The sequence below is a fragment of the Somniosus microcephalus genome, unplaced genomic scaffold (assembly GCF_052327205.1).
Source record: "Somniosus microcephalus isolate GS21.2 unplaced genomic scaffold, FLI_Smic_1.0 unresolved_chr5, whole genome shotgun sequence".
Taxonomy (NCBI): domain Eukaryota; kingdom Metazoa; phylum Chordata; class Chondrichthyes; order Squaliformes; family Somniosidae; genus Somniosus; species Somniosus microcephalus.
In genome coordinates, this window is record NW_028225183.1 from 10181438 (window position 1) to 10325616 (window position 144179).

Genomic DNA, 144179 nt, shown 5'->3' on the forward strand with positions numbered 1-144179 from the left:
TCTATCTCCATTTCAGAGGATAGGCTGTCCACTAATATCTACTATAAACCCACCGACTCCCACAGGTATCTTCATTATACCTCCTCCGAGCCTGCTTCCAGGAATAACGCTGTTCCATTCTGCCAGTTTCTCCATCTCTGCTGGATCTTCTGAGTTTCCGAAATCTCTTCATTCTTCCACAGCCATGGATTCCCGTCCACTGTGGTAGACATGGCCCAAGACCATGTCAATCCAACTTCCAGCATTAATGTCATCACCCCGTACCCTCCCTGCTGGAACCAAGATCGGGTTCCCCTGGTCCTCACCTTCCACTCCAACTGCCTCCACCTTCAACAGATCATGCTCTGCAATTTCCACAAATCTAGCTAAGGCTGTTGGCAAACATATTTTTCACTCCTTCTCCGCCCCTCCCATACCCCATCCCCTTGCGTCTGCCTGGTCCACTCTTCCATCACCCCCAACATCCGCTGCCTTTCCCCTGACACCAATCTATGCAAACAGAGAAGTTGCAGCACCTACCCTTTCACGTCCTTCCTTCCCACCGTCCAGGGTGCCAAACATTCCTTCTTCACAATTAGCGATTTACTTGTACTTCTTCCAGTTCAGTGTACTGTATTCACTTCTCAGGATGCAGTATCCTTTTCATTGGGGCGGATAAACGCAGATTGGGTGAAAGCTTCGCTGAAAATCTTGGTTCAGTCTGCAAGCGTGACACGGAGCTTCCAGTCGCTTGCTGCTTCAATTATACGTCTAAATCCCGCTATCGTCACTCTATCCTCGGCCTCCTGCACTGATCCAAGAGATTTCAATGAGAAACAGCTCTGTATTTTTCGATTAGGCTCTTTATTGTCTGCCGGACTGAACAGGGAGGTTACAAACTTCAGGTCATAACCACCTCTCCCGTTTTCTCAGACAGCATGTGCTGGTAATGGGGGATGGTTAATCTGGAGCCAATGGGAGTGGAGGAGGTGTGAGCTGGTGCTCTCGGTGGGGATCCCCTATCGGTGCACAGCCTGGGGCTGGTCCAAACCCCTGTGGCCAACCCGCACTTTAACCTCTTTTCTCCATCACAATCCCGGGCCATAGGATCCTTCTCTGCTTTGCGAGATTAACCATAATTCCCTCCCTGCGCTATTCTGCTATAAACATTTACACCGCCTCTGGACCAGTATTTTTTAATTGTCCCATTCAGCATCATCATCACACTTTTGCTATTGAATCACACTTGCCATCCAGCCGATCACAGACCTCCGCGTTCTTGTTTCCTCCACTACCCCAGATTTCTCCAGCTCTATCAATCCTATAAAAGTGTTCATCTGTAATATCTTCCACTTCTGCAGAAAGGTGATCGACCTGAAAATTTAACTGTTTCTCTCTCCACATAAGAACATACGAACATAAAAATAGGAGGAGGAGTAGTCCATTTGGCCCCTCTAGCCTGCTCTGCCATTCAAGAAGTTAATTGCTGATCTTCTACCTTATCTCCATTTTCCTGCGCTATCCCCATATCCTGTGATTCCGTTAATATTAAAAACCTATCGATCTCTCTCTTGAATATACTCAAAGACTGATCCTCCATAGCACACTGGTTTAGAGAATTCCAAAAATTATCCACGCTCTGAGTGAAGAAATTTCTCCTCACCACGGTCCTAAATGGCCGAACCCATATTCTGAGTATGTGACCCCTGGATCTAGACTTCCCAGCCAGGGAAATCATTCTCCCTGCATCTACCCTGTCAAGCACTGCAAGAATTGTGCATGTTTCAATGAGATCACCTTTCATTCTTCTAAACTCACGAGTATATATGCCTGGTCTACTAAATCTCTCCCCATTAAGACAATCCCTCCAATCCAGGAATCAGTCTGGTAAACAATTATTGCACTCTCTCAATGGCAAGTATACCTTTCCTTAGATAAAGAGATCAAAACTGTGCACAATACTCCAGGTGTGGTCTCACCGGGGTCCTATATAACTGCAGAAAAACGTCTTTACACTTATACTCAAATCATCATAAAATAAAGGCCAGCATACCATTTGCTTTCCTAATTGCTTACTGTACGTGCATGTGAACTTTCACTGATTCGTGTACAAGGACACCCACGTCCGACTGAACTCCAACATTTCCCAATCTTTCACCATTTAAAAATAATCTGCTTTGCTACTTTTCCTACCAAAGTGGATAACTTCGTAATTCTCCACAATTTGCCATGTTCTTTCCCACTCACGTAACCTGTCTATATCCCCTTGAAGCTTCCATGCACCCCCCTCAAAACTTATATTCCCACTCAGATTTCTATCATCAGCAAACTTTTATGTATAAAATGTTTCCCCGCATACAAATCATTGCTGTAGATTGAGAATAGCTGAAACTGAATATTGATCCTTCCGCTAACCCACTAGTTACAGCCTGCCAACCCAATAATGACCCGTTTTTCCCTTATCTGTGTTTTCTTTCCTATAATAAATCCTCAATTCCTGATAGTATATTGCTCCCAATCCAATAAGCACTGGGTTTGTTTGATGACCTCTTGTACGTCATTCAATCGAAAGCCATCTGAAAACCCAAATACACCACATCAACTCGTTCCCCCTTATCTATTCTATCAGCTGCAAACTCAAAAATCTCTAACAGATTCGTCAAACAGGATTTCCGTTTCATAAATCCATGTTGTCTGCCAAATCGGCCCAGATATTCGGATCGGAGGCTTCCCTCGTGTGCAAGCCCCCGACCTGCACTTACCTAGCGCGCCGGCCGTTGCGCTGTGGGCCCGCTTGGGATTCTGATGCTGGGCCTCCTCAAACTGCCAGCGCGCAGTGCTTGCGTAACCCAGGGACGCAGTTAGTTCGAAGCGTCCCCTGGGATCACGTGAGCCAAAAGTAGCAGGGAATCTCTATTCATAGATTTGACAGGAAGACCTGTCAATTTATGAATACAGGTCAATCGCAAATCATAACTAAAACTTCAAATAAATTTAAAAAAAACATCACATTTTTAAAATATCTATAATTTACATACAATAACTGTTTTAAACAATAATTTAAATTTTTGAAAATGTTAATTACAGTTTCTAACGCGGCGAAAAATAAATTTACCTTTCTCTGAAATATTTAAAAATAATAAAACTGTGGAAAAAATGTTTTATTTTACTTAATTCACCACTTACCTTGTTAAAAGCAGCTCTTGCGACTGCTTTTTAAAAGCGTAGCTCCTGGAAATTAACCCTCCCAGAGGAAACTGCACTCGATCGACCTGTGAGGCGCTTCGTTTAATTCAACAGAATTTCTGGTTTCCCGCGCATGTGCAGTGCATGCACGAAACTGGCACTTTCCTTGGGCCTACGCGTGAGTGCCCAACGCATACTCACCCGTGGTGACCCGAAGTTCTGGCCCAATATTATTATATTCAAAGTGTCCTGTTACCACGTCCTAAACAATAGATTCTCGCATTTTCCCTATTACTGATGTCAGGCTAACTGGTCTGTCGTTCCCCGTTGGGGGTGGGGGGAAGCACTCCAGCTCCTCCTGGCCCACAAGCAGTGCTGTGAAGACAGTTACTGTCTCCTCGAAACTGTCCTCGCATCCCTTCAGCTACCAGGTTTCGCGCGAGGTTTGGGAAACCCAACCCGCCACAATTAAACCCGTATAACAGGTTAAATCAAAGGCTGCCAGCCGCAATAGATTATTAAATTGCTAGCCCACCTTCTGGGAGCACTCCATTGCCCGCCCCCTGCTCCGCATCGGTTTAACCCGGAAGTGGCGAGCTGGAGTCGGGATGAAGAATTTTTATATTTTACTGTCCGAACAGACTCCAATCCTGCCGTTTTTGGTGCTAAAATACAGCCCTTACTTTCTTGGCTTTGTCAAGGAGAATGTTTGATTAGTAATGTCCAGACTTTTCTCCTTTTTCTTACAGTTAATTTTGTGGCGATTGTGATCCTGTCCCGGGGAAAGTGCGGGCTTTCCACCTGAACCACTCGCTACCTGGTTGCCATGGCAGTCGCGGATCTAATGGTCATTATCACTGAGGTCATACTGTGGCAGATCAGTTACTATTATTTCCCAGGATCTTTCCTGGACATCACCTCTGTGTGTAGTGTTCAAAGTATCCTGAGTCGTGCAACCGCAGGCTATTCTACCTGGTTCACCATCACTTTCACTTTTGATCGATTTGTGGCCATTTGTAGCCAGAAGCTGAAAACAAAATATTGCACCGAGAAAACTGCAGCTGTGGTTGTAGCAACAAGCTGCATTCTGCTCTGTTTAAAAAGCGTTCCCTTCTACTTTATATATGAACATAGACAGATAACCGACAATGTGCCGTAGTTCTGTTATGTAAAGCCAAGCTATTTTACTGAGCCCAAATGGGTGGGATTTGACTGGTTTGATACGGTTTTAACCCCACTGCTCCCATTCGCTTTAATTCTGTGGCTCAACGCTCTGACAGTCAGACACATTTTAATGGCCAGTCGGGTCGGTAAGGGGCTGAGGGGTGAGAGCAAGGGAGAGAATGGCAGAGACCCAGAGATGGAGAGCAGAAGGAAGTCTATGGTTTTATTCTTCACCATATCCGGCAGCTTCATACTCCTGTGGTTGGTATTTGTTATAGATTTCTTATATTATTGTATTGGAGGAACAAATCCCTATTATTATAATGATTCTTTGTATACATTTGAAGAAGTTGGATATATGCTGCGGAGTTGAAGTTGCTGCACAAACACGTTTATTTATGGGGTGACCCAGTCCAAGTTCAGAGAGCAGGTGAAGAGTGTGGTGAAATATCCGGTTACCTCAATTATTCAATTAATTACGAATCACAACAACTGAGCTCAGGCCAGAGGCGGGTCCCAGTGTTTCCAGTCCAGGAATGTAATATTTAGCGCCAGACTCCCAGCATCTGAAATACACCAGGATTCGCTGGTGATCTGAAAATAGGTCATGGCACTATTTCTGACTGACAGTTCCGTTATTTTCTTTCGGGACAGGACCAGTAGTTTGCTGAATGTCACCTAAGCTCTTCTGTAAAGAGTCAATTCAGCTATTTAGTGCAGAAATTAGGAGGATTAGATTTCATAGAATATACAGCATATAAACAGGCCATTCGTCTCAACTATTCTATGATATCTATGCTCCACACTTGTCTCCTCCCACTGCATCTTCCTCATCCCTGCCTTTCAGCTTATCTTTCTGTTACCTTTTCTCTCACATACTCGTCTGGTTTGCTTTTGACAGAATCAAGGCGTCAACTCGCACCAAAGACCGGTAACCCACCACCCCTGAGCTCGCTCACCTACATTGGCTCCCTGTTCGTCAACACTTTAATCTTACAATTATCATCCTTGATTGCAAACCTCTACATGGCCCCCCTAGCTCTGTAACCACCACCAGCTCTACGTACGCAGCACCGCTCCACACCCACCGAGATCTCTGAATCCTCCAAATCTGGCACCTTGCACATGCATGATTTTAACCACGCCGCCATTACCGGAGGTGCTTTCAGCTGCCTGGGCCCTGAGTATTGGTATCCCCTCCCTAAAGCTTTCCCTCCTTAACTCTCTCCCCTCCATTAATATGTTCCTCAAACATTACCTATTCGACCAAGTGTTAGGTAATCTGTCCTAATATTTCCCATGTGGCTCGGTGTCAATATTAATTGATGACGCTCCTGTGAAGCACCTTCGTACATTAAACTATGTTAAAGGCGCTATACAAATGCAAGCTCTTTTTTTAGAGGAAAATAATGCACTTTCTCCGGTACATCCATGTCCTTTTTAAAGTATGGAAACCACAACTATGCAGAGTTCTCTAAGTGTGAGCTGACCAGGGTTCTATACAAATGTAACACAAATTACGAATCAGTTACAGCACAATGACAGGCCAGTCGGCCCCAAATGTCCATGTCGGTGTTCAAGCTCCAGACCAACCTCCTCCCACTCTCCTTCTTTCAACACAGTCAAAATACCCTTCTATTCATTTCACCCTCGACTGCTTAACTCACCTCCCCTTCAATACATCCAAGCTCTTCGCATCAACTACGGCTTGTGGTAGCGAGTCCACATTCTGACAAGTAAATAGGGAACTCATTTCCTCCTGAATTTTTATTGGGTTTATTGGTGGCAATCATATATCTGTAGCCTGGAGTTCTGTTCTCTCCCGCAAGTGGAATTATCTTCTCAACGTCTATCCCATCAAAGCCTTTCACAACTCTAAAGACCTCTATCAGGTCACGCCTCAGTCTTCTCCTTTCAGTAGAAAAGAGCCTCAGCCTGTGCAATCTGTCCTGGTAGATATAACCTCTCAGTTCTGGTATCATTCTAGTAAATCCTTTTTGCACCTACTCCAGTGCCAATTTGCCCATTTTATATGCTGGAGACCAGTAATTTTCGCAGTGCTCCCAGTACGGTCTAACCCATGTTTTATATAAGTTATAATAAATTATCTGCTTTACAATTCTATCCCTCTGGAAATGAATCCATGTGTTCTATTTGTCTTTTACGGCCTTATCAACCTGCATCGCGACTGTTAGTGATTATTGTAGCTCTACCATCACATCCCTCTGTTCCTCAATCCCATTGAGACACTTATTTCCCAAGGAGTATGTGACATCCATAATCTTCCTATTGAAATGCACTACCTCATACTTCTCTATTTTGAAGTTAGTTTGCCAATTACACGCCCACTCTGCAGGTTTATTAACGTCTTCCTGTATTTTGTCGCAGCCCTCCTCTGAATTAACTATAAAACCACATTTTGTGGTCAAGGCCCAGCCAAATTTGCTGTGGACTTAGGGTCCGTTTTAGGCGGTACTGAAATTTTATTCCGTTATTGCAAAATATACCAGTAAACTGAGTAAGCAGATAACTGTTTATGCAGGAATGAGGGTCAGTTAGTTGGTGTTACATGAATGTGTTTTTAACCGAAGATTAGCCATGATTTATTGAATGGTGGAGCAGGCACGAAGGGCCGAATGGCCTAATCCTGCTCCTATTTCTTGTGGTCTTATTTTGACCAGTCATTCTACATAAAGCTAAGTCTGTTACTATTGTCCTCATTGTGTACTACAATTCCGAGTTTCTCTTCATCTGCAAACTATAAAATGGTGTCATGCTTACCCAACCCTAGCTTATTAATATGCATCAAACAGAGCATTAGAACTAATAGCGACCCCTGGCGTACACCACTGTCTGCCCCTTCAATCCCACGGGTGACAATTTTATGAACAGTTCTATTCTGTGCTACTTCTGCAAACACCTTTTGAAAATCCACCCACACACCATTAACCACATTACACTCATGAAGTTCCTATTTTTCTATCAACTCGCATTCATCTATGTTAAGGTTCTTTTGCCACTTAACAGCACAGTCTGCAAGTTTTCTTATCTCTTTTGTGAGATGTCATTTAGTGAAAAATTTCTTCAATATTTGAAGCGAAGCATCAGTTGTGTTGAATAAAAGCAATAATAATAAATAAAGGCAGATATCTACAACTGTGTGAGGTTTTGATAATTTCATCAGAAAATCTGAAGATTTATTGCAGAGTAAACTCCTTGTTTGTCACTTTGTACGATTGCTTTTCGAAAAAGTGGATGAAATTTGTATTTATTTCAACAAAGAGAACTGCTGTCCTGTTTGCATCAGAGCCTCTTTGTGTCTTTCATTAACTATTTATACCTTTAGGTTTCAGCTCTGGCTCAGTGAGTAGCACATTCGCCTCTGAATCAGAAAGTTGTAGCTTCCAATCCCACTTCCAGGGGCTTAAGCACATAAAGCTCAGCAGACACTCCAGTGCAATGCTGAGGGAGTGCTGCACTGCAGGAGGTGCCGTCTTTTGGATGAGACTTTAAACCGAGATCCCATCTGCTCCCGTCCTGACAAAGTGTTTCGACCTGAAACCTTGACGCTATTTCTCTCCACGGATGTTGCCTGGCCTGCTGAGTTTTTCCAGCATTTTCTGTTGTTATTCCCGTCTGCTCTATCAGGTAGTGGTAAAAGATCCTGTGGCACTATTTCGAAGGAGAGCACGGCAGTTCTCCCCGGTGACCAGGTCAATATTTATCCCTCAAACAACATAACAGAAACAGATTATCGGGTCATTAGCACATTGCTGTTTGTGGGAGTAGGGTACCGCGTCTCCTACATGACAACTGTTACTTCACCCCAGAAGGACTTCATTGGCTGTAAACTGCTTGGAGATTTCTGGTGGTCGACATAAGTTCCTCATTATCCTCAGTTGTTCCCAACACCGCCTAATATCAGCAGCTCCACACACCCCACACAATATCCTCAGGTCCACCCCACCCCACCATATATTCTCAACTCCACCCAGCCACTTACCCGGCGCAGCTCCTCCTTATTATCGTCATCTCCTCCCCACCCCAAGAATATCCAAATCTCCTCCTCACCACAACTAATACCTTAGCTCTTCCCTACCCCACCTAAAAGCCTCAGCTGCTCCCCACGCCAAGCTAACATCCTCAGCACCTACCTAACCCTGCCAGGTAAGCTCTTCTTCCTACCCGCTTATTATCATCAGCTCTTCCCCATCCCACCTAATATGCTCAGCTCCTCCACAGCCCACATAATTATCTCAGCTCCTCCCACCCCACCTAATATACTCAGCTCCTCCCCACACCAACTAATATCTCTGCTCCCCCCGACCCCACCTCTACCCTCTGCTCCTCCACACCCCAGCAACATCTTCAGCTCCTCCCCACCCCACCTAATATATTCAAACCCACCCACATCAACTAATATCCTCAGCCCCTCCCCACCTCATCTAATATCCTCATCTCCTCCCCACAGCAACTATGATTTCTGCCCCTCCCCACCCCACCTATATCCTCAGCTCATCCACAACCTATCTAATATCCTCAGCTACTCTGCGCCACAACCTAATATCCTCAGCTCATTGCTCACCTGCTCATATCCTCAGATCCTCCACAACCCACCTATTAACCTCAGTTCCTCCCCACCCCACCTAATATCCTCAGCTCCTCCACACCCCACCTAATATCCTCAGCTACCCACCACCCCACCTAACTGCATCAACTCCTCCATCTTCCTAATATTCTCAGCTCCTCCCCAACCCACCTGATAGCCTCAGTTACAACCAGTCCCATTTAACATGCTCAGCTCCTCCGCAATTCATCTAAAATCAACAGCTACACACGCCTCCACCGAACATCCTCAACATCTCTGCACTTATCTCTGCATACATTCAACAGCTGCCAATCCAGTGGGTGCGATGAGCTGTCATAGATTATCAATCAAATAGAGCAAGATGTTCCTGTCAATTCTTTGCAATTCGATGTAAGAGCAGAAATCCGCTGACAAATCCCTGGAGGAGAAATTGTGATTGACAGCTGTAGCCTGTTTGCAGAAATAGGTGAAGGGAGTACCTTCCCCTCCATAAACTGTCAAATAACTCCACGTGCTTATGTATGCACGCAGTCTGCAGCTGTCAATCAAACCTTCTCCTCCTGTGAACGGTGCGGGAACTTCCTGCTCTTACATCAAGCTGTAACCAATTGACAGGAAGTTGTTGTTGTTCTATCTGATGCGGAATCTATGATAGTAAATTGTATGAATATAACAGAAGAACCTCCAGTTGTATTTTAAATGTCGTTATTTAACGTCTACGGAAATTATTTTTTTAATATTGGTCATATTGCACAGATGTGTTCAATAATGGTAATGCTCTGATCGCCCTCTCTGCTCCGTGCAGTAACTGCAGATAATTAGTGACTGAACACGGCGCTGCTACATTTTTCAGTGTAAAGTGGAAATATTTTAGCCCGTATTTTCCGCACGCGCTGAAAACCGATACTGCCGATCTGTCAATAATCCTCTTTAGAGATCGCACGCCTGCCCTGGAGGATGGCCTCTGCAGGTGGAGAATTCCACTTTCTGCAGAATCTCTGCCCACTGATAACATTTAAAAATCTTATGCCTGGTAAAGGTAGGTGTGAGGGCTTCTTTTACCAGCATAAGAGTTTCATTTTTCTTTTTAAAAAGGTTATTCGCTCATTTATATTTTAAAAATGCTTTCAGAAAAGCTAAGTTTATTTTTAGCCCCTTAAAAAAGTAATTATTTTTTTCAAAGTTTTAATATATTTAATTTAATGTAATTTTAACTAATTAAGTACGTGAATTAATTTTTTTAACATTTTAGTTTTTTTGATTGATCACCATTCAAAATTTTGAAAGGTCTAAGCTGAGAGGCCGGGCAAAACTGTGAAGGGTGATTCCCTCCTTCGATTGGTTCCATTGATCCCGGGGACGCTTGCAAACTGCCTGCATTTCAGGGATACCAGGTCCTCTGCGCACGTGCACCAGGTGAAGCACAGGAGTGGACGTTTCTGGAGCTCCGGAACCCACAGGTAAGGGCGTAATATTTTTTCCAGATTGGGAGCATCCAAACTTAGGAAGCCTCTGATAGAAAAATCAGGGCCAATTGTGCAACAAGAAAGATTGCTAAACTGCGTTTTTGAAGAATTACTTATGACTGTTGAATCGAACCATATAGCTGACTTGAGTCATGCTCTTTCTGAAAAATTGCAGTCGTGTAAATGGTGTGTCATAAATCGCAACTTCTACAAGAAGTAACTCAGGAAGTACTACTGAACGGCCAGCTTAGGGCGCCGCCCGAGGAGTATAAATATTTAGGCGTGGGCCCAACGTGGCCAGAGACATTCTGGAAACAGGAAGCTAGTGGCTACTAACTAGACCTTCATGTTTTGTTACAAGTCGATTAAAGCCTTGCATTATTTACAACCAAGTGCATAGTGAGTCTTTATTACGTCAATTTAATCGACTTGTTATCGTCTCCAAGCCTTGGGTGATTCGGCACAGCCAGCTGCAAGTCGAACTGCAGAAAGGGACCTGGGCAAGAAACTGATCCATCATGGAAAAACTCCTTAGACCCACTCGTCTTGACTTGGATGCGAATGCACCTGCGGCAGCGAAGGTATGGAAGCATTCATTTCGTACCTTTAGCAACTTTCTTGAAGAATGTGGGGCAGGTGCCTCTAATAAGTTATGAATGCTTATTAACTACGTATCCCCTCATGTGTATGATTATATTGAGGACTGTATAGACTACGACACTGCTATCGAAATTTTACAGCAGGTGTTTTTCAAGTCACTGAATGAAATCTTTGCTGGACACCTATTGGCCACAAATCGGCAGCAGCCTGGGGAAGCATTCGAAGAATTCCTCCAGAAACTTCGCAGGCTCAGCAAAGATTGTAACCTTAATGCGATACAGCTGAACAGTATCAACAGGAACTAATCAGCGATTCCTTTATCAACGGGATTGTGTCCCCTTTTATACATCAGCGCCTGCTGGAAAATAAAACCCTCAATTTACGGGCTGTTTATGACCAGGCGTGTTCCCTGGACTTGGACAAGAAGAATGCAGGCACTTACATCCCACCACATGGACGGGTGGCGGCTATCACCCTCAATAATTCTTTCGATAGGTCTCGTGTTGATGCCCCAGCTGATGATGACTCTACTCTAACGGACGACGACCCTACCCTAGAGGCCTTTGCTGATGATGACCCCGCCCTAGCAGCATCCTGGCAATGAGGAAGAAAGTGTTTCTTTTGTGGGGGTGTATTCCATTACAGAAAATTTTTGCCCGGCTCGTAATGCGACCTGCAATCATTGCAGCAAGAAAGGACACTTTTCCAAGATATGCCAATCACGGGCCTCTGCTAACAAGAAAGGCCGATCCTCTAAAGTACACCGGTCGAGAGCTCCTGTTAGCTTCACAGCTGCTATCTATGGAGATGCTCCTCCCCCAAGAACCACTGCTAAGGCTACAGCTGCCGAAGGAAAAATTACCCCTCCTCCAATCACAGCTGTTCTTCCCCAAAGTTTGTCCCATGCAGCTACGAAGGTTTCAGTAAATGGGCAGACTCTAAGCATGCTAATCGACTCCTGCAGCTCTGACAGCTTCATTAGTAAGCGGGCTGTAAGTAGGTTAAAACTTTGCATTTATCTCTCGGACAGGGAGATTGCAATGGCTCTGACGACTCTGACCACCAATTCTTCTGGCTTCTGTCTTGTCAACCTCATCCTCTATGGTCACACATCTACCACCACCTGGCTCGGAGTACTCAAAAACTTATGTAGCGATGGGCTTCTGGGACAGGTGTTCCAGAAGCAGCACAAAAGAATCACTTTTGAGTTTGGAGGGTCGAAGTCGGAGCTTACCATTTCTAAAGTGCCGTTTTGTGCGCTCTCGGCGGCCTTACTCGGTGAGCCCTCCCTGTTTGCCAATCTCTCCCCCCGCTGTAAACCCATAGCCACCAAATCGCGGCAATTTACCCAAGACGACCGAGCATTTATCGAGGCAGATATCTCTCGCCTTTTAGCTGACGGTATTATCGAGCCATGTTCAACCCCCTGGCGGGCTCAAGTCATCATTGTGAAAAACCCTTGAAAACAACATAAGACACGTCTGTGTATTGATTATTCACAGAGTAGTAATCAATATATCGGTTTGGATGCCAACCCGATACAACGCATAGATGTCATGGTCAACAACCTTGCCAAATACAAGGTATTTTCAACCTTCGATTTAAAGAGCGTGTACCATCAGGTACCACTGAAAGACTCTGACAAAAAGTATATGGCCTTTGAGGGCACTGGTCGGCTTTTTCAGTTTTGTTGCCTTCCATCTGGGGTCACCAATGCGTTGGCCATCTTCCAACGGGCCATGGATGGCCTAGTCCGGCAAGTGAACTTGACATATACCTTTCCATATTTAGACAATATCACTATTGCCGGCCATGATGAAAAGGAGAATGACGCCAATCTTCAGAGATTTTTTGACGTTCTCTGTCGTCACCACTTAACATTAACCGAATCCAAATCAGTGAAATCGGTGCCATCAGTGAACATTCTCGGCTACTGGGTGGGCAACGGTGTTATTAAACCGGACCCAGAGCGACTTCATCCACTTCAGGAGTTCCCTCCCCCTACGAATCTCGGCTCTCTTCGTCAGGCACTTGGCATGTTTGCTTATTATGCAAAGTGGATAGCTCACTTCTCCGATAAGATACAGCCCCTGCTTCATGCGAAGTCTTTTCCACTAGAAGCAACGTCTATTTCTGCCTTCAACCTCCTCAAACGACAGCTGGAGAAAGCCACGCCTCACTCCATTGACGAAAACCTTCCTTTTGTGGTCGAATGCAATGCATCGGAGGTGGCGATCTTGGCTACCTTGAATCAAGGTGGTCGGCCCATGGCATTCCTATCCAGAACCATACAGGGTAGCGAACTCCATTACCCCCCCGTCGAGAAGGAGGCTACAGCCATCATCGAGGCTGTATGCCACTGGAGTCATTTTTTTGCTTGGCGTCATTTCATGCTCGTAACTGGCCAGCGTTCCGTGGCCTTCATGTTGGATAACCAGAAGTGCACAAAAATTTAAAATAATAAAATTCAACTCTGGAGGATGGAGATGGCCGCCTTTGAATATATTATCCTTTACCGACCTGGCAAATAAAATTTTGCCCCTGATACCTTCACACGGGCATTTTGCTCTTCAATATCAACGTCGACTCTGGTGGATCTGCATATGGACTAATGCCATCCTGGCGTTACCCTTATCTTGCACTTTGTGCGCTCCAAAAATCTATCATTTTCAACGGAAGACATAAAGAAAACTTGCTCCTCCTGTAGGATTTGTGCAGAATTGAAACCACAATTCTTCTGCCCATCAGATGACTTGCTCATACATGCAATGCAGTCTATGCACAGGCTCAGCATAGACTTTAAAGGGCCATTGCCTTCGTCGACGCAGAACACCTACCTACTTACAATGGTAGACGAGCATTCATACTTTCCCTCTGCCTTCCCTGTCCTAATATGCTTACCTCTACGGTAATTAAACACCTCGATCAGGTCTTTTCCCTTTGCTGGATGGCCAATTTTATCCAAATGGATTGGGGTCCCTCCTTTACGTCGAGTGAACTTAAAAGGTATCTCTCCCAATGGGGAATCATCTTGAGTAAGACGACACCATCTCACCCAATCGACAATGGACAGGTTGAAAGCTACAATGCCATGATCTTGAATGGTGTCTGTCTGGCGCTGAGGTCACGCAACCTACCAGACCAGCAGTGGGAAACTGTGCCGCTGACGTGTTACACTCTATCAGGTCTCTCCTCTCCAACTCCACTAATTTCACACCTCATGAGCGATTCTTCAAGTTCTGGCATCGCTCTACACATGGGACATCTCTACCATCATGGTTGGTGGCTCCAGCCCCGTGCTACTCCAGAGGTTTGTCCGGTCGGCCATGAATGAACCTCTCGTTGACGAGGTGGAGTTAACGGAGGTAAACCCAACATATGAACACGTGCAGTACCCTGATGGCCGGGAGTCCATTGCCTCGCTCAGAGATCTGGCTCCATGCCCAACTGGTCACACAGGACCGAATGATGTAGGATCCCATGACGATGATGTCAACACTCCGCACCCCTATGAAGATGATGCCCTACCTGGGACATCGAGGGATCTGCTGGCAGTGCTACCGGATCAACTCAGGGAGCCGAACGCTCCCCGTAGGATGGCCACACGAAATGAGGACGCCGAACAATCTCCGGCTATGACCCAGGATGAGGCCAGCTCCATGCCTGTGAGGACCCACACCCAGATTCATGATATTCCCAGGCCTCCACAGGACGATCAAGACAACGTGGACTCTACCGACTTACCGGTACGGGCCAAGCGACCCAGGGCCCAGGACACAGTCCGGGGAGATGTGCCCTCTGGTCACAAGCAGAAAGCTAAATGACTACGGCTATTTTTGGTCTGCCTAGCCTGTTAAAGGAAGAGTGGACTTCCAAACCTTTTAGGGAGGAAGAATTTCATAAATTGAAATTTCCACAGGGAAGTACTACTGAACGGCCAGCTGAGGGCGCCGCCCGAGGAGTATAAATACTAGGGCGTGGGCCCAGCTTGGCCAGAGAGAGTCCAGAAACAGGAAGCTAGTGGCTACTAACTAGACCTCCATGTTCTGTTACAAGTCGATTAAAGCCTTGCTTTATGTACAACCAAGTGCGTAGTGAGTCTTTATTAATCGCAGGGTACTGAATTTGGATTATCAGCCATGATCGCATTGAATGGCAGAGTAGGCTCGAGGGGCCGAATGGCCTACTCCTGCTCCTATCTTCTACGTTTCTATGTTTCTTTGTTTATCGTTTTGCCTTCTGATCGTTATTTGCAATGCAATAGGACATTGCAATTGCACCTCACTTTGCATTGTAGCAGTCATTTGCAATGCAATTGCACGTTGTAATTGAATATCCCTGAAACATAATCGCCATTTGCAATGCAATATAACATTGCAGTGGAATATCACTTTGCAGTATAATAGTAATTTGCCATGCAATAGCACATTTCAATGGAATATCACTCTGCAATATAATTCATTTGCAAGGCAATAGTACATTGCAATGGAATATCAATTTGCAATATAATTGACATTTGCAATGCAATAGAACATTGCAATGGAGTATCACTTTGCAATACATTCTACATTTGCAATGCAATAGAACTTAGCAATGGAATATCGCTTTGTAATATGATCGTCATTTGCAATGCAATAGAACATTGTAATGGATTGTCTCTGCAATATAACCGGCACTTGCAATGCAATAAACGTTGCAATGGAATATCAGTTTGCAATATAAAAGTCATTTGCAATGCAATCAAACATTGCAATGGAATATAACTTTGCATTATAATAGTCATTGCAATGCAATGGAACATTGCAATGGAATATAACTTAGCTCAATAATAGCAATTTGCAATATAATAGACAATTGCAATGGAATATAGCTTTGCCTTCTGATGGTCATTGCAATGCTATAGGACTTTGCAATTGAACCTAATTTTGCACTGTAGCAGTCATTTGCAATGCAATTGCACATTACAATGGAATATCACTTTGCAATATAATAGTAATTTACATAGCAATAGCAGATTGCAATGGGATATCACTTTGCAATATGATAATCATTTGCAATGCAATAGAACGTTTCAATGATGTATCACTTTGCAATATAACCGTAATTTGCAATGCAATATAACTTTGGAATTAAATATCACTTTGCAATATAATAGTCATGGCAATGCAATGGAACCTTGCAACGGAATATTATTTTGTAATATAATAATAATTGCAATGCAATGGAACATTGCACTCGATTATCAGTTTGCATATTAATCGTCATTTGCAATGCAACAGAATATTGCAGTGGAATATCGCTTTGTAATAAGATCATGATTTCCAATGCAATAGAACATTGCAATGGAATATTGCTTTTGGATATGATCGTCATTTGCAATTCAGTAGAAAATTGCAAAGGATTATCACTTTGCAATATAATCGTCATTTGCAATGCAATAGCACTTTACAATGTAATGTCACTTTGCAATATAATAGTCATTTGCAATGAAATATGACATTGCAATGGACTATTAACTTGCAATGTAACAGTCACTTGCTACACAATATCACATTGCAATATAATATCACTTTGCAATATGATCGTCATTTGTAATGCCGTAGAATTTTGCAATGGAATAGCGCGTTGCAAAATAGTAGTAATTTGCAATGCAATAGCACATTGCAAATTAGTATCACTTTACAATATAATTGCCATTTGAAATGCAATAGGACATTGCAATGTAATTTTAGCTTGCAATATTATATTGATTTGCAATGCAATAGGATATTGCAATGGAATATCACTTTGCAACATAGTAGACATTTTCAATGCAACAGAACATTGTAATTGATTATCACTGCAATATAATTGTCCTTTGAACTGCAATTAACATTGAAAAGGAATATCACTTTGCAATATAATTGTCATTTGCAATGCAATCAAATATAGCAATGTAATATAACTTTGAAATGGAATAGTGATTGCAATGCAATGATCATTGCAATGGAATATCAGTTTGCAATACAATAGTCCTTTGCAATGTAATAGAAAATTACAAATCAATGTCGCTCTGACTTCTGACCATCGTTTGCAATGCAGTAGAATATTGCAATGGAATATCACTTTGCAATATAATTGTCATTTGCACTGCAATAGCACATTGAAATGGAATATCACTTTTCAATATAATAGTCATTTGCAAAGCAACATGACATTGCAATGGACTAGTAACTTGCAATATAATAGTCATTTGCAAAACAATATCACATGGCAGTATAATATCGCTTTTATAATATGATCGTCATTTGCAATTTAGTAGAACATTGCAATTGATTAGTGCATTGCAAAATAATAGTAATTTGCAATGCAATAGCACCTTGCAATGGAGTATCACTTTACAATATAATTGTCATTTGAAATGCAACAGAAGATTGCAATGGAAATATAACGTTGTAATATATTTGTCCTTTTACACTGCAATAGAACATTGCAATGGAATATCACTTTGCAATATATTAGACATTGCAATGCAATGGAACATTGCAATGGCATTTCAGTTTGCAATATAATAGTCCTTTGCAATGTAATAGTAAATCACAATTTAATTTCGGTTTGACTTCTGATCATCATTTGCAATGCAATAGGTCTCTGCAATTGCACCTCACTTTGCATTGTAGCAGTCATTTGCAATGCAATTGCACATTGCAATGGAATATCACTGCAATATAATCGTCATTTGCAGTGCAGTAGAACATTGCAGTGGAATATCAATTTGCAATATTACATTAATTTACAATGCAATGTCACATTGCAATGGTATATAACTTTGCAATATAATTGACATTTGCAATGCAATAGCACCTTACACTGGAGTATCACTTTGCAATATACTCTTCATTTGCAATGCAATAGAGGTAAGAAATGAAGTATCACTTTGCAATATAATAGTCATCACAATGCAATGGAACATTGCAAAGGAATATTACTTTGCAATATAATAGTCATTGCAGTGCAATGGAACATTGCACTGGAATATCAGTTTGAAATATAATAGTCATTTTCAATGTAATACAAAATTACAATTTAATGTCCCTTTGACTTCTGGGCATCATTTGCAATGCAATAGGACCTTGCATTTCAACCTCACTTTGCATTGTAGCAGTCATTTGCAATGCAATTGCACATTGCAATGGCATATCACTGCAATATAATCGTCATTTGCAATGCAATAGAACATTGCAGTGGAATATCAATTTCCAATATAACATTAATTTACAATGCAATGGCACATTGCAATGGAATATCACTTTGCAATATAATTGACATTTGCAATGCAATAAAACATTGCACTGGAGTATGACTTTGCAATATATTCTTCATTTATAATGCAATAGAAGTTTGGAATGCAGTATCACTTTGCAATATAATAGTCATTGCAATTCAATGGAACATTGCAATGGAATCTTACTTTGCAATATAATACTCATTGCAATGCATTGGAACATTGTACTGGAATATCAGTTTGAAATATAATAGTCATTTGCAATACAGTATAACATTGCAATTGAATATAACTTCACCATATAATCATCATTTGCAATACAATAGCACGATGCAAAAGAATATCACGTTGCAATATAATAGTGATTTGCAATGCAATATGACATTGCAATGGACTAGTAACTTGCAATATAATAGTCATTTGCAAAACAATATCACATGGCAATATAACATTGCCTTGCAATATGATTGTCATTTGCAATGCAGTAGAACATTGCAATTGATTAGCGTGTTGCAAAATAATAGTAATTTGCAATACAACAGCTCATTGCAATGGAGTATCACTTTAAAATATAATTGTCATTTGAAATGCAACCAAACATTGCAATGGAAATATAACTTGCGATATAATATTCATTTTCAATGCAATATGACGTTGCAGTGGAACTTCCTTTTGCAACATAGTATTCATTTGCAATGCCACAGAATATTGGAATTGATTATCACTGCAATATAATTGTCATTTGCACTTCAATAGAACATTGCAATGGAATAACACATTGCAATAAAATAGTCATTGCAATGGAATATCAGTTTGCAATATAATAGTCATTTGCAATGTAATAGAAAATTACAATTTAATAGCGCTTTGACTTCTGTTCGTGATTTGCAATGCAATAGGACTATGCAATTGAACCTCACTTTGCATTGTAGCAGTCATTTGCAATGCAATTGCACATTGCAATGGAATATAACTGCAATATAATCGTCATTTGCAATGCAATAGAACATTGCAGTGGAATATCAATTTCCAATGTAACATTAATTTAAAATGCAATGGCACATTGCAATGGAATAGCACTTTGCAATATAATTGACATTTGCAATGCAACAGAACATTGAACTTGAGTAACATTTTGCAATATACTCTTCATTTGCAATGCAATAGATGTTTGGAATGAAGTATCACTTTGCAATATAATAGTCATTGAAATACAATGGAACATTGCAATGGAATATTACTTTGCAATATAATAGTCATTGCAATACAATGGAACATTGCACTGGAATATCAGTTTGAAATTTAATAGTCATTTGCAATGCAATAGCACATTGCATTGGAATATCACTTTGCAATATAATAAAGATTTGCAGTGCAATATGACATTGCAATGGACTAGTAACTTGCAATATAATTGGCATTTGCAAAAGAATATCACATGGCAACATAATATCGCTTTGCAATATGGTAGTCATTTGCAATGCTTTAGAACATTGCAATTGATTAGCGCGTTGCAAAACAATAGTAATTTTCAATGAACAGCACATTGCAATGGAGTATCACTTTACAATATAATTGTCATTTGAAATGCAACAGAACATTGCAATGGAAATATAACTTGAAATATTACATTCATTTGCAATGCAATAGGACGTTGCAGTGGAATATCCCTTTGCCACATTGCAGTCATTTGCAAAGCAATAGAAAATTGTAATGGATTATCACTGAAATATCATCGTCATTTGCAACACAATAGAATATTGCAATGGAATATCACTTTGCAACATAAAAGTCATAGCAATGCAATGGAATTTTGCTATATAATATCAGTTTGTAAGATAATAGTCATTTCAATGCAATAGAGCATTGCAATGGAATATTATTTTGCAACATAACATTTATTGCAATGCAATGAAACATTGCATTGGAATATTAATTTGCAATGGAATAGTAATTTGCAATGCAACAGAACATTGCAATGGAATAAGACATTCCAATGGAATATCACTTTGCAACTTAATGTTCATTTGCAATGCAATAGAGCATTGGAATGGAATATCACTTTGCAATATAATGGTTATTTGCAATCCAATATGACATTGCAATGGTCTTTTAACTTGAAATAAATTAATCATTTGCAGAACAAAATCACATTGCAATATAATATCGCTTTGCAACATGATCGTCATTTGCAATGCAGAACATTGCAAAGGATTATCATGTTGCAAAATATCAGTAATCTGCAATGCCGTAGCACATTGCAATGGAGTATCACTTTACAATATAATTGTCATTTGAAGTGCAATAGAAGATTGCAATGGAATTTTAACTTGCAATATTATGTTAATTTGCAATGCAATAAGGCGTTGCAATGGAATATCACTTTGCAACAAAGTTGTCATTTGTAATGCAACAGAACATTGTAATGGATTATCCCTGCAATATAATCATCATTTGCAATGCAATAGAGCATTGCAATGGAAAGCACTTTGCCAAACAATCGTCATTTGCAATGCAAACAAACATTGTAATGAAATATAACTTTGCAATAGAATAGTCATTGCAATACAATGGAGCATTGCAATGGAATATCACTTTGCTATATAATAGTCATTGCAATGCAATAGAATATTGCAGTGAAATATCACTGCAATATAATAGTAATTAGCAATGCAATAGCACATTGCAATGGAATATCAACTCGCAATATGATAATCATTTGCAATTCAATAGCACATTGCAATGAAATATCACTTTTCCATATAATTAAAATGCAATACAATAGCACATTGCAATGGACTTTATCAAATGTCTTTTGCTCCATGTCCACAAGCTAATAATAATTTGTGAACTGGGACTCATAAACCTCTTTGCTCCTCAACAGTTAATAGCTTCCCATTATTTAGAAAATACTCAGAACTATCTCACTTTGTTCCAAAGTGGCTGGTGTCAAACTTGCGTACATTGAACTCGATTTGCCTTTGTTTTGCCGGCTTACTGTGTCTTTGGTTACCTCCATTTCCCAACTGCACGACGAGCGGACCGTCTAACTTAGTGCGATCTTCAAAATATAATCCACAGTGCTCCATTGCTTCATCCAAGTCAGTCATAAATACGGTGAACAGTTGATGATCTAAGACAGAGATCTGGGGGACGGCACTTGTCACATCTGACTCCGCTGTTAACGAGCATGTCTTTTGTGGGTGGGTTAATATTTCTGAAGTGATGGTGGTCTGAGGCAGTCAATCATGAATTTGTGGGAAAAGTGTGCTGTGCAGGCTGGATTATGGACAAGTAAATTGAATTTGTCGGAGATGCAATGATGCACTGCAGCCAATGAAAGTACTATTGTGAGCTTTGAATTGCAAGAGCCCCGATAGCTCAGTCGGTAAAGCATCAGACTTTTAATTTCAGGGTTCAAGTCCCTGTTTGGGCACTGCTATTAAATCGCAATACTCAACTTTACTCTCGTACTTTGATCATTTAACAAAGAAAATAACAGCAGGAGCAAGCCATTTCATGCCTGGAGCCTTTCTGCCGTTTATCATCGATCGATGTTCCTTTGCTCCAGATCCCTTAATACCTTTGGTTAACAAACATCTCTCAATCTCAAGTTTAAAATTGACAATTGGCCCAGCTTTATTTGCTGTTTGCGGAAGTGTGTTACAAATTTGTGTCACACAAACTTCTCTCCTGAAACGCTTGGATCTAATGTTGAGGCTGTGGCCCCTTCTCCCAGATGGGTCAATCATCAGAAATAGCTTCTCGCTATCTACACGAGCATTTCCTCTTAATACCGTGAATACTTCAATCAAATCACCACTTAAGCTTCTAAATTCCAGGAAAAAAACCCGTGTTTGTGCAATATCCCGTTGTAATTTGTCCCTTGGACTCTATGTCTCCTTCACTTTTTAAGCCGAAAAATACATTCCCAAGCTGTGATGCCGAGAATTGAACACAGTACCGCAGCTGTGGCCTAACCAGTGTTTGAATAGTTGTGGCATCATTTCACCCTCTTATATTGTAATCCTACAGATATAAGTATCACGTTTCAATTAGCTTTTCGATTCATTTCTGTACCTGTCCATGACCATTTAATGATATATGTACAGGGACACAAGTCTATTTGAATATCAACTGTTTCCAGCTTAACATTATAAGGAGTGTATTCTAAATACTCCTATAAAGATCGGTAGTGGATCACGTCACACTTGCTAATATTTAAATCAATTTGACAGAAAATTACACATTCGCTTAATCTATGAATATCTGGTCAAATGTCTTGTTTCCATCTCAACTGATTATAATGCCGCCTATCTTTTTTGTCATCCTCAAACTTGGATGTGTGGCTCTCAATCACATCCACTAAGTCGTTAATGAAATCGGTGATTAGTTGAGTTCCCAAAAGTGATCAATCAGAGACACCACTCGTCATAATCTGCCAATTAGTGTACCTGATCATCATCTGCAAACTTTGTCTCCTGCCGTGCCACCAATTTCCTAACCAGGTTAATAATTTGCCTTCAATTACATGCGTTTCAAATTTGGCCCAATGTCCCATATGCGGGACTTTTTCAAATGTCTTTGCTTCATGTCTACAAGCAAATAATAATTTGTGAACTGGGACTCATAAACCTCTTTGCTCCTCAACAGTTAATAGCTTCCCATTATTTAGAATATACTCAGAATTATATTACTTTGTTCCAAAGTGGCTGGTGTCACACTTGCGTACATTGAACTCGATTTGCCTTTGTTTTGCCGGCTTACTGTGTCTGTCTCTGTCCCTCTGGTTACCTCCATTTCCCAACTGCACTACAAGCGGACCGTCTAACTTAGTGCGATCTTCAAAATATGATGTACAGTGCTCCATTGCTCCATCCAACTCAGTCATAAATACGGTGAACAGTTGATGATCTAATACAGATATCTGGGGGACGGCACTTGTCACATCTGACTCCGCTGCTAACGAGCGTGTCTTTTGTGGGTGGCTTAATATTTCTGAAGTGATGGTGGTCTGAGGCAGTCAATCCGGATTTGTGGGGGAAATGTGCTGTACAGGTTGTATTATGGACAAGTAAATTGAATTTGTCGGAGATGCAATGATGCACTGCAGCCAATGAAAGTACTTTTGTGAGATTGGCTTTGCAAGAGCCCGGATAGCTCAATCGGTAGAGCATCAGACTTTTAATCTGAGGGTCCAGGGTTCAAGTCCCTGTTCGGGCGTTGCTTTTAAATCGCGAGACTCAACTTTACATTCGCACTTTGATCATTTAACAAAGAAAATAACAACAGCAGCAGGCCATTTCATGCCTGGAGCCTTTCTGCCTTTTAATTAAATCATCGATCGATATCCGTTTGCAATCCTTTGCTCCAGATCCCTTAATACCTTTGGTTAACAAACATCTCTCAATCACAAGTTTAAAATTGACAATTGTCCAGCTATAATTGCTGTTTGCGGAAGTGTGTTACAAATTTCTGTCACACAAACTTCTATCCTGAAACGCTTGGATCTAATGTTGAGGCTATGGCCCCTTCTCCCAGATGGGTCAATTATCAGAAATAGCTTCTCGCTATCAACACTAGCATTTCCTCTTAATATCGTGAATACTTCAATCAAATCACCTCTTAAGCTTTAAATTCCAGGAAAAAAAACCGAGTTTGTGCAATATCCCGTTGTAATTTGTCCCTTGGACTCTATGTCTCCTTCACTTTTTAAGCCTAATAATACATTCCCAAGCTGTGATGCCGAGAATTGAACACAGTACCGCAGCTGTGGCCTAACCAGTGCTTTGTATAGCTGTGGCATTTTTTCACCCTCTTATATTGTAATCCTACAGATATAAGTATCACTTTTCAATTAGCTTTTTGATTCATTTCTGTACCTGTCCATGACCATTTAATGATATATGTACAGGGACACAAGTCTATTTGAATATCAACTGTTTCCAGCTTAACATTATAAGGAGTGTATTCTAAATACTCCTATAAAGATCGGTAGTGGATCACGTCACACTTGCTAATATTTAAATCAATTTGACAGAAAATTACACATTCACTTAATCTATGAATATCTGGTCAAATGTCTTGTTTCCATCTCAACTGATTATAATGCCGCCTATCTTTTTTTCATCCTCAAACTTGGATGTGTGGCTCTCAATCACATCCACTAAGTCGTTAATGAAATCGGTGATTAGTTGAGTTCCCAAAAGTGATCAATCAGAGACACCACTCGTCATAATCTGCCAATTAGTGTACCTGATCATCATCTGCAAACTTTGTCTCCTGCCGTGCCACCAATTTCCTAACCAGGTTAATAATTTGCCTTCAATTACATGCGTTTCAAATTTGGCCCAATGTCCCATATGCGGGACTTTTTGAAATGTCTTTGCTTCATGTCTACAAGCAAATAATAATTTGTGAACTGGGACTCATAAACCTCTTTGCTCCTCAACAGTTAATAGCTTCCCATTATTTAGAAAATACTCAGAACTATATTACTTTGTTCCAAAGTGGCTGGTGTCACACTTGCGTACATTGAACTCGATTTGCCTTTGTTTTGCCGGCTTACTGTGTCTGTCTCTGGCCCTTTGGTTACCTCCATTTCCCAACTGCACTACAAGCGGACCGTCTAACTTAGTGCGATCTTCAAAATATGATGTACAGTGCTCCATTGCTCCATCCAACTCAGTCATAAATACGGTGAACAGTTGATGATCTAATACAGATATCTGGGGGACGGCACTTGTCACATCTGACTCCGCTGCTAACGAGCGTGTCTTTTGTGGGTGGCTTAATATTTCTGAAGTGATGGTGGTCTGAGGCAGTCAATCCGGATTTGTGGGGGAAATGTGCTGTACAGGTTGTATTATGGACAAGTAAATTGAATTTGTCGGAGATGCAATGATGCACTGCAGCCAATGAAAGTACTTTTGTGAGATTGGCTTTGCAAGAGCCCGGATAGCTCAATCGGTAGAGCATCAGACTTTTAATCTGAGGGTCCAGGGTTCAAGTCCCTGTTCGGGCGTTGCTTTTAAATCGCGAGACTCAACTTTACATTCGCACTTTGATCATTTAACAAAGAAAATAACAACAGCAGCAGGCCATTTCATGCCTGGAGCCTTTCTGCCTTTTAATTAAATCATCGATCGATATCCGTTTGCAATCCTTTGCTCCAGATCCCTTAATACCTTTGGTTAACAAACATCTCTCAATCACAAGTTTAAAATTGACAATTGTCCAGCTATAATTGCTGTTTGCGGAAGTGTGTTACAAATTTCTGTCACACAAACTTCTATCCTGAAACGCTTGGATCTAATGTTGAGGCTATGGCCCCTTCTCCCAGATGGGTCAATTATCAGAAATAGCTTCTCGCTATCAACACTAGCATTTCCTCTTAATATCGTGAATACTTCAATCAAATCACCTCTTAAGCTTTAAATTCCAGGAAAAAAAACCGAGTTTGTGCAATATCCCGTTGTAATTTGTCCCTTGGACTCTATGTCTCCTTCACTTTTTAAGCCTAATAATACATTCCCAAGCTGTGATGCCGAGAATTGAACACAGTACCGCAGCTGTGGCCTAACCAGTGCTTTGTATAGCTGTGGCATTTTTTCACCCTCTTATATTGTAATCCTACAGATATAAGTATCACTTTTCAATTAGCTTTTTGATTCATTTCTGTACCTGTCCATGACCATTTAATGATATATGTACAGGGACACAAGTCTATTTGAATATCAACTGTTTCCAGCTTAACATTATAAGGAGTGTATTCTAAATACTCCTATAAAGATCGGTAGTGGATCACGTCACACTTGCTAATATTTAAATCAATTTGACAGAAAATTACACATTCACTTAATCTATGAATATCTGGTCAAATGTCTTGTTTCCATCTCAACTGATTATAATGCCGCCTATCTTTTTTTCATCCTCAAACTTGGATGTGTGGCTCTCAATCACATCCACTAAGTCGTTAATGAAATCGGTGATTAGTTGAGTTCCCAAAAGTGATCAATCAGAGACACCACTCGTCATAATCTGCCAATTAGTGTACCTGATCATCATCTGCAAACTTTGTCTCCTGCCGTGCCACCAATTTCCTAACCAGGTTAATAATTTGCCTTCAATTACATGCGTTTCAAATTTGGCCCAATGTCCCATATGCGGGACTTTTTGAAATGTCTTTGCTTCATGTCTACAAGCAAATAATAATTTGTGAACTGGGACTCATAAACCTCTTTGCTCCTCAACAGTTAATAGCTTCCCATTATTTAGAAAATACTCAGAACTATATTACTTTGTTCCAAAGTGGCTGGTGTCACACTTGCGTACATTGAACTCGATTTGCCTTTGTTTTGCCGGCTTACTGTGTCTGTCTCTGTCCCTTTGGTTACCTCCATTTCCCAACTGCACTACAAGCGGACCGTCTAACTTAGTGCGATCTTCAAAATATGATGTACAGTGCTCCATTGCTCCATCCAACTCAGTCATAAATACGGTGAACAGTTGATGATCTAATACAGATATCTGGGGGACGGCACTTGTCACATCTGACTCCGCTGCTAACGAGCGTGTCTTTTGTGGGTGGCTTAATATTTCTGAAGTGATGGTGGTCTGAGGCAGTCAATCCGGATTTGTGGGGGAAATGTGCTGTACAGGTTGTATTATGGACAAGTAAATTGAATTTGTCGGAGATGCAATGATGCACTGCAGCCAATGAAAGTACTTTTGTGAGATTGGCTTTGCAAGAGCCCGGATAGCTCAATCGGTAGAGCATCAGACTTTTAATCTGAGGGTCCAGGGTTCAAGTCCCTGTTCGGGCGTTGCTTTTAAATCGCGAGACTCAACTTTACATTCGCACTTTGATCATTTAACAACAGCAGCAAGCCATTTCATGCCTGGAGCCTTTCTGCCATTTAATTAAATCATCGATCGATATCCGTTTGCAATCCTTTGCTCCAGATCCCTTAATACCTTTGGTTAACAAACATCTCTCAATCACAAGTTTAAAATTGACAATTGGCCCAGCAAAAATTGCTGTTTGCGGAAGTGTGTTACAAATTTCTGTCACACAAACTTCTATCCTGAAACGCTTGGATCTAATGTTGAGGCTATGGCCCCTTCTCCCAGAAGGGTCAATTATCAGAAATAGCTTCTCGCTATCTACACTAGCATTTCCTCTTAATATCGTGAATACTTCAATCAAATCACCACTTAAGCTTTAAATTCCAGGAAAAAAAACCGAGTTTGTGCAATATCCCGTTGTAATTTGTCCCTTGGACTCTATGTCTCCTTCACTTTTTAAGCCTAATAATACATTCCCAAGCTGTGATGCCGAGAATTGAACACAGTACCGCAGCTGTGGCCTAATCAGTGCTTTGTATAGCTGTGGCATTTTTTCACCCTCTTATATTGTAATCCTACAGATATAAGTATCACTTTTCAATTAGCTTTTTGATTCATTTCTGTACCTGTCCATGACCATTTAATGATATATGTACAGGGACACAAGTCTATTTGAATATCAACTGTTTCCAGCTTAACATTATAAGGAGTGTATTCTAAATACTCCTATAAAGATCGGTAGTGGATCACGTCACACTTGCTAATATTTAAATAAATTTGACAGAAAATTACACATTCACTTAATCTATGAATATCTGGTCAAATGTCTTGTTTCCATCTCAACTGATTATAATGCCGCCTATCTTTTTTTCATCCTCAAACTTGGATGTGTGGCTCTCAATCACATCCACTAAGTCGTTAATGAAATCGGTGATTAGTTGAGTTCCCAAAAGTGATCAATCAGAGACACCACTCGTCATAATCTGCCAATTAGTGTACCTGATCATCATCTGCAAACTTTGTCTCCTGCCGTGCCACCAATTTCCTAACCAGGTTAATAATTTGCCTTCAATTACATGCGTTTCAAATTTGGCCCAATGTCCCATATGCGGGACTTTTTGAAATGTCTTTGCTTCATGTCTACAAGCAAATAATAATTTGTGAACTGGGACTCATAAACCTCTTTGCTCCTCAACAGTTAATAGCTTCCCATTATTTAGAAAATACTCAGAGCTATATTACTTTGTTCCAAAGTGGCTGGTGTCACACTTGCGTACATTGAACTCGATTTGCCTTTGTTTTGCCGGCTTACAGTGTCTGTCTCTGTCCCTTTGGTTACCTCCATTTCCCAACTGCACTACAAGCGGACCGTCTAACTTAGTGCGATCTTCAAAATATGATGTACAGTGCTCCATTGCTCCATCCAACTCAGTCATAAATACGGTGAACAGTTGATGATCTAATACAGATATCTGGGGGACGGCACTTGTCACATCTGACTCCGCTGCTAACGAGCGTGTCTTTTGTGGGTGGCTTAATATTTCTGAAGTGATGGTGGTCTGAGGCAGTCAATCCGGATTTGTGGGGGAAATGTGCTGTACAGGTTGTATTATGGACAAGTAAATTGAATTTGTCGGAGATGCAATGATGCACTGCAGCCAATGAAAGTACTTTTGTGAAGTTGGCTTTGCAAGAGCCCGGATAGCTCAATCGGTAGAGCATCAGACTTTTAATCTGAGGGTCCAGGGTTCAAGTCCCTGTTCGGGCGCTGCTTTTAAATCGCGAGACTCAACTTTACATTCGCACTTTGATGATTTAACAAAGAAAATAACAACAGCAGCAGGCCATTTCATGCCTGGAGCCTTTCTGCCATTTAATTAAATCATCGATCGATATCCGTGTGCAATCCTTTGCTCCAGATCCCTTAATACCTTTGGTTAACAAACATCTCTCAATCACAAGTTTAAAATTGACAATTGGCCCAGCTATAATTGCTGTTTGCGGAAGTGTGTTACAAATTTCTGTCACACAAACTTCTATCCTGAAACGCTTGGATCTAATGTTGAGGCTATGGCCCCTTCTCCCAGATGGGTCAATCATCAGAAATAGCTTCTCGCTATCTGCACCAGCATTTCCTCTTAATATCGTGAATACTTCAATCAAATCACCACTTAAGCTTTAAATTCCAGGAAAAAAAACCGAGTTTGTGCAATATCCCGTTGTAATTTGTCCCTTGGACTCTATGTCTCCTTCACTTTTTAAGCCTAATAATACATTCCCAAGCTGTGATGCCGAGAATTGAACACAGTACCGCAGCTGTGGCCTAACCAGTGCTTTGTATAGCTGTGGCATCATTTCACCCTCTTATATTGTAATCCTACAGATATAAGTATCACTTTTCAATTAGCTTTTTGATTCATTTCTGTACCTGTCCATGACCATTTAATGATATATGTACAGGGACACAAGTCTATTTGGATATCAACTGTTTCCAGCTTAACATTATAAGGAGTGTATTCTAAATACTCCTATAAAGATCGGTAGTGGATCACGTCACACTTGCTAATATTTAAATCAATTTGCCAGAAAATTACACATTCACTTACTCTATGAATATCTGGTCAAATATCTTGTTTCCATCTCAACTGATTATAATGCCGCCTATCTTTTTTGTCATCCTCAAACTTGGATGTGTGGCTCTCAATCACATCCACTAAGTCGTTAATGAAATCGGTGATTAGTTGAGTTCCCAAAAGTGATCAATCAGAGACACCACTCGTCATAATCTGCCAATTAGTGTACCTGATCATCATCTGCAAACTTTGTCTCCTGCCGTGCCACCAATTTCCTAACCAGGTTAATAATTTGCCTTCAATTACATGCGTTTCAAATTTGGCCCAATGTCCCATATGCGGGACTATTTCAAATGTCTTTGCTTCATGTCTACAAGCAAATAATAATTTGTGAACTGGGACTCATAAACCTCTTTGCTCCTCAACAGTTAATAGCTTCCCATTATTTAGAAAATACTCAGAACTGTATTACTTTGTTCCAAAGTGGCTGGTGTCACACTTGCGTACATTGAACTCGATTTGCCTTTGTTTTGCCGGCTTACTGTGTCTGTCTCTGTCCCTTTGGTTTCCTCCATTTCCCAACTGCACTACAAGCGGACCGTCTAACTTAGTGCGATTTTCAAAATATGATGTACAGTGCTCCATTGCTCCATCCAACTCAGTCATAAATACGGTGAACAGTTGATGATCTAATACAGATATCTGGGGGACGGCACTTGTCACATCTGACTCCGCTGCTAACGAGCGTGTCTTTTGTGGGTGGCTTAATATTTCTGAAGTGATGGTGGTCTGAGGCAGTCAATCCGGATTTGTGGGGGAAATGTGCTGTACAGGTTGTTTTATGGACAAGTAAATTGAATTTGTCGGAGATGCAATGATGCACTGCAGCCAATGAAAGTACTTTTGTGAAGTTGGCTTTGCAAGAGCCCGGATAGCTCAATCGGTAGAGCATCAGACTTTTAATCTGAGGGTCCAGGGTTCAAGTCCCTGTTCGGGCGTTGCTTTTAAATCGCGAGACTCAACTTTACATTCGCACTTTGATCATTTAACAACAGCAGCAAGCCATTTCATGCCTGGAGCCTTTCTGCCATTTAATTAAATCATCGATCGATATCCGTTTGCAATCCTTTGCTCCAGATCCCTTAATACCTTTGGTTAACAAACATCTCTCAATCACAAGTTTAAAATTGACAATTGGCCCAGCAAAAATTGCTGTTTGCGGAAGTGTGTTACAAATTTCTGTCACACAAACTTCTATCCTGAAACGCTTGGATCTAATGTTGAGGCTATGGCCCCTTCTCCCAGAAGGGTCAATTATCAGAAATAGCTTCTCGCTATCTACACTAGCATTTCCTCTTAATATCGTGAATACTTCAATCAAATCACCACTTAAGCTTTAAATTCCAGGAAAAAAAACCGAGTTTGTGCAATATCCCGTTGTAATTTGTCCCTTGGACTCTATGTCTCCTTCACTTTTTAAGCCTAATAATACATTCCCAAGCTGTGATGCCGAGAATTGAACACAGTACCGCAGCTGTGGCCTAATCAGTGCTTTGTATAGCTGTGGCATTTTTTCACCCTCTTATATTGTAATCCTACAGATATAAGTATCACTTTTCAATTAGCTTTTTGATTCATTTCTGTACCTGTCCATGACCATTTAATGATATATGTACAGGGACACAAGTCTATTTGAATATCAACTGTTTCCAGCTTAACATTATAAGGAGTGTATTCTAAATACTCCTATAAAGATCGGTAGTGGATCACGTCACACTTGCTAATATTTAAATAAATTTGACAGAAAATTACACATTCACTTAATCTATGAATATCTGGTCAAATGTCTTGTTTCCATCTCAACTGATTATAATGCCGCCTATCTTTTTTTCATCCTCAAACTTGGATGTGTGGCTCTCAATCACATCCACTAAGTCGTTAATGAAATCGGTGATTAGTTGAGTTCCCAAAAGTGATCAATCAGAGACACCACTCGTCATAATCTGCCAATTAGTGTACCTGATCATCATCTGCAAACTTTGTCTCCTGCCGTGCCACCAATTTCCTAACCAGGTTAATAATTTGCCTTCAATTACATGCGTTTCAAATTTGGCCCAATGTCCCATATGCGGGACTTTTTGAAATGTCTTTGCTTCATGTCTACAAGCAAATAATAATTTGTGAACTGGGACTCATAAACCTCTTTGCTCCTCAACAGTTAATAGCTTCCCATTATTTAGAAAATACTCAGAGCTATATTACTTTGTTCCAAAGTGGCTGGTGTCACACTTGCGTACATTGAACTCGATTTGCCTTTGTTTTGCCGGCTTACAGTGTCTGTCTCTGTCCCTTTGGTTACCTCCATTTCCCAACTGCACTACAAGCGGACCGTCTAACTTAGTGCGATCTTCAAAATATGATGTACAGTGCTCCATTGCTCCATCCAACTCAGTCATAAATACGGTGAACAGTTGATGATCTAATACAGATATCTGGGGGACGGCACTTGTCACATCTGACTCCGCTGCTAACGAGCGTGTCTTTTGTGGGTGGCTTAATATTTCTGAAGTGATGGTGGTCTGAGGCAGTCAATCCGGATTTGTGGGGGAAATGTGCTGTACAGGTTGTATTATGGACAAGTAAATTGAATTTGTCGGAGATGCAATGATGCACTGCAGCCAATGAAAGTACTTTTGTGAAGTTGGCTTTGCAAGAGCCCGGATAGCTCAATCGGTAGAGCATCAGACTTTTAATCTGAGGGTCCAGGGTTCAAGTCCCTGTTCGGACGCTGCTTTTAAATCGCGAGACTCAACTTTACATTCGCACTTTGATGATTTAACAAAGAAAATAACAACAGCAGCAGGCCATTTCATGCCTGGAGCCTTTCTGCCATTTAATTAAATCATCGATCGATATCCGTGTGCAATCCTTTGCTCCAGATCCCTTAATACCTTTGGTTAACAAACATCTCTCAATCACAAGTTTAAAATTGACAATTGGCCCAGCTATAATTGCTGTTTGCGGAAGTGTGTTACAAATTTCTGTCACACAAACTTCTATCCTGAAACGCTTGGATCTAATGTTGAGGCTATGGCCCCTTCTCCCAGATGGGTCAATCATCAGAAATAGCTTCTCGCTATCTGCACCAGCATTTCCTCTTAATATCGTGAATACTTCAATCAAATCACCACTTAAGCTTTAAATTCCAGGAAAAAAAACCGAGTTTGTGCAATATCCCGTTGTAATTTGTCCCTTGGACTCTATGTCTCCTTCACTTTTTAAGCCTAATAATACATTCCCAAGCTGTGATGCCGAGAATTGAACACAGTACCGCAGCTGTGGCCTAACCAGTGCTTTGTATAGCTGTGGCATCATTTCACCCTCTTATATTGTAATCCTACAGATATAAGTATCACTTTTCAATTAGCTTTTTGATTCATTTCTGTACCTGTCCATGACCATTTAATGATATATGTACAGGGACACAAGTCTATTTGGATATCAACTGTTTCCAGCTTAACATTATAAGGAGTGTATTCTAAATACTCCTATAAAGATCGGTAGTGGATCACGTCACACTTGCTAATATTTAAATCAATTTGCCAGAAAATTACACATTCACTTACTCTATGAATATCTGGTCAAATATCTTGTTTCCATCTCAACTGATTATAATGCCGCCTATCTTTTTTGTCATCCTCAAACTTGGATGTGTGGCTCTCAATCACATCCACTAAGTCGTTAATGAAATCGGTGATTAGTTGAGTTCCCAAAAGTGATCAATCAGAGACACCACTCGTCATAATCTGCCAATTAGTGTACCTGATCATCATCTGCAAACTTTGTCTCCTGCCGTGCCACCAATTTCCTAACCAGGTTAATAATTTGCCTTCAATTACATGCGTTTCAAATTTGGCCCAATGTCCCATATGCGGGACTATTTCAAATGTCTTTGCTTCATGTCTACAAGCAAATAATAATTTGTGAACTGGGACTCATAAACCTCTTTGCTCCTCAACAGTTAATAGCTTCCCATTATTTAGAAAATACTCAGAACTGTATTACTTTGTTCCAAAGTGGCTGGTGTCACACTTGCGTACATTGAACTCGATTTGCCTTTGTTTTGCCGGCTTACTGTGTCTGTCTCTGTCCCTTTGGTTTCCTCCATTTCCCAACTGCACTACAAGCGGACCGTCTAACTTAGTGCGATTTTCAAAATATGATGTACAGTGCTCCATTGCTCCATCCAACTCAGTCATAAATACGGTGAACAGTTGATGATCTAATACAGATATCTGGGGGACGGCACTTGTCACATCTGACTCCGCTGCTAACGAGCGTGTCTTTTGTGGGTGGCTTAATATTTCTGAAGTGATGGTGGTCTGAGGCAGTCAATCCGGATTTGTGGGGGAAATGTGCTGTACAGGTTGTTTTATGGACAAGTAAATTGAATTTGTCGGAGATGCAATGATGCACTGCAGCCAATGAAAGTACTTTTGTGAAGTTGGCTTTGCAAGAGCCCGGATAGCTCAATCGGTAGAGCATCAGACTTTTAATCTGAGGGTCCAGGGTTCAAGTCCCTGTTCGGGCGCTGCTTTTAAATCGCGAGACTCAACTTTACATTCGCACTTTGATGATTTAACAAAGAAAATAACAACAGCAGCAGGCCATTTCATGCCTGGAGCCTTTCTGCCATTTAATTAAATCATCGATCGATATCCGTGTGCAATCCTTTGCTCCAGATCCCTTAATACCTTTGGTTAACAAACATCTCTCAATCACAAGTTTAAAATTGACAATTGGCCCAGCTATAATTGCTGTTTGCGGAAGTGTGTTACAAATTTCTGTCACACAAACTTCTATCCTGAAACGCTTGGATCTAATGTTGAGGCTATGGCCCCTTCTCCCAGATGGGTCAATCATCAGAAATAGCTTCTCGCTATCTGCACCAGCATTTCCTCTTAATATCGTGAATACTTCAATCAAATCACCACTTAAGCTTTAAATTCCAGGAAAAAAAACCGAGTTTGTGCAATATCCCGTTGTAATTTGTCCCTTGGACTCTATGTCTCCTTCACTTTTTAAGCCTAATAATACATTCCCAAGCTGTGATGCCGAGAATTGAACACAGTACCGCAGCTGTGGCCTAACCAGTGTTTGAATAGTTGTGGCATCATTTCACCCTCTTATATTGTAATCCTACAGATATAAGTATCACGTTTCAATTAGCTTTTCGATTCATTTCTGTACCTGTCCATGACCATTTAATGATATATGTACAGGGACACAAGTCTATTTGAATATCAACTGTTTCCACCTTAACATTATAAGGAGTGTATTCTAAATACTCCTATAAAGATCGGTAGTGGATCACGTCACACTTGCTAATATTTAAATCAATTTGACAGAAAATTACACATTCGCTTAATCTATGAATATCTGGTCAAATGTCTTGTTTCCATCTCAACTGATTATAATGCCGCCTATCTTTTTTGTCATCCTCAAACTTGGATGTGTGGCTCTCAATCACATCCACTAAGTCGTTAATGAAATCGGTGATTAGTTGAGTTCCCAAAAGTGATCAATCAGAGACACCACTCGTCATAATCTGCCAATTAGTGTACCTGATCATCATCTGCAAACTTTGTCTCCTGCCGTGCCACCAATTTCCTAACCAGGTTAATAATTTGCCTTCAATTACATGCGTTTCAAATTTGGCCCAATGTCCCATATGCGGGACTTTTTCAAATGTCTTTGCTTCATGTCTACAAGCAAATAATAATTTGTGAACTGGGACTCATAAACCTCTTTGCTCCTCAACAGTTAATAGCTTCCCATTATTTAGAATATACTCAGAACTATATTACTTTGTTCCAAAGTGGCTGGTGTCACACTTGCGTACATTGAACTCGATTTGCCTTTGTTTTGCCGGCTTACTGTGTCTGTCTCTGTCCCTCTGGTTACCTCCATTTCCCAACTGCACTACAAGCGGACCGTCTAACTTAGTGCGATCTTCAAAATATGATGTACAGTGCTCCATTGCTCCATCCAACTCAGTCATAAATACGGTGAACAGTTGATGATCTAATACAGATATCTGGGGGACGGCACTTGTCACATCTGACTCCGCTGCTAACGAGCGTGTCTTTTGTGGGTGGCTTAATATTTCTGAAGTGATGGTGGTCTGAGGCAGTCAATCCGGATTTGTGGGGGAAATGTGCTGTACAGGTTGTATTATGGACAAGTAAATTGAATTTGTCGGAGATGCAATGATGCACTGCAGCCAATGAAAGTACTTTTGTGAGATTAGCTTTGCAAGAGCCCGGATAGCTCAATCGGTAGAGCATCAGACTTTTAATCTGAGGGTCCAGGGTTCAAGTCCCTGTTCGGGCGTTGCTTTTAAATCGCGAGACTCAACTTTACATTCGCACTTTGATCATTTAACAAAGAAAATAACAACAGCAGCAGGCCATTTCATGCCTGGAGCCTTTCTGCCTTTTAATTAAATCATCGATCGATAGCCGTTTGCAATCCTTTGCTCCAGATCCCTTAATACCTTTGGTTAACAAACATCTCTCAATCACAAGTTTAAAATTGACAATTGTCCAGCTATAATTGCTGTTTGCGGAAGTGTGTTACAAATTTCTGTCACACAAACTTCTATCCTGAAACGCTTGGATCTAATGTTGAGGCTATGGCCCCTTCTCCCAGATGGGTCAATTATCAGAAATAGCTTCTCGCTATCAACACTAGCATTTCCTCTTAATATCGTGAATACTTCAATCAAATCACCTCTTAAGCTTTAAATTCCAGGAAAAAAAACCGAGTTTGTGCAATATCCCGTTGTAATTTGTCCCTTGGACTCTATGTCTCCTTCACTTTTTAAGCCTAATAATACATTCCCAAGCTGTGATGCCGAGAATTGAACACAGTACCGCAGCTGTGGCCTAACCAGTGCTTTGTATAGCTGTGGCATTTTTTCACCCTCTTATATTGTAATCCTACAGATATAAGTATCACTTTTCAATTAGCTTTTTGATTCATTTCTGTACCTGTCCATGACCATTTAATGATATATGTACAGGGACACAAGTCTATTTGAATATCAACTGTTTCCAGCTTAACATTATAAGGAGTGTACTCTAAATACTCCTATAAAGATCGGTAGTGGATCACGTCACACTTGCTAATATTTAAATCAATTTGACAGAAAATTACACATTCACTTAATCTATGAATATCTGGTCAAATGTCTTGTTTCCATCTCAACTGATTATAATGCCGCCTATCTTTTTTGTCATCCTCAAACTTGGATGTGTGGCTCTCAATCACATCCACTAAGTCGTTAATGAAATCGGTGATTAGTTGAGTTCCCAAAAGTGATCAATCAGAGACACCACTCGTCATAATCTGCCAATTAGTGTACCTGATCATCATCTGCAAACTTTGTCTCCTGCCGTGCCACCAATTTCCTAACCAGGTTAATAATTTGCCTTCAATTACATGCGTTTCAAATTTGGCCCAATGTCCCATATGCGGGACTTTTTGAAATGTCTTTGCTTCATGTCTACAAGCAAATAATAATTTGTGAACTGGGACTCATAAACCTCTTTGCTCCTCAACAGTTAATAGCTTCCCATTATTTAGAAAATACTCAGAACTATATTACTTTGTTCCAAAGTGGCTGGTGTCACACTTGCGTACATTGAACTCGATTTGCCTTTGTTTTGCCGGCTTACTGTGTCTGTCTCTGTCCCTTTGGTTACCTCCATTTCCCAACTGCACTACAAGCGGACCGTCTAACTTAGTGCGATCTTCAAAATATGATGTACAGTGCTCCATTGCTCCATCCAACTCAGTCATAAATACGGTGAACAGTTGATGATCTAATACAGATATCTGGGGGACGGCACTTGTCACATCTGACTCCGCTGCTAACGAGCGTGTCTTTTGTGGGTGGCTTAATATTTCTGAAGTGATGGTGGTCTGAGGCAGTCAATCCGGATTTGTGGGGGAAATGTGCTGTACAGGTTGTATTATGGACAAGTAAATTGAATTTGTCGGAGATGCAATGATGCACTGCAGCCAATGAAAGTACTTTTGTGAGATTGGCTTTGCAAGAGCCCGGATAGCTCAATCGGTAGAGCATCAGACTTTTAATCTGAGGGTCCAGGGTTCAAGTCCCTGTTCGGGCGCTGCTTTTAAATCGCGAGACTCAACTTTACATTCGCACTTTGATGATTTAACAAAGAAAATAACAACAGCAGCAGGCCATTTCATGCCTGGAGCCTTTCTGCCATTTAATTAAATCATCGATCGATATCCGTGTGCAATCCTTTGCTCCAGATCCCTTAATACCTTTGGTTAACAAACATCTCTCAATCACAAGTTTAAAATTGACAATTGTCCAGCTATAATTGCTGTTTGCGGAAGTGTGTTACAAATTTCTGTCACACAAACTTCTATCCTGAAACGCTTGGATCTAATGTTGAGGCTATGGCCCCTTCTCCCAGATGGGTCAATTATCAGAAATAGCTTCTCGCTATCAACACTAGCATTTCCTCTTAATATCGTGAATACTTCAATCAAATCACCTCTTAAGCTTTAAATTCCAGGAAAAAAAACCGAGTTTGTGCAATATCCCGTTGTAATTTGTCCCTTGGACTCTATGTCTCCTTCACTTTTTAAGCCTAATAATACATTCCCAAGCTGTGATGCCGAGAATTGAACACAGTACCGCAGCTGTGGCCTAACCAGTGCTTTGTATAGCTGTGGCATCATTTCACCCTCTTATATTGTAATCCTACAGATATAAGTATCACTTTTCAATTAGCTTTTTGATTCATTTCTGTACCTGTCCATGACCATTTAATGATATATGTACAGGGACACAAGTCTATTTGGATATCAACTGTTTCCAGCTTAACATTATAAGGAGTGTATTCTAAATACTCCTATAAAGATCGGTAGTGGATCACGTCACACTTGCTAATATTTAAATCAATTTGCCAGAAAATTACACATTCACTTAATCTATGAATATCTGGTCAAATATCTTGTTTCCATCTCAACTGATTATAATGCCGCCTATCTTTTTTGTCATCCTCAAACTTGGATGTGTGGCTCTCAATCACATCCACTAAGTCGTTAATGAAATCGGTGATTAGTTGAGTTCCCAAAAGTGATCAATCAGAGACACCACTCGTCATAATCTGCCAATTAGTGTACCTGATCATCATCTGCAAACTTTGTCTCCTGCCGTGCCACCAATTTCCTAACCAGGTTAATAATTTGCCTTCAATTACATGCGTTTCAAATTTGGCCCAATGTCCCATATGCGGGACTATTTCAAATGTCTTTGCTTCATGTCTACAAGCAAATAATAATTTGTGAACTGGGACTCATAAACCTCTTTGCTCCTCAACAGTTAATAGCTTCCCATTATTTAGAAAATACTCAGAACTGTATTACTTTGTTCCAAAGTGGCTGGTGTCACACTTGCGTACATTGAACTCGATTTGCCTTTGTTTTGCCGGCTTACTGTGTCTGTCTCTGTCCCTTTGGTTTCCTCCATTTCCCAACTGCACTACAAGCGGACCGTCTAACTTAGTGCGATTTTCAAAATATGATGTACAGTGCTCCATTGCTCCATCCAACTCAGTCATAAATACGGTGAACAGTTGATGATCTAATACAGATATCTGGGGGACGGCACTTGTCACATCTGACTCCGCTGCTAACGAGCGTGTCTTTTGTGGGTGGCTTAATATTTCTGAAGTGATGGTGGTCTGAGGCAGTCAATCCGGATTTGTGGGGGAAATGTGCTGTACAGGTTGTTTTATGGACAAGTAAATTGAATTTGTCGGAGATGCAATGATGCACTGCAGCCAATGAAAGTACTTTTGTGAAGTTGGCTTTGCAAGAGCCCGGATAGCTCAATCGGTAGAGCATCAGACTTTTAATCTGAGGGTCCAGGGTTCAAGTCCCTGTTCGGGCGCTGCTTTTAAATCGCGAGACTCAACTTTACATTCGCACTTTGATGATTTAACAAAGAAAATAACAACAGCAGCAGGCCATTTCATGCCTGGAGCCTTTCTGCCATTTAATTAAATCATCGATCGATATCCGTGTGCAATCCTTTGCTCCAGATCCCTTAATACCTTTGGTTAACAAACATCTCTCAATCACAAGTTTAAAATTGACAATTGGCCCAGCTATAATTGCTGTTTGCGGAAGTGTGTTACAAATTTCTGTCACACAAACTTCTATCCTGAAACGCTTGGATCTAATGTTGAGGCTATGGCCCCTTCTCCCAGATGGGTCAATCATCAGAAATAGCTTCTCGCTATCTGCACCAGCATTTCCTCTTAATATCGTGAATACTTCAATCAAATCACCACTTAAGCTTTAAATTCCAGGAAAAAAAACCGAGTTTGTGCAATATCCCGTTGTAATTTGTCCCTTGGACTCTATGTCTCCTTCACTTTTTAAGCCTAATAATACATTCCCAAGCTGTGATGCCGAGAATTGAACACAGTACCGCAGCTGTGGCCTAACCAGTGTTTGAATAGTTGTGGCATCATTTCACCCTCTTATATTGTAATCCTACAGATATAAGTATCACGTTTCAATTAGCTTTTCGATTCATTTCTGTACCTGTCCATGACCATTTAATGATATATGTACAGGGACACAAGTCTATTTGAATATCAACTGTTTCCACCTTAACATTATAAGGAGTGTATTCTAAATACTCCTATAAAGATCGGTAGTGGATCACGTCACACTTGCTAATATTTAAATCAATTTGACAGAAAATTACACATTCGCTTAATCTATGAATATCTGGTCAAATGTCTTGTTTCCATCTCAACTGATTATAATGCCGCCTATCTTTTTTGTCATCCTCAAACTTGGATGTGTGGCTCTCAATCACATCCACTAAGTCGTTAATGAAATCGGTGATTAGTTGAGTTCCCAAAAGTGATCAATCAGAGACACCACTCGTCATAATCTGCCAATTAGTGTACCTGATCATCATCTGCAAACTTTGTCTCCTGCCGTGCCACCAATTTCCTAACCAGGTTAATAATTTGCCTTCAATTACATGCGTTTCAAATTTGGCCCAATGTCCCATATGCGGGACTTTTTCAAATGTCTTTGCTTCATGTCTACAAGCAAATAATAATTTGTGAACTGGGACTCATAAACCTCTTTGCTCCTCAACAGTTAATAGCTTCCCATTATTTAGAATATACTCAGAACTATATTACTTTGTTCCAAAGTGGCTGGTGTCACACTTGCGTACATTGAACTCGATTTGCCTTTGTTTTGCCGGCTTACTGTGTCTGTCTCTGTCCCTCTGGTTACCTCCATTTCCCAACTGCACTACAAGCGGACCGTCTAACTTAGTGCGATCTTCAAAATATGATGTACAGTGCTCCATTGCTCCATCCAACTCAGTCATAAATACGGTGAACAGTTGATGATCTAATACAGATATCTGGGGGACGGCACTTGTCACATCTGACTCCGCTGCTAACGAGCGTGTCTTTTGTGGGTGGCTTAATATTTCTGAAGTGATGGTGGTCTGAGGCAGTCAATCCGGATTTGTGGGGGAAATGTGCTGTACAGGTTGTATTATGGACAAGTAAATTGAATTTGTCGGAGATGCAATGATGCACTGCAGCCAATGAAAGTACTTTTGTGAGATTAGCTTTGCAAGAGCCCGGATAGCTCAATCGGTAGAGCATCAGACTTTTAATCTGAGGGTCCAGGGTTCAAGTCCCTGTTCGGGCGTTGCTTTTAAATCGCGAGACTCAACTTTACATTCGCACTTTGATCATTTAACAAAGAAAATAACAACAGCAGCAGGCCATTTCATGCCTGGAGCCTTTCTGCCTTTTAATTAAATCATCGATCGATAGCCGTTTGCAATCCTTTGCTCCAGATCCCTTAATACCTTTGGTTAACAAACATCTCTCAATCACAAGTTTAAAATTGACAATTGTCCAGCTATAATTGCTGTTTGCGGAAGTGTGTTACAAATTTCTGTCACACAAACTTCTATCCTGAAACGCTTGGATCTAATGTTGAGGCTATGGCCCCTTCTCCCAGATGGGTCAATTATCAGAAATAGCTTCTCGCTATCAACACTAGCATTTCCTCTTAATATCGTGAATACTTCAATCAAATCACCTCTTAAGCTTTAAATTCCAGGAAAAAAAACCGAGTTTGTGCAATATCCCGTTGTAATTTGTCCCTTGGACTCTATGTCTCCTTCACTTTTTAAGCCTAATAATACATTCCCAAGCTGTGATGCCGAGAATTGAACACAGTACCGCAGCTGTGGCCTAACCAGTGCTTTGTATAGCTGTGGCATCATTTCACCCTCTTATATTGTAATCCTACAGATATAAGTATCACTTTTCAATTAGCTTTTTGATTCATTTCTGTACCTGTCCATGACCATTTAATGATATATGTACAGGGACACAAGTCTATTTGAATATCAACTGTTTCCAGCTTAACATTATAAGGAGTGTACTCTAAATACTCCTATAAAGATCGGTAGTGGATCACGTCACACTTGCTAATATTTAAATCAATTTGACAGAAAATTACACATTCACTTAATCTATGAATATCTGGTCAAATGTCTTGTTTCCATCTCAACTGATTATAATGCCGCCTATCTTTTTTGTCATCCTCAAACTTGGATGTGTGGCTCTCAATCACATCCACTAAGTCGTTAATGAAATCGGTGATTAGTTGAGTTCCCAAAAGTGATCAATCAGAGACACCACTCGTCATAATCTGCCAATTAGTGTACCTGATCATCATCTGCAAACTTTGTCTCCTGCCGTGCCACCAATTTCCTAACCAGGTTAATAATTTGCCTTCAATTACATGCGTTTCAAATTTGGCCCAATGTCCCATATGCGGGACTTTTTGAAATGTCTTTGCTTCATGTCTACAAGCAAATAATAATTTGTGAACTGGGACTCATAAACCTCTTTGCTCCTCAACAGTTAATAGCTTCCCATTATTTAGAAAATACTCAGAACTATATTACTTTGTTCCAAAGTGGCTGGTGTCACACTTGCGTACATTGAACTCGATTTGCCTTTGTTTTGCCGGCTTACTGTGTCTGTCTCTGTCCCTTTGGTTACCTCCATTTCCCAACTGCACTACAAGCGGACCGTCTAACTTAGTGCGATCTTCAAAATATGATGTACAGTGCTCCATTGCTCCATCCAACTCAGTCATAAATACGGTGAACAGTTGATGATCTAATACAGATATCTGGGGGACGGCACTTGTCACATCTGACTCCGCTGCTAACGAGCGTGTCTTTTGTGGGTGGCTTAATATTTCTGAAGTGATGGTGGTCTGAGGCAGTCAATCCGGATTTGTGGGGGAAATGTGCTGTACAGGTTGTATTATGGACAAGTAAATTGAATTTGTCGGAGATGCAATGATGCACTGCAGCCAATGAAAGTACTTTTGTGAGATTGGCTTTGCAAGAGCCCGGATAGCTCAATCGGTAGAGCATCAGACTTTTAATCTGAGGGTCCAGGGTTCAAGTCCCTGTTCGGGCGCTGCTTTTAAATCGCGAGACTCAACTTTACATTCGCACTTTGATGATTTAACAAAGAAAATAACAACAGCAGCAGGCCATTTCATGCCTGGAGCCTTTCTGCCATTTAATTAAATCATCGATCGATATCCGTGTGCAATCCTTTGCTCCAGATCCCTTAATACCTTTGGTTAACAAACATCTCTCAATCACAAGTTTAAAATTGACAATTGGCCCAGCTATAATTGCTGTTTGCGGAAGTGTGTTACAAATTTCTGTCACACAAACTTCTATCCTGAAACGCTTGGATCTAATGTTGAGGCTATGGCCCCTTCTCCCAGATGGGTCAATCATCAGAAATAGCTTCTCGCTATCTGCACCAGCATTTCCTCTTAATATCGTGAATACTTCAATCAAATCACCACTTAAGCTTTAAATTCCAGGAAAAAAAACCGAGTTTGTGCAATATCCCGTTGTAATTTGTCCCTTGGACTCTATGTCTCCTTCACTTTTTAAGCCTAATAATACATTCCCAAGCTGTGATGCCGAGAATTGAACACAGTACCGCAGCTGTGGCCTAACCAGTGCTTTGTATAGCTGTGGCATCATTTCACCCTCTTATATTGTAATCCTACAGATATAAGTATCACTTTTCAATTAGCTTTTTGATTCATTTCTGTACCTGTCCATGACCATTTAATGATATATGTACAGGGACACAAGTCTATTTGGATATCAACTGTTTCCAGCTTAACATTATAAGGAGTGTATTCTAAATACTCCTATAAAGATCGGTAGTGGATCACGTCACACTTGCTAATATTTAAATCAATTTGCCAGAAAATTACACATTCACTTAATCTATGAATATCTGGTCAAATATCTTGTTTCCATCTCAACTGATTATAATGCCGCCTATCTTTTTTGTCATCCTCAAACTTGGATGTGTGGCTCTCAATCACATCCACTAAGTCGTTAATGAAATCGGTGATTAGTTGAGTTCCCAAAAGTGATCAATCAGAGACACCACTCGTCATAATCTGCCAATTAGTGTACCTGATCATCATCTGCAAACTTTGTCTCCTGCCGTGCCACCAATTTCCTAACCAGGTTAATAATTTGCCTTCAATTACATGCGTTTCAAATTTGGCCCAATGTCCCATATGCGGGACTATTTCAAATGTCTTTGCTTCATGTCTACAAGCAAATAATAATTTGTGAACTGGGACTCATAAACCTCTTTGCTCCTCAACAGTTAATAGCTTCCCATTATTTAGAAAATACTCAGAACTGTATTACTTTGTTCCAAAGTGGCTGGTGTCACACTTGCGTACATTGAACTCGATTTGCCTTTGTTTTGCCGGCTTACTGTGTCTGTCTCTGTCCCTTTGGTTACCTCCATTTCCCAACTGCACTACAAGCGGACCGTCTAACTTAGTGCGATCTTCAAAATATGATGTACAGTGCTGCATTGCTCCATCCAACTCAGTCATAAATACGGTGAACAGTTGATGATCTAATACAGATATCTGGGGGACGGCACTTGTCACATCTGACTCCGCTGCTAACGAGCGTGTCTTTTGTGGGTGGCTTAATATTTCTGAAGTGATGGTGGTCTGAGGCAGTCAATCCGGATTTGTGGGGGAAATGTGCTGTACAGGTTGTATTATGGACAAGTAAATTGAATTTGTCGGAGATGCAATGATGCACTGCAGCCAATGAAAGTACTTTTGTGAAGTTGGCTTTGCAAGAGCCCGGATAGCTCAATCGGTAGAGCATCAGACTTTTAATCTGAGGGTCCAGGGTTCAAGTCCCTGTTCGGGCGCTGCTTTTAAATCGCGAGACTCAACTTTACATTCGCACTTTGATGATTTAACAAAGAAAATAACAACAGCAGCAGGCCATTTCATGCCTGGAGCTTTTCTGCCATTTAATTAAATCATCGATCGATATCCATGTGCAATCCTTTGCTCCAGATCCCTTAATACCTTTGGTTAACAAACATCTCTCAATCACAAGTTTAAAATTGACAATTGGCCCAGCTATAATTGCTGTTTGCGGAAGTGTGTTACAAATTTCTGTCACACAAACTTCTATCCTGAAACGCTTGGATCTAATGTTGAGGCTATGGCCCCTTCTCCCAGATGGGTCAATCATCAGAAATAGCTTCTCGCTATCTGCACCAGCATTTCCTCTTAATATCGTGAATACTTCAATCAAATCACCACTTAAGCTTTAAATTCCAGGAAAAAAAACCGAGTTTGTGCAATATCCCGTTGTAATTTGTCCCTTGGACTCTATGTCTCCTTCACTTTTTAAGCCTAATAATACATTCCCAAGCTGTGATGCCGAGAATTGAACACAGTACCGCAGCTGTGGCCTAACCAGTGCTTTGTATAGCTGTGGCATCATTTCACCCTCTTATATTGTAATCCTACAGATATAAGTATCACTTTTCAATTAGCTTTTTGATTCATTTCTGTACCTGTCCATGACCATTTAATGATATATGTACAGGGACACAAGTCTATTTGGATATCAACTGTTTCCAGCTTAACATTATAAGGAGTGTATTCTAAATACTCCTATAAAGATCGGTAGTGGATCACGTCACACTTGCTAATATTTAAATCAATTTGCCAGAAAATTACACATTCACTTAATCTATGAATATCTGGTCAAATATCTTGTTTCCATCTCAACTGATTATAATGCCGCCTATCTTTTTTGTCATCCTCAAACTTGGATGTGTGGCTCTCAATCACATCCACTAAGTCGTTAATGAAATCGGTGATTAGTTGAGTTCCCAAAAGTGATCAATCAGAGACACCACTCGTCATAATCTGCCAATTAGTGTAACTGATCATCATCTGCAAACTTTGTCTCCTGCCGTGCCACCAATTTCCTAACCAGGTTAATAATTTGCCTTCAATTACATGCGTTTCAAATTTGGCCCAATGTCCCATATGCGGGACTATTTCAAATGTCTTTGCTTCATGTCTACAAGCAAATAATAATTTGTGAACTGGGACTCATAAACCTCTTTGCTCCTCAACAGTTAATAGCTTCCCATTATTTAGAAAATACTCAGAACTGTATTACTTTGTTCCAAAGTGGCTGGTGTCACACTTGCGTACATTGAACTCGATTTGCCTTTGTTTTGCCGGCTTACTGTGTCTGTCTCTGTCCCTTTGGTTACCTCCATTTCCCAACTGCACTACAAGCGGACCGTCTAACTTAGTGCGATCTTCAAAATATGATGTACAGTGCTCCATTGCTCCATCCAACTCAGTCATAAATACGGTGAACAGTTGATGATCTAATACAGATATCTGGGGGACGGCACTTGTCACATCTGACTCCGCTGCTAACGAGCGTGTCTTTTGTGGGTGGCTTAATATTTCTGAAGTGATGGTGGTCTGAGGCAGTCAATCCGGATTTGTGGGGGAAATGTGCTGTACAGGTTGTATTATGGACAAGTAAATTGAATTTGTCGGAGATGCAATGATGCACTGCAGCCAATGAAAGTACTTTTGTGAAGTTGGCTTTGCAAGAGCCCGGATAGCTCAATCGGTAGAGCATCAGACTTTTAATCTGAGGGTCCAGGGTTCAAGTCCCTGTTCGGGCGCTGCTTTTAAATCGCGAGACTCAACTTTACATTCGCACTTTGATGATTTAACAAAGAAAATAACAACAGCAGCAGGCCATTTCATTCCTGGAGCCTTTCTGCCATTTAATTAAATCATCGATCGATATCCGTGTGCAATCCTTTGCTCCAGATCCCTTAATACCTTTGGTTAACAAACATCTCTCAATCACAAGTTTAAAATTGACAATTGGCCCAGCTATAATTGCTGTTTGCGGAAGTGTGTTACAAATTTCTGTCACACAAACTTCTATCCTGAAACGCTTGGATCTAATGTTGAGGCTATGGCCCCTTCTCCCAGATGGGTCAATCATCAGAAATAGCTTCTCGCTATCTGCACCAGCATTTCCTCTTAATATCGTGAATACTTCAATCAAATCACCACTTAAGCTTTAAATTCCAGGAAAAAAAACCGAGTTTGTGCAATATCCCGTTGTAATTTGTCCCTTGGACTCTATGTCTCCTTCACTTTTTAAGCCTAATAATACATTCCCAAGCTGTGATGCCGAGAATTGAACACAGTACCGCAGCTGTGGCCTAACCAGTGCTTTGTATAGCTGTGGCATCATTTCACCCTCTTATATTGTAATCCTACAGATATAAGTATCACTTTTCAATTAACTTTTTGATTCATTTCTGTACCTGTCCATGACCATTTAATGATATATGTACAGGGACACAAGTCTATTTGGATATCAACTGTTTCCAGCTTAACATTATAAGGAGTGTATTCTAAATACTCCTATAAAGATCGGTAGTGGATCACGTCACACTTGCTAATATTTAAATCAATTTGCCAGAAAATTACACATTCACTTAATCTATGAATATCTGGTCAAATATCTTGTTTCCATCTCAACTGATTATAATGCCGCCTATCTTTTTTGTCATCCTCAAACTTGGATGTGTGGCTCTCAATCACATCCACTAAGTCGTTAATGAAATCGGTGATTAGTTGAGTTCCCAAAAGTGATCAATCAGAGACACCACTCGTCATAATCTGCCAATTAGTGTACCTGATCATCATCTGCAAACTTTGTCTCCTGCCGTGCCACCAATTTCCTAACCAGGTTAATAATTTGCCTTCAATTACATGCGTTTCAAATTTGGCCCAATGTCCCATATGCGGGACTATTTCAAATGTCTTTGCTTCATGTCTACAAGCAAATAATAATTTGTGAACTGGGACTCATAAACCTCTTTGCTCCTCAACAGTTAATAGCTTCCCATTATTTAGAAAATACTCAGAACTGTATTACTTTGTTCCAAAGTGGCTGGTGTCACACTTGCGTACATTGAACTCGATTTGCCTTTGTTTTGCCGGCTTACTGTGTCTGTCTCTGTCCCTTTGGTTACCTCCATTTCCCAACTGCACTACAAGCGGACCGTCTAACTTAGTGCGATCTTCAAAATATGATGTACAGTGCTGCATTGCTCCATCCAACTCAGTCATAAATACGGTGAACAGTTGATGATCTAATACAGATATCTGGGGGACGGCACTTGTCACATCTGACTCCGCTGCTAACGAGCGTGTCTTTTGTGGGTGGCTTAATATTTCTGAAGTGATGGTGGTCTGAGGCAGTCAATCCGGATTTGTGGGGGAAATGTGCTGTACAGGTTGTATTATGGACAAGTAAATTGAATTTGTCGGAGATGCAATGATGCACTGCAGCCAATGAAAGTACTTTTGTGAAGTTGGCTTTGCAAGAGCCCGGATAGCTCAATCGGTAGAGCATCAGACTTTTAATCTGAGGGTCCAGGGTTCAAGTCCCTGTTCGGGCGCTGCTTTTAAATCGCGAGACTCAACTTTACATTCGCACTTTGATGATTTAACAAAGAAAATAACAACAGCAGCAGGCCATTTCATGCCTGGAGCCTTTCTGCCATTTAATTAAATCATCGATCGATATCCATGTGCAATCCTTTGCTCCAGATCCCTAAATACCTTTGATTAACAAACATCTCTCAATCACAAGTTTAAAATTGACAATTGGCCCAGCTATAATTGCTGTTTGCGGAAGTGTGTTACAAATTTCTGTCACACAAACTTCTATCCTGAAACGCTTGGATCTAATGTTGAGGCTATGGCCCCTTCTCCCAGATGGGTCAATCATCAGAAATAGCTTCTCGCTATCTGCACCAGCATTTCCTCTTAATATCGTGAATACTTCAATCAAATCACCACTTAAGCTTTAAATTCCAGGAAAAAAAACCGAGTTTGTGCAATATCCCGTTGTAATTTGTCCCTTGGACTCTATGTCTCCTTCACTTTTTAAGCCTAATAATACATTCCCAAGCTGTGATGCCGAGAATTGAACACAGTACCGCAGCTGTGGCCTAACCAGTGCTTTGTATAGCTGTGGCATCATTTCACCCTCTTATATTGTAATCCTACAGATATAAGTATCACTTTTCAATTAGCTTTTTGATTCATTTCTGTACCTGTCCATGACCATTTAATGATATATGTACAGGGACACAAGTCTATTTGGATATCAACTGTTTCCAGCTTAACATTATAAGGAGTGTATTCTAAATACTCCTATAAAGATCGGTAGTGGATCACGTCACACTTGCTAATATTTAAATCAATTTGCCAGAAAATTACACATTCACTTAATCTATGAATATCTGGTCAAATATCTTGTTTCCATCTCAACTGATTATAATGCCGCCTATCTTTTTTGTCATCCTCAAACTTGGATGTGTGGCTCTCAATCACATCCACTAAGTCGTTAATGAAATCGGTGATTAGTTGAGTTCCCAAAAGTGATCAATCAGAGACACCACTCGTCATAATCTGCCAATTAGTGTAACTGATCATCATCTGCAAACTTTGTCTCCTGCCGTGCCACCAATTTCCTAACCAGGTTAATAATTTGCCTTCAATTACATGCGTTTCAAATTTGGCCCAATGTCCCATATGCGGGACTATTTCAAATGTCTTTGCTTCATGTCTACAAGCAAATAATAATTTGTGAACTGGGACTCATAAACCTCTTTGCTCCTCAACAGTTAATAGCTTCCCATTATTTAGAAAATACTCAGAACTGTATTACTTTGTTCCAAAGTGGCTGGTGTCACACTTGCGTACATTGAACTCGATTTGCCTTTGTTTTGCCGGCTTACTGTGTCTGTCTCTGTCCCTTTGGTTACCTCCATTTCCCAACTGCACTACAAGCGGACCGTCTAACTTAGTGCGATCTTCAAAATATGATGTACAGTGCTCCATTGCTCCATCCAACTCAGTCATAAATACGGTGAACAGTTGATGATCTAATACAGATATCTGGGGGACGGCACTTGTCACATCTGACTCCGCTGCTAACGAGCGTGTCTTTTGTGGGTGGCTTAATATTTCTGAAGTGATGGTGGTCTGAGGCAGTCAATCCGGATTTGTGGGGGAAATGTGCTGTACAGGTTGTATTATGGACAAGTAAATTGAATTTGTCGGAGATGCAATGATGCACTGCAGCCAATGAAAGTACTTTTGTGAAGTTGGCTTTGCAAGAGCCCGGATAGCTCAATCGGTAGAGCATCAGACTTTTAATCTGAGGGTCCAGGGTTCAAGTCCCTGTTCGGGCGCTGCTTTTAAATCGCGAGACTCAACTTTACATTCGCACTTTGATGATTTAACAAAGAAAATAACAACAGCAGCAGGCCATTTCATTCCTGGAGCCTTTCTGCCATTTAATTAAATCATCGATCGATATCCGTGTGCAATCCTTTGCTCCAGATCCCTTAATACCTTTGGTTAACAAACATCTCTCAATCACAAGTTTAAAATTGACAATTGGCCCAGCTATAATTGCTGTTTGCGGAAGTGTGTTACAAATTTCTGTCACACAAACTTCTATCCTGAAACGCTTGGATCTAATGTTGAGGCTATGGCCCCTTCTCCCAGATGGGTCAATCATCAGAAATAGCTTCTCGCTATCTGCACCAGCATTTCCTCTTAATATCGTGAATACTTCAATCAAATCACCACTTAAGCTTTAAATTCCAGGAAAAAAAACCGAGTTTGTGCAATATCCCGTTGTAATTTGTCCCTTGGACTCTATGTCTCCTTCACTTTTTAAGCCTAATAATACATTCCCAAGCTGTGATGCCGAGAATTGAACACAGTACCGCAGCTGTGGCCTAACCAGTGCTTTGTATAGCTGTGGCATCATTTCACCCTCTTATATTGTAATCCTACAGATATAAGTATCACTTTTCAATTAACTTTTTGATTCATTTCTGTACCTGTCCATGACCATTTAATGATATATGTACAGGGACACAAGTCTATTTGGATATCAACTGTTTCCAGCTTAACATTATAAGGAGTGTATTCTAAATACTCCTATAAAGATCGGTAGTGGATCACGTCACACTTGCTAATATTTAAATCAATTTGCCAGAAAATTACACATTCACTTAATCTATGAATATCTGGTCAAATATCTTGTTTCCATCTCAACTGATTATAATGCCGCCTATCTTTTTTGTCATCCTCAAACTTGGATGTGTGGCTCTCAATCACATCCACTAAGTCGTTAATGAAATCGGTGATTAGTTGAGTTCCCAAAAGTGATCAATCAGAGACACCACTCGTCATAATCTGCCAATTAGTGTACCTGATCATCATCTGCAAACTTTGTCTCCTGCCGTGCCACCAATTTCCTAACCAGGTTAATAATTTGCCTTCAATTACATGCGTTTCAAATTTGGCCCAATGTCCCATATGCGGGACTATTTCAAATGTCTTTGCTTCATGTCTACAAGCAAATAATAATTTGTGAACTGGGACTCATAAACCTCTTTGCTCCTCAACAGTTAATAGCTTCCCATTATTTAGAAAATACTCAGAACTGTATTACTTTGTTCCAAAGTGGCTGGTGTCACACTTGCGTACATTGAACTCGATTTGCCTTTGTTTTGCCGGCTTACTGTGTCTGTCTCTGTCCCTTTGGTTACCTCCATTTCCCAACTGCAATACAAGCGGACCGTCTAACTTAGTGCGATCTTCAAAATATGATGTACAGTGCTCCAGTGCTCCATCAAACTCAGTCATAAATACGGTGAACAGTTGATGATCTAATACAGATATCTGGGGGACGGCACTTGTCACATCTGACTCCGCTGCTAACGAGCGTGTCTTTTGTGGGTGGCTTAATATTTCTGAAGTGATGGTGGTCTGAGGCAGTCAATCCGGATTTGTGGGGGAAATGTGCTGTACAGGTTGTATTATGGACAAGTAAATTGAATTTGTCGGAGATGCAATGATGCACTGCAGCCAATGAAAGTACTTTTGTGAAGTTGGCTTTGCAAGAGCCCGGATAGCTCAATCGGTAGAGCATCAGACTTTTAATCTGAGGTTCCAGAGTTCAAGTCCCTGTTCGGGCGCTGCTTTTAAATCGCGAGACTCAACTTTACATTCGCACTTTGATGATTTAACAAAGAAAATAACAACAGCAGCAGGCCATTTCATGCCTGGAGCCTTTCTGCCATTTAATTAAATCATCGATCGATATCCATGTGCAATCCTTTGCTCCAGATCCCTTAATACCTTTGGTTAACAAACATCTCTCAATCACAAGTTTAAAATTGACAATTGGCCCAGCTATAATTGCTGTTTGCGGAAGTGTGTTACAAATTTCTGTCACACAAACTTCTATCCTGAAACGCTTGGATCTAATGTTGAGGCTATGGCCCCTTCTCCCAGATGGGTCAATCATCAGAAATAGCTTCTCGCTATCTGCACCAGCATTTCCTCTTAATATCGTGAATACTTCAATCAAATCACCACTTAAGCTTTAAATTCCAGGAAAAAAAACCGAGTTTGTGCAATATCCCGTTGTAATTTGTCCCTTGGACTCTATGTCTCCTTCACTTTTTAAGCCTAAAAATACATTCCCAAGCTGTGATGCCGAGAATTGAACACAGTACCGCAGCTGTGGCCTAACCAGTGCTTTGTATAGCTGTGGCATCATTTCACCCTCTTATATTGTAATCCTACAGATATAAGTATCACTTTTCAATTAGCTTTTTGATTCATTTCTGTACCTGTCCATGACCATTTAATGATATATGTACAGGGACACAAGTCTATTTGGATATCAACTGTTTCCAGCTTAACATTATAAGGAGTGTATTCTAAATACTCCTATAAAGATCGGTAGTGGATCACGTCACACTTGCTAATATTTAAATCAATTTGCCAGAAAATTACACATTCACTTAATCTATGAATATCTGGTCAAATATCTTGTTTCCATCTCAACTGATTATAATGCCGCCTATCTTTTTTGTCATCCTCAAACTTGGATGTGTGGCTCTCAATCACATCCACTAAGTCGTTAATGAAATCGGTGATTAGTTGAGTTCCCAAAAGTGATCAATCAGAGACACCACTCGTCATAATCTGCCAATTAGTGTAACTGATCATCATCTGCAAACTTTGTCTCCTGCCGTGCCACCAATTTCCTAACCAGGTTAATAATTTGCCTTCAATTACATGCGTTTCAAATTTGGCCCAATGTCCCATATGCGGGACTATTTCAAATGTCTTTGCTTCATGTCTACAAGCAAATAATAATTTGTGAACTGGGACTCATAAACCTCTTTGCTCCTCAACAGTTAATAGCTTCCCATTATTTAGAAAATACTCAGAACTGTATTACTTTGTTCCAAAGTGGCTGGTGTCACACTTGCGTACATTGAACTCGATTTGCCTTTGTTTTGCCGGCTTACTGTGTCTGTCTCTGTCCCTTTGGTTACCTCCATTTCCCAACTGCACTACAAGCGGACCGTCTAACTTAGTGCGATCTTCAAAATATGATGTACAGTGCTCCATTGCTCCATCCAACTCAGTCATAAATACGGTGAACAGTTGATGATCTAATACAGATATCTGGGGGACGGCACTTGTCACATCTGACTCCGCTGCTAACGAGCGTGTCTTTTGTGGGTGGCTTAATATTTCTGAAGTGATGGTGGTCTGAGGCAGTCAATCCGGATTTGTGGGGGAAATGTGCTGTACAGGTTGTATTATGGACAAGTAAATTGAATTTGTCGGAGATGCAATGATGCACTGCAGCCAATGAAAGTACTTTTGTGAGATTAGCTTTGCAAGAGCCCGGATAGCTCAATCGGTAGAGCATCAGACTTTTAATCTGAGGGTCCAGGGTTCAAGTCCCTGTTCGGGCGCTGCTTTTAAATCGCGAGACTCAACTTTACATTCGCACTTTGATGATTTAACAAAGAAAATAACAACAGCAGCAGGCCATTTCATTCCTGGAGCCTTTCTGCCATTTAATTAAATCATCGATCGATATCCGTGTGCAATCCTTTGCTCCAGATCCCTTAATACCTTTGGTTAACAAACATCTCTCAATCACAAGTTTAAAATTGACAATTGGCCCAGCTATAATTGCTGTTTGCGGAAGTGTGTTACAAATTTCTGTCACACAAACTTCTATCCTGAAACGCTTGGATCTAATGTTGAGGCTATGGCCCCTTCTCCCAGATGGGTCAATCATCAGAAATAGCTTCTCGCTATCTGCACCAGCATTTCCTCTTAATATCGTGAATACTTCAATCAAATCACCACTTAAGCTTTAAATTCCAGGAAAAAAAACCGAGTTTGTGCAATATCCCGTTGTAATTTGTCCCTTGGACTCTATGTCTCCTTCACTTTTTAAGCCTAATAATACATTCCCAAGCTGTGATGCCGAGAATTGAACACAGTACCGCAGCTGTGGCCTAACCAGTGCTTTGTATAGCTGTGGCATCATTTCACCCTCTTATATTGTAATCCTACAGATATAAGTATCACTTTTCAATTAACTTTTTGATTCATTTCTGTACCTGTCCATGACCATTTAATGATATATGTACAGGGACACAAGTCTATTTGGATATCAACTGTTTCCAGCTTAACATTATAAGGAGTGTATTCTAAATACTCCTATAAAGATCGGTAGTGGATCACGTCACACTTGCTAATATTTAAATCAATTTGCCAGAAAATTACACATTCACTTAATCTATGAATATCTGGTCAAATATCTTGTTTCCATCTCAACTGATTATAATGCCGCCTATCTTTTTTGTCATCCTCAAACTTGGATGTGTGGCTCTCAATCACATCCACTAAGTCGTTAATGAAATCGGTGATTAGTTGAGTTCCCAAAAGTGATCAATCAGAGACACCACTCGTCATAATCTGCCAATTAGTGTACCTGATCATCATCTGCAAACTTTGTCTCCTGCCGTGCCACCAATTTCCTAACCAGGTTAATAATTTGCCTTCAATTACATGCGTTTCAAATTTGGCCCAATGTCCCATATGCGGGACTATTTCAAATGTCTTTGCTTCATGTCTACAAGCAAATAATAATTTGTGAACTGGGACTCATAAACCTCTTTGCTCCTCAACAGTTAATAGCTTCCCATTATTTAGAAAATACTCAGAACTGTATTACTTTGTTCCAAAGTGGCTGGTGTCACACTTGCGTACATTGAACTCGATTTGCCTTTGTTTTGCCGGCTTACTGTGTCTGTCTCTGTCCCTTTGGTTACCTCCATTTCCCAACTGCAATACAAGCGGACCGTCTAACTTAGTGCGATCTTCAAAATATGATGTACAGTGCTCCAGTGCTCCATCAAACTCAGTCATAAATACGGTGAACAGTTGATGATCTAATACAGATATCTGGGGGACGGCACTTGTCACATCTGACTCCGCTGCTAACGAGCGTGTCTTTTGTGGGTGGCTTAATATTTCTGAAGTGATGGTGGTCTGAGGCAGTCAATCCGGATTTGTGGGGGAAATGTGCTGTACAGGTTGTATTATGGACAAGTAAATTGAATTTGTCGGAGATGCAATGATGCACTGCAGCCAATGAAAGTACTTTTGTGAAGTTGGCTTTGCAAGAGCCCGGATAGCTCAATCGGTAGAGCATCAGACTTTTAATCTGAGGTTCCAGAGTTCAAGTCCCTGTTCGGGCGCTGCTTTTAAATCGCGAGACTCAACTTTACATTCGCACTTTGATGATTTAACAAAGAAAATAACAACAGCAGCAGGCCATTTCATGCCTGGAGCCTTTCTGCCATTTAATTAAATCATCGATCGATATCCATGTGCAATCCTTTGCTCCAGATCCCTTAATACCTTTGGTTAACAAACATCTCTCAATCACAAGTTTAAAATTGACAATTGGCCCAGCTATAATTGCTGTTTGCGGAAGTGTGTTACAAATTTCTGTCACACAAACTTCTATCCTGAAACGCTTGGATCTAATGTTGAGGCTATGGCCCCTTCTCCCAGATGGGTCAATCATCAGAAATAGCTTCTCGCTATCTGCACCAGCATTTCCTCTTAATATCGTGAATACTTCAATCAAATCACCACTTAAGCTTTAAATTCCAGGAAAAAAAACCGAGTTTGTGCAATATCCCGTTGTAATTTGTCCCTTGGACTCTATGTCTCCTTCACTTTTTAAGCCTAAAAATACATTCCCAAGCTGTGATGCCGAGAATTGAACACAGTACCGCAGCTGTGGCCTAACCAGTGCTTTGTATAGCTGTGGCATCATTTCACCCTCTTATATTGTAATCCTACAGATATAAGTATCACTTTTCAATTAGCTTTTTGATTCATTTCTGTACCTGTCCATGACCATTTAATGATATATGTACAGGGACACAAGTCTATTTGGATATCAACTGTTTCCAGCTTAACATTATAAGGAGTGTATTCTAAATACTCCTATAAAGATCGGTAGTGGATCACGTCACACTTGCTAATATTTAAATCAATTTGCCAGAAAATTACACATTCACTTAATCTATGAATATCTGGTCAAATATCTTGTTTCCATCTCAACTGATTATAATGCCGCCTATCTTTTTTGTCATCCTCAAACTTGGATGTGTGGCTCTCAATCACATCCACTAAGTCGTTAATGAAATCGGTGATTAGTTGAGTTCCCAAAAGTGATCAATCAGAGACACCACTCGTCATATTCTGCCATTTAATGTACCTGATCATCATCTGTAAACTTTGTCACCTGTCGTGCCACCAATTTCCTAACCAGGTTAATAATTTGCCTTCAATTACATGCGTTTCAAATTTAGCCCAATGTCCCATCTGCGGGACTTTATCAAATGTCTTTTGCTCCATGTCAACAAGCAAATAATAATTTGTGAACTGGGACTCATAAACCTCATTGCTCCTCAACAGTTAATAGCTTCCCATTATTTAGAAAATAATCAGAACTATCTTACTTTGTTCCAAAGTGGGTGGTGTCACACTTGCGTACAGTGAACTCGATTTGCCTTTGTTTTGCCAGCTGACTGTGTCTGTCTCTGTCCATTTGGTTACCTCCATTTCCCAACTGCACTACGAGCGGACCGTCTGACTTCGTGCGATCTTCAAAATACGATCTGCAGCGCTGCATTGCTCCACCCAAGTCAATCATAAATACGGAGAAAATTTGATGATCTAATACAGATATCTGAGGGACGGCACTTGTCACATCTGACGCCGCTGCTAACGAGCATGTCTTTTGTGGGTGGGTTAATATTTCTGAAGTGATGGTGTTCTGAGGCAGTCAGTCTGGATTTGTGGCAGTACTGTGCTGTGCAGGCTGGATTATAGACAAGTAAATTGAATTTGTCGGAGATGCAACGATGCACTGCAGCCAATGAAAGTATTTTTTGAGCTTTGGATTGCAGGAGCCCGGATAGCTCAGTCGGTAGAGCTTCAGACTTTTAATCTGAGAGTCCAGTATTCAAATCCCTGTTCGGGTGCTGTTTCAAATCGCGATACTGAACTTTACAGTCGTGCTTTGATCCTATAACAACAGGAACAGGTCCTTTACTGCCTGGAACATTTCTGCCATTTAATTAAATCATCGATCGATATCCGTTTGCATTCCTTTGCTCCAGATCCCTTAATACCTTTAGGTTAACAAACATCTCTCAATCTCAAGTTTAAAATTGACAATTGGCCCAGCTTTAATTGCTGTTTGCGGAAGTGTGTTACAAATTTCTGTAACGCAAACTTCTCTCCTGAAAGGCTTGGATCTAATGTTGAGGCGATGGCCCCGACTCCCAGATGGGTCAATCATCAGAAATATCTTCTCGCTATCTACACTAGCATTTCCACTTAATATCGTGAATACTTCAATCAAATCACCACTTAAGCTTCTAAATTCCAGGGAAAAAAACCCGAGTTTGTGCAATATCCACGTTGTAATTTGTCCCTTGGACTCTCTGTCTCCTTCTGGTAAATCTACGCTTCACTTTTTAAGCCTAATACTACATTCCTAAGCTGTGATGCCAAGAATTGAACACAGTACCGCAGCTGTGGTCTAACCAGTGCTTTGTATCGCTTTGGTATCATTTCACCCTCTTATATTGTAATCCTACAGATATAAGTATCACTTTTCAATTAGCTTTTTGTATCTTTTCTGCAATGCATTAGTACATTGAGATGGTATATCACTTTGCAATGTAATAGACATTTGCAGTTCAATAGCACGTTAAACTGGAATATCACTTTCTAATATAATAATCTTTTGCAGTGCAATAGAACATTGCAATGGAATATCATTTTGCAATATACAATCATTAGCAATGCAATACGACCTTACAATGGAATACCCCTTTAAAATATCGTCGTCATTTGCAATGCAATAGAACATTGCAATGGAATATCGCTTTGCCTTTGTGGTGATTATTCTTTATGTTTAGTAAGAAGTATTGTGATTGGTTGTTTGTTTCCTGCCTTGGGATATATGCTGTAATCTCATTGGTAGTTGATGTCATGTGATTTGTGGTGGCCATCTTAAATTCAGTTCTTTCCAGCCTTTAGTTGGGACTGGGTGTTGAAGATGTGCTACGCTACCGGATTTTTAAGTTAATAAAGCCTAGATTAGATAGGCAAATCTATTCTTTATTTCAATTTATTAACTTTATGTCAGAATGGAGCGATATCTTCAAACAGAACGATTCAATGCTGACCCTAATTCTGCAGGAGTGGATGATAAATGGAAACATTGGTATTGTACATTTAAAAACTTTTTGGGCCTGTTGGATCAAGAGTCTCTAAATAAGCTGAATATGCTGATCAACTACATTGCTCCGGATGTGTATAAGTATATTTTGGACTGTAAAACTTACGAAGTGGCTATTTCTACATTGGAAAAGATTTTTGTTAAACCAAAGAATGAGGTATTTGCACGTCACCTTCTATCTGCCCGTAGACAGCAGGTGGGAGAATCTTTGGATACTTATTTACAAGCACTTCGGTGCCTTAGTGTTAACTGTAATTATAAGGCCGTGACGGCTGAAGAATATAAGGAAGAATCGGTACGGGATGCTTTTATTAATGGATTACTGTCTAGATCAATTCGTCAGCGGTTGTTAGAAAATAAGACTTTGGATCTTAAGAGTGCTTTTGAGCAAGCTTCTACATTGGATGTGGCTCAGAGAAGTTCGGATTCTTTTGCTCTTTTTAATCAGCCTGTGACTGTGGTTTCGGCAGTTCCGGATGTAAAGGAATTATGTGAACTTAATAGGAGTGGTTTACTAGATTCTGAAACAGTTTCTACTTCAGCGGCTGTTGCCTCTAGGATTCAGAAGTGTTATTTTTGTGGGAACGTCCGGCACCCGCGTCTGAATTGTCCTGCTCGGGAGGCTGTGTGTAGTAAATGCAGCAAGAGAGGTCATTACGCAAGTGTGTGTATATCATCAGGTTCAATTACCTCCTCTGTGACTATTCAGCCTTTAGATAGGGCGTTTATTGCATCAATTTCTGCTGCATTTGCTCATGGCCTAAACAAAGCTATAGTTACGGCCCAAGTTAATGGGTTGGAAGTGAAGGCCCTTATAGATACGGGCAGTACCGAGAGTTTTATAAGTCTTCAGTTTGCAAAGGAGAAGCATTTGAAAATTTCGCCTGTTTCCTATCAGGTGTGTATGGCTCAGACGACTCTCACTTCACAAGTAGCTGGTTGTTGCCTTGTGAAATTGATTCTTCTAGGTAATACGTATACTGATGTACGCCTATCTGTTTTGCCTAATCTCTGTGCAGATATTTTGATTGGTCATGATGTGCTTCAGTTACACGAGAGTCTCAGTCTTTCATTTGGAGGGACTAAGCCACCTTTATCTATTTGTGGATTAACCTCTTTATCCATTTCTCCATTATCACTTTTTTCCAATTTGATGCCGGATTGTAAGCCAATTGCTACCAAGTCAAGAAGGTATAGCAGTCAGGATAGAGAATTTATTAATTCTGAAGTTCAACGTCTCTTATTGGAAGGAATCATTGAACCTAGTTGTTCGCCTTGGCGGGCACAGGTAGTTGTCACGACTAACGAGAGACATAAGAAACGAATGGTGATAGACTATTCCCAAACTATTAATAGGCATACTCAATTAGATGCGTACCCTTTGCCTAAGTTTGATGAGCTTATCAATAAAGTATCTCAGTATAAGGTTTTTAGCACTATTGACCTAAAGAGTGCTTATCATCAGATTCCTATTGTTAAGAAGGATCAACCATATCCGGCCTTTGAGGCTGGTGGAAAGCTGTATCAGTTTTGCCGAATATCATTTGGTGTTACTAATGGTGTTGCTTGTTTTCAACGGGCAATGGATGCTTTTATAAGTGATAACTCTCTCTCTGACACCTTTTCATATTTAGATGACATCACGGTGTGTGGCAAATGAAGGATGGAGCATGATTCTAATTTAGAAAGATTCCTTCAAGCTGCGGAAAAAGTTGGTTTAACTTTCAATAAAGAGAAGTGTACCTTTTCGACCACTGAGGTAAATCTACTGGGGTACATTATCTCGGGAAACAAGATTAAACCAGACCCAGAACGTCTGCGACCATTGATTGATTTACCTTGTCCTACTAATTCTAAGGCTTTGCAACGAGTTGTTGGACTGTTTTCTTACTATTCTAATTGGATTGCAAATTTTTCACAGAACATCCGGCCTCTTATTCGGGTTACGACATATCCTCTATCATGGGAGGCCAGGACGTGTTTTGATAATTTTAAAAAGGATATCCTTGGAGCAGTTGTGCATTCTATTGATGAGCAGGTTCCTTTTGTGATTGAGACAGACGCTTCTGATTTTGCAATTGGGGCTACTCTGTCATGCGCTATCAATTATTCATAAAAGACTGAGAGTTAAGAGAGTAACTAAAGGCTTTTATTAACAAAAGAATGAAGGTCTGCCTCGAGTGGTCGACCGGTCCAGAAATCAAAGGGCTGGGGAGCAGTCACCTTTATACTAGGACTCGTGGGAGGAGTCAGCCAAGGCATGTCCAGGCATGTACACAGTGGAATACAAACAGTGGTTTACCACATTCACCCCTTGTTTAAAATTGAGTCCGGCGGGGTGAAGTGTATTAAAGTTAGTGTATTGGAGTCTCTCCGGAGGTCTTGTCTGCCGCTGTGATCGGCATGGCGACGGCAGGGGTAGTGGAGCTTCCGGCGTCGAGTCCTGCGTAGGCTGTGGCACCGGCGTGTCGTCCTCGTAGATGTCGAGTGGGTCACGGGGCCCAGGCCTGCCGTCTGCTGGGGCTGGATATCGGATCGTGGGGGGGCTGGTGGTAGTGAGTAGTGGGTTACTGCGGCCCCCGAGGGTGCAAGGTCTCTTATGGAGACTGTGTCCTCCCGCCCGTCCGGGTATGCAATGTAAGCATACTGGGGGTTGGCGTGGAGGAGGTCGACCCTCTCGACCAGGGGTTCCGTTTTATGGGTCCTCACGTGTCTTCTCAGTAGGACCGGCCCTGGGGACGTCAGCCATGGCGGTGGCGATGTCCCCAATGTGGACTTCCTTGGGAAGACAAACATTTTCTCATGAGGGGTGGCGTTAGTGGCAGTGCAGAGCAGTGACCGAATAGAGTGGAGCGCATCGGGGAGCACATCCTGCCAGCGGGAGGTTGGAAGGCCCCTAGACTTTAAGGCTAGCAGGGCGGCCTTCCAAACTGTCGCATTTTCTCTTTCCACCTGTCCGTTCCCCCGGGGGTTGTAACTGGTGGTCCTGCTTGTGGCAATACCCCTAGTTAGCAGGTACTGACGGAGTTCATCGCTCATAAACAATGAGCCCCGGTCGCTATGGATATAGCTGGGGAAACCGAACAGGGTGAAGAGGTCGTTCAGACATTTAATGACCGTGGCACTGGTCATGTCCGGGCAGGGGATGGCGAACGGGAAACGGGAGTACTCATCAATAATATTGAGGAAGTACACATTGCGGTCGGAGGAGGGGAGAGGCCCTTTAAAATCAACGCTCAGGCGCTCGAAGGGGCGAGTGGCTTTTATCAGGTGGGCCCTGTCTGGTCTATAAAAGTGCGGTTTGCACTCAGCGGAGACTTGGCAGTTCCTGGTCATGGTCCTGACCTCCTCAATAGATTAAGGCAGTTTGCGGGCCTTGATGAAGTGGAAGAACCTGGTGACCCCCGGGTGGCAGAGGTCATTGTGAAGGGCCCGCAGTCTATCGATCTGCGCGCTGGCGCAGGTGCCACGCGATAGCGCATCCGGGGGTTCATTGAGCTTCCCGGGCCGGTACAAGATCTCGTAATTGTCGGTGGAAAGTTCGATTCTCCACCTCAAGATCTTGTCATTTTTGATTTTGCCACTCTGCTTGTTGTTAAACATGAAAGCAACTGAACGTTGGTCAGTGAGCAGGGTAAATCGTTTTCCGGCCAGGTAGTGCCTCCAATGACGTGCAGCCTCCACAATCGCCTGGGCCTCCTTCTCAACAGCGGAGTGCCTGGTCTCCGGGCCTTGGAGGGTTCATGAAAAGAAGGCCACGGGTCTCCCCGCCTGATTGAGGGTAGCGGCCAGGGCAAAGTCGGACGCGTCGCTTTCCACCTGGAAGGGGATGGATTCGTCCACTGCGTGCATGGTGGCTTTGGCAATGTACTCCTTGATACGGTGGAAGGCTAAGCGGGCCTCTGCCGTCAAGGGAAAAGAGGTGGACTTGACCAGCGGACGGGACTTGTCCGCATAGTAGGGGACCCACTGGGCGTAATAGGAGAAAAACCCTAGGCACCTCTTCAGGGCCTTGAGGCAGTGGGGCAGTGGGAGTTCCATAAGGGGACGCATCCAGTCGGGGTCGGGGCCGATGACTCCGTGTTCCACAACACAGCCAAGGATGGCGAGGTGGTTTGTGCGGAATATGCACTTCTCCTTGTTATATGTCAGGTTCTGGAGTTGGGCGGTGCGGAGGAATTTTTCGAGGTTTGCGTCATGGTTCTGCAAGTCACAGCCGCAGATGGTCACATTGTCCAGATATGGGAAAGTGGCCTGCAACGCATTTTGATCTACCATCCGGTCCATCTCCCTTTGGAAGACGGAGACCCCGTTGGTGACGCCAAAGGGAACCCTAAGGAAGTGATAGAGGCGGCCGTTTGCCTCAAAGGCAGTATACTGGCGGTCCTCAGGGCGGATAGGGAGCTGGTGGTACGCTGATTTCAGGTCAATGGTCGAGAAGACGCGATACTGCGCAATCTGGTTGACCATATCAGCTATGCGGGGGAGTGGGTAGGCGTCCAGCAGGGTGTAGCGATTTATTGTCTGGCTGTAGTCGATGGCCAGGCGCTGCTTCTCGCCGGTCTTAACGACCACGACCTGGGCTCGCGAGGGGCTGGTGCTGCCCTCAATAATCCCTTCCTTCAGGAGCCGCTCCACTTCGGTTTTAATGAAAACCCTGTCCCCGGCACTGTATCGCCTGCTCTTTGTGGTGATGGGCTTACAGTCGGGGGTGAGGTTAGCAAACAGTGGGGGGGGGGTGACTCTGAGTGTGGAGAGGTTGCACCTGGTGCGCGGCGGGCAATTTGGAAGCTGCTGGCTGCGGACTGTGAGTGGGGGTAGGGGTCCGCCGTACGCCATCGTAACACTTTTAAGGTGGCACTGAAAATCTAACCCCAGCAGGAAGGCAGCGCAGAGGTCGGGCAGGACCAGAAGTTTAAAATGATCGTACACAGTCCCGTCTACTACGAGTGTCACCACGCAGTAGCCGCCGATGTCCGCCGACTGGGACTCGGAGGCCATAGAAATCTGCTGGTGCACAGGCAGGACTGGGAGAGAGCAATGCCGCACCGTGTTGGGGTGGATGAAGCTCTCCGTGCTCCCAGAGTCAAAAAGGCAGATTGTATCGTGACCATTTACCTTAATGTCCATTGTGGAACTGGCCAGCTGGTGCGGTCTCGCTTGGTCCAGTGTAACGGATGCCAGCGTAGGGATCGGTGTATCAGATGAGGCGGTGTTGGGGGCCTGCTGCATTCCGGCTGTCGTCCACGATGGCGGCGTCCATGATCCCCATGTGGCTGGAGGCGTCCAAAATGGCTGCTGTACCGGTGGTTCGCACATGGCCGGGGAGGCCCAAGATGGCGGCCCGCATGGCCCACACACGGCTCTGCTGGGGTTCGGGGTGGCTTTGGCCCTCCAGACGCTAGCGTAGTGTCCCTTCTTCCCGCAGCCCGAGCAGATCGCATTTTTCGCCGGGCAGCGCGCTCTGGGGTGTTTTGCCTGGCCACAGAAGTAGCATTTCTGGCCTTGGGGCACTGCTGTCTGGCTTTGGGACACTGCTGCGGTAGTTGGGCCGTTGCTGGGGTGTGGCTGGGGTGGCACGGCGCTATGAGGCGGTCCTACCGTGTCCCAGGCTGTCATTCCCCGCGGCGTCCACGGTACTGAGGATTAGGCATCCATGCCCCGGTAGGCTGCATCCAATGATAGTGCGAGTTCAGAGGCCTTGTTGAGGTCGAGGTCACTCTGCTCCAACAGTCGCTGTCGGGTGTAATTGGATCTGTGGCCCGCTACAAAAGCATCCCGGATAAGTTCCTCTGTGTACACGGCGGCCTTAACATCCTTACAACCACAGGCCCGGCCAAGCACAGACAGTGCCTGAAGGTATTCCACGGTCGATTCCCCAGGTTGTTGTTTACGACTCCCCAGAAGGTGCCTGGCGTACACTTCGTTCACTGGGCGCGTGTACTGGTCCTTGAGGAGCTTGATAGCGTCCACGTACGAGGTCGCGTCTTGGATGACCAAGTGCACTCGGTGGTTCACTTTGGAGGTCAGGACATCCAGTTTGTCCTCGTCCGATTTGATTGCTGCGGAGGCGGTCAGGAATTTTTTGAAACACTTAAGCCAGTGAGTAAACTTGGTGGATGAGTCCGCCTCCTGGTGATCTAAGTCCAGGCATGCTGGTGTGAGGATCTTCTCCATTATAAAAATTTTGTTAATAAAATTGATGCGCTGTCAATTACTCATGAAAGACTGAGAGTTAAGAGAGTAACTAAAGGCTTTTATTAACAAAAGAATGAAGGTCTGCCTCGAGTGGTCGACCGGTCCAGAATACAAAGGGCTGGGGAGCAGTCACCTTTATACTAGGACTTTTGGGAGGAGTCAGCCGGGGCATGTCCAGGCATGTACACAGTGGAATACAAACAGTGGTTTACCACACTCTGAACCAAAATGGAAGACCTGTGGCCTTTTTCTCACGTACCTTGAACAATAGTGAAAAAAGGCATTCTTCAATAGAGAAAGAGGCGTATGCAATAGTAGAAGCACTGCGTAAATGGAGACATTATTTATCGGGGCGACATTTTACGTTGGTAACTGATCAAAAGTCTGTGTCCTTTATGTTTGATGTCAAACATTTTGGAAAGATTAAGAATGATAAAATAATGAGGTGGAGGATTGAGTTGGCATGTTACCATTTTGACATAGTTTATCGTCCGGGGAAGGATAATGTTGCTGCTGATGCGCTGTCGAGGGCTTATTGTTCTGTGATTCACGGAGATACGCTTATTAATCTTCACAATGCCTTATGCCATCCTGGGGTTACGAGGATGATACACTTCGTACGCAGTAATAATTTGCCCTATTCAGTTGAAGACGTCAAGCGGATGACTTCATCATGTTCTATCTGTGCTCAGTGTAAACCGAATTTCTTTGAGCCTCAACGAGCTCATCTTATAAATGCTACTTCTCCTTTTGAACGTTTGAGCGTCGATTTCAAGGGGCCTCTTCCTTCAACTACTCAAAACCGATATATATTTACTGTTGTGGATGAGTTTTCAAGGTTCCCTTTTGCTTTTCCTTGCGCAGATGTATCAGCTGCTACAGTTATCAAATGTCTGACTCAACTTTTTGTCATCTTTGGGATGCCTGCGTATATCCATTCGGATCAGGGAGGTTCTTTTATGTCTTCCCAGTTGAAGGAATTCCTCCAGAGTCGGGGAATTTCTACTAGCAGAACTACCCCGTTTAATCCTCAGGGTAATGGACAGTGCGAATGATACAATGGAGTGATCTGGAAGGCAGTTATGTTGGCTTTGACATCCCGGAACCTTAAGAATACACAGTGGGAAATGGTGCTGCCTGACGCCCTGCATTCCATTAGATCATTGCTTTCAACGGCTACTAATGTGAACCCCCATGAAAGGCTCTTTAACTATCCGCGGAGATCTACTACAGGATATTCGGTACCTTCATGGCTTACTATGCAGGGACCTGTGCTGCTTCGACGCCATGTTAGATTGTCAAAATATGATCCTTTAGTGGAGGAGGTGGAGCTGTTGGAGGCAAATTCCCAATATGCTCATATTCGATTCCAAGATGGGAAAGAAAGTACCGTTTCAATTAAAGACTTGGCTCCTTGTGGTGGCCAGCACTCTTCTGAGGATATTAACAATAGTCATGATTCAGATAATGTGGATGCTGTTACAGGTACTACGAATATTTCCAATCCGACTGCAGATAATTATACTTCTATTAGTCAGCCCTCGATGGATGTTCATGACCGTCCCAGTTTACCTCCTGATGGGATTTCTAATCCGGAAACCGTTGAAAATCGGGATATGGATAGCCTTCCTGCAGGAGATACTTCTGTGTCTCCTGGTGTGGGAGGGCAAGGAATTTCACCAAGGTTAAAAAGGTCGACACGAACAAGATATCCGGTCGACCGATTGAAAATGGACTTTTAAATAGATAGTAATGTTTTAAAATTGTTGAAATATTATATTATATTGTTTTAGTTGAGAGATACTTAATACTTATGTGCAATGTTATTATTTGTTGTTGCTCACTTAGTATTATGTCATGTTGAATAGTTTTATTTTGTCTGTGCATAGTTTTAGTTGTAAATAATTAATTATAAATTGTAAAGGTTATTTAGGTTGGAGTATTTTTTAAAAGGGGGGTGAATGTGATGATTATTCTTTATGTTTAGTAAGAAGTATAGTGATTGGTTATTTGTTTCCTGCCTTGGGATATATGCTGTAATCTCATTGGTAGTTGATGTCATGTGATTTGTGGTGGCCATCTTAAATTCAGTTCTTTCCAGCCTTTAGTTGGGACTGGGTGTTGAAGATGTGCTACCAGATTTTTAAGTTAATAAAGCCTAGATTAGAAAGGCAAATCTATTCTTTATTTCAGCCATAGAATCATTATTTGCAACGCAATAGCACATTGCAATGGAATATCACTTTGCAATATAAAAGTCATTTGCAGTGGTACAGAACATTGCAATGGAATATCATTTTGCAATATGACAGTCATTCGCAATGCAATAGGACATTACAATGCAATAACACGTAACAATATCGTAGTCATTTGCAATGCAATAGAACATTGCAATGGAATATCATTTTGCAATATAATAGTGCTTTGTAGTGGAAACTTCCTTTGCAATGGAAGCAGGCTTTGCATTACAATAGTCATTTGCAATGAAATTGCACTTTGCAATGGAATATTCCTTCGTAATATATTATTCATTTGAGGTGCAATAGCAGAAAGCAATGTAATATCACCTTGCAATATAATAGTCGCTTGCAATGCAACAGAACATTGCAATGAAACATCATTTTGAATACAATTGATATTTGCGATGCAACAGAACAATGCAATTGAATATCCCTTGGCAATATAATAGTGCTTTGGAGTGGAGTCTGCCTTTGCAATGGAATCTGACTTTGCTCTATGTTCGTCACATAACAATCACGTATTCCTTTGCAATGCAGCAAGACATTACAATGGAACATCAATTTTATTGTAATAGACATTTGCAATGCAATAGAACATAGAGATGGAATATCACTTTGCAATATGATAGACATTTGCAATGCAATAGCACATTGCACTGGCATATCACTTTGCAATATAATTGTAATTTGCCATGCAACAGAACCTTGTAATGGAATCTCATTTTACAATACAACAATCATTAGGAATGCAGCAGGATATTACAATGGAATACCACTCAAAAATATTGTAGTCATTTGCAATGCAATAGAACATTGCAATGGAATATCGCTTTGCAATAAAATCATCATTTGCGATGCAACAGCACTTTGCAATGGAATATAATAGTCATTTGCCGTGCAATGGAACATTGCAATGGAAAATCATTTTGCAATATAACAATCATTAGCAATGAAATAGCACATTACAATGGAACACCACTTAACAATATCGTAGTCATTTGTAATGCAATAGAACATTGAAATGGAAAATCAATTTACCATAACTGTCATTATCAATGCAACAGGACATTAGAATGGACTATCATTTTGCAATATAACAATCATTTGCAATGAAATAGGACATTACAATGGAACACCACTTGTAGTGTCCGAGTATCAATAATACACGGACTGCAGGAGAACAATGAAACAGGTATTTACTGAACAGAGGGTAAACTTAAGACTGACGTACAGAAGCCCGCTATGGCTTTTTATACAGGTGTGGTCACTGCCGGTATTGCAGTATAAATCAGTTCTTCTCTTAAAGGTACATGCACAACACCACATAAAAATATCGTAGTCATTTGTAATGCAATATTTCATTGCGATAGTTTATCACTTTGCAATACACTAGTCATTTTCAATGCAGTAGTACATTGCAATGGACTATCATTTTGCAATATAACAATCATTTGCAATGCAATAGGACATTACAATGGAATACCACTTAACAAAATGATAGTCATTTGCAATGCAATAGCACATTGCAATGGAATATCACTTAGCAATATAATTTTCATTTGAAATGCAATGGCACATTGCAATGGAATATCATTTTTGAAAATAAAGTCATTGGCAAGCAGTAGAACATTGCAATGGAAAATCCCGTTATAAAATAATAATCATTTGCAATGCAATAGCACATTGTAATGGAATATCACTTTGCAATATAATCCTAATTTGCAAGGCAATAGATTATTAGGACGGAATATATATTTGCTACATAAAAGTCATTTGCAATGCAATACCACGTTACAATGGAATATCATTTTCAAATCAAATCAAATCAAAATCAAATCAACTTTTATTGTCATTTTATTGTCATTGTGAGTGCACAAGTGCAGTACAACGAAATGTAGGCTTGCGGCTCCCGAGAGTCCTGAGAGTATCCCCAGTATATAATAGTCATTTGCAATGCAATAGAACCTTGCAATGAAATATCACACTGCAATATAAGAATCATTAGCAATGCAATCGGACAGCAAAGTGGCATAGTCGTTAGCACTGTTGCCTCACAGCGCCAGGGACCCGGGTTCGAATCCTGCCTCGGGTGACTGTCTGTGTGGGGTTTGCACATTCTCCCCATGTTTGTGTGGGGTTTTCTGTGGGTGCTCCGGTTTCTTCCCACAGTCCAAAGATGTGTTGATTGGCCATGATAAATTGACCATTAGTGTTAGGGAGATTAAAATATACGGGGATAGGGTGGGATATGTGTTGGTGGAGGGGTTACGGGAATCGGGTGGGATATGGCTTGATGGGCCGAAATGGCCTCTATTTGCATTGTGGGGTTTCTGTGATTACAATGCAATACCATTTTAAGATATCGTAATCATTTGCAATGCAATAGCACATTGCAATGGAATTTCATTTTGCAATACAATAGTCATTTGCAATGCAAAAAATATTGGAACGGAATATCTGTTGGCAATATCATAGTCATCTGCAATGCAATAGCACATTGTAATGGATTATCGCTACACAATATGATCATCATTTGCAATGCAATAGCACATTGCAATGGAATATCGCTTTGCAATATAACCGTCATATGCAATGCAATAGAATATTGCAATGGAATACCACTTAGCAATATAATTGTCATTTGAAAAGCAATAGAACGTTGAAATGGAATATCATTTCGGAATATAATAGTCTATTTCAATGCAATAGAATATTGCAATGGAAAATCCCGTTATAATGTAATAGTCATTTGCAATGCAATATCACATTGTAATGTAATATCGCTTTGCAATATAACCCCCATTTGCAATGCAATAGCACATTGTAATGGAATATCACTTTGCAATATAATCATAAGTTGCAATGCAATAGAATATTAGGATGTAATATATCTTTGCTGTATATTGATTTCTTTGCAGCCGAGAGCGAGAGTCCCAAAGGCTGTGTTGAATGCCCGGCGCCAGGGTTAAGGACATCTCCTCTGGACTGGAGAGAAACTAGGAGTGGGAGGGGGAGGATCCAGTTGTCGTGGTCCATGTTGATACCAACGACATAGATAGGAAAAGGAAGGAGGTTCTGCTGAGGGAGTTTGAGCAGCTAGAGGCCAAATTAAAAAGCAGAACCACAAGGGTAATAATCTCTTATGACCTGAGCCACGAGCGAATTTGGCTAGGACAAATAAAATTAGAGATTTAAATGCGTGGCTCAAAGACTGGTGTGGGAGAAATGGGTTTTGCTTCCTGGGACACTGGCACTAGTACTGGGGCAGGAGGGAACTGTTCCATTGGGATGGGCTTCACTTGGCCAATGCTGGGACTAGAGTCCTGGCGGATCATATAACTACGGCTGTCGAGAGGGCTTCAAACTAACTAGTGGGGGGGAGGTTCCTAGAGAGCAAATAATAAAAATGACAACAGAGAAGGTCATAGACTTAGGTAGCAGTGGGGAAATTAAAAACCAGAGCGTGTCAGGAAGGGGCAGAAGGTATGGAGTAAAAGGTAAGGTAATAAAAAGGGCAAAAGCAGAAACTAAGTGTCACAAAACATATTCGAAAGTTCTCTATCTGAATGCACGTAGCATTCGTAACAAAATAGACGAGTTAATGGCAAAAATAACTACATAAGGGTATGATCTTGTGGCCATTACAGAAAAATGGCTGCAGGTGACAATGCCTGGGAACTAAACATACCAGGTTATTTAACGATCAGGAAGGACAGGCAGGAAGGGAGGGGAGGTGGGGTGGCTATGTTAATAAAGGAAGGAATCACTGTAATACAGAGAAATGATATTGGGTCAAAAGATAAGGATAATGAAACAGTTTGGGTGGAGATAAGGAATAATAAGGGAAAAAAAACACTAGTGGGCGTAGTCTATAGGCCTCCGAACATTTGCAACTGTGTTGGATGGAGTATCAATCAGGAAATACTTGAGGCTTGTAATAAGGGAGCATTTATAATTATGGGGTATTTTAACTGTCATATTAATTGGACAAATCAAATTGGGCAGGGCTGCCTTGAGGATGAGTTCATTGAGTGTATTAGGGATGGGTTTCTTGAGCAGTATGTAACTGAACCGACCAGGGGGCAGACAACCTTAGAACTGGTCCTGTGTAACGAGACAGGATTAAATAAAAATGTCCTAGTAAAGGATCCCCTTGGAATGAGTGACCATAACATGGTTGAATTCCATATTCAATTAGAGGGTGAAAAGGTTGGTTCTCAAACAAGCGTGCTAAGCTTGAATAAAGGAGATTATGAAGGTATGAGAGCGAAGTAGAGTAGAGTGGATTGGGAAAATAGATTAAAGGGTAAGACGCTACATGATCAGTGGTGTACATTTAAGGAGTTATTTTACAACTTCCAAAAAATATATATTCCACTGAGAAGAAAAGGGAGTAAAAGAAAAGACAGCCATCCGTGGCTAAGTAAAGAAATTAAAGATAGTATTCGACTAAAAACAAGGGCATATAAGGTAGCCAAATCTAGTGGGAGGATAGAGTATTGGGAAAACTTTAAAAGACAGCAAAAAATAACAAAAAGATTGATTAAGAAAAGGAAGATAGATTATGAAAGTAAATTAGCAAAAAATATAATAACAGATAGTAAGAGTTTTTATAGTTATATAAAAAGAAAAAGGGTGGCTAAAGTAAATGTTGGTCCCTTAGAGGATGAGACTGGGAAATTAATGGTGGGAAATATGGAGATGGCAAAAACACTGAATGAATATTTTATATCAGTCTTTACAGTAGAAGACACTAAGACTATCCCAACACTGGACAAACAGGGGACTAAAGGGTGGAGGAGCTAAACACGATCAAAATCACTAAGGAAGTGGTACTCGGTAAAATAATGGGACTCAAGGCGGATAAATCACCTGGACCTGATGGCTTACATCCTAGGGTCTTGAGGGAAGTGGCAGTAGGGATTGTGGATGCATTGGTAATAATTTTCCAAAACTCCCTGGACTCGGCAAAGGTCCCGGCAGACTGGAAAACTGCTAATGTAACACCCTTATTTAAAAAGGGCAGTAGACAGAAGGCTGGAATCTATAGACCGGTTAGCCTAACATCTGTGGTAGGTAAAATTTTGGAGTCCATTACTAAGGAGACAGTAACAGGACATTTGGATAATCATAATTTAATTGGACAAAGTCAGCATGGTTTTATGAAGGGGAAGTCATGTTTGACAAATTTGCTGGAGTTCTTTGAGGAAGTAACATATAGGGTGGATAAAGGGGAACCAGTGGACGTAGTGTATTTAGTCTTCCAAAAGGTATTTGACAAGGTGCCACACAAAAGATTATTGCTTAGGATAAAAAATCACCGGTTGGGGGTAATATTCTGCCATGGATAGAGGATTGGCTATCTAACAGAAGGCAGAGAGTTGGGATAAATGGTTCATTCTCAGACTGGCAATCAGTAACTAGTGGTGTTCTGCAGGGGCCAGTGCTGGGTCCCCAACTCTTTACAATCAATGTTAACGATTTGGTGGAGGGGACCGAGTGTAACACATAAAATTTGCAGATGATACTAAGATGGGAGGGAAAGTTGTGAGTCAGGAGGACATAAAAAACCTGCAAGGGGACATAGACAGGCTAAGTAAGTGGGAAGAGATTTGGCAGATGGAATGCAATACTGGAAAGTGTGAGGTTTTGCACTTTGGCAGGAAAAATCATAGAGCAAGTTATTATCTTAATGGCAAGAAACTGGAAAGTACTGAAGTACAAAGGGATCTGGGGGTCCTGGTGCACGAAACTCAAAAGGTTAGTATGCAGGTACAGCAAGTGATTAAGAAGGCCAATGGAATGTTGGCTTTCATTGCTAGGGGGATAGAATATAAAAATAGGGAGGTATTGCTTCAGTTGTACAAGGTATTGGTGAGACCGCACCTGGAATACTGCGTACAGTTTTGGTGTCCATACTTAAGAAAGGACATACTTGCACTCGAGTCAGTACAAAGAAGGTTCACTCGGTTAATCCCGGGGATGAGGGGATGGACATATGAGGAGAGGTTGAGTAGATTGGGACTCTACTCATTGGAGTTCAGAAGAATGAGAAGCGATCTTATTGAAACATATAAGATTGTGACGGGGTATGATCAGGTGGATGCGGGGAGGATGTTCCCGATGATGGGTGAAACAAGAACTAGGGGGCATAGTCTTAGAATAAGGGGCTGCTCTTTCAAAACTGAGATGAGGAGGAACTACTTCACTCAGAGGGCGGTAAGTCCATGGAATTTGCTGCCCCAAAAAGCTGTAGAAGCTACATCATTACATAAATTTAAAACAGAAATAGACAGTTTCCTAGAAGTAAAGGGAATTAAGGGTTACGGGAAGCGGGCAGGAATTTGGACATGAGTCTAGGTTCGGATCGGTCATGGCCCTGTGGGTAGTGGGCCCATGGGCCGTGTAGCCTGATCTGGATCCTAATTCGTGTGTCTAATCCTGTTAGATTCAGGAGATGTTTCTGTGATAGTGGATTGGCGGTTAGGATCAGATCAGCCATGATCTTATTGAAAGGCGGAGCAGGCTCGAGGGGCCGATTGGCCTACTCCTGCTCCTTTTTCTTATGTTCTTCTTATGTTCTTATAATAGTCACATTGCAATGGAATATCATTTTGGAATATAATAGTAATTTGCAATGCAGTAGAACCTTGCAATGGAATATCACATTGCAATATAATAGTCATTTACAATGCTAAAGCACAATGCAATTGAATATCACACTGCAATATAACAATCATTAGCAAAGCAATAGAATATTACAATGGAATACCACTTTAAAATATCGTAATCATTTGCAATGCTATAGCATATAGCAATGGAATATCATTTTGCAATATAATAGTCATTTGCAATGCAATAGAATATTGCAATAGAATATCTCTTTGCATTATGATAGTCATATGCAATGCAATAGAAGAATGTAATGGGATATCTCTTTGCAATATAATCGTCATGTGCAATGCAATAGCACATTGCAATGGAATATCGCTTTGTAATATAATCGTCATTTGCAATGCAATAGAACATTGCAATGGAATCTCTCTTTGCAATATAATAGTCATTTGCAATGTAAAAGCACATTGCAATGGAATATCACTTAGCAATGTAATAGTGATTTGAAATGCAATTGCAAATTGCAATGGAATATCATAGTCATTTGCAATGCAATAGACCATTGCAATGGAATATCATTTTGAAATATAACAGTCATTAGCAATGCAATAGGACATTACAATGGAATACCACTTAATGGCCCAGAAATTCGGGTCTCCACGAGTGAGTACGCAGGGGGTACTCACCCGTAGGCCCGATGGAAGTGCCAGTTTCCTGCATGCACTGAGCATGCACGGGAAACCGGTACTTCCATTCCTCTGAAGGAAGGGGTTCAGAGGTCGAATGCGTGCGCGGGGGAGGCTGCGCGTGCGCATCAAACTTACGTTTTTTTACACGTTTTCCCTGGATCGAAAACCTGCAGGATTTAAAAATGTAAAAAGTGGCATAAGGCCTGCTTTTTAAAAGGTAAGTGATGAAAAATTATAATTAAACCTTTTTCCACAGGTTTATTATTTTTAAATACTTTAACGGAAGGTAAGTTTATATTTAGCTCCGTTAGAATATAAAATTACTTTTTTCAAAAATTTAAATTATTGTTTAAAATAGTTATTTCATGTAATTTATAGTTTATTTAAAAATGAGATGTTTTTTAAAAATGTATTTGAATGTTTAGTGCTATTTTGGCGGCATAGTATTTATAAGTCTTGACAGTTCTTCCTCTCAGATTATGAATGAAGCATTACCTGCTCCGATTGGCTGCCCATGGCCCACGTGATCCCAGGGGATGCATCGAACTACGCAAGCCCTGCGCACCGGCTGCTGGACCAGGCCCAGGATCGGAATTCCATGGGGACCCGCAGCTCAACAGCCGGCACACAAGGTAGAGTGCACATCGGGGGCTTGCACCCGCGGGAAGCCTCTGACCCGAATTTCTGGGCCATTAATATATCGTAGTCATTTGCAATGCAATTGAACATTGTAATGGAATATTGCTTTGCAATATAAACGTCATTTGCAATGCAATAGTATATTATGATGGAATATATCTTTGCTATATAATAGTCATTTGCAATGCAACAGCACATTGGAATGTAATAAGATTTTGCAATACAACTGTCATTTTAAAAGCAATAGGACATAGCAATGGAATATCACTTTGCAATACCATAGTAATTTGCAATGCAATAGACTACTGCAATGGAATATCGCTTTGCAATTTAACCGTCATTTGAAATGCAATAGAACATTGCAATGGTATATCTCTTTGCAATTTAAATGTCATTTGCAATGCAAAAGCATATTGCAATGGAATATCACTTAGCAATGTAATAATCATTTGAAAAGCAATGGCACAATGCAATGGAATATTAATTTTGAATATAAAGTCATTTGTAGTGCAGTAGAACATTGCAATGGAATATCATTTTGCAATATAACAGTCATTAGCAATGGAATGGGACATTACAATGGAATACAACTTAATATATCGTAGTCATTTGCAATGCAGTAGCATATTGCAATGGAATATCACTTAGCAATATAATTGTCATTTAAAATGCAGTAGCACATTGCAATGGAATATCATTTTGGAATAATATAGTCATTTGCAATGCAATAGAACATTGCAATGGAATATCATTTTGAAGTATAGCAGTCATTAGCAATGAAATAGCACATTACAATGGAATACCACTTAAAAATATCGTAGTCATTTGTAATGCAATAGAACATAGCAGTGGAATATCACTTTGCAACATAATAGTCATTTGCAGTGCAAGAGAACATTACAATGCAATATCGATTTTTCAATAAAATCAGCATTGCAATTCAACAGCACATTGTAATGGAATATCACTTAGCAATATAATAGTCATTTGCAGTGCAATAGAACATTGCAATGGGATATCATTTTGCAATATAACAGTCATCAGCAATGCAATAGGACATTAGAATGGAATACCACTTAACAATACCGTAGTCATTTGTAATGAAATAGAGCATTGCGATGGAATATCAATTTGCAATATAATATTCATTTGCAGTGCAATAGGACATGGCAATGGAATGCCAATTAATAATATCGCAGTCATTTGCAATGCAATAGAAAATTTCAGTGGAATATCATTTTTCAATATAACAGTCATTAGCATTGCAATAGGACATTAGAATGGAATAGCACTAAACAATATCGTAGTAATTTGCAATGAAATATATAGGATTGCGATGAAATATCGGTGGCGTCGTGGTTATGTCACTAGATTTGTAAGCTATGAAACTCGATCAAATGCTTTGAGGCATATGGGTTCAAATCCCACCACGGCAGCTGGAGGAACTTAAATTTAATTCTGGAATTAAAATGTTAGACTTAGTAATGGCGACCATGATACCATTGTCGATTGTTGCAAAAACCCATCTGGTTCAGTAATGCCCTTTAGGGAAAGAAATCTGCCGTCCTTACCTGGTCTGGTCCACATGTGACTCCAGACCCACAGCAATGTGGTTGACTCTTAATGCCCTCTGAAATGGCCTAGCAAGCCACTCAGCTGTAAACAACTGCTACAAGAAAAGAATAAGAATAAAACCGGTTGGACCACCCGGCATCGACTTCGGCACCGGAAACGACAATAACAACGGCAAACCCAGCCCTGTCGACCCTGCAAAGTCCTCCTTACCAACATCTGGGGGCTTGTGCCAAAATTGGAAGAGCTGTCCCACAGACTAATCAAGCAACAGCCTGACATAGTCATAATTACCGAATTTTACCTTAAAACCAATGTCCCAGACACCACCATCGCCATCGCTGGGTATGCCCTGTCCCACTGGCAGGACAGACCCACCAGAGGTGGTGGCACAGTGGTATACAGTCGGGAGGGAGTAGCCCTGGGAGACCGTAACATTGACTCAGGACCCCATGAGGTCTCATGGCATCAAGTCAAACATGGGCAAGGAAACCTCCTGCTAATTACCACCTAACACCCTCCCTCAGCTGATGAATCAGTACTCCTTCATGTTGAACACCAATTGGAAGAAGCTTTGAGAGTGGCAAGGGCACAAAATATCCTCTGCGTGGGGGACTTCAAAGTCCATCACCAAGAGTGGCTCGGTAGCACCTCAACTGACTGAGCTGGCCGAATCCTAATGGATATAGCTGCCAGACTGGATCTGCGACAGGTGGTGAGGGAACCAACAAGAGGGAAAAAGCTACTTGATCTCGTCCTCAACAATCAACCTGTTGCAGATGCATCTGTCCATGACAACATTGGTGGAAGTGACCACCGCACACTCCTTGTGGAGACGAAGACCCGTCATCATGTTGAAGATACCCTCCACCGTGTTGTGTGGCACTACCACCGTGCTAAATGGGGCAGATTTCGAACAGATCTGGCAACTCAAAGCTGGGCATCCATGAGGCGCTGTTGGCCATCAGCAGCAGCAGAATTGTAGTCAACCACAATCTGTAACCTCATGGCCCGGAATATCCCTCACTCTACCATTACCATCAAGCCGGGAGATCAACCCTGGTTTAACGAAGAGTCCAGGAGAGCATGCCGGGAAACTCACCAGGCACACCGAAAAATGAGGTTGCAACCTGGTGAGGCGACAACACTGGACTACCTGCATGCCCAACAACGGAAGCAACATGCGATAGACAGAGCGAAGCGATCTCACAACCTTCGGAACAAGTCAAAGCTCCACAGTCTTACCACATCCAGTCGTGAGTGGTGGTGGACAATTAAACAGTTAACAGGAGGAGGAGGCTCCAAAAATATCCCCATCCTCAATGATGGTGGAGCACAGCACGTGAGTGCAAAAGACAAGGCTGAAGCATTTGCAACTATCTTCAGCCAGAAGTGCTGAGTGGATGATCCAACTCGGCCTCCTACTTAGGTCCCCAGCATCACAGATGCCAGTCTTCAGCCCATTCAATCCACTCCACGTGATGTCAAGAAACGGCTGAAGACACTGGATACTGCAAAGGCTATGGGCCCTGACAACATTCCGGCAATAGTACTGAAGACTTGTGCTCCAGAACTAGCTCCGCCCCTAGCCAATCTGTTCCAGTACAGCTACAACACTGGCATCTACCCGGCAATGTGGAAAATTGCCCAAGTATGTCCTGTCTACAAAAAGCAGGACAAATCCGACCCGGCCAATTATCATCCCATCAGTCTACTCTCAATCATCAGCAAAGTGATGGAAGGTGTCGTCGAAAGTGCTATCAAGCGGCACTTACTCAGCAATAACCTGCTAACTGACGCCCAGTTTGGGTTCCGCCAGGGCCACTCAGCTCCTGACCTCATTACAGCCTTGTTCCAAACATGGACCAAAGAGCTGAACTTAAGAGGTAAGATGAGAGTGACTGCCCTTGACATCAAGGCAGCATTTGATCAAGTGTAGCATCAAGGAGCCCTAGCTAAACTGAAGTCAATGGGAATCATGGGGAAAACTCTCCATTGGTTGGAATCATACCTAGCACAAAGGAAGTTGGCTATGGTTGTTGGAGGTCATTCATCTCAATCACATGACATCACTGCAGGTGTTCCTCCGGGCAGTGTCCTAGGCCCAACCAACTTCAGCTTTTTCATCAATGACCTTCCCTCCATCATAAGGTCAGAAGTGGGGATGTTCGCTGATGATTGCACACTGTTCAGCACCATTCGAGACTCGTCAGATACTGACGCAGTCCGTGTCCATATGCAGCAAGACCTGGACAAAATTCAGACTTGGGCTGACAAGTGGCAAGTAACATTCGCACCACACAAGTGCCAGGCAATGACCATCTCCAAAAAGTGAGACTCTAACCATCTCCCCTTGACGTTCAATGGCATTACCATTGCTGAATCCCCCCCCCCTATCAACATCCTGGGGGTTACCATTGATCAGAAGCTGAAGTGGACCAGCCATATAAATACTGTGGCTGCAAGAGCAGGCTAGAGGCTGGGAATTCTGCGTCGATGTCTCACCTTCTGACTCCCCAAAGCCTTTCCACCATCTGCAAGGCACAAGTCAGGAGTATGATGGAATACTCTCCACTTGCCTGGATGATTGCAGCTCCAACAACACTCAAGAAGCTCGACACCATTCAGGATAAAGCAGCCCGCTTGATTGGCACTCCATCCACCACCTTCAAAATTCATCCCCTCCACCACCGGCGCACTGTGGCTGCAGTGTGTACCATCTACAAGATGCACTGCAGCAACACGCCAAAGCTCCTTCAACAGCACCTTCCAAACCCGCGACCTCTACCACTTAGAAGGACAAGGGCAGCAGACACATGGAAAGATCACCACCTACAAGCTCCCCTCCAAGCCACACACCATCCTGACTTGGACCTGTATCACCGTTCCTTCACTGTCGCTGGGCAAAATCCTGGAACTCCCTTCCTAACAGCATTTTGGTTGTACCTACACCATAAGGACTGCAGCTGTTCAAGAAGGCGGCTCACCACCATCTTCTCAAGGGCAATTAGGGATTGGCACTAAATGCAGGCCTAGCCGGCCAGCGACGCCCACATCCCATCAATGAAATAAATAAAAAAAAGGGTAAACAGCCTGTCAGCATCCGCACAGTCAAGCCCTGAAAGAATATATATGTTCTTCCTTCGTACAGTCTGCTGATTTCATGTCACCACAGAAAACAATGTTTAACTGGATGGACAAGCTGCCACAGATTTCTTCTCCTCCCACATTCTCTGACACGCACGCGGCCGTATAAAGGGACAAAAGCAGCACACGAGAGAAAAGGCGATTAGACTCCCGTCCGTAGTGTCTAATTGCCTCAATTTGGCCGAACGCCATATGAAGCAACAATTTGAATCAAACCTGCACTTCATTTCAGTCTCAAAACGTTAAGCGATCACACACTGAAAACCGCACGCAAAAGGAAAAGGACAAGGCCCGTGACAGTCACTAAACTGCATTCAAACATAGCAACCAAATCAGCTCGCTTCGAAGATTTTGTGATCAGAAATTCATACCTCTAGAATTTGGCTGAAAAGAAGAGATTGCAGGGGTTGCTCGCTTCTCGGCCGCAGCGCCGGCGATAGGAACAAATCATCCGCTCAAAACCGAGTCCTTCAACCTGCTGGAGCTGACGCTAACCGAGCGCTCAGTCCTCAGGACCTGATTGGACACATTCAAATGGGGGCGTTCTTGCGCCGCTGTATGTGATTGGTTGGTTGTTGCCACGTGATCAGGGTGCGGAGCGATGCAAGGAAGCTGAAGTTGTCTGGCAATTGTTATTGTGTCAAGGTTTCCGTTCTAATCCATGTCAGTGTAAAACTGAGGAAAGTATACAAAAGGGTTTTCAGAATGGATTATCTACTGTGGCCGATATTCCTGCTGGATTTTCATGGCAAGAAATCTGCACTTGGAATATTGGTATAAGGGAAGTAGAATATCCAGGCTGCCTGGCAGAAGACGGATCGATGAAGCGATTGTTCCCATTGGAAGCAGGAAGGCAGCAGCAGTATGCTCACCACTGTTCCTTTCACGGAATCAAAGACTCCATTTTTATACAATAGATATATTTGTAAAAAGTAAAACCTGGTCACGTCTCTGGATGGGCTCGAGCCACCAATCTTTTAATTAACGGCCGAACGCACTGGCTTATTGCGCAACAGAGACAGATCAAAAGCGCTTTGCAATTGGAATTGGAATTACTTCACAGGAACCCAAGTGCTTATGTAACAGAGCATTCACAGCAGAGGCACCGATTTTGCAGCAAATGAGAAGGTGCTTGGGTCCAATCGACTATCGGGGTAGTCGAGGCCGAGTGGTTAATGCGATGGATTTAAAATCCATTGGGGTTTCCCGCTGCAGATTCGAATCCTACCGACTACGGAAATGAGGACCTCTTCCCAAGTGACCCGTTTTTACTGCATTTTAACCGCTGCCTTTCGGTTCCTGAGACACATTCAAAGCTACAATCAAACAACGATTCAAGCAGACAGTTAAACAAGCACTTCACCCCATTATTACATAAATGCATCATGAGAGGCCTGGGCCACAAGAGAAATACTACATTGTTTAATTCTCTTGAAACCGTGAAAGCAATTTTAACCGTCGAAAATATTTATTTTGCAACCCATTGAAGAAAATGCACGTCGTCCGCGCAGCCATTATCCAGTTCATCCTAGTACCTACTGCGATGATTATTAATGAACTAAGCCAGACCAACCACAGTTCTCAACCCCGCCGGCCAAAATCGGTTCTTTACAACATAAGAAAGAGGAGCAGGATTTGGCCATGCGGCACTCGATCCTGCTCCGCCATTCAATAAGATTATGGCTGATCCTCTACCTCAACTGAAAATTACCGACCTAGCCCCATATACCTTGATTTCCGTAATGAAAAATCCATCTCTGTTAGGAATGTACTCAGACTTCCACAGCCCACTGCGGTAGAAGATTCCAAAGACACTCAACCCTTAGAATGAAGCAATTTCTCCTCATCTCAATCCTAAATGGCTGGCCCCTTATTCTGAAACTTTGACCCCTAGTTCAGGACTCCACAGCAAGGGTAAACAACCTCTAAGCATCGGCTAAGTCAAGCCTGGAAAGAATTTACATGTTCTTCCTTCGTCGAGTCTGCCGATTTCATTTCACCACAGAAAACAATGTTTAACTGGATGGACAACCAGCAGGAAATACAATGCAGCCGCAGATCTTTTCTCCAACCACATTCCCTGACACGCACGCGGCCCTGTAAAGAGCAAAAGCAGCACACCAGAGGAAACGCGATTTAAATCCCGTTCGTAGTGTCGAATTGCCTTCATTTGACCGAACGCCATATGGAGCAACAATTTGAATCAGACATTGCATTAAATTTCAGTTTCCAAACGTTAAGCGATCACACAATGCAAACCGTACGCAAAAAGAAAAGCACAAGGCCGGTGTGAGTCACTAAAACACATTCAAATGCAGCAGCCAAATCAGTTGTCAAAGATTTTGTGATTACAAATTCATACCTCTAGCATTTGGCTGAAAACAAGAGATTGCAGGGGCTGCTCGCTTCTCGGTCGCGGCCCCAGCGACAGGAAGAAGTCATCCGCTCACAACCGAGTCCTCCAACGTACTGGAGCTGATTGTGACGGAGCAGCTCAATCCTCATGCCCTGATTGGACACACTCAAATGGGGGTGTTCTCTCGCCACTGTAAGAGATTGAATGGTTGTTGACACATGATCAGGGTGTGGGGCGATGCAAGGAAGCTGAAGTTGTCTGGCAATTGTTATTGCTTCAAGCTTTCCATTCTTGTCCATGTAAGTGTAAAACTGTGGAAAGTGTATAGAAGTGTTTTCAGAATGGATGATCTACTGTGGCCGAATTTCCAACTTGATTTTCATGGCAAGAACGCTGCACTTGGAATATTGGTGTAACCGAAGTAGAATATCCAGTCTGCCTGGCAGAAGACTGAACGCTGAAGCGATTGTTCCCATTGGGAGCAGGAAGGCAGCAGCAGTATGCTCACCACTGTCAATTTCACGGAATCAAAGACTCCATTTTTCTACAATAGATATGTTTGCAAAAATTAAAAGACGCTTTCGTTCCTGGGTGGGCTCCACCCACCAACCTTTACTAGTTAACAGGCGAACGCGCTGGCCCATTGCGCCACAGGAACAGACGAAAAATTCTTTGCAATTGGAATTATTCCACAGCCTCCCAAGTGATTATATGGCAGAGCGCTCACAGCAGAGGCACCTATTTTGCAGCAAATGAGAAGCTGCGTGGGTCCAATCCACCGTCAGCGTTCTCATGCCCGAGTGGTTAAGGCGATGAACTAAAAATCCAGTTGGGGTTTCCCCGCGCAGGTTCAAATTCTGCCGACAACAGCACCGTGGACGTCGTCCCAAATGATCCGTGTTTACTTAATTCTGTGCCGAGATTCAAAGCTATAATCAAAGAACAATTCCAGCAGAAAGTATGACAAGCACATCACGGCATCAATAGAGACCTCGGCCGCAGGCGAATACTATGTTGTTTAATGCTCTTGAAACCGTGAAAGCAATTTTAACCATCGAAAATATTTATTTTGCAACCCATTGAAGAAAATGCACGTCGTCCGCGCAGCCATCTTCCAGTTGAAGCTGCTTCCTACTGCGATGTTTATTTAATGAACTAAGCCAGACGAGCCACTGTTCTCAACCCCGCCGGCCAAGATCGGTACATTAGATCATAAGAAATAGGAGCAGGATTTGGCCATGCGGCACTCGATCCTGCTCCGCCATTCAATAAGATCATGGCTGATCCTCTACCTCAACTGAAAATTACCGACCTAGTCCCATATAGAATGATTTCCGTAATGTAAAAATCCATCTAGGTTAGGAATGTACTCTACGAATGAACAGCCACAGCTCTCTGCTGTAGAGAATCCCAAAGATACACAATCATTAAAATTAAGCAATTTCTCCTCAACTCAATCCTAAATATCCGGCCCCTTATTCTGAAACTTTGTCCCCTAGATCAGGCTCCACAGCCAGGGTAAATAGCGTCTCAGCATCCGCTCAGTCAAGCACTGAAATAATTAATATGTTCTTCCTTCGAACAGTTTGCTGATTTCATTTCACCACAGAAAACAATGTTTAAGTGGATGGACAACCAGCAGGAAATAGAATGCAGCCTCAGATTTATTCTCCAACCACATTCTCTGACACACACGCGGCCGTATAAAGGGACAAAAGCAGCACATGAGAGAAAAGGCGAGTTGAATCCAGTTCCTGGTGTCGAATTGCCTCAATTTTGCCGAACGCCATATGAAGCAGCAATTTGAATCAGGCGTTGCACTTCGTTTCAGTCTCAAAACGTTAAGCGATCACACACTGCAAACCGCACGCAAAAAGAAAAGCACAAGGCCCGTGAGAGTCACTAAACCGCATTCGAACGTAGCAACCAAATCAGCTCGCTTCAAAGATTTTGTGATTAGAAATTCATACTTCTAGAATTCGGCTGAAAACAAGAGATTGCAGGGGCTGCTCGCTTCTCGGCCGCAGCGCCAGTGACAGGAACAAGTCATCTGCTCACAACCGAGTCCTCCAACCTACTGGAGCTGATTGTGACGGAGCAAGTCAATCTTCAGGCCCTGATTGGACACATTCAAATGGAGGAGTTCTCGAGCCGCTGTATGTGATTGGTTGGTTGTTGTCACGTGATCAGGGTGTGGAGCGATGCAAGGGAGCTGAAGTTGCCTGGCAATTGTTATTGTTTCAAGCTTTCCGTTCTAATCCATGTAAGTGTAAAACTGAGGAAAGTGTAGAAAAGGTTTTTCAGAATGGATTATCTACTGTGGCCGATTTTCCAACTTGATTTTCATGGCAAGAACGCTGCACTAGTAATATTGGTATAAGGGAAGTAGAATATCCAGGCTGCCTGGCAGAAGACTGATCGATGAAGCGATTGTTCCCATTCTCAGCAGGAAGGCAGCAGCAGCAAGCTCACCACTGTTCCTTTCACGGAATCAAAGATTCCATTTTTATACATTAGATATGTTTGCGAAAATTAAAAGCTGCTCACGTCTCTGGGTGGGTTCGAACCAACAACTTTTAAGTTAGCAGCCGAACGTGCTAGCCCATTCCGCCACAGAGACAAACGCGCAATACTTTGCAATTGGAATTATTCCACAGGAACCCACTGATTATATACCATATCCTTCACAGCAGAGGCACCCATTTTGCAGCAAATGTGAAGCTGTGTGGCTCTAATCGATCGTCGGGGCTGTCGTGGCCGAGTGGTTCAGGCGATTGACTCATAAATCCGCTTGGATACTTCACCGCGCATGTTCGAAATCTCGCCGACTTACCTTCTCACCATAAGCAGAGAAAGGGCCATGATGGGAGAGTCTGTGCGACTTCTCCTCTCACATGGGTGGAGATAAGGCCATGTGGGAGAGTTTGCTAGACTTCTCATCTCATATGGGCCAACCACAAATTCGACTGTGGCAGAGTGAAGTTAGGGACCCCCTCCGATCAGAAACTTAACAGGCAGTTGAGCCAATAATAGCAGACTTATTACAAACCGGTATGGTGACAAAGACCAGCTCCCCGGTATGGCCAGTGCAGAAACCAGATGGATCCCGGAGAATGACCATTGATTATACGGCTCTAAATCGGGTCACTCCCAAGCTCCATGCCTTAGTGGGGAATCCCGCCACTTTTTTATAACGGCCTCCACCCAGCCCTGTCCATATTCGGCGCTGGACATCCGAAACGGATTTAGGACATGTCCGTTGGCTCCTGGATCCCAAGAGTGTTTCACTTTCACTGTACGGTCCATTCAATATACATGGACCTGTTTGCCTCAGGGATTTCACAATGCCCCTACTATTTTTCACGAGAGCCTGGAAAAGGCTCTCCAGCCAGCATTGGCAGATACCCAAATGCAAGATCCTGCCTGTCTTCAATAAGTAGATGACATTCTCATTGGTAGACCCTCGCCCTCAGCGCCTCTGGACGCCCTGATACAATATAACAATAATACTTTATTTCAAATTAACCTATCCAGACAGTGAAAGTTATATTCAGGCAAGGATCAGAGAAGATCCCTTCTGTATAATTAGGTGTTGAGATGGGCTCTGTGTTCAGGATGAGTGTCATATGTGTTTCTATTCCATTAGTCTGAGAACGTGTGATTTGTAGGGCAAATATTCCCTATTATTCTCTGCTCTTATAATTATGCCAAATTTCAGGCTCAATGCGGCAGGAATAAGTCAGTTGAGAGAGAGCTAGCAGGAAGCTCAAAATGTGCCGCCTATCCTCAGAATTTTAATACCACAATTGGCTAATTTCTCAAATATTTCCATATGGAAATGATAATTTTTCATTTTTTCTACCGTTGTTTCTTTCTTCCCTCAGGCTCTCTTTCTCTGCTCTCACTGACTTTCTACCGTCGGTTCTCCACAGTTTATTTTTTGTCCTCTTGCACTGTTTTCCTCAGGCTCGCACGCTTTTCTCAGACTTGTACTGCCTTAGTGCCTTTCTCCACCTCAGGACGACCCACAGCGCTTTACAACCAATGAAGTATTTTGAAGTGTTTTTATTTTGCAATGTTGGAAACGCCGCAGCCAATTTGCACAAAAAATCTCCCACAAGCAGCAATGTGATAATGATCAGCTCAACTGTTTTATTCGTGCTGTTGATTTTGGGATAAGTTATGAATTAAATTTACAATCTTTGTGCTCCAACAAACATCTATGTATTAGTGTTGCCCGGTGAAGACGTTGCTTCTTCTGATCTAGTGGGTTGCATCAGAAGAGATTTTGCCGTCTACTAATTTAAATTCCTTTTATTTCCCCTTTATTTATCAAGACAAAGACACAGTTCAATCATCAGTTACTAGTTTCAAAACCGCGGTTAGTTTCTGTGGTAGCCTAGGCGAGCGGTTGAAGGAACTGGATTCAGGTTTTCGTTCCTGCGGAAACATGGGTTCAAATCCCACCGCTGCTCGATATTGTGGCTTTTATAAATTTCGCTGCTTCATCCAGAACAGTTAACCATGCAGACAGGGAGGCTTGTTCGTATCATGTCATTTCTTCATGACTGTCTTTTAGTGGTTGTTAGAAGGCAGATGCGATTTGAAGAATTTCCTCTGGTCCATAATTGGCCTGAGCCCAGCAGCGAACACTCGATACACCGTCACCCAAGAAACTGAATTCAGACAGTTTTCTCACTCTTCTCCACACCTCACTTATTCAGATATACAGCACTTTTACATTTGTGTTTCTTCCATTTCTTGCAATCAATCGACCGCGTCCCCATTGCTGTCACTCTCACACCCACCATCTCTCTGTCATTTCCTCGTTCGCCCTTCAAAACGTTCAGCAGCACCTCCCATTTGCTCCTGTGCTCCAATCCGCTTAATATAACACGAATATATTCTTTCAATCTAACCTATCCAGACATTACATTAAGAAATTGTAAAAAGATGATCCATTCTTCAATGTAAAAAAACTTGGGGGGATCAGGACTCTGTGTTCAGCATGTTAGCCAGATGTGTTTTTCGTACCATTAGTCTGAAACACTTGTGATTAGCAGGGCAAATATTCCCTATTGCTCTCTCCTCTTATAATTATGGTAAATTTCAGGTTCAGTGCGGCAGATATTTTTATCGCACTTTACGCTTTACTTACAGCAACTTCCTTCTTGCAATAAACACAATAACCTACAACCCAAATTTCGAATCAATTTATATGCACCAACATAAGTTGCAAATGCTGCATGCTTGCAGCAGCCTTGCTCTTCCTCTTTCTCTCCACTCATTCCTGCAGCGCCGCCTCTCCAGCACCAGATGGTGGTCTTGTCCTTTACACAACAGGGAATAGCTTCATACAAGAGGGAACACCGTTACACAACACGGAGAACCTTTACACAACAGGAAACATATTACTCAATAGCGGACATCTTTACAAAGCAGACAACATCTCTAAACAACAGGGAAAACCGTTACACAACAGCGAACATTTTTACACAACAGAGAACACGTTTATATAACAGGGGACATCTTTACACAACAGGGAATTTCTTTACACAGCAGAAAGCACCTTCATGCAAGACTTCCTCTTCATCTCAGTCTCCGTTTCCCTGTCTGTCTACATCCCTCTCTGTTTCTCTCGCAGTCTCGGTCTTTCCCTCAGTCTCGTCTCCCCCTCATGTTATTCAGTCTGTTTGTCTCTCTCTCCTTCTGGTTTCTTCGATGTCTTTCTCTGTCGCTCCCTCTGTGTGGCTAACAAGACCCTTGCTGGTTGTCTGTGTCTGTCCCATTGTGGATGGTGTAATTCTGAATGTCCTTTTGATATTGTGCAGCCATGTGAGGCTGCCAACACAGTTGCTGCGGGATCCGGGTCTCTGGGCTGTTTGCGGGCCAGGCTATACCTTTCAACACAGCCTGGATACTGTAATTTGTCTCGCTAACACACAGCACTGTGGAGCATCGGACCCTAAACACCAGCCAGGCTCCTGCACCAACCGCTAGCAGAGTGGCGCAGTGGATCATAGAAAACATAGAGATAGGAACAGGAGTAGGCCATTCGGCCCTTCGAGCCTGCTCCGCCATTCAATGAGATCATGGCTGATCTTCGTCTGAGATCATAGCTGATCTTACCAGTTCAGTACCCCGTCCCCGCCTTTTCTCCGTAACCCTTAATCCCCTTAGCCTTCAGAAATATATCCAATTCTCTCTTGAAAATATTTATTGAATTAGCCTTCACAGCCCTCTGTGGCAGGGAATTCCACAGGCTCACCACTCTTTGAGTGAAGAAATTCTTCCTCATCTCTGTTTTAAATGATTTGCCCGCTATTTTTAGACTGTGGCCCCTGGTTCTGTGCTCCCCGGCCATTGGAAACATTCTCTCTGAATTCAGCCTGTCCAGGCCTGCCATAATTTTATATGTTTCGATGAGATCCCCTCTCAATCTTCTAAACTCCAGTGAGTACAAGCCCAAACTATTTAATCTCTCTTCGTAGGTCATTCCCGCCATTCCAGGTATCAGCCTGGTGAATCGCCGTTGCACTCTTTCCATGGCAAGAACATCCTTCCGCAGATGGGGCGACCAAAACTGTACACAATACTCCAGATGCGGTCTCACCAGCACCTTGTACAGCTGTAGTAAGGTATCCCTATTCCTATACTCGAACCCCCTTGATATGAAGGCCAACATACCATTTGCCTTCTTAATCGCCTGTTGCACCTGCATGCTCTCCTTCAGTGACTGGTGCACAAGAACACCCAGGTCCCTCTGCACTTCCCCATCTCCCAATCTATTGCCATTTAGATAATAATCTACCCTCCTGTTTTTACCCCCAAAGTGGATAACCTCGCATTTATCCACATTATAGTGCATCTGCCACGTATCCGCCCATTCCCCCAACCTGTCCAAATCGCACTGTAGCCTCCTGACATCCTCATCAGAGCCCACCCCTCCTCCTAGTTTAGTGTCGTCAGCGAATTTGGAAATATTGCATCCAATTCCCTGATCCAGATCATTTATATATATTGTGAACAGCTGGGGTCCCAGGACAGATCCTTGCGGCACCCCGCTGGTCACTGCCTGCCACTCCGAAAACGAGCCGTTTATTCCAACTCTCTGTTTTCTATCCGCCAGCCAGTTCTCTATCCACGTTAATACTTTGCCCCCAATTCCATGAGCCTTAATTTTGCATGATAATCTTTTGTGTGGAACCTTATCGAAGGCTTTCTGGAAGTCAAGGTACACCACATCCACTGGCTCTCCCCCATCTATTTTACCAGTTACTTCCTCAAAAAATTCCAGCAGATTAGTCAAACACGATTTACCCTTTGTAAATCCATGTTGACTCTGTCCGATCCTTTCCCCATTTGTCAAGTGCTCCGCTATTTTATCCTTAATAATGGACTCTAGCATTTTGCCCACAACCGATGTAAGGCTTACTGGTCTATAATTCCCTGCTTTCTCTCTACCCCCCTTTTTAAATATTGGGGTAACATTAGCTACCCTCCAATCCACGGGTACTGTTGCCGAGTCAATGGAGTTCCGGAAGATGATCCTTAGAGCATCTGCTATCTCCAGGGCCACCTCCTTAAGTACCCTAGGATGTAGTTTATCAGGCCCCGGGGATTTGTCGGCCTTCAGTCCCCTCAAATTACCCAACACCATATCCCTAGAGATACTAATTTCTGTCAGCTCCTCCCTCTCATTAGTCCCTATGTTTGCCGATATTCCTGGGAGGTTATTTGTGTCCTCCTTTGTGAATACAGAACCAAAGTATGAGTTTAATTGGTCTGCCATTTCCTTATTCTCCATTATATACTCTCCCGAATCGGACTGCAAGGGACCGACTTGGGATTTTACCAGTCTTTTCCTCCTGATATACCGATAAAAGCTTTTGCAGTCTGTCTTTATGTTTGCTGCAAGTTTACTTTCGTATTCTATTTTCCCCTTCCTGATTAATCCCTTTGTCCTCTTTTGCTGTATCCTGTACTGCCCCCAATCTTCCGGTCTGGTGCTTTTTTTTGCCAGTTGATATGCCCTTTTTTTTGATTTTATGCTGTCCCTAATTTCCCTCGTTATCCACGGTTGAGTCACCTTTTTAGGTTTATTTTTATGCCAAACCGGTATAAACATGTTCTGGAATTCTTCCATTCTATCTTTGAATGCTTGCCATTGTCTATCCACTGTCAATCCCCCCAGAAACACCACCCAATCAATCTTACCCAATTCCCATCTCATACCCTCGTAATTCCCTTTATTTAAGTTCTGGACCTTAGTCTCTGATTCAATTTCCTCACTCTCCATCTCGACTGAGAGCTCGATCATATTATGATCGCTCTGACCCAAGGGGCCTCGTACAAGAAGATTGCTGATAAGTCCCTTCTCATTGCACAATACCCAGTCTAAAACGGCCTGATCTCGAGTCGGCTCCTCGACATATTGGTCCAGATAACCGTCCCGAAAACATTCCAGGAATTCCTCCTCCTCAGAATTTTTACTAATTTGGGTAGTCCAATCAATATGTAAATTAAAGTCACCCATGATGACAGCTGTGCTCTTATCGCACGCTTCTCTAATTTCCCTTTTTATGCCTTCCCTCACCTCCATATTACTATTTGGAGGCCTATATATCACACCCACTAACGTTTTCCTCCCCTTGCTATTTCTCATTTCTACCCATACAGATTCCGTTTCATCCGAGTTAATATCCTTCCTTTCCATTGCATTAATCCCCTCCTTTACCAGCAATGCTACCCCACCTCCCCTACCTTTTTGCCGATCCTTCCTAAATATTGTATATCCCTGGATGTTAAGTTCCCAGCCTTGCCCACCCTGCAGCCACGTTTCTGTAATCTCAATCAAATCATACTTGTTTACCTCTATTTCCACAACTAATTCATCCACCTTGTTCCTAATGCTTCTAGCATTAAGATACAAAGCCTTCAGGCTTGCTTTTTTCACACTCTCATTATGAATTAGTTTGGCCCTTTGTGTTTCTCTCCTTTGCTTATTGCTTCTCACCTTTCTACCATCTATTTCTGACTTCATATGACTTCCCTCTTTTCCACTACCTAGGTTCCCATCCCCCTGCCAAATTAGTTTAAATCCTCCCGAACCGCCCTAGAAAATATTACCCCGAGGACATCGGCTCCCTCACAGTTCAGGTGTAGACCGTCCCCTTGGTACAGGTCACTCCTCCCCAAGAACTGGTTCCAATGCCTCAAGAATTTAAATCCCTCTCTCTTGCACCAATGCTCAAGCCACGTATTTAGCTTATCTATCTTACTCTCTCTAAACTTATTAGCTCGTGGCACTGGTAGCAATCCAGAGATTACTACCTTTGAGGTCCTACTTTTCAATTTAGCTCCTAACTCCCTAAATTCAGCTTGTAGGACCTCCTCCCTCTTTTTACCTACATCGTTGGTACCTACATGTACCACGACAACTGGCTGATCCCCCTCCCCCTTCAGAATGCTCTGCACCCGCTCCGAGACATCCTTGACCCTTGCACCAGGGAGGCAACATACCATCTTGGAGTCTCGGTCTCGGCCACAGAAACTCCTATCTATCCCCCTTACAATTGAATCCCCTATCACTATAGCCCTATCCCTCTTTTTCCCGCCCGTCTGTGCAGCAGAGCCAGTCATGGTGCCCTGAACCTGGCTGCTGGTGCCTTCCCCTGATAAGTCATCTCCCCCAACAGTACCCAAAACGGTAAACCTGTTTTGGAGGGAGATGACCGCAGGTGACTCCTGCACTACCTTCCTGCCTTTACCCTGCCTTTTGGTCACCCATTTACTGTCTGAGCTAGCCTTTACCTGCGGTGTGACCAACTCACTGAATGTGCTATCCACAACATCCTCAGCATCGCGTATGCTCCAGAGTGAGTCCATTCGCAGCTTCAGCGCCGCCATGCGGTCCGCTAGGAGCTGCAGCTGGACACACTTCCTGCACACATAGTTGTCAGGGACAGTGTCCCTGATTTCCCACATGGCACAGGAGGAGCATGACACGGGTCTGAGCTGCCCTTCCATGACTTAACCCTTACAATACCTTTTTATTTACTACGATTTAGCTTAATTATTGAATTCTACTTAGAATAAGTTTGTGAAAGTACTCACCAACCAGTCACCTACCTGTTTTCTGGTGTTGTATTTTCACTGCCGCCTCCTGTCCTGGAACCTTTTCCACCTAGGTTAGGCTCCTGAAATAAAATAAATTGAACCTACCTTTTCAACTTCCCCTAACCCCTAAAAGGTTAGAGGAGGTGGAAGGGTGGGAGACACTACACTGTAGTGTTTCGGGTTTAGCAACAGCTCCACCTATATAAGAGTTACTGGCCTCCTGCTCTCCCGACTGCACCAGCTGCTCCCTGGTGACGTCACACACTGATTACTATTTACCCCTCTCCTCTGCTGTTGATTTGGTACGCCTCGCAACTGCCGCCGGTTTTTAAGCCGGGCTCCTCCTCGCTGCTCTCTGCTGCTCCGAGTGGTCGGGCCTCGCAACTGCCGCCGGTTTTTAAGCCGGGCTCCTCCTCGCTGCTCTCTGCTGCTCCGAGTGGTCGGGCCTCGCAACTGCCGGATTAAATTCCATTAGTCTGCGGAAATTGTGATTAGGAGGTCAAATATCCCATATTATTCTCTCCTCTTCCAATTATGGTAAATTTCAGGCTCAATGCGGCCGGAATAGTTCAGTTCAGAGAGAGCATTTGAGCAAAGATGAGAAGATGACGCCTTTACTCGGAAAGTTATTCCCACAATTGGCAAAATTCTCAAATATTTCCATATGGAATTGATTATTTTTCTTGCTTTCTACCGTTGGTTCTTTCTTCCCTCAGGCTCGTTCTGTCCGCTCTCGCTGACTCTCTGCCGCCGGTTCTCCCACTTTCATTTTTTGTCCTCTTTCACTGTTTCCCCTCAGGCTCGAACGCTCTGCTCAAACTTGTATTACTTTAGTGTCTTCTCACGACCTGAACACGGCCCAAAGCGCTGTACAGCCAAAGAAGTACTTTAAAGTGTAATTCCTGTTGTAATGCAGGAAAAGCCGCAGCCATTTTGCGCACAGCAAGCTCCGAAAGGCAACAACGTGATAATGACCAGATATCTCTAGTTTTGTTCGTACTGTTGCTTTCGGGATCAATTTTGAATTAAATTTGCAATTGGTGTGTTCAAACATCCATCTATTTATGGGTGTTGCCCTGTGAACAAGTAGTTTCGTCTAGTGTGTTGCAATATCAGAAGAGAGTTTGCCGTCGACTACTTGAATTTCCTTTGTTACCCTTTGAAACACAATGCCACTTTTGAATCACCAGTCACTAGTTTCAGACGCTAATGCTGTCTCTCTGATAGCGTGGCCGAATGGTGTAACGAAATGGATTTTAAACTCTGTTTTTTTCTGAGGCGAGGCTTCGAATCCCACCGCTGCCAGTTATTGCGGCATTTTTAAATTGTGTTGGTTCACAAAAAGCGTTATATTGTGCAGACTGGCTAGTTTTACCAATATCTATTTCACTTCTTAAACTTTCGATGCCATCATTTCTGTTCACTCTCACGTCTCCACGCCTGCTGCATCTCACTTACTCAGATTCCACCACTTTTATCATTTTGCTGCTCCTTGCTGCCACCATCTCACCACCGCTTCCCTGCTCCCCCTTCCAAACTTACCGGTTGAACAGCACCTCCCATCTGCTCCTGCGCCCCATTCCGATTAATATATCAAGAATGTATTCTCAAACTGACACAGAGGGAGTAATAGACTGGATTTTAGCGGTGTTACTGTTCCAGAGAGCAGTAATGCGTTGCACTCTGGTGTTATAGGTGCTTACTCTCTGATCGCCTTCAAGAATGTTGGGAAAACACATGGCAGATGGAAGTTAAGGCGGAAAGGTGTGGCGTAGTATAATTTGTTAGGACGAATGAGGAGAGGCAATGTGAATGAAAGCTTATGGGATGTTGGCTTTATCAATAGAGGAATAGTGAAAAAAGTAAAGAAGTTACGCTAAATCTTCCTTAAACACTGGTTACACTCAGCGGGAGTAATTTGCTGAATTATCGGCATATATTTTGGGAAGGATGGCAAGGCCTTGGAGAGGATGCAGAGGAGATTCCTAGAATGGTACCAAGGTTAACGGTTTTAGTTATGTGGAGTGATTGGGGAACCTTGGATTGTTCTCCTTAAAGCAGATACGGTAAAGGGGAGGCTTAATAGAGATATTCAAAAACTTGAGGTGATTTGATAGAAAAGTAGGAAAACTATTTCCTCTGACAAGTGGAATGGTAACCAGAGGTCATAGATGTAATATATTTTGGCGCACAGACGCTTGTTAAGTGCAGGAACATATTACCTAAAAAGGTAGTGGAGTCAGATTCGAAGCAACTTCAAAAGGAAATTGGACATGTTTTTGAATGGAATTAATCTGCAGGCTCGTTGGAAAAACGCTGGGGTGTGAGATGAAATTGGACATCACTTTCAAAGGCATGACAGTCTATGATTTTAACCTCTCCTTAATGTCAAATGCCTACATGAGCTCTACTCTCAGTCTACATTTTTCCGAGAAGCAATAGGCCAAATAATTACCAAAGACTTCCATCTCGTTTCACATTCCATTTTTCCTGGAGTGACGAGGCCAGAATTCTTCTCTTCACCCACAGTTGCATCAGGTGCTCCTTCTTCAGCACAGACATAGAAAACAAAGGAAGATTAGAAAGAAAAGGCAGCCAGGTCTTCTCTACTACAGTCCAAAGATGTGCAGGTTAGGTTGATTTGGCTATGATAAATTGACCCTTAGTGTTAGGGGATTAAATACGTGGGGTTACGGGGTTACAGGGATAGGGTGGGATATGTGTCGGTGCAGGCTCGATGGGCCGAAATGGCCTTTATCTGCACTGTAGATTCTGTGATTCTGTGATTACAACAAAGCATCAGTTCTGGATGTAGTTCAGTGGTTGAGCGCATGCTTCGCATGTATGAGGTCCTGGGTTCAATTCCCAGCATTTCCAAATGTTGTTTCTCACAGCTTCCTTTTCGGCAAAATGTTGTTTTAGGCGTTCCAGAATCTGAGGCCCAGGTTAAACCTTTTTTCCAGTCCTTATAATCTATCGACCGCGCCACGCTTGCTTGCCACTCTTGCACCCAACATCTCACAGCCGCTTCCTCGTTCGCCCTTCCAAACTTCCCTGTTGAACAGCGGAGCTCACCTGCTGCTCCGGCCCAATCTGATTAGTATAACAAGAATATATTCTCAACCTGTCCGATCCAGACAGTGAACGTTACAATAAGACAACGATAAGAGAAGATCCATTCACTATATCAGGTGGTGAGCTGGAACCTGTGTTCAGGATGAGGGTCAGATTTGTTTTTCATTCCATTTATCTGATGAACTTGCGATTAGGAGTGCAAATATACTCTATTATCTATTGTATAAAAATAGAGCCTTTGATTCCGTGAAATGAACGGTGGTGAGCATACTACTGCTGCCTTCCTGCTTCCAATGGGAACAATCGCTTCAGCGATCAGTCTCCTGCCAGGCAGCCGAGATTTTTTACTTCCCTTATACCAATATTCCAAGTGCAGCGTTCCACAGTTCAGCGTTTAGGGAGTTGATCACACCGCGGGTAAAGGCTGCACAGGCAGGAAGAGAATGGGTGACTTCCAGGCAGAGTAGTAGGCGCATGCAGTTAGTGCAGATGTCCCCTGTGACCAACTCCTTCTCAAAGAGATATACCGCTTTGGATATTGTTGGGGAGGATGGCTTATTAGGGGAAGGAAGCAGCAGCCAATTTCCTGGCACAGATGGTTCTGCTGCACAGGACGGGAGCAAAAAGAGGGGTAGAGCTATATTAATGGGGGATTCTAATTTAAGGCGAATAGAGAGGCGTTTCTGTGGCCGCAAACGTGACTCCGGGATGGTATGTTGCCTCCCTGGTGCAAGGGTCAAAGATGTCTCAGATTGACTGCGGAACATTTTGGAAGGGGAGGATGAACAGCCAATTGTCGTGGAGCATTTCGGTAACAATTTTATAGGTAAAAACGCGACGAGGTCCAAAAAGCTGAATATAGGGAGTGAGGAGGTAAATAAAAATTGAACCTCAAAGTTAGTAATCTCAGGATTGCTACCAGTGCCACGTGCTAGTCAGAGTAGAAATAGAAGGATATTTCAGATGAATACGTTGCTGGAGGAATGGTGCAAGGGGGAGGGTTGCAAATTCCTGGGACATGGGAATCGGTTCTGGGGGAGGTTGGACCAGTATAAATCAGTACTATGGTCCACCATAGCAGCCCCGGGCATTAAAACAGAACCTGTAGCAGTCATACAAGAGGCTCGACTCTGTTACAATTATAATGCACCGGGCCACCTGGCTAAGGAATGCACCAGCCGAGAGATGGTTTACTAATTGCGGGCGGACAGTGCTTCAACAGGCCGACTGTTACCGACAGAGTGGAGGGAGAGAGGGGCAGAGATCGAACCGGCCCGCTTTAGGCCCCCCAGGGAATACCCAAGAGAGGCTTGTCTCACCAAGAGATGGAGGCGTTCCGAGCCCTCCTCGCCAGCTACTAGGACGTGACGGTCTCCACGGCCGGGGAATCGAAGTCCAAACGCCGTGTCTAAATGTACTGTTAGGAGGCCGGCAGTACTGCGCCATTTTAGGCACGGGGGCATCGGTGTCGATAACTGACACAGAATTTCCCACCTTAGCTCAAACCATTCAGATAACTGGGGCTAGTGGAGAAAGGGTGATCTTCCATCGGAGTGTTCCACTTCCCCGGCAACTGTCGCTATGAGTTCATACCTGGTGGGTCAAGGCAGAGTCCAAGCCCTCCACCCGGTTAAGTGCACATGGGCGGAGGAAGGACCATTGGGGAGAGTTTGCGAGGCTTACACACTTACATGGGCCACTCACAAATTAGACTGTGGTAGAGCAGTGATGGATCCAGTGAGGCTCCACGGTCCCTAACACGAGGCCCACCGACAATCCTCGCTCCGATCAGAAGCTCAACGGACACTAGTGGGTTTTGGCGTCACGAGGCCCAGTACGTGGTTCCTACCTCGATTCAACATGCCCTGATACAATCTTACCACGAGCCCGTGCATTTCGGAGGGTATAAGTTATATTAGATTATAGCTGACACCTGGTGGTGGCCCAGCATGGCCAGAAAGTTCCACGAGTATGGGCGCCTATGTCTACCTTGCCTCCAAACGGGAATCGGGAGTCACATATGTATACGTAGGGGGCACGCCCGGTGTCCCAGGGGACCCTGGACGCAGTTACAAATGGATTTCAAAGGACCCCTACCCCCCAGCGGCGGGTATAACCATGTCCTTGTAGTCATCGATCTTTTTAACCGTTGGGCCGAGGCTTTCCCCACTAGGAGTAATATAGCCGAAGCAGCTGCGAAAATCCTAGCGATGGAAGACATTCCCCGATGGGGGGGTGCCTTACCAGATAGATTCCGACGAGGGAACCCACTTCACCGGCAAGGCCATGAAACAGGCTTTAGCCCTCCTGGGTGTTTGACAACTGGTCAACATCCCATCCACAATCCTCAGGAATGGTGGAACGGATGAGCCGCACTTTAATTCAGTCTGTGACTAAGGCCAATTTACAGACCAGAAAGGGGTGGCACGCAGTCCTCCCCGCCATTTTTTGTGGCTTACGAGCCACGCCAGCCAAAGGCACTGGCTTAACCGCGTTTGGACTAATGACAGGACGAGCTATGGTGTCACCACATGACGCGCCTCGTCAGGGTACGGGGACACTTCCCAATTCCAGACAACTCTCCTGACATATCTATGCGTGATCAGTGAGGCAAATCATGCCACCCACTTTCGGGTTCAACACTTACAGGAGGCACATGATGCCAAAAGACAAAGGGGAATTTGGGAAGCGCCCCCTCGTGTAGGACAGTGGGTGATAGTTCAGCGACCGGTTCCAGGTACCTTTGAGCCACGGTGGGATCGGCCCTTCCAGAGCCTCCTAAGTACAGGATCCACCGTTTGCCTACAGGAAAAATTGGATGAAAAATGGAGACACTGGAGCCAGAGCAAGCCAGTGATGGAGCCCGGGGAAGAGATTTCCTCATCTCTTGGGGACCCTATGATTAAAAGGAAATAATAACGAGTATTGACCTCTCTTTTCTCCCCTATATTTGATCAGGGCCGGATTTCGAAGAACTAATTCGATTCTTCGGGTCGCTATTTTACCTGTCTCTTTCTTACAGATGAGCGGGCCCGACCTCAGTACTGCCACCACTTCCGGGGATGTCGACCTTTCTGCAGTCCAGTTTTTTGACTTAACCAGAGATCCTGCGAACTCTCACTAGTATACGACTCTAACCTTCCTCTGAACTCACCCCTTCACTCTAGAGTTCCGATTATCTCCCTTTTTTCGTAGCACTACCGGACCCCTCGTTATACATCCCAACAGAACTCAGAGGAGATAGACCGGTTCCGACACACAGCTGCTCTTTGGGAACTGCTGGTGTCGGGACTGGAGGACGTTCCCGAGGGGATATCCACTCCATTTTATAGGCCCTCCTGCCTCCGAAGGAGGGCAGTGCAACCTGTCTTCACACATTCCCGTCTGATGGCTGCTAACCCTCACCGAATTACGAAAAGTCAAGTAAGTTATATTGAGCCACTGTCACAACGCCACCGCCTCTGCCGCAATGCCAGGTATGCAGTAGCCTTAACACCGCTCTGAGCCTTGCGCCCACGGCTAATAGCAGGACAGACCGAAAGGGGCTTGGAGGCAGACAGAGGGTGAGAGAGGGAGAGCCTGTTAGTTACCACAAGCTAGTGCCGAGAATGCTAAATGAACTGGACTCCTTATGCATGGCGGTGGTATAGAATAACGATGGGGTGGCTTATCTTGGGAATGATAGGGTTACTGTTCAGCCAACAAACAACACCCTCCATGGTGCTGGGGTTCAGCGTCGACCGGCCGGGAGCCCCCTTTTTCTGTGAGATGACTACTGGTCCAAACAAAACACACAAAGGGGTCTGTACCAGTAAAATCACAGGAAGGAAGGACATGATATGCTGCCAGAATAATGCCGGGCGTTGGGACCCCTTATGTACGTACACCCTAGAGATGTGAAACTTTCAGAATTACAGAACAATACGAGGATCCCGGGAAACCTCCTGTGATTGAATGCTACTGGGGTGCCCCACCCACACCCCCACCCCCACTGGCTTCCGTGACACCATCCTCCCCGGAGCGCCAACCACTGACATGCCCCCCCATGACAAAGGGACCTGCTAGTGGGCTGGTGTTCACCCGACCTGGGGATATATTGTATGATAACGTGCGTCCTGAATTAGTGTCAGTGGTGCTGAAGCTGGCCAACACCATCCTGCCTGCTTCGTGTTCACTACAAACTCAACAGTTATACCAGCGCCTTCTAACACAGGTATTGAAACAATGCACGGATCGATATTCAAGGCGATATTCCATTTCAATATTCGATTATATTGCAAATGACTATTGTATAGCTAAGTGATGCTCCATTGCAAAGTCCTATTGCATTGCAAATGACGATGATATTGCCAAGCAATATTCCATTGCAATGTGCTTTTGCATTGCAAATGACGATCATATTGCAAAGTGATATTCAATTGCTATGTGCAATTGTATTGCAAATGTCTATTTTATTGGAAAGTGATATTCCATTGCAATGTGCAGTTGCATTGAAAATGATTGTTATACTGCAAAGTGACATTTCATTACAATGTTCTATTGAATTGCAAAATACATTAATATTGCAAACTAAAATTCCATTGCAATATACCATTGCACTGCAATGACTATTCTGTTACAAAGAAATATTCTATTGCAATGTTCTATTGCATTGAAAATGACGATTGTTTTGCAGTGATATTTCATTGCAACGTTCTGTTGTTTTGCAAATGACTACTGTGTTGCCAACTGCACTTCCATTGCAATGTGCTATTGCATTGCAAATGAATATAATATTGCAAGTTAACATTCCATTGCAATGTCTATTGCATTGCAAATGAATATTATATTGGAAAGTGCTATTCCATTGCAATGTTGTATTGCATTGCCAATGACGATCAAAGTACAAAGCAGTATTCCATTGCAATGTTCTATTGCATTGCAAATAACTATTATATTGCAAAGCGATATTCCATTGCAATATGCTATTGCATTGCAAATGACTATTATATTTCAAAACTATATTGCATTTCAATGTTATTTTACATTAAATACTATTATATTGCAAAGTGATATTCCATTTGCAATAACTTTTTGCATTACAAATGAATATTATATTGGAAAGTGCTATTCCATTGCAATGTTCTATTGCATTGCAAATGTCAATTATATTGCAAAGTGATATTCTATTGCAATGTGCTATTGCATTGGAATTGAATTATATTGCGAAGTGATCTTGCAATGTGCTATTGCATTGCAAATGACTTATTATGTTGCAAAGCGATATTCCATTGCAATGTTCTACTACATTGAAATTGACGATTATGTTGCAGTGATATTCCATTGCAATGTTACATTGCTTTGCAAATTACTATTAAATTGCAGAGCGATATTCCATTGCAATATTCTATTGCATTGCAAATTACTAATATATTGCAAACTGATATTCCATTGCAATGTTCTATTGCTTTGTAAATGACGTTCACATTGCAACGCAATATTCCATTGCAATGTGCTGTGGCATTGCAACTGATTAAAATATTGCAAGGTGATATTCCATGGCAATGTTCTGTTGCATTGCAGATAATGTTTATGTTGCAGTGATAGTCTATTCCATTGTGCTATTGCATTGCAAATGAAAATATTGTAAGTTGATAGTCCATTGCAATGTTCCCTTGCATTGCAAATGACTATTATATTGCAAGTTAATCGTCCACTACAATGTCCTATTGCATTGAAAATGACTATTATATTGCCTAAGTAATATTCCATTGCAATGTGGAATTGCCTTGCAAATGACTGTTATATTGCAAAGTGATATTACACTGCAATGATGTATTACATTGCAGATTATTATTATATTGCAAAGTGATATTCCATTGCAAAATTCTACTGCACTGCAAATATCTACTATATTGCCAAGCGATGTTCCATTGCAAAATACTATTGCATTGCAAATTACAATCATATTGCAAACTGATATTGCAATTTTGCATTGCATTGCAATAACTATTATATTGCGAAGATATATTCCATTGCAATGTAATATTGCTTTGCACATGACGATTATATTGCAAAGTGATATTCTGTTGCAATGTTCCATGACATTGCAATGACTATTGTATCGCAAATTAAAAATCCATACCAATGTTCTATCACACTGCAATTGACAATAACATTGCAGTCAAATTCCATTGCAATGTTCTATTGCATTGCAAATTCCTATTATATTGCAAAGTGCTTTTCCATTGCAATGATTTGTCCATTGCAAATGATGATCAAGTGCAAGGCGATATTCCATGTCAATGTGCTAATGCATTGCAAGTAACTATTATATTGCGAGGTAATATTCCAGTGCAATGTTCTATTATGTTGCAAATGACTATTGCATTGCAAATGACAATCATATTGCTAAGGGATATTCCATTGCAATGTGCTATTTCATTGCAGATGAATATAATATTGCAGGTTAATTTTCCATTGCAACTTTCTATTGCATTGCAAATGACTATTACATTGCAAACTACTATGCTATTGCAATGTTCTATTGCATTGCAAATGACTATTATATTGTAAATTGATACTCCATTGCAATGTTCTATTGCATTGCAAATTACAATCACTTTGCAAGGCAAGATTCCCTTGCAATGTGCTATTGTATTGCATCTGAATATTATATTGCCAAGCGATATTCCATTGCAATTTTCTGTTGCATTACAAAGGACTACTAAGTTGCAAAGTGATCTTCCATTGGAATGGCCTATTGCATTTCAAATGGCAATCATGTTGCAGTTTAGTATTCCATTGCAATGTGCTATTGTATTGCAAATGACTATTATATTGCAAGCTAATAGTCCATTGCAATGTTCTATTGCATTGCAAATGACGATTATATTGCAGTGCTATTCCATTGCAATGTGCAATTGCATTGCAAATGACAACAATATTGCAAAGTCATGTTCCATTGCAAAGTCCTATTGCATTTTAAAAGAATATCATATTGCAAAGCGACATTCCATTGCAATGTTCTATTGCATTGGAAATGACTTGTATATTCAAAAGTTATATTCCAATGCAATTTTAAAGTACACTGCAAATGACGATGTTATTTCAAGTCGATTATGCATTTCAATGCGCTATTGCATTGCAAATGTGTATTAAATTTCGAGGTAATATTTCACTGCAATGTTCTATTCCATTGCAATGTCATATTGCATTGCAAATGGCGATCATGTTGCAAACCATTATTCCATTGCTATGAGCTTTTCGATTGCAAATGAGTATAAAATTTGTTCCAGTCCTACTCAGGTCCCCTCCCTCCCCTCTTTTTCTGATACATCGATGACTGCATTGGTGCCGTTTCCTGCTCTCGCCCTGAACTAGATAAGTTCATTCACTTTACTTCCAATTTCCACCCTACCCTCACCTTCACATGGTCCATCCCTGACTCTTCCCTTCCCTTCCTTGACTTCTCTCTCTCCATTTCCGGCGATCGGCTTTCAACAAACATCCACTAACAGCCCACCGACTCCCACAGCTACCTGGACTACACTTCCTCCCACCCCGCTTCCTGTAAGTACTCTATTCCATTCTCCCACTTTCTCTGTCTCCGCCGCATCTGTTCTGACGATGCCACCTTCCATACTAGTGCTTCTGACATGTCTTACTTTTTCCTCAACCGAGGGTTCCCCTCTACCATGGTTTATATGGCCCTTGACCATGTCCGTTCTATTTCCCGCACTTCTGCTCTCAGCCCTGCACCTCCCTCCCAGAACCACGGTAGGGTTCCCCTTGCCTTAGCTTTCACCCCACCAGCCTCCACATTCAACCGATCATCCTCCGCCATTTCCGCCACCTCCAACGTGATCCCACCACCAAGCACCTCTTCCCCTCACCTCCCCTTTCAGCATTCCGAAGGGACCACTCCCTCCGTGACACCCTGGTACACTCCTCAATCACACCCAACAGCCCTGCTCCATCACCTGGCACCTTCCCGTGCAAGCGCAGGAGCTGCAGCACATGCCCTTTTACCGCCTCCCTTCCCACTGTCCAGGGCCCCACACACCCCTTCCAGGTGAAACAGCGATTTACTTGTACTTCTTGCAACATACTGTATTCGCTGTTCATGATGCGGTCTCCTCTACATTGGTGTGGAGATGCCGGAGTTCGACTGGGGTGGACAAACGTAAAAAGTCACACAACACCAGGTGAAAGTCCAACAGCTTTATTTGAAATCACAAGCTTTCGGAGCGCTGCTCCTTCTTCAGGTGAAGTGGAGAAATGCATAAAGACACAGCTTATATAGTCAGAGAATCATGTCAGATGTTTACAGGTAACCTTTCCAACTGCCATTAATCACACCACGGCAGAGAGATAATCACAGCAGTCAAAGGTGTGAATGGTGTCCAAACAGGTCAGTCAGGGAAACATTACATCAAAGAACAATGAGGTGGGGTCACAAGGGGTCAAATATTGCAGATGCTAGGGTCTGTATGAAAAACAAAAAAACAGACAAAAAACATTTTTTTTTTTTGGCTGGAAATCACAGCAGGTCCGGCCGCATCCGTGTAGAGAGAACAAGCCAACGTCGACTCGAGTCTGGATGACCCTGCATCAGGTGGGGTTACATGTAGCATGACATGAACCCAAGATCTCTGTTGAGGCCATCCTCATGGGTGCGGAACTTGGCTATCAGTTTCTGCTCGACGATTTTGCGTTATCGTGTGTCTCGAAGGCCACCTTGGAGAATGCTTACCCGAAGATCGGAGGCTGAATGTCCCTGACTGCTGAAGTGTTCCCCGACTGGGAGGGAACACTCCTGCCTGGTGATTGTTGCGCGGTGTCCATTCATCCGTTGTCGCAGTGTCTGCATGGTCTCGCCGATGTACCATGCTCCGGGGCATCCTTTCCTGCAACGTATGAGGTAGACAACGTTGGCCGAGTCACATGAGTATGTACCATGTACCTGATGGGTGGTGTCCTCACGTGTGATGATGGTATCTGTGTTGATGATCTGGCATGTCTTGCAGAGGTTGCTGTGGCAGGGTTGTGTGGTGTCGTGGTCGTTGTTCTCCTGAAAGCTGGGTAATTTGCTGCGAACGATGGTCTGTTTGAGGTTAGGCGGCTGTTTGAAAGCGAGTAGTGGAGGCATGGGGATGGCCTTAGCGAGGAGTTCATCATCATCGATGACATGTTGAAGGCTGCGAAGAACATGGCGTAGTTTCTCCGCTCCGGGGAAGTACTGGACGACGGAGGGTACTCTGTTGGTTGTGTCCCGTGTTTGTCTTCTGAGAAGGTCTATGCGATTTTTCGCTGTGGCCCGTCGGAACTGTCGATCGACGAGTCGAGCGTCATATCCCGTTCTTACAAGGGCATCTTTCAGAGTCTGTAGGTGTCCATCGCGTTCCTCCTCGCCTGAGCAGATCCTGTGTATTCACAGGGCTTGTCCATAGGGGATGGCTTCTTTAACGTGGTTAGGGTGGAAGCTGGAGAAGTGAAGCATCGTGAGGTTGTCCATGGGCTTGCGGTAGAGTGAAGTGCTGAGGTGTCCGTCTTTGATGGAGATTCGTGTGTCCAGGAATGAGATTGATTCTGAGGAGTAGTCCATGGTGAGTTTGATGGTGGGATGGAACTTGTTGATGTTATCGTGTAGTCTTTTCAGTGGTTCTTCGCCGTGGGTCCATAGGAAGTAAATGTCGTCGATGTATCTGGTGTATAGCGTTGGTTGGAGATCCTGTGCAGCGAAGAAGTCTTGCTCGAACTTGTGCATGAAGATGTTTGCGTATTGGGGTGCGAATTTGGTCCCAAACAGCCATGGGGACCAAATTCGCACCCCAATACGCATACATCTTCATGCACAAGTTCGAGCAAGACTTCTTCGCTGCACAGGATCTCCAACCAACGCTATACACCAGATACATCGACGACATTTTCTTCCTATGGACCCACGGCGAAGAATCACTGAAAAGACTACACGATAACATCAACAAGTTCCATCCCACCATCAAACTCACCATGGACTACTCCTCAGAATCAATCTCATTCCTGGGCACACGAATCTCCATCAAAGCGGACACCTCAGCACTTTACTCTACCGCAAGCCCACGGACAACCTCACGATGCTTCACTTCTCCAGCTTCCACCCCAACCACGTTAAAGAAGCCATCCCCTATGGACAAGCCCTGCGAATACACAGGATCTGCTCAGACGAGGAGGAACGCGATGGACACCTACAGACACTGAAAGACGCCCTTGTAAGAATGGGATATGACGCTCGACTCGTCGATCGACAGTTCCGACGGGCCACAGCGAAAAATCGCAGAGACCTCCTCAGAAGACAAACACGGGACACAACCAACAGAGTACCCTTCGTCCTCCAGTACTTCCCCGGAGCGGAGAAACTACGCCATGTTCCTCACAGCCTTCAACATGTCATCGATGACGACGAACACCTCACTAAGGCCATCCCCACGCCTCCACTACCCGCTTTCAAACAGCCGCCTAACCTCAAACAGACCATCGTTCGCAGCAAATTACCCAGCTTTCAGGAGAACAATGACCACGACACCGCACAACCCTGCCACAGCAACCTCTGCAAGACATGCCAGATCATCAACACCGATACCATCATCACACGTGAGGACACCACCCACCAGGTACATGGTACATATTCATGTGACTCGGCCAACGTTGTCTACCTCATATGTTGAAGGAAAGGGTGCCCCGGAGCATGGTGCATCGGCGAGACCATGCAGACACTGCGACAACGGATGAACGGACACCGCGCAACAATCACCAGGCAGGAGTGTTCCCTCCCAGTCGTGGAACACTTCAGCAGTCAAGGACATTCAACCTCCGATCTTCGGGTAAGCATTCTCCAAGGTGGCCTTCGAGACACACGACAATGCAAAATCGTTGAGCAGAAACTGATAGCCAAGTTCCGCACCCATGAGGACGGCCTCAACAGAGATCTTGGGTTCATGTCACGCTACATGTAACCCCACCTGATGCAGGGTCATCCAGACTCGAGTCGACATTGGCTTGTTCTCTCTACACGGATGCGGCCGGACCTGCTGTGATTACCAGCCAAAAAAAAAATGTTTTTTGTCTGTTTTTTTGTTTTTCATACAGACCCTAGCATCTGCAATATTTGACCCCTTGTGACCCCACCTCATTGTTCTTTGATGTAATGTTTCCCTGACTGACCTGTTTGGACAACATTCACACCTTTGACTGCTGTGATTATCTCTCTGCCGAGGTGTGATTAATGGCAGTTGGAAAGGTTACCTGTCAACATCTGACATGATTCTCTGACTATATAAGCTGTGTCTTTATGCATTTCTCCACTTCACCTGAAGAAGGAGCAGCGCTCCGAAAGCTTGTGATTTCAAATAAAGCTGTTGGACTATAACCTGGTGTGTGTGACTTTTTACATTTGTCCTCTACATTCGGGAGACCAAATGCAGATTGGGCGAGCGCTTTGCAGAACACCTCCGTTCAGTCCATATGGGTGACCTGAGCTTCCGGTTGCCTGTTAATTCAATTCACCGCTTCACTCCCACTCTGATCTCTCTGTCCTCAGGCTATTGCATTGTTCCAATGAAGCTCAACGTAAGCTCGAGGAACAGCACCTCATCTTTCGATTGGGCACTTTACAGCCTGCCGGACTCAACATTGAGTTCAACAATTTCAGATAATTAACCCTGCCCCCATTTTTCATGCAGTATGATTTTTGCCATTTCCATTTGCAACATTTTATCTTTCCTGCCTCTTACACAAGTACAGGATGTTCTTTCTATTTCTTCCTCCCCTGCTAACCCTCCCCCCTGTCTCTGTACCTGCTTAATATCTGTTACATCTCCAGCTTTTTCCAGCTCTGATGAAGCGTCCCAGACCTGAAATGTTATCTCTGTTTCTCTCTCCACGGATGCTGCCTGGCCTGCTGAGTATTTCCAGCATTTTCTGTTGTTATTTCAGATTTCCAGCATCCACAGTATTTTGCAATTATAAAATTGCCAATTATTATTCCATTGCAATGATCTATTGCATTGCAAGTGAACATTAAATTGCAAAGTGATATTCCATTGCAATCTGCTATTGCATTGCAAATGACTATTATATTGCAAAGTGATATTCGATTGCGTTGTGCTATTGTATTTCAAATGACTATTATATTGCAAATTTATATGCCAATGCAATTTTATATTGCATTGCAAATGGTGACCGTATTGCAAGGTGATATTCCATTTCAATGTGCTATTGCATTGGAAAATTCTATGATATTGCAAAGTGATATTCTATTGCAATGTGCTATTAAATTGCAAATGACTATTATATTGCAAAGATATATTCCAATGCAATTTTATATTGCATTGCAAATGTTGATCATATTGCAAGGTGATATTCCATTTCCATGAGCTAGTGCATTGCAAATGACTATAATATTGCAGAGTGATGTTACAATGCAATGTGCTATTGCATTGCAAATGACGATCTTGTTGCAAGGTGCTATTCAATTTCAATGTGCTATTGCATTGCAAATGAGTATCATATTGCAAAGTGATATTCCATTGCAATGTGCTATTGCATTGCAAATGACTATTATATTGTGAAGTTATATTCCAATGCAATTTTATCAAATCAAATCAAATCAACTTATTGTCATTGTTAGTGCACAAGTGCAGCACAACGAAATTTAGGCTTGCGGCTCCTGAGAGTGTACATTTAGATTAAGGCATTTAAACATTCAACATACATTTGGCTTGAAATACATTAACATAAACATAACCATAATAAAGTGCATTGGCAGATGTGCAGGCTTTAGAGTTTATTTGTGGAGTTCAGTAGGATGACAGCCCTGGGAAAGAAGTTGTTCCTAAATCTGGTCGTATGGGTGCGAATGCATCTGTAGCATCTCCCAGATGGCAGGAGGGCAAACAGACTGTGGCTGGGGTGGGTAGGGTCTTTGATGATGGACCGTGACCTCGGTAAACAGCGTTTCTGGTATATGTGCTCTATGGTCGGTAGCTGGGTGCCGTTAATGCATTGGGCAGTTTTGACTACCCGCTGCAGGGCTTTCCGGTCATAGTAGCTACAGCTGCCATACCATACTGTGATACAGTTCGTCAGGATGCTCTCTATTGTGTAGCGGTAAAAGTTAGAGAGGATCGGGGTGACAGGTTACATCCCTTCAGCCTCCTTAGGAAATATAGGCACTGCTGGGCCTTCTTCACCAGAGAGGAGATATTGAGGGACCAGGAGAGGTCTTCCGTGATGTAGACTCCCAGGAACTTAAAGCTGGCCACCCTTTCCACCACAGCCCCATTGATGTGGATGGGGGTGTGACTTCCACCTTTAGACATCCTGAAGTCCACAATGCTTTGTTTGGTTCTCTTGATGTTAAGGGCCAGGTTGTTATCGGCACACCACTTCACGAGATGCTGGACCTCCTCCCTGTAGGCTGACTCATCATTGTTGGAGATCTGTCCTACTACCGTGGTATCATCCACAAACTTGATGATGGTGTTGGAACCATGAACAGCCACACAATCGTTTGCATTGCATTGCAAATGTCGATCATATCGCAAGGTGATATTTCATTTCCATGGGCTATTGCATTGCAAATGACTATCATATTGCAGAGTGATATTACAATGCAATGTGCTATTGCATTGCAAATGACTATTATATTGCAATGTGATATTCCACTTCAATATTCTATTGCAGTGCAAATGACGATCATATTACAAAGCGATATTCCATTGCAATATTCTATTGCTTTGCAAATCACAATTTTATTGCATTAATATTCCATTGCAATGCTCTACTTCATTGCAAATTGTACTATATTGAAAAACGGTATTCAATTGCAATGTACTATTGCATTGGAAGTGACTATTATATATCAAAATGATATTCCACTGCAATCTTCTACTGTATTTGAAATATCTATTATTTTGGAAGTTAATAGTACGGTGCAATGTGCTACTGCATTGCAAATGCATATCAAATTGCAAAGTGATATTGTATTGCAATGTGCAATTGCATTGCAATGACTATTATACTGCAAAATCATATACCATTGCAATATCCTATTGCATTGCAAATGAAGGAAGATTATATTGGAGTGATATTCCATTGCAATGTTCTCTCGCATTGCAAATGAGTACTATATTGCAAAGTGATATTCCATTGCAATATCCTATTGCAATGCAAATGATGATCATTTGCAAAGCGATATTCCATTGCAGTTCGCTATTGCAATTCAAATGACTTTTATATTGTGAAGTGATATTCCATTGCAACGTTCTATTGCAATGCAATGTTCTACTGCATTACAAATGACTATAATATTGCAAAGTGATATTCATTGCAATGTTCTGTTGCATTGAAAATGACTACTATGTTGCAAAGTTATACTCCATTGCAATATCTTTTGCATTGCAAATGATGATCATATTCCAAAGCAATATTCCATTGCAATGTGCTATTACATTACAGATGCCGAATATATTGCAGTGATAATCCTTTGCAATGTTCAGTTGCATTGCAAATGATGATCAGATTGCAAGGAAATAGTCCATTGCAATGTGCTATTGCATTGCAACTGACTTTTATACCGCAGAGTGATATTTCATTGCAATGTTTTTTGCAGGGCAAATGATGATTATGATGCAAACTGATATTCCAAAGCAATTTTCCATTGCATTGCAATGACTTTTATACTGCAAAGTGATATTCCATTGCAATGTGCTATTGCATTGCAAATGACTTTTATATTGCAAGGTGATATTCCATTGCAATGTTCTATTGCATTGCAATTGATGATTATGCTGCATGGATATTCCATTTTTAAGTGTTATTGCATTGCAAGTTGCTATTAAAATGCAAAGTGATACTCCATTGCAATGTTCCATTGCATTGCAAATGACGATCAAACTGCAAGGCAATATGCCATTGAAATGTGCTATTGCATTGCCACTGATTAGTATATTGCAAGGTGATATTACATTGCAATATTCTATTGCATTGCAAATGACTACTCTATTGCAAAGCGATGTTCCATTGCAAAGTCCTACTGCTTTGCAAATTATGATCATTTGCAATGCGATATTTCATTGCAATGTTCTATTGCATTGCAAATCATTATTATATTGCAAACTGATATACCATTGCAATGTTCTATTGCATTGCAAATGGGTACCATATTGCAAAGTGATATTTCATTGCAATGTAATATTGCAATGCAAATGATCATTTTGCAAAGCGATATTCCATTGCTATGTGCTATTTAATTTCAAATGACTATTATATTGCGAAGTGATATTTCATTGCAATGTGCTACTGCACTGCAAATGACTATTATATCGCAAATTGATTTTCCTTTGCAAAGCTCTGTTGCATTGCAAATGATGATCATATTGCAAAGCAATATTCCATTGCAATCTGCTATTGCATTACAAGTGACGAATATGTTGCAGTGATAATCCATTGCAATGTTCTATTGCACTGCAAATGACTATTACATTGCAAGGTGAAATTCCATTGAAATGTGCTATTGCATTGCAAATAATTATTTAAGTGCCAACTGATATTTCATTGCATTGTTCTTTGCATTGCAAATAACAATTATATTGCAAGCTGATATGACATTTCAATGTTCCATTGCATTGCAATGACAATGATATTGCAAAGTGATATTCCACTGCAGTATTCTACTGAATTGCAAGTGACGATTATATTGCAGTGATATTCCATTGCATTGAAAATGACTATTTATTGCAAACTGATACTCCAATGCAATGATTCAGTGCATTGCAGTGAATTTGATAAGAAAAGTGATATTCCATTGCAATATTCTATTGCATTGCAAATGGCGATCATATTGCAAACTGATATCCCATTGCAATGTTCCAATGCATTGCAATGACAATTATATTGTAAAGTGAAATTCCATTCCAATGCTCTATTGAATTGCAAATGACGATGATATTGCAGTGCTATTCCATTGCAATGTGCAGTTGCATTGCCAATGACTACTATGTTGCTAAGTGTTATTCCATTGCAATGTCCTATTCCATTGCAATGTTCTTTCGCATTACAAATCACTATTTCATTGCAATCTGATATTCCATTGCAAAGCTCTATTGCATTGCAAATGACAATTATATGGCAAAATGATATTAATTTGCAAAATTTCATTGCATTGCAATGACTATTATATTGCAAAGTGATATTTTATTGCAATGCGCTATTGCATTGCAAATGACGATTATATTGCAGTGATAATCCATTACAATGTTCTGTTGCATTGCAAATGACTACAATGTTGCAAACTGATAGTCCATTGCAACCTCCTATTGCATTGCAAAAAAATATAATATTACAAGTTGAAATTCCATTGCAATGTTCTATTGCATTTGAGGCTTGTAATAAGGGGACATCTACAATTATGGGGGATTTTAACTATCATATTAATTGGACAAATCAAATTGGGCAGGGCTGCCTTGAGGATGAGTTCATTGAGTGTATTAAGGATGGGTTTCTTGAGCAGTATGTAACTGAATCGACCAGGGGGCAAGCAACCTTAGCTCTGGTCCTGTGTAACGAGACAGGATTAATTAAAAATGTCCCAGTAAAGGATCCCCTTGGAATGAGTGATCATAACATGGTTGAATTCCACATTAAATTAGAGGGTGAGAAGGTTGGATCTCAAACAAGCATGCTAAGCTTGAATAAATGAGACGATGAAGGTATGAGAGCAGAATTGAGTAGAGTGGATTGGGAAAATAGATTAAAGGGTAAGACGATACATGATCACTGGTGTTCATTTAAGGAGTTATTTTACAACTTCCAAAAAAAAACATATTCCACTGAGAAGAAAAGGGTGTAAAAGAAAAGACAGCCATCCATGGCTAAGTAAAGACATTAACGATAGTATTCAACTAAAAACAAGGGCATATAAGGTAGCCAAATCTAGCGGGAGGATAGAGGATTGGGAAAACTTTGAAAGACAGAAAAAATAACAAAAAGGTGGATTAAGAAAGGGAATATAGATTATGAAAGTAAGTTAGCAAAAAATATAAAAACAGATAGAATGAACTTTAATAGTTATATAAAAAGAAAAAGGGTGGCTAAAGTAAATGTTGGTCCCTTAGAGGATGAGACCGGGAAATTAATGGTGGGAAATATGGAGATAGCAAAAATACTGAATGAATACTTTGTATCAGTCTTTATAGAAGAAGACACTAAGAATATCCCAACACTGGAGAAACAGGGGGCTATAGGGGGGGAGGAGCTAAACACGATCAAAATCACTAAGGAAGTGGTACTCGGTAAAATAATGGGACTCAAGGCGGATAAATCACCTGGACCTGGTGGCTTACATCCTAGGGTCTTGAGGGAAGTGGCGGTAGGGATTGTGGCTGCATTGGTAATAATTTTCCAAAACTCCCTGGACTTGGCAAAGGTCCCGGCAGAATGGAAAACTGCTAATGTAACACCCTTATTTAAAAAGGGCAGTAGACAGAAGACTGGAAACTATAGACCGGTTAGCCTAAAATCTGTGGTAGGTAAAGTTTTGGAGTCCATCATTAAGGAGACATTAACAGGATATTTGGATAATCATAATTTAATAGGACAAAGTCAGCATGGTTTTATGAAGGGGAAGTCATGTTTGACAAAATTGCTGGAGTTCTTTGAGGCAGTAACATATAGGGTGGATAAATGGGAACCAGTGGACGTAGTGAATTTAAACTTCCAAAAGGCATTTGACAAGGTGCCACACAAAATATTATTGCTTAAGATAAAAAATCATGGGATTGGGGGTAATATTCTGGCATGGATAGCGGATTGGCTATCGAACAGAAGGCTGAGAGTTGGGATAAATTGTTCATTCTCAGACTGGCAATCAGTAACTAGTGGTGTTCCACAGGGGTCAGTGCTGGGTCCCCAACTCTTTACAATCTATATTAATGAATTGGCGGGGGGGACCGAGTGTAACATATCAAAGTTAGCAGATGATACTAAGATGGGAGGGAAAGTAGAGATTGAGGAGGACATAAAAAACCTGCAAGGGGACATAGACAGGCTAAATAAGTGGGCAGAGGTTTGGCAGATGGAATACAATACTGGAAAGTGTGAGGTTATGCACTTTGGCAGGAAAAATCGTAGAGCAAGTTATTATCTTAATGGCAAGAAACTGGAAAGTACTGAAGTACAAAGGGATCTGGGGGTCCTGGTGCACGAAACTCAAAAGGTTAGCATGCAGGTGCACCAAGTGATTAAGAAGGCCAATGGAATGTTGGCTTTCATTGCTAGGGGGATAGAATATAAAAATAGAGAGGTATTGCTTCAGTTGTACAAGGTATTGGTGAGACCGCACCTGGAATACTGCGTACAGTTTTGGTGTCCATATTAAGAAAGGACATACTTGCTGTTGAGTCAGTACAAAGCAGGTTCACTCGCTTAATCCCGCAGATGAGGTGATGGACATATGTGGAGAGGTTGAGTAGATTGGGACTCTACACATTGGAGTTCAGAAGAATGAGAGGTGATCTTATTGAAACATATAAGATTGTGAAGGGGTTGGATCGGGTGGATGCGGGGAAGATGTTCCCGAGGATGTGTGAAACTAGAACTAGGGGGCATAGACTTAGAATAAGTGGCTGCTCTTTCAAAACTGAGATGAGGAGGAACTACTTCACTCAGAGAGTGGTAGGTCCATGAAATATGCTGCCCCAAAAAGCTGTAGAAGCTACATCATTACATAAATTTAAAACAGAAATAGACAGTTTCCTAGAAGTAAAGGGAATTAAGGGTTTCGGGGAGCGGGCAGGAATTTGGACATGAGTCTGGATTCGGATCGGTCATGGCCCTTTGGGTAGCGGAGCGGGCCCAGGGGCCATGTACCCTGATCCTGCTCCTATTTTGTGTGTCTAATTCTGTTAGATTCAGGAGATGGTTCTGTGATAGTGGATTGGCGGTTAGGATCAGATCAGCCATGAACTTATTGAATGGCGGAGCAAGCTCGAGGGGCCGATTGGCCTACTCCTGCTCCTATTTCTTATGTTCTTATGTTCAAATGACAATTATTTTGCAACACGCTAATCCATTGCAATGTTCTACTGCATTGCACACGATGATCATATTGCAAAGCGATATTCCTTTGCAATGCATTATTGCTTTGAAAATTACTATTATATTGCAAGTCAATAGTCCATTGCAATGTCATATTGCATTGCAAATTACTATTATATTGCAGTGATATTCCATTGCAATGTGCTATTGCATTGCAAATGATGATTATATTGCAAAGTGATATTGCATTGCAATGTTCTATTGCATTGCAAATGATGATCATATTTCAAACCAATATTCCATTGCAATGCTCTATTGCATTGCAATGACTATTATATTACACAGTAATAGCCCATTGCAATGATCCATTGCTTTGCAATGACTATTATATTGCTAAATGATATTTCATTCCAAAATTCTATTGCATTGCAAATGATGATTATATGGCAAAGGGATATTCCATTGCCATGTTCTATTGCATTGCAAATATCAATTATATTGCAAAGTGATATTCCATTGCAATGTGCTATTGCGTTGCAATTGCCTGTTATATCGCAAGGTGATATTCCATTGCAATGTTCTATTGCATTGCAATTGATGATTATGCTGCATGGATATTCCATTTTTAAGTGTTATTGCATTGCAAGTTGCTATTAAAATGCAAAGTGATACTCCATTGCAATGTTCCCTTGCATTGAAAATGACGATCAAACTGCAAGGCAATATGCCATTGAAATGTGCTATTGCATTGCCACTGATTATTATATTGCAAGGTGATATTATATTGCAATATTCTATTGCATTGCAAATGACTACTCTATTGCAAAGCGATGTTCCATTGCAAAGTCCTACTGCTTTGCAAATGATGATCATTTGCAATGCGATATTTCATTGCAATGTTCTATTGCATTGCAAATCATTATTATATTGCAAACTGATATACCATTGCAATGTTCTATTGCATTGCAAATGGGTACCATATTGCAAAGTGATATTACATTGCAATGTAATATTGCAATGCAAATGATGATCATTTTGCAAAGCGATATTCCATTGCTATGTGCTATTTAATTTCAAATGACTATTATATTGCGAAGTGATATTCCATTGCAATGTGCTACTGCACTGCAAATGACTATTATATCGCAAAGTGATTTTCCTTTGCAAAGCACTGTTGCATTGCAAATGATGATCATATTGCAAAGCAATATTCCATTGCAATCTGCTATTGCATTACAAGTGATGAATATGTTGCAGTGATAATCGATTGCAATGTTCTATTGCGCTGCAAATGACTATTACATTGCAAAGTGAAATTCCATTGAAATGTGCTATTGCAATGCAAATAATTATTTAAGTGCCAACTGATATTTCATTGCATTGTTCATTGCATTGCAAATAACGATTATATTGCAAGCTGATATTACATTTCAATGTTCCATTGCATTGCAATGACAATGATATTGCAAAGTGATATTATTTTGCAGTGATATTCCATTGCAATGTTCTATTGCATTGAAAATGACTATTTATTGCAAACTGATATTCCAATGCAATGATTCATTGCATTGCAGTGAATTTGATAAGAAAAGTGATATTCCATTGCAATATTCTATTGCATTGCAAATGGCGATCATATTGCAAATTGATATTCCATTGCAATGTTCCAATGCATTGCAATGACAATTATATTGCAAAGTGAAATTCCATTCCAATGCTCTATTGAATTGCAAATGACGATGATATTGCAGTGCCATTCCATTGCAATGTGCAGTTGCAATGCCAATGACTACAATGTTGCTAAGTGTTATTCCATTGCAATGTCCTATTCCATTGCAATGTTCTTTCACATTACAAATCACTATTTCATTGCAATCTGATATTCCATTGCAAAGCTCTATTGCATTGCAAATGACAATTATATGGCAAAATGATATTAATTTGCAAAATTCCATTGCAATGCAATGACTATTATATTGCAAAGTGATATTCTATTGCAATGTGCTATTGCATTGCAAATGACGATTATATTGCAGTGATAATCCATTACAATGTTCTGTTGCATTGCAAAAGACTACTATTTTGCAAACTGACAGTCCATTGCAACCTCCTATTGCATTGCAAAAAAATATAATATTGCAAGGTAAAATTCCATTGCAATGATCTATTGCATTTGAGGCTTGTAATAAGGGGACATCTACAATTATGGGGGGTTTTAACTATCATATTAATTGGACAAATCAAATTGGGCAGGGCTGCCTTGAGGATGAGTTCATTGAGTGTATTAGGGATGGGTTTCTGGAGCAGTATGTAACTGAACCGACCAGGGGGCAAGCAACCTTAGATCTGGTCCTGTGTAATGAGACAGGATTAATTAAAAATGTCCCTGTAAATGATCCCCTTGGAATGAGTGACCATAACATGTTTGAATTCCATATTCAATTAGAGGGTGAGAAGATTGGATCTCAAACAAGCATGCTAAGCTTGGATAAAGGAGACTCTGAAGGTATGAGAGCGGAATTGAGTAGAGTGGATTGGGAAAATAGATTAAAGGGTAAGACGATACATGATCAGTGGTGTACATTTAAGGAGTTATTTTTCAACTTCCAATAAAAAACATATTCCACTGAGAAGAAAAGGGTGTAAAAGAAAAGACAGCCTTCCGTGGCTAAGTAAAGACATTAAGGATAGTATTCAACTAAAAACAAGGGCATATAAGGTAGCCAAATCTAGTGGTAGGATAGAGGATTGGGAAAACTTTGAAAGACAGAAAAAATAACAAAAAGATGGATTAAGAAAGGGAATATAGATTATGAAAGTAAATTAGCAAAAAATATAAAAACAGATAGTATGAATTTTTATAGTTATATAAAAAGAAAAAGGGTGGCTAAAGTAAATGTTGGTCCCTTAGAGGGTGAGACCGGGAAATTAATGGTGGGAAATATGGAGATGGCAAAAATACTGAATGAATAATTTGTATCAGTCTTTATAGTAGAAGACACTAAGAATATCCCAACACTGGACAAAGAGGGGGCTAAAGGGGGGGAGGAGCTAAACACGATCAAAATCGCTAAGGAAGTGGTACTCGGTAAAATAATGGGACTCAAGGTGGATAAATCACCTGGACCTGATGGCTTACATCCTAGGGTCTTGAGGGAAGTGGCGGTAGGGATTGTGGATGCATTGGTAATAATTTTCCAAAACTCCCTGGACTTGGCAAAGGTCCCGGCAGACTGGAAAACTGCTAATGTAACACCCTTATTTAAAAAGGGCAGTAGACAGAAGGCTGGAAACTATAGAGCGGTTAGCCTAACATCAGTTGTAGGTAAAATTTTGGAGTCCATCATTAAGGAGACAATAACAGGTCATTTGGATAATCATAATTTAATAGGACAAAGTCAGCATGGTTTTATGAAGGGGAAGTCATGTTTGACAAATTTGCTGGAGTTCTTTGAGGCAGTAACTTATAGGGTGGGTAAATGGGAACCAGTGAACGTAGTGAATTTAGACTTCCAAAAGGCATTTGACAAGGTGCCACACAAAATATTATTGCTTAAGATAAAAAATCATGGGATTGGGGGTAATATTCTGGCATGGATAGAGGATTGGCTATCTAACAGAAGGCAGAGAGTTGGGATAAATGGTTCATTCTCAGGCTGGCAATCAGTAACTGGTGGTGTTCCACAGGGGTCAGTGCTGGATCCCCAACTCTTTACAATCTATATTAACGAATTGGAGGAGGGGACCGAGTGTAACATATCAAAGTTAGCAGATGATACTAAGATGGGAGGGAAAGTAGAGATTGAGGAGGACATAAAAAACCTGCAAGGGGACATAGACAGGCTAAATAAGGAGGCAGAGGTTTGGCAGATGGAATACAATACTGGAAAGTGTGAGGTTATGCACTTTGGCAGGAAAAATCGTAGAGCAAGTTATTATCTTAATGGCAAGAAACTGGAAAGTACTGAAGTACAAAGGGGTCTGGGGGTCCTGGTGCATGAAACTCAAAAGTTTAGCATGCAGGTGCAGCAAGTGATTAAGAAGGCCAATGGAATGTTGGCTTTCATTGCTAGGGGGATAGAATATAAAAATAGGGAGGTATTGCTTCAGTTGTACAAGGTATTGGTGAGACCGCACCTGGAATACTGCATACAGTTTTGGTGTCCATATTAAGAAAGGACATACTTGCTGTCGAGTCAGTACAAAGCAGGTTCACTCACTTAATCCCGCGGATGAGGTGATGGACATATGAGGAGAGGTTGAGTGGATTGGGACTCTACACATTGGAGTTCAGAAGAATGAGAGGCGATCATATTGAAACATATAAGATTGTGAAGGGGTTGGATCGGGTGGATGCAGGGAAGATGTTACCGATGATGGGTGAAACTAGAACTAGGGGGCATAGACTTAGAATAAGGGGCTGCTCTTTCAAAACTGAGATGAGGAGGAACTACTTCACTCAGAGAGTGGTAGGTCCATGAAATATGCTGCCCCAAAAAGCTGTAGAAGCTACATTATTACATAAATTTAAAACAGAAATAGACAGTTTCCTAGAAGCAAAGAGAATTAAGGGTTACGGGGAGCGGGCAGGAATTTGGACATGAGTCTAGATTCGGATCGGTCATGGCCCTTTGGGTAGTGGAGCAGGCCCAGGTGCCGTGTACCCTGATCCTGCTCCTATTTTGTGTGTCTAATTCTGTTAGATTCAGGAGATGGTTCTGTAATAGTGGATTGGCGGTTAGGATCAGATCAGCCATGAACTTATTGAATGGCGGAGCAAGCTCGAGGGGCCGATTGGCCTCCTCCTGCTCCTATTTCTTATGTTCTTATGTTCAAATGACAATTATTTTGCAACACGCTAATCCATTGCAATGTTCTACTGCATTGCACACGATGATCATATTGCAAAGCGATATTCCTTTGCAATGCGTTATTGCTTTGAAAATTACTATTATATTGCAAGTCAATAGTCCATTGCAATGTCATATTGCATTGCAAATTACTATTATATTGCAGTGATATTCCATTGCAATGTGCTATTGCATTGCCAATGATGATCATATTACAAACCAATATTCCATTGCAATGCTCTATTGCATTGCAATGACTATTATATTACACAGTAATAGCCCATTGCAATGTTCCATTGCTTTGCAATGACTATTATGTTGCTAAATGATATTTCATTCCAAAATTCTATTGCATTGCAAATGATGATTGTATGGCAAAGGGATACTCCATTGCCATGTTCTATTGCATTGCAAATATCAATTATATTGCAAAGTGATATTCCATTGCAATGTGCTATTGCTTTGCAATTGATGATTATACTGGATGGATATTCCATTTTTAAGTGTTATTGCATTGCAAGTTGCTATTAAAATGCAAAGTGATACTCCATTGCAATGTTCCCTTGCATTGCAAATGACGATCAAACTGCAAGGCAATATGCCGTTGCAATGTGCTATTGCATTGCCACTGATTATTATATTGCAAGGTGATATTATATTGCAATGTTCTATTGCATAGCAAATGACTACTTTATTGCAAACCGATATTCCATTGCAAAGTCCTACTGCTTTGCAAATGATGATCATGTTGCAATACGATATTTCATTGCAATGTTCTATTGCATTGCAAATCATTATTATATTGCAAACTGATGTATCACTGCAATGTTCTATTGCATTGCAAATGGATACTATATTGCAAATTGATATTACATTTCAATGTAATATTGCAATGCAATGCAAATGATGATCATTTTGCAAAGCGATATTCCATAGCTATGTGCTATTTCATTTGAAATGACTATTATATTGCGAAGCGATATTCCATTGCAATGTGCTACTGCATTACAAGTGACAAATATGTTGCAGTGATAATCCATTGCAATGTTCTATTGCACTGCAAATGACTATTATATAGCAAAGCGAAATTCCATTGAAATGTGCTATTGCATTGCAAATAATTACTTTAGTGCCAACTGATATTTCATTGCAAGGTTCTTTGCATTGCAAATAATGATTATATTGCAAGCTGATATTACATTGCAATGTTCCATTGCATTGCAATGACAATGATATTGCAAAGTGATATTCCACTGCAGTATTCTACTGAATTGCATGTGACGATTATATTGCAGTGATATTCCATTGCAATATTCTATTGCATTGCAAATGGCAATCATATTGCAAAGTGATATTCCATTGCAATGTTCCAATGCATTGCAATGACAATTATATTGCAAAGTGAAATTCCATTCCAATGCTCTATTGAATTGCAAATGATGATTATATTGCAGTGCTATTCCATTGCAATGTGCAGTTGCATTGCCAATGACTACTATGTTGCTAAGTGTTATTCGATTGCAATGTCCTATTCCATTGCAATGTTCTTTGTCATTGCAAATCACTATTTCTTTGTAATCTGATATTCCATTGCAAAGCTCTATTGCATTGCAAATGACGATTATATTGCAAACTGATATTACATTGCAAAATTCCATTGCATTGCAATGACTATTATATTGCAAAGTGATATTCTATTGCAACGTGCTATTGCATTGCAAATGACGATTATATTGCAGTGATTATCCATTACAATGTTCTATTGCATTTCAAATGACAATTATTTTGCAACACGCTAATCCGTTGCAATATTCCATTGCATTGCACATGATGATCATATTGCAAAGCGATATTCCATTGCAATGTGTTATTGTTTTGCAAATTACTATTATATTACATGTTAATAGTCCATTGCAATGTCATATTGCATTGCAAATGACTATTATATTGCAGTGATATTCCATTGCAATGTGTTATTGCATTGCAAATGACGATTATATTGCAAAGTAATTTTGCATTGCAATGTTCTATTGCATTGCAAATGATGATCATATTACAAAGCGATATTCCATTGCAATGTTCTATTGCATTGCATGTTACTATTATATTGCAAACCGATATTCCAGTGCAATGTTCCATTGCATTGCAATGACTATTATATTACACAGTAATAGTCCATTGCAATGTTCCATTGCTTTGCAATGAGGATTATATTGCTGAATGATATTTCACTCCAAAATTCTATTGCATTGCAAATGATAATTATATGGCAAAGGGATACTCCATTGCAATGTTCTATTGCATTGCAAATGTAAATTATATTGCAAGGTGATATTCCATTGCAATGTGCTATTGCATTGCAAATTAATTATACTTAAAGTGATATTCCATTCAATGCGCTATTGCTTTGCAAATGACTATTACATTGCAAGGTGATATTCCATTGCAACGTGGTATTGCATTGCAAATGAATTATATTGAAAGTGATACTCCATTGCAATGTTCTATTGCATTGCACATGACTACTATATTGCAAAGTTGTATGCAATTCCAAATGAATTATATTGGAAAGTGAGATTTCATTGCAATGTGCTATTACATTGCAAATGAGTATTATATTTCAAGGTGATATTCCACTGCAATTTTCTATTGCATTGCAAATGACGATTACATTGCAGCAATATTCCATTGCAATGTGGCATTGCATTGCAAAAGAATTACACTGCAATATGATACCCAATTGAAATGTTATATTGCATTGCAAATGAATTCTATTTATTAGTTCTATTCCATTGCATTATGCTATTGCCTTGCAAATGACTATCATATATTCCATTGCAATGTTCTATTGCATTGCAAATGACGATTATATTGCAAGCTGATATTTCTTTGCAATGTTCCATTGCGTTGCAATGACCAGTATATTGCAAAGCGATACACCATTACTATCTTCTATTGCTTTGCAAATGACGACTGTATTGCAGTGATATTCAATTGTAATGTGCAATTGCACTGCAAGTGACTACTATATTGCTAAGTGATATTGCATTGCAAACGACGATTATATTGCAAAGTGATATTCCATTGCAATATTCTGTTGCATTGCAAGGGACTAATATATTGCAAACTGATTTTCCATTCAAATATTCCATTGCATGTCAATGACTATTACATTGTAAAGTTACATTCCATTGCAATGCTGCATTGCATTGCAAATGGCAATAACATTGTAAACTGATATTCTATTGCAATTTCCATTTCAATGTAATTACTTTTATATTGCAAATTGCTATTCCATTGCAATGTTCCATTGCATTGCAAATGATGATAATATTGCAGTGATATTGCATTGCAATGCTCTCTTGCAAATTACTATTATATTGCAAAGTGATGTTCCATTGCAAAGTCCTATTTCATTGCAAATGATGATCATATTGCGAACTGATATTCCATTGCCATGTGCTATTGCATTGCAAATGACTATTATATATCAAAGCGGTATTCCGTTGCAATGTGCTACTGCATTGCAAATGACAATCATATTGCAAAGAGATATTACATTGCAACGTCATATAGCATTGCAAATGACTATTACATTGCAAATTGCTGTTCCATAGCAATGTGCTATTGCATTGCAAAGGAATTATACTGAAAAGGGATATTGCACTGCAATGTTCTATTGCTTTGCAAAGGCAGAACATATTACAACGCAAAATCTCATTGCAATGTTCAATTGCATTGCAAATTACTAATACATTGCAAAGTGATATTCCCTTGCAATGTTCCATTGCATTGCAAAGGACGATCACATTGCAAGGCAATATTCCAATGCAATGTGCTATTGTACTGCTACTGAATATTTTATAGAAAGGTGATATTCCATTGCAATATTCTATTGCATTGCAAATGACGATTATTTTGCAGTGATGTTCCATTGCAATGTGCAATTATATTGCACATATATTACGTTGCAAAGTGATATTTCATTGCAATGTTCCTTTGAATTGCAATGAATTTGCTATTGCAAAGTAATACCCCATTGCAAAGTGCTATTGCATTGCAAAGGAATTATATAGCAAAGTGATATTCCATTACAACGAGCAATTGCTTTGCAAATTACTATTAGAGTGCATAGTGATATTCCATGCAATGTTCTATTGCTTTGCAAACGACTACTCTATTGCAAAGTGCTGTTCCACTGCAAAGTCATATTGCATTCCAAATAACGATCATATTGCAAAGTGATCTTCCATTGCAATGCTCTACTGCATTGCAAATGACTATTATATTCCAAACTGTTATTCGATTGCAATGTTCCATTGCATTGCAATGACTAATAAATTGCCAATTCATATTCCTTGCAATGTTCTATTGCATTGTAAATGATGATAATATTGCAGTGATATTCCTTTGCGATGTTCTTTTGCATTGCAAACTATGATTATGTTGCAAAGTGATATTCCACTGCAATAATCTATTTCATTGCAAATGACTAGTATATTGCAAAGTGATATTTCATTGCAATGTTATATTGCATTGCAGATGGCTATTATATTGCAAGCTTAATTTCCATTGTAATATTGCATTGCATTGCAAAGTCTATTATATTGCAAAGAAACATTCTATTGCAATGTTCTATTGCATTGCAATGACTATTATAATGCAAAGTGATATTTGAGTGCAATGTTTTATTGCATTGCAAATGATGATCATATTACAAAGCGATATTCCATTGCAATGTGTAATTGCTTTGCAAATGAATATTATATTGCAATCTGCTATTCCATTGCAATGTTCAATTGCATTGCAAATTAATTTATTTTGAAAAGTGATATTCCATTGCAATATCGTATTGCATTGCAAATGTTGTTCATATTGCAAAGCATTATTCCATTGCAATGTGCTATTGCATTGAAAATGAATATAATATTGCAAGTTAATATTCCATTGCAATGTTCTATTGCATTGCTAATGACTATTATATTGCAAAGTGATATTCCATTGAAATGTCCCATTGCATGGCAAATGACATTCATATTGCAAACTGATATCCCATTGCAATGTTGCATTGCGTAGCAATGACTATGCTGTTGCAAAGAATTATTCTATCATAATATGCTATTGCATGGCAAATTGCAATTGTTTTGCAGTGATATTCCATTGCAATGTTCTGTAGCATTGCAAATGACTTTCATATTGCAAAGCGATATTCCATTGCAATATTGTATTATATTGCAAGCTTAATTTCCATTGTAATGTTCCATTGCATTGCATTGACTATTATATTGCAAATAAATATTCCATTGCAATGTGCAATTGCATTACAAATGACTACTGTATTGCTAAGCGATGTTCCATTGCAATGTTCTGTTGCATTGCAAATTATTATTATATCGTAATATGATATTCCATTGCAATGTTCAATTGCATTGCAAATTAATTTCTATTGCAAAGTGATACTTCATTGCACTCTCCTATTGCATTGCAAATGGTGATCATATTGCAAAGCGATAGTCCATTGTAATATGTTATTGCATTGAAAATGAATAAAATATTGCAAGTTAATATTGCAAAGTGATATTTCATTGCAATGTTGTATATATTGCAAAGTGATGTTCCCTTCCAATGTGCTATTGCATTGCAACTGCCAATAATATTGCAAGTTTATATTCCATTGCAATGCTCTATTGCATTGAAAATGACGTCTATATTGCAGTGATATTCTATTGCAATGTGCCAATGTATTGCAAATGAAAATAATATCACCGGTTGATATTCCATTGTAATGTTGTATTGCATTGCAAACGACTATTATATTGCAATTTAACATTTCATTAAAATTTGCTATTGCATTGCAATTGAATATTAAATAGCAAAGCAGTATTCCATTGCAATCTACTATTGCATTGCAAATGACGATTATATGGCAAACTGATATTTTATTGCAAGATTTCTTTGCATTGCAATGTTGTACGGCATTGCAAATTAGTATTATATTGCAAACTGATATTCCATTGCAATGTTCCATTGGATTGCAATGACTATTATATTGGTAAGTGATATTCCACTGCAATGTTCTATTGCATTGCAAATGATGATTATATTGCAGTGACATTCCATTGCAATGTGCAATTGCATTGCAAATGGCTATTATATTGCAAAATGATGTTGCATTGCAATGTTCTATTGCATTGCAAATGACGTTTCTATTGCAGCGATCTTCTATTGCAATGTACCATTGCACTGCAAATGAAAATATTATTGCCAGTTGATATTCCATTGCAATATTCTATTGCATTGCAAACGACTATTATATTGCAATGTCATATTTCATTGAAATGTGCTATTGCCTTGCAAATGACTATTATAATGCAAAGCGGCATACCATTGCAATGTTCTATTGAATTGCAAATGACGATTATATTGCAAACTTATATTCCACTGCAAGGTTGATTTGCATTGCAATGACGGTCATATTGCAATGCGATATTCGATTGCAATGTTCTGTTGCAGTGCAAATGTTTTTCATATTGCAAAGTAATATTACATTGCATGTCATTTTCCATTGCAAATGAAAATAATACTGCAAGTTAAAATTCCATTCCAGTATTCTATTGCATTGCAAATGAATATTATATTGCATGGTGATATTCCATTGCAAAGTTCTATTGCATTGTCAAATAAAATTATATTGCAAAGTGATATTCCACTGCAATGTGCTATTGCATTGCGAATGACTTTAATATTGCAAATTGATATGCCATTGCAATGTTCTATTGCACTGCAACTGACGACAATGGTGCAGTATTATTCCCTTGCAATGTGCAATTGCATTGCAAATGACTATTATATTGCAAAGTGATATTTCATTGCAATGTCTTGTGGCATTGTAAATGTATATATTACTTCAAGTCAAAATTCCATTGCAACATCCTATTGCATTGCAAATCAATGTTGCAATGCAAAGTGTTACCCCAATGCAATATTCTATTGCATTGGTTAATAATATTATATTGCAAAGTGATATTCCATTGCAATGTGGTATTGGATTGCAAGAAAATATTATATTGCAAAGTGATATACCATTGTAATATCCTATTGCATTGCAAATTGCAATGGTACTGCAAAGTGAAAATCCACTGCAATGTGCTATTGCATTGCAAATGAATATAATATTGCAAGTTAATATTCCATTGCAATGTCCTATTGCATTGCAAATAAATATTGTATTGCAAATTGATACTCCATTGCAATATTCTATTGCATTGCAAAATAATATTATAGTGCAAAGTGATATTCCATTGCACTGTGGTATTGGATTGCAAAATAATATTATATTGCAAAGTGATATACCATTGGAATATCCTATTGCATTGCAAATGGTGATGGTACTGCAAAGCGATATTCCTTTGCAATGTGCTATTGCATTACAAATGAATATAATATTGCAAGTTAATATTCCATTGCAACGTTCTGTTGCATTGCAAATGAATATTATATTGCAAAGTGATATTCCATTACAATGTTCTATTGCAGTACAAATGATGATCACGTTACAAGGCCATATTCCATTGCAATGTGCTATTGCATTGAAAATAACTTTCATATTGCAAAGCGATATTCCACTGCAATGTCATGTTGCATTGCAAATGACTATTATATTGCAAACTAATATTCCATTGAACTGTTCCATTGCATTGCAATGACTATTATATTGCAAAGGGATATTCCACTGCCATGTTCTATTGCATTGCAAATGACATAGGCCTAGAAATTCGCTTGGTAGTGCCAGCGATTAGCGCCTAAAGAGCCTGAGAATTGGGGCGTTACCCAATTTTTGGGCAGGCGCTGTGAATACAGCGCCACCTCCCATATTGAGTATGATTTTAGCACTGGCGCTAACTCTTTGCGCGCGCCCGCGGGTGCAGGCAGATCATGACGTCATTTCTTTGTGCAACACCATTTTTGCACCCTGGACCGGATATTCGGTGGCGCCTGCAACCTTTCCGCCTGGCGCTATTAATGACAGTTGGATGGAGCATTCCCAGGCCATGCTCGGACTCGGGGCCGCTATTTAAAGGGGACAGCACGAGTATAAAAGCTGCAGCCATTTGGGCTGGCCATCCTAATCGTTGCTGGAGTGAGTTGCTGACCTTCTGTTGGACAGTCATTTTCTCATTGAGCCTTCGGAGGCACTGGCACTGGCAGCTTGAAGGCCCGGCTCCTGAGCTGGTGATGCAGCATCTGAAAGCAGGGAGGTGGAAGAGTGGATTTAGCAAAAGGACAGGTTCACAGCAAGGGATGCCAGATTGTGGCAAGGCTATGACATGGGTCCACAGTGAGAAAGCATGCTGGCGGGGGGAACAAGTAGAAGGAGACAGTTGTAAGAGGTGAGAACCTTACCATCGCTTTCAACAATGGGGTCGGTAGCTGCATTGGTTACAGGATCACTCAGACATCCTCCAAGAATCTGGTGGACTCTCTCCTCGAGATCCATGAGAGTGACCACTTGTGGATGCCCTCCACTGGTGCTAAGGTGGAATTTGCCAATCCTCGCCAGCATGGACTGCATGGGAAAAGAGGGGAATTTATGTTACATGATGCCCTCAATGATCATCACATGCCCCCCATGGTGCAAGAGCTCTTACATGATGCCCTGAGTCAAATGTGCATGTGTTTGCCCATAAAGGGCCATGGGTGCTTGCTGGCAGATGGCCAATGGGGCACAGGCCACCCTGTAGCCATAAAGTCAGGTGCAAATGAAGGGATGCAGAAGTTTGCAGGAACAACACCTACCCTCACAACACATGTGAGGTCGTTGAATTTCTTTCTGCATTGGACAGGGCTCCTGGTCACCATGCTGCTGGAGTAGACCCTCTGGCATACATCCCTCCAAGCTCATCGGTAGTCCTTATGATTCGGCCTCCTGCCATTGCCTGGGTAGAGAACATCTTGCCGGCGCTCCACTGCGGCCACCAATTGCTCCAGAGCCTCATTGATGAAGCGCTCTGCTCTCTGTCTCACCTTCTCCATCTGGTCCAAGTTTTTATCACCAGAGAAGGGCCTGCGCCGATTCTGAGGCCTGCAAGGCGCAGAGTGTGGATGCTGAAGCTGACTGCCCCACCCATTTAAGAGCTAGCCGGCGCCTGGAAGTCTCGTGGTCATTGGTAATTGAGTGCAGTTGCGCTGAGCCCGTCCACTCCAATATTGGGTTGCGCCGGAAGTTTAGCACCTTAGGAGTCCTGTGTAATGCCTGAATTCGCGCCTCAATCATCTTTAGGGGCGATGCAACCCAATATCACGCCAGGCGGCGATAAATTTCATCTGGCTATAAACTTTGCACAGCGCCAGTTCTAATGCCTCAAGCCAGGCTATACCCAATTTCTAGGCCATAGTATCATACAGACATAGAAGATAGGAGCAGGAGTAGGCCATTCGGCACATTGCAATAGAAGATCACTGCAATATAAATGTCATTTGCAGTGCTAACAAGGAAAGGAAAAACAAATTAAATGGTAGGACACGGAGTAGTGTAGCAGAACAAAGGGACCTTGAAGTGCATGTCCACAGATCGCTGAAGGTAACAGGCCAAGTAGATAAGGTGGTTAAGAAGTCATATGGAGTGCTTGACTTTATTAGCCATGGCATAGAATGAAAGAACAGATTATGCTTCAATTGTATAAAACACTAGTTAGGACACAGCTAGAGTACTGCGTGCAGTTCTGGTCACCACATTATGAAAAGATGTGATTGCTCTAGAGAGGGTACAGAGGAGATTTACCATGATGTTGCTGGGAGTAGAGAACCTTAGCTGTGAGGAAAGACTGCATAGGCTGGGTCTGTTTTCCTTGAAACAGCGGAGGCTGAGGGGACACCTTATTGAGGTGTATAAAATTCTGAAAGGCATCGATAAAGTGGATAAAAAGGGCCTATTTCCCATAGCAGAGTGGTGAAAAACCATAGGGCATAGATTTAAAGTAATTGTGGGTAGTTTTAGAGGGGCTTTGAGGGGAAATGTCTTCACCCAGAGTGGCGTGGAATTCTAAAACTCACTGCCTGAAAGGGTGATATAGGCAGGCACCCTAACCACATTCCAAAAGTACTTGGATTTACACTTGGGAAGCTCTAAGATGCAGGGCTATGGCCCAAGAGGTGGGAAGTGGGATTAGGCCGGATAGTTCTTAGTTGGCCGGCATGGACACAATGAGCCGAAATGACCTCCTTCCATGCTGTAACATTCTTTGATTCTGTGATTCTATGATAGCAATGGAATATCACTTTGCAATATAATAGTCATTTGCAATGCAGCAGCATATTGCAATGGAATATCGATTTGCAATGGAATATCACTTGGCAATATACTAGTCACTTGCAATGCAATAGAACATTGCAATGAAATATTACTGCAATATATTCGTCATTTGCAATGCAATAGAACATTGCAATGGAATATCGCTTTGCAATATAATAGTCATTTGCAAGGCAATAGGATATTGCAATGGAATATCACTTTTCAAAATAATAGTCATTTGCAATGCAATGGAATATTGCAATGGAATATCAACTGACAATATTATTTTCATTTGCAATGCAATGGCACATTGCAATTGTATATCGCTACAATATCAACATCATTTGCAATGCAATAGTACATTGCAATGGAATATCACCTTGCAATACAATAGTCAGTTGCAATGCAATAGCACATTGCATTATCGAACATCACTGCAACATAATCGTCATTTGCAATACAGTAGAACAACACAAAGGAATTTTAACCTTGCAGTATAATAGTCAGTTGCAATGCAATAGCATATTGCAAGGGAATATTGCCTTGCAATATGATGGTCATATGCAATGCGGTAGAAAATTGCAATGGAATAGAGCTTTGCAATAAAATAGTCATTTGCAATGCAATAGCACGTAGCAAAGGCATATTGCCTTGCTATGTGTTTGTCATTTGCAATGCAATAGAACATTGCAATTGAATATCATTTTGAGGTATAATAGTCATTTGCAATACAATAGCATATTGCAATGGAATATATCTTTCCAATGAGATCGTCATTTACATTGCAGTAGAACATTGCAATGGAATATCAATTGGCAATATAATAGTCATTTGGAATGCAAAAGAACATTGCAATGGAGTACTAACTTGCAATATTATATTCATTTGCAATGCAATAGCACATGGTAATAGAATATCACCTTGCAATATAATAGTCATTTGCAATGCAATTGCACATTTTAATGGAATATCACTGCAGTTTAATCGTCATTTGCAATGCAATACAATATTGCAATAGAATGTCACTGCAGTTTATTCGTCATTTGCAATGCAATAGAATATCGCGATATCAGTTTGCAATATAATAGTCATTTGCAATGCTATACAACACTGCAATGGAATATCACTGCAATATCATTGTGATTGGGCAGATATATGGCAGATGCAGTATAATGTGGATCAATGCGAGGTTATCCACTTTGGTGGCAAAAACAGGAAGGCAGGTTAGTATCTGAACAACAATAGATTGGGAGAAGGGGAAGTACAATGAGACATGGGTGATCTTGAGCCCCAGTCGCTGAAGGTAAGCATGCAGGTGCAGCAGCTGGTTATGAAGGCAAATGGTAGGTTGGCTTTCTTAGCAAGAGGATTTCAGCACAGGAACAAAGATTTCTTGCTGCAGTTGTACAGGGCCTTGGTGAGACCACACCTTGTGTATTGTGTGCAGTTTTGTTTGCCTTATCTGAGGAAGGATGTTCTTGCCATGGAGGGATTGCAGCAAAGATTAACCAGAATGAGACCTGTGATGGAAGGAATGATGTATGAGGAGAGATTGGGTAGATTGGGCTTATACTAGCGGGAGTTCAGAAAATGAGAATGGATCTCATTGAAACATATAACATGTTAACAGGACTAGACAAACTAGATGCAGGAAGGATGTTACTGATATCGGGGGAGTCCATAACCAGGGGTCACAGTCTAAAGATAAGTGGTATGCCATTTAGGACAGAGACGAAGAGGAATTTCTTCACCCAGATGGTGGTGAACTTGTGGAATTCTCTACATGAGAAGGCAGTTGAGGCCAATGCATAATATGTATTCAAGAAGGAGTTAGATATATTTCTTAAGGCTAAAGGGCTCATGGATATGGGGAGAAGGCAGAGACAGGGTACTGAGTTTGAATAATTAGCCATGATCTCATTGAATGGCGGAGCAGGCTCAAGGGGCCGAATGGCCTACTCCTGTTCCCATCTTCTTTGTTTCTACAATTCTATGTCATTTGCAATGCAATGGAACATGGCAGTGGAATAACCCTTTGCAATAAAGTAGTCATTGCAATGCATTGCAATGGGATATTGTATTGCCAATGAACATACTATTGCCAGTTGATATTCCATTGCAGTGTGCTATTGAATTGCAAGTGTCGATTATATTACTGAGTGATATACCACTTCATTGCTCTATTGCATTGCAAATGATGATCATATTGCAAAGTGATATTACATTGCAATGTTCTATGGCATTGCAAATGATTATTTTATTGCAAACTGATATTCCATTGCAATGTTCCATTGCATTGGAATAACTATTATATTGCAAAGTTATATTCCATTGCAATATTATATTGCATTGCAAGGTTGATTATATTGCAAACTCCAAAGCACTATTCATTTGCAAAGGGATATTCAATTGCAATGTTCTATTGCACTGCAAATTATTTTATACTGTAAAGAGATATTCCATTGGAATGTTCTATTAAATATGACTATTATATTGCAAAATGATATTCTATTGCAATGTTGCATTTCATTGCAAACGACTAGTATATTGCAATGTGATATTAGATTGCAATGTGCTATTGATTTGCAATTGACTATTATATTAAAAATGACATTCTATTGCAATGTGCAATTGCCTTGCAAATTACTATTATAGTGCAAAATCTGATTCCATTACAAAGACAGATTCCAATCCAAAGCATTATTATATTCAAAATGATATTCCATTGCAATGTGCAATTGCATTGCAAATGAATATTATATTGCAAATTTTGATTCCATTGTGAAGGCAGATTCCAATCCAATGCACTATTATATTGCAAAGTGATATTCCATTGCAATGTGCTATTGCATTGCAAATATCTATTATATTGAAAAGTAATATTCCATTGCAATGCTCTATTGCATTGCACATGACTATTACATTACAAAGTCATATTCTATTGCAATGTTACAATGCATTGCAAATGACTGCTATATTGTTAAGTGGTATTCCAGTGCAATGATCTATTTCAATGCAAATGACTACGATATTGTTAAGTGATATCACATTGCAATGTTCTATTAGATTGCAATTGAGTATGATATTGTTAAATGATATTCCATTGTAATGTCCTAATGCATTGTGAATGCCTATTATATTGCAAAATGATATTCCATTGCAATGTTATATTGCACTGCAAATGACTATTATATTGCAAATTAATTTAAATTTCAACGTGCTATTGCATTTGAAATGGCTATTATATAGCAGAGATACTCCATTGCAATACTCTACTGCATTGTAAATCACGATTATATTGCAAAGTTAAATTCCATTGCAATGTGCTATTGCATTGCAAATGACGATTATATTGCAAAGCGAGATTACATTACAATGTGCTATTGCATTGCAAAAGACTAGTTTATTGCAAATTGATATTCCATTGCAATGGTTTGTTGCATTACAAATGACTATTATAATGGGAATTCATATTTCATTGCATTGTACAATTGCAATGCAAATGACTATTATATTGCAAATGCAGATTCCACTCCAAAGCAAAATTATATTGCAAAGTGATATTCCATCGCAATGTGCTATTGCATTGCAAATGACTATTATATTGTGAACTGATATTCCATTGCAATGTCCTATTGCATTGCAAATGACGTTTACATTCCAAAGTGACATTTCATTGAAATGTGCAAATGCAAATGACGATTATATTGCAAAGTGATTTTCCATTGCTTTCTTCTATTGCATTGAATATTGACTATTATATTGCAATGTGATATTAGATTGCAAGGTGCTATTGCATAGAAAATGACTATTATATTCCGTTTTAATGTTCTATTGCATTGCAAATGACTATTATATTCCAAACAGATATTCCATTGCAATATTCTATTGCATTGCAAATGACGATTATATTGCTATGTCATAGAGTCATAGTCATAGAGTTATAAAGCACAGAAAGAGACCCTTCGACCCAACATGTCTGCGCCATCAAGCCCTGTCTAATCTAATCACATTTTCCAGCATTTGGTCCATAGCCTTGCTATGCTATGGCATTTCAAGTGCTCATCCTAATGCTTCTTGTATGTTGTGAGGGTTCCTGCCTCTACCACACCTTCAGGCAGTGAGATCCATATTCCAACCTCCCTCTGGGTGAAAAAGTTCTTCCTCAAATTCCCTCTAAACCTCCTGCCCTTACATTGAATCTATGCCCCCTCGTTATTGAACCCTCTACTAAGGTAAAAAGTTCCTTTCTATCTACCCTATCTATGCCCCTCATAATTTTGTACACCTCAATCAGGTCCCCCCCTCAGCCTTCTCTGCTCCAAGGAAAACAACCCCAGCCTGTCCAGTCTTTCTTCATAGCTGAAGCGCTCCAGCCCAGGTAACATCCTGGTGAATCTCCACTGCACCCTCTCCAAAGCAATCACATCCTTCCTATAGCGTGATGATCAGAACTGCACACAGCATTCCAGCTGTGGCCTAACTAGCATATTGTACAGCTCCATCATAACCTCCCTGCTCTTATATTCTATGCCTCGGCTAATGAAGGCAAGTATCCCATATGCCTTTTTAACCATCTTATCCACCTGTTCTGCTGCCTTCAGGGATCTATGTACATGCACACCAAGTTCCCTCTGATCCTCTGTCTTTCCTAGGGTCTTACCATTCATTGTGTATTCCATTGCCTTGTTACTCCCTCCAAAATGCATCACCTCACACTTTTCAGGTTTACATTCCATTAGCCACTGTTCCGCCCATCTGACAAACACATCTATATCATCCAGCAGACTGAGGCTCCCCTCCTTGCTATTTACCACCCCACCAATTTTCGTGTCATCTGCGAACTTACTGATCATAACTTTTACATTCACATCCAAACCATTAATGTAGACCACAAACAGCAAGGGACCCAGCACCGATCCCTGCGGTACCCCACTGGACACAGGCTTCCAGTCACAAAAACAAACTTCGACCATCACCCTCTGCCTTCTGCCACCAAGCCAGTTTTGGATCCAATGTGCCAAGGCACCCTGGATCCCATGGGCCCTTACCTTCCTGACCAGTCTCCTGTGCGGGACTTTATTGAAAGCCTTACCAAAATCCATGTATAACACATCCACTGCACTACACTCATCCACACACCTAGTCACCCCCTCGAAAAATTCAATCAAATTGGTCAGACATGATCTTCCCTTGACAAAGCCATGCTGACTATCCCTGATTAATCCTCGCCTCTCCAAGTGGAGACTAATTCTGTCCCTCAGAATGTTTTCCAATAATTTCCCTACCACTGATGTTAGGCTCACTGGCCTGTAATTCCCTGGTTTATCCCTACTACCTTCTTGAATAATGGTACTACGTTAGCTGTTCTCCAGTCCTCTGGCATATCCCCTGTGGCCAGAGAGGTTTTGAAAATTTGTGTCAGAGCCCCTGCAATCTCCTCCTTTGCCTCACACAGCAGCCTGGGATACATTTCGTCCGGGCCTTTGGATTTATCCACTTTTAAGCCAGCTAAAACTGCTAGTACCTCCTCCCTCTCGATGCTAATATGTTCAAGTATATCACAGTCCCCCTGCCTGATTTCTATATCTACATCGTCCTTCTCCATAGTGAACACAGATGCAAAAAATTCATTTATAACCCCACCTACATCTTCTGGCTCCACACACAGATTGCCACTTTGGTCCCTAATGGGCCCTACTCTTTCCCTAGTTATCCTCTTGCCCTTAATATACTATTAAAACACTTTAGGATTTTCCATTATTTTGCTCGGCGGCGTTATTCCATGGCACCTCCTCGCTCTCGTAATTTCTTTTTTAATTATACTCCTGCACTTTTTATACTCCTCTAGGGCTTGCTCTGTCTTTAGTCCTTTGTATCTGCCAAAAGCCCCCCTTTTTTTCCTAATCCATTCTCGTACATCCCTTGACATCCAAGGTTCCCTGGGCTTGCTTGACCCACCCTTGACCTTTACGGGAACATGTTGCCATTGTACTCTCTCAATTTCCTTTCTGAAAGACTCCCATTGCTCCGATGTGGATTTTCCTACAAGTAGCTGATCCCAGTCCACTTTGGCCAGATCCTGCCTTATATATTAAAATCGGCCTTCCCCCAATTTAGAACCTTTATTTCTGTTCCATCTCTGTTCTTTTCCATGACTACCTTAAATCTCACCAAATTATGGTCACTGTCACCAAAGTGCTCACCTACTAACACTTCTACCACTTGCCCGGCCACATTCCCTAGAATTAGATCCAGTACCGCCAGCTCTCTTGTAGGACTTTCTACATTCTGGCTCAAAAAGCTCTCCTGGATGCACTTTAAAAATTCTGCACGCTCTAAGCCTTTCGCACTCTGACTATCCCAGTTAATATTGGGGAAGTTGAAAACCCCCACTACTATTACCCTATTATTTGCAAATTTGTCTGAGATTTACCTACATATCTGTTCCTCTATCTCCCCCTGACTGTTCGGGGGCCTATAGTACACTCCCAGCAAAGTGCTTCCCCCCTTTTTGTTTTTAATTTCTACCCATGTGGCCTCATTAGATGAACCTGTTAATATATCATCCCTCCTTACAGCATTAATTGACTCCTTAATTAATATTGCGACACCCCCTCCTCTTTTACCCCACCCCCCTCTGTCTCGCCTGAAGATTCTATACCCCGGAATATTGAGCTGCCAGTCTTGCCCCTCTCTCAACCATGTCTCCGTAATAGCAACAATATCATACTCCCATGTGTTCATCAACAGCTTCAGTTCACCCACCTTATTCGCAATGTGATTTTCCATTGGAATGTGCTATTGCATTGCAAATGATGATTATATTGCAAAGTGATATTGCATTAAAATGTACCATTGCATTGCAAATGACTTTTATATTGCAAACAGATATTCCATTGCCATATTCCATTGCATTGCAAATGGCGATTATGTTGCAGAGTGATATTCCATTACAATGTGCTATTGCATTGGAAATGACTATTATATAGCAATGTGATATTTCATTGCAATTTGCTAATGCATTGCAAATGACAATTATATTGCAAAGTGATGTTCCATTGCAACCTTCTATTGAATTGCATGTTGACTATTATATTGCTGCGTGATATTAGATTGCATTGTTCTTTTGCATGGCAAATGATGATTATATTTCAAAGCAATAGTCCATTGCTATTTGCTATTGTATTGCAATTGACTATTATATTGCAAAGTGATATCCCATTGAAAGGTGCTGTTGCATTTCAAATGACGCTTATATTGCAAAGCGATATTCCATTGCAATGTGCTATTTCATTGCAAATGATGATTGTATTGCAAAGTGATATTCCATTGCAATGTGCTATTGCATTGCTAATGATGATAATATTGCAAAGCAATATTCCATTGCCATGTGTGATTGAATTGTAAATTAATATTGTATTGCCAATTGATATTCCGTTACAATATTCTATTGCATTGCAAATGACGGTTATAGTGCAAAGCGATATTCAAGTGCAATGTGCTATTGCATTGCAAATAGCGATTATATTGCCAAGTGATTTTCCATTGCAAAGTTCCATTGCATTGCAAATGACGTTGATATTGCTAAGTAATATTCCATTGCAATGTTCTATTGCATTACAAATGACTACGATATTGTTAAGTGATATTCCATTGCAATGTTCTGTCATATTGCAAATGGCGATTAAATTGCAAAGCAAAATTACATTGCTTTGTGCTATTGCATAGCAAATGACTATTATATTGCAGTGATATTCCATTACAATGCTTTATTTTATTAGATATGGCTACAATATTGTTTAGTGAGATTCCATTGCAATGGCTATTGTATTGCACATGACTATTATATTGCAGGCAGATTCCATTGCAAGTGCAGAATCCACTGCAAAGCACAATTATATTGCAAATGGATATTCAATTCAAATGTTCTATTCAATTGCAAATTACTATTATATTGCAAAGAGATTTTCCATTTCAATTTCCTATTGCATGGCATGACTATTATCTTGCAAAGTTATTTGACATTGCAATTTTCTATTACATTGAAAACCACTGTTATATTAAAAAGTGAAGTTTCCTTGTAATGTCCAATTGTTCTTTTGCATTGCTAATGACGATTATATTTCAAAGCAAAATTCCAGTGCAATGTTCTATTGCATTGCCAATGACTATGCTATTGCTAAGCGATATTCCATTGAATTATTCTATTGCATTTCTAATGACAGTTATATTACAAAATTATATTCCATTGCAGTGTTCTATTGCACTGCAAATGACTATTGTATTGCAAAGTGATATTCCATTGCAATCTGCTATTGCATTGCAAATTAATATTATATTTTAAAGTGAGATTCCATTGCAATGTTTTATTGCATTGCAAATGACGATTACATTGCAAAGTGATATTACATTGCAATGTGCAATTGCATTGCAAATGACGATTATATTTCAAATTAATATTCAATTGCAATGTGCTATTGCATTGCAAATGACGATAATATTGCAAATTGATATTCCATTGCAATGTTCCATTGCATTGCAAATGAGGTTTATATTGTTAAGTGATACTCCATTGCAATATTCTATTTCATTACAAATGACGATTAAATTGCAAAGCGATATGCCATTGCTATGTGCTATTAATTTGCAAATGACTATTGTATTGCGAAGTCAGATTCGATTGCAAGTGCAGATTCCACTCCAAAACACCATTATATTGCAAATGAATATTCAATTGCAATGTTCTATTGAATTGCAAATGACTATTATATTGCAAAGAGATATTCCATTGCAATGTCGTATTGCATTGCATGACTATTATCTTGCAAAGTGATATTGCATTGCAATTTTCTAGTACATTGAAAATGACTGTTATATTAAAATGAGATTACATTGCAATGTTCTATTGCATTGCAAATGATGATTATATTCCAAAATGATATTCCATTGCAATGTGCTATTGAATTTCAAATGATTATTCTATTGCCAAGAGATATTCCATTGCAATATTCTATTGCATTGCAACTGACTATTATATTGCAAAGTGATATTCCATTGCAATGTGGTATTGCATTGCAAATGACTATTATATTGCAAAGTGATATTCCATTGCAATATTCTATTGCATTGCAAATGACTGCGATATTGTTAATTGATATTTCATTGCAACGTTCTATTGCATTGCAAATGTTGATTATATTTCAAAGTGATATTCAACTGCAATGTTCCATTGCATTGCAAATAACTATTATATTGCAAAGTGATATTCCATTGCAATGTTCCATTGCATTGCAAGCGACTATTACATTACAAAATGATATTACATTGCAATGAGCTATTGCACCTCAAAGGACTATTATATTACAAAGTGATATTCCATTGCAATGAGCAATTGAATTGGAAATGACTATTACATTGCAAAGTCTGATTCCTTTGCAAAGGAAGTTTCTGCAACAAAGCACTTTTATATTGCAATGTGATATTCCATTGCAATGTGCTATTGTATTGCAAATGACGATTAAATTGCAAAGTTATATTCCATTTCAATGTGCTATTGCATTGCAAATCACTTTTATTTGAAAGAATATTTTAAGAGGTCATTTTGATTGAGGAGGATTCTTGTGATGATTTTCCCTGTGGCAGACAGCAGCCAAACTCCTATGTTATTACCGCAATCGGACTTGTCACCTTTCTTGAAGAAGGTTATGATTATGGCGTTGGATTGCAGGATGGTATCAGGTAGCAAATAAATTTGAACTATATCTGTCTTTCTCTGTCTTTACCTCTCTTTGTCTGTTTCTGTCGCTATCGGTGTCTCTCTCCATATCGAACAATGTCTCTGTCTGTCTGTATCTGTCTACCTGTCTCGTTCTCTGTCTCTCTGTCTCTGTCTGTATGTGTTTCGCTATCTGCATCTGTCTGTCAGACTGAGGCTTGTCTGTCTGACTCTGTCTATCTCCCTGTCTGTATGCCTCTTTGTCTGCATCTGTCACTTTGACTGTCTCTTTCTCTGTGTATGTCGATCAATCTCTCTCTGATTGCCTGGGTCTCTGGCTCTCGGTTTCTATGGATATCTCTCTCACTGTCTGGTTTATCTATCTTTCTGTCTCTCTATCTCTGGTTCTCACGCTCTGTTGTCCCTCTCAGTCCGTGTCTGGCACTGCCTGTCTGATTGTCTCTGCATATCTGTCCCTGTCTGTATGTCCATGTCTGTGTGTCTGTTTCTGTTGGACTGTCGATGTCCATCTGTGTCTCTGTCACTGTCTGTCTATGTTCTTGTCTGAATGTGTATCTGTCTGCCTGTGTGTGTCTTTGTGTTTGATTCTCTGTCTGTGTCTGTCTGTCTCTGTCCCTCTCTCTGGCTGTGTCTGTCTTTGCCATTCACTATGTCAGTTTCAGCTGCTGTCTTTGTCTGCTGTCTGCCTGTCTCAGTCTGTTTGCTTGTCTCTCTGTCTCTCTGTCCGGCCCTGTCATTCTTTGTCTCACTTCTATTTCTGTCAGTTGATGTTGCTGTCTGTGTTTCAGTACGTCTGCATCCATTTCTCTTTCTGCCTGTCTTTCTCCATCTATTTCATTCTCTGTGTCTACCTCTGTCTGGGCCTGTCAACCTGAGTCTATTCCTCTGTCTGTCTGTCTGTGCTCTGCCTGTCTGTTTCTGTCTGTCTCTGTCTATTGGTCTGTCTTGGTATGTCAATTTACATATCTCTGCCTATGTCTCTCTCTCTGTCTGGCTCTGCCTGTCTTTCTGTCTCTCTCTGTCTCTCCTTGTTGTTGTCTCTCTGTCTCAGTCTATCTATATCCCTGTCTGACTCTTTCTCTGTCTGCCTGTTTCTCTGTCCACATACTTCTCTCTGACTATCGTTCTCTCTCTGTCCATCTGTGTCTCTTTTTCTGTCTGTCTGTCACATTCTGGCTATGTTTCTCTGTCTCTGTCTGTTCTCTCCCTCTCTCTCTCTGTCAGTTTCTGTCGCAGTCTCTGTCTCTGCCTGTCTGTGTCCCTAGCTCTGTCATTCTGTCTCTACCTGCCTGTTTCTTTCCCCTGCCTACCTCTGTCTGTTTCTTTTTCTCGTTCTGTCTCTTTCTCTGTCTCTGTCTGTCCCTCTGTTTCTCTCTGTCTGTCTGTATCTTTTCGCCCATCTCTCTCTCTCTTAATCTCTCTCTCTCTCTCTCTCTGTGGTGTTTCTCCCTCTGTTGTGTCTGTTAGTCTGAGTCTGTCCCTGCTTGTCCTTCTATCTCTGCATATCTGTCCCTGGTCTGTCACTGTACATCGTTGTCTCTGTTTGTCTATCTCCCTCTGTCTGTTTCTTGCTGTTGCTGTCTTTCTGGCTCTTTCTGCCTTTGTCTTTCACGCTGGCAGTTTATGTCAGTGCGTTTGTCTGCAGCCTGCCTGTCACATTATGTCTGTCTCTGACTGTCTCTATTTCTGTTTGTATCTGTCTTCCTCTCTCCCGTTTTCTCTGTCTTTCTCTCTCTCTCTCTCTTTCTGAAATTTGGGGTTACTGTCTGTTTTCCGTCCATCTGCGTCCCTCTCTCTGTCTGACTGTCTCTTTCTCTGTGTTTAACTCTGTCTGGCTCTGTCAGTCCGAGTATATTCCTCTTTCTGCCTCTCTAACTCTGTCTGTCTCTGTCTTTCTGTGTCTCTGTGTTCCTGTCTCTCTCTATGTATCTGTCTCTCTGCCTATGTCCATCTGGCTATCTCAGTCTGTCTGTCACTGTCTGTCTGTATCTCTCACTTTGTTTGTCTCTGTCTGTCTCTATCTCTCTACCAGTCTCTGTCTGTTACTTTTTAACTCTCTCTTTATGTCTGTCCGGGTCTCTGTTTGTGTCTCTCCCTCTGTCTCTGCATATCTCTCTCTATCGCTGTTTCTGTATGTCTATCTTTCTCCCTTTCTGTCTGTGGTAAACCACTGTTATACCTGTCTGCATGTGTATGTGTATTCCACTAGGTACAGGCTGACTCCTCCCACTATTCCCGGTATATAAGTGACTACCTCCCAGTCCCTAAGTATTCTGGATGGGTCCACCACTCGAGACAAGACCTTCATTCTTTAGTTAATAAAAGTTTGGTTGTTACTCGCTTAACCTCAGTCTTTTGAGTAATTGATGGCGCATCAATTTTATTAACTAAATTTTTTATAATGGAGAAGATCCTCACACCAGCATGCCTGGACCTGGACAGTCGGGAAGCGGACGCTTCCACTAAGTTTGCTCACTGGCTCATGTGCTTCGAGACATTCCTGACTGCCTCCACGGCGGTCATAACGGATGCGGACAAACTGTCTGTCCTGATCTCCAAGGTGAACCACCGAGTGTACTCAGTCATCCGGGACGCGACCTCGTACACAGCCGCCCTCCAGCTCCTCAAGACCCAGTACACGCGCCCTGTGAACGAAGTATACGCCAGGCACCTTCTGGGGAGTCGCAAGCAACAACCTGGGGAATCGACTGAGGAATACCTCCAAGCACTGTCCGTGCTTGGCCGGGCCTGTGGGTGTAAGGCGGTAACGCCCGCTAAGTACACGGAGGAACTGATCCGGGATGCCTTCGTAGCGGGCCACAGGTCCAACTACACCCGACAGCGACTGCTGGAGCAGAGTGACCTCACCCTCGACAAAGCCTCCGAAATCGCACTAATGCTGGATGCAGCCTACCAGGGCATGGAAGCCTACTCCTCTGCACCGTGGATGCCGCGGGAAACAACAACCTGGGACACGGTAGGACAGCCCCATAGCACCGTGCCACCCCAGCCACAGCCCAACAACGGCCCAACTACCGCAGCAGTGTCCCAAAGCCAGACAGCAGTATCCCAAGGCCAGAAATGCTGCTTCTGTGGCCAGGCCAAAATCCCCAGAGCGCGCTGCCCGGCGAAGAATGCGACCTGCTCGGGCTGCGGGGAAAAGGGACACTACGCCAGCGTCTGCAAGGCCAAAGCCACCCCGAATGCCAGCAGCGCCACGTGTGGGCTGTGTGAGCCGCCATCTTGGGCCCCCAACAGCGCCACTTGTGGGCCGTGCAGGCCGCCATCTTGGGCCTCCCCAGCCATGTGCGAACCACCGCAGCAGCAGCCATCTTGGACGACTCCAGCCACATGGGAATCATGGACGCCGCCACCTTGGACACCAGCCGGGACGCAGCAGACGCCAACCCCCCCCCATCTGATACCCGCAGCGACACACCGACCCCTACGCTGGCCTCTGTTACGCTGGACCAAATGAGACCGCACCAACTAGCTTGGTCCAAAATGGACGTTAAGATAAATGGCCATGCAATAAACTGCCTTTTTGACTCCGGGAGCACAGAGAGCTTCATCCACCCCGACACGGTGCGGCGTTGCTCTCTCCCAGTCCTGCCTGCGCACCAGCGGAATTCTATGGCCTCCGAGTCCCAGTCAGCGGACATTGGCGGCTACTGTGTGGTGACACTAGTAGTAGACGGGACTGTGTTCAATAATTTTAAACTCCTGAGCCTGCCCGACCTCTGCGCTGCCGTCCTACTGGGGTTGGATTTCCAGTGCCACCTCAGAAGCGTTACGATGGCGTACGGTGGCCCCCTCCCCCCACTCATAGTCCGCAGCCAGCAGCCTCCAAATTGCCCGCCGTGCACCAGGTGCAACCTCTCCACACTCAGAGTCGCCCCCCCCCACTGTTTGCTAACCTCACCCCCGACTGTAAGCCCATCGCCACAAAGAGCAGGCGATACAGCGCCGAGGACAGGGTTTTCATCAAAACCGAAGTGGAGCGGCTCCTGAAGGAGGGGATCATTGAGGGCAGCTCCAGCCCCTGGCGAGCCCAGGTTGTGGTCGTTAAGACCGGCGAGAAACAACGCCTGGTCATCGACTACAGCCAAACAATAAACCGCTACACCCTGCTGGACACCTACCCACTCCCCCGCATAGCTGACATGGTCAACCAGACCGCGCAGTACCGCGTCTTTTCGACCATTGACCTGAAATCAGCGTACCACCAGCTCCCCATCCGCCCTGAAGACCGCCAGTATACTGCTTTTGAGGCAAACGGCCGCCTCTATCACTTCCTTAGGGTTCCCTTTGGCGTTACCAATGGGGTCTCCATCTTCCAAAGGGAGATGGACCGGATGGTCGATCAAAACGCGCTGCAGTCCACTTTCCCTTACCTGGACAATGTGACCATCTGCTTCCATGACTTGCAGGACCATGACGCAAACCTCAAGAAATTCTTCCGCACCGCCCAACTCCTGAACCTGACATATAAAAAGGAGAAGTGTATATTCCGCACAGACCGCCTCGCCATCCTTGGCTGTGTTGAGGAACACGGGGTCATCGGTCCTGACCCGGAGCGGATGCATCCCCTTATGGAACTCCCACTGCCCCACTGCCTAAAAGCTCTGAAGAG

At 41.5% G+C, this 144179-nt stretch overlaps 19 non-coding genes and 1 pseudogene across 19 annotated transcripts; all 20 read left to right on the forward strand.

The window, feature by feature from the left end:
- Window positions 1-23397: 23397 nt before the first annotated feature.
- trnak-uuu (transfer RNA lysine (anticodon UUU)) lies at window positions 23398-23470 on the forward strand. The gene has a single exon. It is a non-coding gene; the product is annotated as a tRNA-Lys (tRNA).
- A 1728-nt stretch (window positions 23471-25198) lies between these two features.
- trnak-uuu (transfer RNA lysine (anticodon UUU)) lies at window positions 25199-25271 on the forward strand. Its single transcript has one exon. It is a non-coding gene; the product is annotated as a tRNA-Lys (tRNA).
- A 1728-nt stretch (window positions 25272-26999) lies between these two features.
- Window positions 27000-27072, forward strand: trnak-uuu (transfer RNA lysine (anticodon UUU)). The gene has a single exon. It is a non-coding gene; the product is annotated as a tRNA-Lys (tRNA).
- A 1717-nt stretch (window positions 27073-28789) lies between these two features.
- trnak-uuu (transfer RNA lysine (anticodon UUU)) lies at window positions 28790-28862 on the forward strand. Its single transcript has one exon. It is a non-coding gene; the product is annotated as a tRNA-Lys (tRNA).
- A 1730-nt stretch (window positions 28863-30592) lies between these two features.
- On the forward strand, window positions 30593-30665 carry trnak-uuu (transfer RNA lysine (anticodon UUU)). Its single transcript has one exon. It is a non-coding gene; the product is annotated as a tRNA-Lys (tRNA).
- Window positions 30666-32382: 1717 nt separating this feature from the next.
- trnak-uuu (transfer RNA lysine (anticodon UUU)) lies at window positions 32383-32455 on the forward strand. Its single transcript has one exon. It is a non-coding gene; the product is annotated as a tRNA-Lys (tRNA).
- A 1730-nt stretch (window positions 32456-34185) lies between these two features.
- trnak-uuu (transfer RNA lysine (anticodon UUU)) lies at window positions 34186-34258 on the forward strand. The gene has a single exon. It is a non-coding gene; the product is annotated as a tRNA-Lys (tRNA).
- Window positions 34259-35987: 1729 nt separating this feature from the next.
- trnak-uuu (transfer RNA lysine (anticodon UUU)) lies at window positions 35988-36060 on the forward strand. Its single transcript has one exon. It is a non-coding gene; the product is annotated as a tRNA-Lys (tRNA).
- A 1729-nt stretch (window positions 36061-37789) lies between these two features.
- On the forward strand, window positions 37790-37862 carry trnak-uuu (transfer RNA lysine (anticodon UUU)). Its single transcript has one exon. It is a non-coding gene; the product is annotated as a tRNA-Lys (tRNA).
- A 1729-nt stretch (window positions 37863-39591) lies between these two features.
- trnak-uuu (transfer RNA lysine (anticodon UUU)) lies at window positions 39592-39664 on the forward strand. The gene has a single exon. It is a non-coding gene; the product is annotated as a tRNA-Lys (tRNA).
- Window positions 39665-41393: 1729 nt separating this feature from the next.
- Window positions 41394-41466, forward strand: trnak-uuu (transfer RNA lysine (anticodon UUU)). Its single transcript has one exon. It is a non-coding gene; the product is annotated as a tRNA-Lys (tRNA).
- Window positions 41467-43195: 1729 nt separating this feature from the next.
- Window positions 43196-43268, forward strand: trnak-uuu (transfer RNA lysine (anticodon UUU)). Its single transcript has one exon. It is a non-coding gene; the product is annotated as a tRNA-Lys (tRNA).
- A 1730-nt stretch (window positions 43269-44998) lies between these two features.
- trnak-uuu (transfer RNA lysine (anticodon UUU)) lies at window positions 44999-45071 on the forward strand. Its single transcript has one exon. It is a non-coding gene; the product is annotated as a tRNA-Lys (tRNA).
- Window positions 45072-46801: 1730 nt separating this feature from the next.
- On the forward strand, window positions 46802-46874 carry trnak-uuu (transfer RNA lysine (anticodon UUU)). Its single transcript has one exon. It is a non-coding gene; the product is annotated as a tRNA-Lys (tRNA).
- Window positions 46875-48604: 1730 nt separating this feature from the next.
- On the forward strand, window positions 48605-48677 carry trnak-uuu (transfer RNA lysine (anticodon UUU)). Its single transcript has one exon. It is a non-coding gene; the product is annotated as a tRNA-Lys (tRNA).
- Window positions 48678-50407: 1730 nt separating this feature from the next.
- trnak-uuu (transfer RNA lysine (anticodon UUU)) lies at window positions 50408-50480 on the forward strand. Its single transcript has one exon. It is a non-coding gene; the product is annotated as a tRNA-Lys (tRNA).
- A 1730-nt stretch (window positions 50481-52210) lies between these two features.
- On the forward strand, window positions 52211-52283 carry trnak-uuu (transfer RNA lysine (anticodon UUU)). Its single transcript has one exon. It is a non-coding gene; the product is annotated as a tRNA-Lys (tRNA).
- Window positions 52284-54013: 1730 nt separating this feature from the next.
- trnak-uuu (transfer RNA lysine (anticodon UUU)) lies at window positions 54014-54086 on the forward strand. The gene has a single exon. It is a non-coding gene; the product is annotated as a tRNA-Lys (tRNA).
- Window positions 54087-55816: 1730 nt separating this feature from the next.
- Window positions 55817-55889, forward strand: trnak-uuu (transfer RNA lysine (anticodon UUU)). Its single transcript has one exon. It is a non-coding gene; the product is annotated as a tRNA-Lys (tRNA).
- Window positions 55890-77859: 21970 nt separating this feature from the next.
- Window positions 77860-78868, forward strand: LOC147087510 (uncharacterized; annotated as a pseudogene).
- Window positions 78869-144179: the final 65311 nt, after the last annotated feature.